The sequence below is a fragment of the Neolamprologus multifasciatus genome, chromosome 11 (genome assembly GCF_963576455.1).
Source record: "Neolamprologus multifasciatus chromosome 11, fNeoMul1.2, whole genome shotgun sequence".
In the NCBI taxonomy this organism is placed as follows: Eukaryota; Metazoa; Chordata; class Actinopteri; order Cichliformes; family Cichlidae; genus Neolamprologus; species Neolamprologus multifasciatus.
In genome coordinates, this window is record NC_140449.1 from 25,309,851 (window position 1) to 25,454,029 (window position 144,179).

Consider the following 144,179-nt stretch of genomic DNA (forward strand, 5'->3'; position numbering starts at 1 on the left):
GGTTGTGTGAACGCGTGCGTGGACGTGTCAGATTAGAATCTATGGGTTTACACAACATGCATCTCACACATACACACATGTGAATGAATGGACTGTTTAAGCTGCCATCCTGTCTGACCCTTGTGCAGTGTCTGTTAACTTGACCAGTATTATCCATTGTAATATGATTACCTTTACATCACATTCAGCGACCCTCATAGCCACGCTGGACATTCAAAACTACGTGGCGAGTAAGCCCATTGTACTCTTGATTCATGACAAGCTTACGGCTGTCACCTCGTCACGCCTAACATTAAAGCTAAATCAATAAAAGCTTACATGCCCAGCAAACACTTGTACTTTCATGATAGCCATTTCATGTTGTTGCAGATTTTTTTTAACGGGCCATTGATTTGGCAGACGCAAACAAAAACAAGGTGGAATTGCATTTTCAACCGTTTATAATGTAGTTTTGAAGCCACTAAGCTTGTCTGGGTTGGATGCTGCATATAATTAATGTCTCATTGTTTGTGTTAGACAGGGTCATTGAGGTTAATTGAGTCTTACTTCAAAATACTGGCTGGGAGCCACACGTGCAGTCTTTACTGTATATTCGTTTTAATTAATATAAAAGGAGTAGGCAGCAAGCCTTGCCAAGACTAATGATGGGCAAATGCTGTGTAAACAACAACAAAGGCTGGCCCTGTTCAGCTGCCTGTGCAATATTAGCAGACATAGCGTCTAATCGTACTGTGGCTGTCACCACTGCTCTCTTTCCGTCACTGATAGATGGGCTATTCGAGTGAACTGAGTAGAGAGCAAAGATAACCTCCCAAACAAAGCCTTGTGGGTACTGGATGCTGGAGCACTTGCAACGCACGCCACGATACCAAGCTTTCACGTTGCATCTCTTTGAAGCACACTCTGGAGCTAGTAAACATACTTTAAGGGTGCTTTGTAGATGACCTTTCTGTAACTCTTAACTAAAACACCAATAATTAGCCATATGTTTATATGCGCATTCTAAACTTAAACGCCTGATACATTGCAGTTTGCATGGCTGCAAGTCCACCTCTCAGGACGAAAATCAGCATTAGTGAGCATTCATCGTTTTCCATTATCCAAAAAATATTCACTCTTGTTCACTATCACTTTAGAGTGACAATGTTGCCAAATGAATTGATCTGACAAGTAAAGAAACTTCAACTTAAGAAAAAAAAGCAGTTTTTGATAGTCAATGCATCACTTGATTCTTTTATCGAGATAAACGGTTATGATCTCTTGTAGGTACCTGCACTGTTGACTAACAGAGAAATAATCATTAGCTTTAATCATCCATGCATTTTTTGACTGCTTTTACAACATGAAGGCATCACCAGACATTTGTCTGTTATGTTTTTATTAATTATTATTATTTCCTAGGTCATCTGTGGCATTTCACCCTATTTTACCCACATCTCTGCAAATCTCTATGTAAGGGAGGTGCAGCATTGCCTCATTTGCTGAGATGAACAGCAGACTTTCTAGGTTTGGGAGCAGACTTTGAATATTACTTGACTCTATATAACATCTTCTACAGTGTTGTAAACTGCAGGTTCTAACGTTTGGCACTTTTATTTGACCCTTAGTGGTAATACTTGCAAAATGTTTTGAGAGTGCCCTATAAAACCTGATGAACTACTGTTCTGAACCCTCTATATTTTTCTTTTATATAGCTAACAGTGGTTTTCACACAAAACAGTTGGGACCTTTTGGATACTGAAAAGTAGGAAGAAAATGGGATTTGGATAATCCTCTCTACACAGTGTCAGCAGTATCTCAGGAACATGAGCTCTAGCGGTGTAAGTCTAGCAAGGATTTGATTGTTACTTGTGCTGTTGACTGCTTCAAGCTCCAGTGCTCCACTGGATTGGACATTATAATACAGTTCAGTAAAGTTAAAAATAAATAAATAAATAACATGTAAAAACATAAGTAAATCTGAACATCTGGAAAAATCTAAAACAATTGGAGACTAATTTCTGTAGTTTTTAAAAAGAAACAAGATTTCAGGCTTCATTTTTAAAATATTTGTAAGTCTGAAAACTGTATATTTTGTTCAGATTTTATGGTGCCTTCACAGATGTGCAAATGATGCACCCTACGTGTATAAATGACTTCAGGCTGAGAGAAAATTTGGTGTTTCTGGATATTGATTTGCATAGCACACTAACCTGGTATCATGGCAAAACAGTTAATAGACACAGCGGTCCACTGTGTCCATTTCACGCTTTTCTTCTACAAAATGTTAAATGAACATACAGAAAATGTGTTTCCAGCAGCAGGAGATAATATATTTAAAGCCACTAAGTCAGTAATGAGCAAAAAACTTATTAAGTACAGTATTAAGTTCCAGTTCCTTACTCATCAGAAACTATGAAGCTAGGCGACTAATATGTATATACTAGGGGTGCAACGATACACAAAATTCACGGTTCGGTTCAGTTCGATACTTTGGTGTCACGGTTCGATATTTTTTCGATACAAAAATAAAAAGTTCATGCCTTTTTAATTTGTCATTTATTAAATTTTCACGGCACATTCTGCACCATATCTCTGTGCGTTCATCATTTGTTTGAAGCCAGCTCACCTCCTGTAACCACTTTTCTGAGAATACACGCTTCTTTTGTGGTTCGGACTCCTTCTGACATTTCTTTGGAGGCGGAGGTACATCACAGTAATTGCTTAAAGGAGCTTCTTCGACATCTTTAAGAGTTCTAAACAAATGTCTGTCCTCCTCCAGAAAACCTTATGTATGCAAACACAAGTTGCAACTTCTTATCTTGTGCGCGTTTTTTATTTTGACAGCGAATGCGCACATGCGGACCACTTATGTGCAGCCCTGATTATTTAGCTCGTCATATTGCAGCCACAGAAATTCTTTGGTAAGCTTTTCTTTGGCTGTCACTTCTTCACCCTGACCTGTCTTATTTGGCTCAGCAGAACTAAAATATATATCCTGCTGCTTTGACACACGCACTTACTTAATGCTCAGCGATTCTCTGCGCGATCAACCTCTCACATGTTTAAGCTTGCTGCGGGAGATTTCACTTGTCATGTTTGCAAAGTAAGCTAATGATTGATAAGACGATGTCAGAGGAATTGGTGCGCAAATTATCATCACTCACCAATCAGTGCTGTCGCTCTCTATACACAGTTCACGCGATTGCAAAGTGAAAGCAAAGAACAAGCGCAAATTCAAACGCGATTTCAATATGTCACATATTGACAGTGGCTCACCGATGCCAATGACATAATTACCCAGCTACATTTCTGAAAGAATGCAAAAGCATTGACATAGATTTTTCCTTCCTACGATAGGCCGACGGGCAGGGCAGAGAGATTTTGGTAGCCCAACTGGAAAAATCGCTAGCGATTTTGCGAGCCCTGTATCTGATTGAGGAATCACTCATCTTTGGAAAAGAGAGTTTATTACAGAGAAATGGCTCTTTCCAAAATAAAAGCTATACTATACGCTTCTTCTGGGCTATATTCTCAGCAGCATATTAAACATATCAGGTCCCCATAAGGAGAATCATGTGCTAACGGCTGTCTAAATGACTCGGGTAAAGTTTGTAGCATGCCTGCTTGTTGTTTTTCTCTGCTTCCACTTGTCTTTGCACTAGGATGATGTCAGCATAAATGTGCAGTCATATTCGTTGTGTTCCCACTAGTGCTGTCAGCGTAAATCTCATTGAAATGACGTTAACGCCACAACACGGCAAATCTCCGTTAACGAGCTACCGCGGATCGCCCCGTGCGTGGGGGTGGACGGCCAACACGTTAACGAGCTAACTGAGCTAACACACTAGTTCCCACCCATGTAATTGAGCATTGCTGGCACATGCAACATGCTGTTTTACTTTAGTCCATGACACGCTTACCTTCAGGGTCATACTTCACATGAAAACCAAAATAGTTCCAAACGCCAGATCTGAATGAGGGTGGGGGAGGTTCAATTTGCCATGTTGCAAGGAGAGCTTAACTTCTGTCTGGCTAGCTTGCGCTGTGCTCAGTGAATCTGTGTTCGACTACTCCGCCTAGGCTGCACTGTCGAGCGCAGATCCACTGAGCGCTCAACACAGACAGCACCGTCAGAAGGAAAGTTGATAAAATAAATTAAAAATTTTGTATTGTTCGATACATATGCGTACCGAACCGAAAGCACAGTATCTAACGGTTCAATATCGATACGAGTATCGTTGCACCCCTAGTATATACATGTAATTATGTTAATAATATTTGTTTAGAAGCTTTCCCGTGACCATTTTCATGTTGGCTTGAAATACAATAATGAACACGGTTGAGCACACATATGTTTGTTCAAAATTTAGTAGTTGTTTCTGCAGAAATGTTCCAATTTCTCTGAATGATATAATTGACCATTTTTATGAAATTCTCTACAATTTCATGATGAGAAATATCATTCTGCAATTGCTGTTTGACCACACAGACTTTCACAGAGTGGTTAAACCCTTGCCTTCACTTTTGAAACGCCCTCCTTTCATATCCACTCATCTTACAAATTACACCCAACAATAATATTTCTCAGTTTCAGTTTGATATGTTTATATTTGTACTATTTTTAACTAAATACACTCGTCTACAGTCAATTTTCTGTCACTGAAACTGAAAGTGATGATTAAAATAAAATTGTTGGCTGGCTCTTGTTTCCATGTCAGTTCTAAGACCAAAAAAATGACCAAAAAAACAGAAATGACTAAAACACATTTTGACCCCTGAATTTAGGCACAAATGGGGCGTAGCTGCTTATTTTCTTCCTAAGCTATTCAAGTAGTTTTAATGAAACTGGGTTTGTATGAAATGGAAGTGTATCAGGTACACAAAGCAACAATCAGTTTTTAAATTTCTGCATGACCTTTTGACCTCAACTCTAACCTTGGATTACATAAATGCTGGTAACAGGAAAGTAAATTTATAGGTTTGTAAAATTTATTCCGGTGTTTTTTTTAAATTTGGATCTTTTTTTTTTTAAAATTGTTACATATTGCTAAAAGGTGAAATATAGGGGCAACCTTAAACAGGTGAGAGGACAGTATCTTACAATTTCTGATTAAATCTCATTTAACTATTTTACATAGTTTTAACATTTAAAAACTGAAGTATTTTGTAAATGGTAGCCAGTCAGCTATTTTGGTGAATTAATTGGATTCAGTACATCAGAATCCACCTGATGACTTCTGAAAAATTGTTTTCTTGTGATATACGACTTAACATTGTATTATGTTTTTATTTACATATATATTTCATTTTACACAGCAACCCTACATTTTTCAAAATTGATTTGTATAAATCTGCACAAATGTAAATGTTTACCCCATAGCTTCTAAGAATATACTGTGTTTACCAGCTACACGGTGTCAGATGAAACACTAAAAACTCAAAAACCATTACATCCACAGCATGGCACTGACCATACAAATAAAACAAACTCAGCATAAGAAAATGCAACACCCTGATGCTGACAGCATTCTGATGACAGCCGGAGTGTAGGCCCAGAATTGGTGATGCATACAGTGTACACAGGGTCAAGTGTAATCACAGAGAGTTTTACGAGAAAATTAATCTCTCCTTGATTGCACTCTATAGGTTTTCTAAGAGAAGTTGTCAAGTGTGATTGTAACTCTCCAGTTTGCTATCTTGACCTTAAAGGTCTCCTTGAATATCAAGGACCATTCACGTGAAAACTAAATCACTCTGGGTTTTGTTATTGTTTGTAGACCAGTTTTTAGGCTCTATCCTGGCGACAACTATGCCCACAGGCTTTAAGCGGTGTGGTCTTTTTTATATTTTTGTCCCATCCTCGTCAATATCATGTCTTGTGAATACCTTAAGAGAATTTCTTCACACTTAACACAAACATTTGCTTGAATTCAAATGTGAACTAATATCGTCGTCAAAGGTCAAGGTCAACCTCACACAACACATTTTGGGCAATAACTTAAGAATTCATAGAGTAATTAAGACATACTTTACACAAATGTCCAGCTGGATGAATAATGCCATTCTGCAACCCTAAAAATAGAGTGACTCTGCTCACACTGAGCAAAAAGTTAAATTTGGCCACCATCCCAGGCTCTTGCTTCATCTGTATGCATGCTGCGTCTCCTCCTCCAGTCAAAACTGCATCTGCACCTTAAATTTTGTTTGGGGAAAAGGGAAAGAAGTATTCAGAAGAAAAAAAATTGAAATTAAGGCATGTGGTGAGAAAAGATTGTGTTAGGTTGGCCACAAAACCCAGGAGGTTACAGTAGAACTGTGCTGGTAGTCTGGCCCTGGTGGACGAATTCATGGCTATGAATGTTGGAAGAAAAGAAAAAAATACTACGCTCCTGGCTATTTTCCTCACTTCATGCACAACCCTTGGTCATGGACAGTGCAGACTCTTCCACTGAAAACTGTTTGGCTTTGTAGCAAGAGACTCAGCTTTCGTCACAACAAGCTTGTATCAACATGCAGAATGGGACAGTTTGGCAGACAAGCTGATCTTTGCTCTATGTGCAAGCTTGAGATTCGTGGTGAAATATATGTGTTCCCCCAAGTGGGTCAGAATAAGGCTTTGAGCAAGAGGACTGGAGGCTTTCCATAGATGCATAAATCTGACTTATGCAACCTTGAATTTATATCAAGTAATGTTTTTTTGCCCTCCCCATGAGGAGTTGGGAGGAGGAGTTCTTGTCCCATTTTGTAGATTAAAAGCGTCAATGTATGTAACTGTGCAGCAGAAAATTCTAGTCATCTTTGTAGCCACAACATTCATCATGCTTTTACTGAGCCTAAGCTTCAAATGTAGAGGTGTCGATTTAAAGGTCATGAAACTGTGGTATTTGTTTTTCTTTTTTCTTTTACACATTCATACTGCTTCACCATCGTAAGCTGGCATTCAGTATTTATTGAAGATAGATGATGGGGACAGTAAGGATGATAACACTAATAATTCAATTGATAAATCAGGTTGGTCAGGAATCTATTATTACCCTGTGCCTTTCTCATCTATAACCAGTGGCTGAACCCCGCTAGCAGTCATTTCCCATCTCACAGACTGTCTGGATGACTGATCAGGGTTGTGATTGTCTCCCTTCTCCCCAACACGCCACCACCACATACGTCAGCAGCAGCACATACGTCTTGAGCAGTCCGTAACTCGAAGCCAGAGTACTCTAAAGCCCCAGTAAATGTTGCAATCAATGCACGAATTGGGCCAATTCCTCATAACCTTGTCTTCACATGGCACCTCACCTTGAATTATAAGAGTGTGAGACCCTAACAAGAGTTAAATCTGTCAGCAAAGCAGCTCTATTGTTCTAGTATGGTTGAACAGGGGAAACGGACATACAGTTGTCTGTCTGCCCACAAAAGCTGCACGGGCATTGTTGACCTGATATGATGGGCTTGCCACAAACCACGGGAGCAGTATGTGCAATCAACAGTCAGTTGACATTCCACCCTATTTCATGAATCTTTTCTGAGCTCTGGTTTTCATTAAAAAGGTTTATTTTTTTATTTATTTTAGAGTCTATGTAGACACTTCATAATACAAAAATGTGAAATTGCCCTCACAGGTGTACTTTATTCCACTTCCACTGAAAGCCCAAGTACGGAATATTCATTCCCAAACATGCTTCTGTGTCTTCAAAACCATTTTTGATTTGTCACTATCTTTTCTTCACGAGATCAATACCACTCCCACATAGTTTGAAAAGTTGACTTTGTGGACTTTTGGTGAAACAATTATCTTTTCTTTCAACAAAGCCAAAGCTTCTCCTTCAAAAAAAGCAAATCCCATCAAAAAGACTTCAAAAGGCAGCTAATTTATAACCACATTAAACTTAGCGATGAGTTCCAATTGACCATTGCTGAGGGGAGATGTTCGATCTTCAGCATTATGTTCAGTCTGGTGGCAGAGTTCTTTATAGGGTTTTTTTTTTTCTAAGGAGAAAAGCAAAATCAATCGTGAAAAAGCTACACATGACTCATTGTTAAGGCTCAATCAAAGCAGCTGCAATTTCTCCAAATAATTATGAGCAATCTCACATCTTGGATTGCACATCTTTTTTAGCCAATAACAGAGGCGTGTAAATTGACCGTCCTTTCTTCTCTCTGAAAATCTTCACAAAAATAAACAAAATGTGTGCTGATCAATCCAGTAACATAAGTGCACCTCCTGACAATGTCTCCAGCTTTACAATAGAGACTTGATGCTTGAGCCATTAGTTATACCAACTTGCCAGACGAGAAATTGATCGTTGGCAGGTTGTAAATGCAACAGCAATCATTTCTTAAAGAAAATAAAAATGACCCACTGTGTTGCCATATATGTACGACTTGCTTAAAAAGCATCAACTTAAACTACTATTAATTTACTCTGAGAGTGAAGTTATTTCAATGGTGGTTGTTACTATACATTTCACTCCTTAACAAAATGCCACTTTTTAAAAATTTCAGCATGAAGTCTGTTCAAACATACAAATGTTTCCAAGTGTGTGCAACTGCTTTTTGAACTGTATTTTGATGAATGCTCTCCTGCTGTGATGACTGACATAAAAGTTAAAAATTGCCGGATCTGTTTTCATATGTGTTTAAGTGGATTTTAAATGTAGATGAAAATATTTTGCCTTTATAAATTTAATTTCATCAAGGTTATCTATGCGAGTGTGGTACTTTCACCAGTTTTATGTATCTGAGAAAAAAAAGAGTTGCTAGTCCACCCCGAGGTTAAGCTTTCAACAAGTCTACAGTTTTTTACATGTGATTCTGTTCTACTCTAAAACTGAATACTTGAAGTATATTTTTATTTGAATGCTTGTGTACTTTAATTTACTTATGTAGGATTTTGAATTTTTGACTTGTTATGGTGTATTTTTACATCAACACTTTTACGTAAGGAGCAGATTTGCCTCTTCCTCCACCCTGGATTAAAAAAAAAGTTCAATATAAAATGAAAAACATGGCTGTGTATGACAAATTTGGAGAATTTCTGTTTACTCCCTTTGTGTTAATAAAGTGTATTCCTAGTACTTTTAATATGGGAGGAATATTGTAACCTATGGCACTTCTTACAATGACAGGGAGACAAAACTGATGGTGGTATGAAGATTTACTGCCAGCTGCAGTAAGAAACAGACACGACTGATATCTGGTTGCCACAACTTCTGACAGTGTGGAAAACTGACTGAAATATACATTTTATATTTTAAATTGACTATTTGTCACAATGGGGATCTCCCCTGCTCTCGGGCCTGAATCAGCCGAAGTGATTGAGAGCACAGACCGCCATCTCTCTATAGAGGGCACCCACAGACCCAGAATGTCTTGTTTGCTAGAGCTGTGTACATTTTGTATTTGAAAGAGCAGCAAGTCAATGAATCTCGATAATGCGAGAGCCGGGCCACATAACTCACGTTGATAGTCCTTACATTGTGCCAAGAGGCGATAAATCTGCTCTGTGAGACATGAATATGCAGTGGCAGTCAGTTTGGCTTGTTCTTGCTTGCATGCCCCGTAATGCACAGTTTATTCCTCTCCCCCATTCCAAGCAGAAAAATAAAACCAATGAGCCACAGCACTATCTCATCAACAGCTTTCATTAAGCATAAGAGTAACGGTGCATTTTTAAAAACATGCTTAATAGTTGCAAATCATTAATGTTAAAACAAAATATCAATTCATATTTTTTTCCAGTATTGACTTGTCAGAAATCAAGCTTAAAAATATAATTTGATTCCCTTGATGTCAGATCCTAGTAAACGTTTCTAGGAAACGACACATCTAGCCATGTAGCTATTCATTTTAAAGTAAAACATATATTTATATATGATTAATCAACTAAAAGCATGTTTACTTTAAACAGTTTTATTTTAATCCTGGAGAGCTTTAGCTTTAATCTTATAAAATTTAACTTATAAGGTTAAGTTGCCTGTTTCAGTAAGGCATAACTCAAAAAGTAAAATGTGTAATTTAAGCAGCAAATTCCATACATCCAGGCTGTCCAGGCTGTGGAGAATGAGACATAATAAGCACTCTGCTTATGTATATGCATGTGACCTGCAGTTTATGGTTGACGGGTCTGATTTTTTTCTTCTTCTTTTAATGGCAGGCAGGCGTCAAACAGTTGGGGGATTAATGCACTCCCGGACACTGACAGAACGTCTCCAATAACAGCGATAAAAAAAAAAAAAAAGAAACCTGCTTTCTGAGTGGCCCAATCCTCACTTGGCACTTATTTCTTTCATGCTAATAATTTATCCTATTCACAGTGCTCTAGGCAGCTGAATGTTTTTTTTTCTTTTTCTTGGGGCAAAGAAGTATATTGCAATTTCTATCCAATTTCTATCTGTCTGAAAAAAAGACAAGAAGCTCTAACAACAACAGATCACAATAAGACAAACCCAAAAATACTGTATAATAAAAATGAGAAGATATTAAGAATACCATAATGTACGTGTACACAGCATTTGGAACAAGCAGTGAATCAAGTGATCATTCGGATCCCTCTCACCTCCATAAAACACTTCTTGGACATAGTTGACAACTATGCGTAACGACGCGTGCCTCTAGTGGCACCGTGGAAGGAGGCTCGTCAGACGCACGCTGATGCACAGCTTTCAGCACTACCTTTCCATCCAGCACAAACTGGAAGATTTGTAAAATCAACACTGTTTAACGGGGGTCCCTTTGAGCAGATTGGACGTTCTTCGATAACCAGCCCTGTGCAATCACCGTGCGCAACTGGAGCGGAGCGTCACGGAGCTGCTTTCCTCCACTGTGTTCTGAACTGTTGGCGTTAATGGAATGAAAGACTGGAGTGACTAAACTCCAACAAGCATTTTATTTCGTGCCACTTAAGTGTATTGAAAATCCTCTGCGCTTTTTCTCTGTTTGGCTTTCGGACGGCAGAATCGTCCGAGACGACCCAAAGTTCCGCAGGCGCAGTTCTCCTCTTCAACAGAAGTGTAGGAGTCCGGCTCGGCTGTTGCCGTGGTACTTGCCAGCAGACAGATAGCATCGTCGGTAGGAGGGGATAAAGAGACTCCTGCAGGCTAATTGTTGCAGCCTGCGTTCGCAGGTGTTTCGCTGATCTGCCTGTGAGGGACTGGCTGCTTCATCCTGATCGGGTCGCTTTTAGACTTGTGAGAAACAGAAAAAAAAAGAAACCCCGGGAGAATGTTGCACCAAGTACAATGAGCGCTGATTTGTCGCAGACTCCAAAATCCATATATGCTCCGTCGAATTCAGTTTTGATGAGCAATTTTGACTCGTCTTTGGAATTTTAAAAAAGTGGATCCCGCGACTTTACAACCATGCGAAATACTTGGCTGTTCCCCCGGAGTGCGATTAGGGATTACTGGACATCGCTGATTGCATGTCTCTTTTGGATTCAGTACTCTTACGGGATGCCTCATGTTATTCGAATAGGTAAGTTGTCCACGGTTACATTTGCACACACACGTTTGTACTGTAACCCTGAAAGTTGCCTATTCAGTGCATTTCAGCGTTCCGCTTTCTCCGCGACAGCAAATAGTTTTTGTAGTAAATAAACAGTCGCTTTCGTTTACCGCTCTCTACAGCCGGGTCGGATGTAAATATTCGATTTACTTAAACGACGTGCAAATGGTAAGCAACAAGAGAGAAGTGCATTAAAGCGCACGCTGCCAGTAATATCGAGAAACACTCGGAAACCATGCAATGAAATATTGTGGGTTAGTGTGACCTCTATGCACCCTGCTTTGTCTGTTACATTTGCTACAGCCAGCATGTTGAGTCACCAGCTAAATAAGGCTCATTGCCATGCCTTCTGGAAGTAAGTTTTTAAAGACAGTCTGTCAGATTAAAGAACACAGTTATAAATAAAAAAAAAAACAAGCTCCATCCAAAAGTTTAATATCGTCTTATATAATATATTAAGGGGACAAGGATGTTCCCACAATATGAGTCAAATCACAGAGTAACACGCTTACGATATATAAACAGTAGCATTTTCAGATAAATCGTGGTTACTTCATTTATCTACACCGTGACAGACCCTAAAAAAATGAAGCCAGGTGTGTGGTGGCTTTGTCTTTTTCTCGTCACTCACAGTGGAACAATGTGCGAATTGTCATCCGGAGCTGGCAATGCGCTGAAACGTTTTGCGCGGCCAAGAGACAGAAACAGAATGAAGATCAATACGTTTTTTTTGTCACAAGGCAAATCGTTTTTGACATTTGGCAGAGTGCCGTGCAGGACAATTACTCAAAATGGCACTGGTCCACATTAACATACCATTACAACAGCCTGAGTACAGGGAGTGAGAGCATCTCCCAGCTGTAAATGATGGGCGAAAGTGGAATAATGTTACAAACAGGGATAGCCCATGTGTTACACAGTAACAGCGGGTGAATTGCCTTAATAGACCAGTTGTCTCTTTCTATGACATATCTACAAATCATCAACATCCCACAGTGATTTTGTAATTCATAATTCCTGGCGAGCACTGTGGGTGGTCCCTGAAAAGCTAAATTTAAAATAAAGTTATGAAGATGTATAGCAGCAGTTTATTGCACAATAACCTTGAGTGAACGCTGTTGACCTTCTGCATATTTAATGTGCTTTTTGAATTAAAGCCAAAGAAACACGATGCATACACTCAAGATGTGTGGAATAATGTTTACTGCTGAACATAATATGGAGATATCGGGCAGGCCTGTGTACCTGTGATTGACTACAGTGTTGTGAGGAGCCATGACTTCTGACATCACACTTTATGGACTTTGGTGATGTATTAGAAACTGCATAAATCCTCAGGCTCTCTTTCTTATGCTCTAACTTGAAATTTTTTTTGGTTAAAGGGCATTTTTCCCTCTTATTTCTTTATCTATTTCTTTATTTTTATCTTGGCAGCAGCTCAATTGAAGACCCGAAATAGACTTGACAGCCTTTTATTTTTAAAAATGTCAAAGTGCTGACAAATTTACCCTGAAATGTGCTACAGTCCTACTATTGCTTTTTATAGAATCTATCATAGCTTCCAGTGCAGGATCAGTTTAGTTGCATGTTTTTTTTTTATGTTTCATAAGAGTAGAGACATACAGGAAATTGAGAATTTACCCGAATGCCAAAAATAGGGGAAGAAAAAAATCGAAAGGCTCATCTCTCTATAGGATCTTTTAAAACTGAATTTGTATGCATGATAGCTATGTGTGTATTCATGTAGTTTGTTTACCTTACAGACAAATATTAATCATATATATAATATCTCACCATATTTACATTGTGTAATTTTATTTATCATAGCAGCTGGAGTGTATGCAGCCTGCGTGTATTATTGTAAACATACCGCATTGTTCTCGGGGACAGAATGTTGGGTATTGTATAGAACAATTTATTTAGGAATGAGCGCTTTTTTAGAGCTGATGTGCAGCAGCCCTGTTTTCCCTGTTTTTTCCTCTCTGTTTTTTTGCAATTTGATACTTGGTTTGGAAGTCTGTGCACGCACTCTGTGTCACAGCCACTCCACTAAAACCAACAGAGGGCTCTCTTATAGTCAGTGCAGGGTAGCTAATGTTGCTCCTCAACACTGGTTACCAACATAAGCGAACCAGTGAAATTCATCGAGGTGGGCGGTGGTATTTGAGCATGATACTCTCTGTCTGTGCTGTGTCTGCTCTTGGTTAGGTGGCCTGCAGTTCTCCAAGTACACCATCTGGGTAATGGTGGGCATCCAAGGTAGAGTTGTTGCCATTGATTTTAGTGCTTTTACAGTGCATTGCTCTAAGTTGAGGCCAGATGGTCGCTCCGTCTCATTCAGCAGCTTCTATTTGTTGGAGGGAATAAAAGACTACTCCTCCTGTATTTGTCCTCTTACATGCTGTGCTCCTCTTTAGTCTCCCTCTGCTTGCTTTTCATAATTCTTTTTCTCTTTCTGACGTGTTTTGCAATCTCTCATCTCATCTAGGGACCATTTCAGTTGATGATGCAATGTTTTTATAATAAAGACAAAAGTGCTCAAGGATGCGAGTGCAGTATTTTTTTTCCGCCTCTCTCCAAAGATAGTCTGCGTCCTTAGATAATTTGTATGTTTGCCAACATGGAAAAAGACGGTACACAAATGGTTTTATTGGATATGGTAGCAGCTTTTTATGCGTTATTCTGTAGCCCGAGTGCGCGGCATTCTGTCTGCAATTTGCTAATGCTCTACACACACTGCTTTCTTCCCAAGACAGGGATCGCCAGATTTGAAAATGTATTCAGATGAAAATATATTCATAGCGTTCTTGAATTATAATATATCTACCAGTGAAGCATACAGTAATGACAGATTAATATACGTTGTCTCTTTCATCTGCGGATTGATGAAACTAATTTATCATTTGTTGTCTCTTTTTTTCTCTCACTGAGGTTATTCACTGCCTGACAGGAATTTATTGAATAATCAATTACTTTATCTACCTAATACTTAAAGCACTTAATCAGTGTCAGTTAATCAATCTCTTTCATGATTTTGTGTTGATTTCATTTCCTCGGCTCCACAACACCTGGTCACATGCATTTTTCACTTAGGTTTCCTAAAATGCTTTGGGCAGGCAAGACTCCAAATTTAATTATTGTCTGGGAAACAGCCCTGACATTAAAGCTCCGCAGCACTTGAAGCTGTATGCAATGTGACCACTCCGAAACTTGAGTGGGATAAATCGGGTTTGTGGTCACCACTTTTGGTTGAATTCTCCAAACACAGAGCCACTTCAATTTCTTGTCGTTATCCCTGCACCGGCAGCAGAGAGAGACTGAGAAGTTTTCATGTGATTAACTCTTCTAGCGAGCTATAGAGTGTGCAGTCTCCTCTCGCACGCTCCCTGAGATCCTTTTCGCTTGGGGTCTGTGTAAATGTCTCATCTGAAATGACTCAGACATATTTCAAGAGACCGCAGAAAACTGTAATGGCACTTTGCGATTCTACTTTTAACAAAGTCAAATCCAAAAGAAGGTCTTGTATCGAGAATTACCCAAAGGAGCGTCGGAGTGAATTAAAAAGTGTTTGGTAATGAAAAAGAACAATAAGGAGATATTGCATCAAAATATGTATCAAATTAAGATGGCCATCAGTTGCTGAGTAGGAATGAATATTTCATTTTCATCTAAATTTAATCCCTCCCTAGACGCAGAGAGGGGGAGAGGAAGCAGGGAATAAGTAGCCTGCTGGCGGAGACTTGGGGCTGGGAGTTGTTGTGGTGAATATGAACAAAGGCTTGTAGAGGTCACAGAAGAATTGGATACAGAGAGTAGCTTCTTTGATGTGTAATTCCATTATCTGTTAGTGAAAGCAGAGATTGAAATGGGAGGAATACAACGGTTGTTTTACCTGCGGTAACACACACCCCTTCATCTGCTTGTATAAACATGGATGGATAAACGGACTGCAAAAGAAATAGCAGAGGCCTATTTTCAGTGTCTCCCACTCTCGGGCATCTGTATCTTAGCTTACACACATGTGCGCGAACGCACGGACACACACCATATAAACCCATATTCTATCCACAACATTTTCTAAAACATATGTCTGGTCTCACTGGGGCTCTTGTACACAATTCAATTCCATTCTCTCTGTCAGCACACTCGTGGCTCATCATTAGCTTCAATCTCGCTGATGAGAAACGGCAGATGTTCGTTTTGTTGAGCAGAGTACCCGTTTCTGAACGTGCTGCCTTCTCTTCGCGTCTGTGATCCTGTTTCACCGCTTTAGAAGGAAACATGCTTCCACAAACAAACATGTGCTCCAAGCGTGCCATAATCTCTCTCTTCTGACATGCAGAGCACGTTTTTAGAGAAGTCATTGACGGCAGTAATCATGTATTAAACATACAGCACGAGTTCAAGTCAGAGAATATTTGGTAAATGGTGTGCGTGTGTGATTTTATGTCAAAGACAAGGTGCAACGAATGCATAATGCTACGAAATGTGTTCACAGTGTGTATTCTGATCACATTAACAAGAGTGAACTGCAAAGGAAGTGCAGGTACTTAGCCCTATGTTCAGTCACACACAGTAATGATCATCCAATAATCCAAGCCACTAGGGGCTAATAGAGTGGATCTACCAAACAGTAAGATAATCCTGTGACACAGCAGGGCCCTATCTAGCCCCAGCTAGCTTAGCCTAGCTGCTGCTCACACACCAGATGGTGTTTTCATATCATACTACAAAGTGGGTGCTCCACAGTGAAAAGTCTGCTGCAAGCATATGCTTCTGCCTATTGAAATAAATAAGCCGGCGAGTTCCTTATGGCTTTAAATTTCCTCATTTTTATTCAAAATGTGTCGCAAACACTTAAATGTTATACGTGTGTTTGATGTTAACTTGCAGTTTGATGTTAAAAATCACTGGTTGTCATTTGTAATCTTTTATGGATAAAACATAGGGGTCAGTGCACCCGAATTACCAAAAAGCTAACAAATAAAAAAAAAGATTATTTCTGGATTAAAATATTAGAATTATGTACTGTAAAATGTAAATTATACTTGAAGAAAAAAAGCAAAAGGAAGAAAAAGATGTGCCGCTCGCCTACAGTTTAAGGGTATAACAAGCAAATGGTGACCTTGTATTCTTACACTGAATTACAAAGATTATTTGAAGACCATATAAATATTCCTGTTAGTGTATAATATCAGGCTACTTCCCAGAATAATTTCCCATTAGGGAATAAATGACATCTCTTATAAATTTTACACAGCTTCTCAGGTTTGTTGTAGTTGAATAGTAGCTTTTCTTGATATTTAGCACCTAAGAATAGTCGGGAACCTCTGATGTCAGTGTCTTACCTAGCTTACTGCTAAACTCTACTATCCATACCAGCTTGGCAGTTGTGCTGGCAGGTGCGTTGCGTAACTGATACGCTGAAACTTACACCTATCTAACCACTTTATTGCTGAAAGCAGCAACTTAATTAACCCTGTAGGCATGCACTTCACATTGGCCGCGGCTACATGGATTTAATGGTACTTCTTACTACACACTCGAGCTGATCATTTCCCGCAACACTGCACCTACGTAGCACAGGGGTTAGACTGAGGCGTAGTGATACAAGAGCATCATTACAAGTTAGGTTTCTGCTGCTCTCATCAGCTAACGTAGGGATCTTGAACTGGTACTTTGAAGCACTCAAAGCACTCACCTTCAGGGGCTGCCCTGCCCTCCCCCCCACCCCCACCCCTGTTAATTTGGGTGATAAACCTTTTTAAAAACTCATCACTGAACTCGGTGTCGAGGTGTCAATCAAAGAGAATAACTTGACTGATTTTTTTTTTCTTCAATTTGCCTGATTTCGCCTGTGCGCTCCTCGGGGACTCAATGTCACTGTAGCACGATGTGTGCTTTTTGGACTTGACAGTGTTTTGAAATTCATGGCATGTCAATGTTGGCTATTTCCTTGTGAATGTTTCTGTACCAAGGCAATGAATTAAATTTCATGCTCTAGCCATTTGTCTTTATTATGTGCCCTTGTCCTTTCCATTTGACTCTTCAATCTCAGCCCTCCTCGGGGCTCTGCTGGAAAAAGTCAAATAACAACATCAAAACTGTTTGAGAAGAGAGCTTGATCACAGGGCATTTCACTTTCAGGGTCATGCTGGTAATAAAACATAGTTAATTAGAATGATCTTGTTGGAGGTAATTCGGTGATTATTTTTTTTATATATTTCAGCACGGGGAGCAATTTGTCTTCACTGTTCCAGACGGACTGTATATGTTTGCAAGCCACGCACATGCCATAGGCACACAAAATACTGCAGGAGGCGGAGGAAAGGGAAAAAGAACGAGGGTGGCTACATAGATGAAGCTAGGGGACTCTTATTTAGCTGGTTAATTAGCTTGAACCTTTTGATCCCAATTTTAAAACTCACCACATTGCAATGCTGGCTTCTTTTGTGTGCTGCCCCAAGCCAGATAAAACGCAGCTTTATTCTTGTGCCTTTTTAACACCAAGGCTTTCACCAGTGCTGTATTAGCTTTGCTTTCCCTTCCTCCAAGAGCGTCATCCTTATCTGTTCCCAGACGCTCTGTGTAAAACCTGGTCACCTCTGACACCTCAGTTACATACAGTTATGCACACGTATTGCAATAACAAGACCTTTTCTTCCCGCCGCTTTAAAGCAATCAGAATTTGACAGTGGAGGTATCAGCCACATTGCACAGGTTTAAATCCTATTTGACTTGGGCTTAGGACAATGAATGGAGGGTGACACTGTTTCATTCTGCCCTTTTAATCAAGCTCTCATTGTTATAGGTGCACTGCAAATGTCAGGTCTTGGTTGTGTGATTCCCTCAAATTGCTGTTCCATGACTGTAGGGAGACGTGAGTGCGCGAGCACATGTTTAGGAGGGTGAGAGAGTGAGAGAAAAAGAGGAAGTGTGAGTGTGTGCATGACAAGGGGATGTATAAGGGGAGCTGGCATAGAGTCCCTGGAGCGTAGGGGTAGAGCAGGAGTTACTAATCAACTGTGAGAGAGCAGGCTAGAGAAGACTCACCCTCTATTTCCCCCCAGAGAGAAAGTGAAGGAACAGATAAGACAAACCTCTTCAGGCCAAAAACACTACAAATGAATGGCTATCACCAAAAATATCTTCGGGGGAGGGGGCAGAAATCCTTTCCTTCACACTCTGCCTCACACATCTGTTTTCACCCCCTTCCTTTTCATCCCAGCAATAACAAATGCGAGGACTACCACTACAACTGCATAAGACTCAGGGGTTACCTCGCTAGCCCCTCTACTCTTCCCTCCACTGATGGATAGCCAGGAGGTTGGAAGCCAATGTCGATTTAGTTAACACAGCCAATACCCAGAAGATTCCACACAGCACTCGCACTGTGTGCAGGCGAGACAATCTGGGATAGTCTGTCCTCCGTCTCAGCAAGTGTTTTACCGGCTGCCGATCTACTGTCCAGGTCGCCCCCGGAGAACAGTGTGGTTAACCGCAAAAATGTTCCCCTGTGACTCATCTGAAGACAGCTTGTCTGCATGTGACCAACCTCAGATATATGGAACGAGACAGAGATTATCATTGACAGGAAAGAGAATGAGAGACGGTGGGTGTTTTGAGGCTGGCAGGACGTTTTAGGAAAGCTATTAGTGATGCTTGTATGAATTGCAGCTTTTAATGTAAAGCCAAAAAAACCCCTAGCAACTATCTGTCCCTGAGGGTTTTTTTCATTTATTTTTTTACCATTTTAGATGAGGTTTGAGAAGTAAAGATGGCTGTCATAGTAACCACTTAGTTGGCGATGTAGATTGATTAGTGTAGATTATAGCTTGTGATTAAGCAGCAGGTTTTTTGTTCAAATCAATTCTCTATCACAGAGAGTTACTGAAGAATTAGGCTTCTGATTGTTCCTAAATCATGTTTTTCAGTTTCAAGTGCTTCTGTTTTTAGCCTCAAATATTGTTTTCCTCTCTTCAGTGTTCAGTCCTGAGTGTTGCTGTTGCACTGTCATTGCATCTGCAGTCAGTGTTATTTATATCAGGTTAAGAAGTTTGTTGATGTTTTTTGATGTTGATGTTGCAGCATCTTCTAACTACAGGACATTCCACTTTTTGCTTTAAGAAATTCCATCTGCTTTTGCCCCCTTAAACTTTCCTGCTTAGTGGTTACGGTGTTTAAGAAAATGCTGCTTAATATCCCATCCGAATCCTCAATGTCAGAGTTATGTTTTGACTCGTATAGAGAAATAAAACAGAATTAGTTCAGTGAAAGATTTCTAATTTCTGAATAAAATCAGACAAACTGCCAGCTATGTTCCTAATTGCTTTTCACCAAGACTGAATATAATACCATGGAATTTGCCTGCTCCAAAATAATCTGCAATCAGGAAGCATTATCTGGTTTGATGAAAAGGATCAATTGAAGTAATGCTGCAATAATCATATGCAAATTTAATGAGGCATCTGCAGTGTATTAGTCTGATTATTTTCACTGCTAAAGCAAACAATGCATGTCCTTCTTGCCTGCCATTTTAGGCAGAAATGGCATAAAAACATTAGCGCTGAATAAGATTAGCAGTTTTTAAAGCACAGTTACAATTTCTATTTACTATGTAAAATGTCACATTTGCCTCTATGCGTTTGCTAAAAGTGGCATCAATCCTCAATTAAATGTTGCTTGTAATTTTAGGCCATGGCATCTACATGTAAAAACTGGGACTTGGAGAAGAAAAAAAGAACAATTTACTTTAATAACATGTCTAGGGTTACAAATCTAAGCTTACAAATTTAAACTGTAACACTGTTTTGAAATGTCAATGTTACAAATGTCTTGTAAAGTCTATTCTAATATCACAAACCGTAGGGAAGTGGGAATGATGATGGCAATAAAGACATGCAACTATGACGAGGCTTTTATGTCTCTTGCCTTCCTTTTCTTTTAATTCCTGACAAATACGTGTATAAATCATTTTTGTTTAAACAGCCAAACTACGATTGCAGACATTTGCCTCTCCCATTTACACCAATGTGTTTTTTCAGCTATATTGTTGCTAATAATTTTCAGAAGATTGACCACATTAAAAAAATAATTGGCTTCATGCTGGCATCAGAGATTTAATGTTCAGTTAATATCCTGCTCAGCCTCTGTCTGCACTGCTCACATATGGAGCGTATTGTCTGCCAGAGTGACAATTCTTTTAAATGTGGTCAGGTACATTTAAATTAAATAAATCGATTTAAAATGTGCTAGTTCCTTCTTGTCAAATGTGCATATTCCGATATGTATGAAAATTTGAGATTAGATGGAAAATTGTGTGTTATTTTCTATCGAGACCTGCTGCAGGACAAACCACAGGTTTATATTATCTACTAGTCTGTAACATAGCTTGAGCTCAGATAGATCAGATCACACTCCTCATCAATATTCTAACTAAGCACAATCAGAAACGACAGGATGAGCGTGTGTGTGCGTGTGCGCCAATGATTTTTTGAGTGGTGGCTATTAGTGAAGGGAAGCCTCTCCAGCCACTGTTAATCTTGAAACAGGACAGGAGGAGCTATTACCTCCAATTATGTGGTGTGGTGAATTTTACAAGTGCGAGTCCCATCTAGCTGTATGACAGGGCTCCAGTTTTTTGTTTTTATTACACATACCATAGTTAAAGGGACCCCAGTCTTCCCCTTTTCTGGTCCTCTTTCTTGTCTTCTTCTTTCCCTCATCTTCTCGTCCTTATGAAAAGATTAAAATTACCACTTAAATCTTGTTCTTTTTAAGGTGGGTAAAAGAAAGCTTTTATATAGGTCGCATTCATCGCTCCACTTCTTTTTTTCACCAGACAAAAACTTTAACATATGCTCATTGTGGTAATTCCTTGCCAGAGTAAAATGAGAACTCCTTTCTCTCACCTTTTTGACCCGTACACCTTCTGTCTCCTTAGCACACTGTATTACAAGACTTGCATTTCAATTTGCAAGCCCAATCATCAGGATCTTATAAGCCTGCTGGTTGGAAAGCAATTGAGCCTCATTCAATCTGCTCCCTTCGTGTTTCCAATCCATTCATGATTTTTTAAATATATTAAATGGCTTGAAAAAATTCTCTTGCAGAACCAAAAGTTTCTTGCTCTTTCGTTTCTTTTGTCTTTTTTCCTAACAGTTGATTGCACCCTCCAGCCACCTTTGCTTCCATCCAGTACTTCCCTGGTCATCTGTGCACCTTGATTTGAGAGTCGAAGGTTTGGGGTGGGGGTGGAACTAACATGGAAATAAGCTGGTGATTGCCTTCCTTCCAATGTGGTGATGGAGGGCTTGAGTGATCGTGCCCCTTGGGCCCCTCTTTGGTGGCTGATTAGCTGTGGAGCCCTGGAGATCCAGAGTGACACACTGGCTCATCAGACTCTACTCAGCTTGTCAGGGACCACCTTGATTACATGGTGCTTCATAATTGTTCCTCATTCGGCTTCAGTGTCCAGTGTGGTGCAAGCTCATCATCATATAAGAGAATGCACCATATGAAGCTTGACATTTCTTATTGCTGGTCAAAAAAGAAAAAGTTAAAAAAAAATTCCATCCAGCCAGGACATATGTGTTGCTAACATACGACAATGTTGTAATGCTCTTTAGGGCTTTGACTGCATTGTCTCAGAGTCCTGATCTCTCAGTTACAAAAGATAATCAATGGAAAATGTAAAGTCTATCCAGATGCCGGTAAAAATAATGCATTGTTATTCTAACTGATGCAAGGTTGCACTACACTGTAACCACAGAAGAGGTTTATGTGAAGGAGTGCTTGCTCCAGATACTGGTCCCTTTCTGCCAACACCAGCGATGGCAAATGGGCCTGGTGTAATGTCTTTTTTAGTAAGGCAATTGAAAAAGAAGAGAGTCATCATGGCATTTAGAATCACTGAGTTGGTAGACATGATTGAAAGTTAAAGCAGTCAGAACTGAGAACTCGAAGGACTCTGACCCGGGTTATTGATTCATATGGCTTATGTGGGTGAACTGCCCGAGGTGTGGAACTCATCAAATCATAGACTGTATTAATTATTTTTATGTTCTGGCATTAGCCTCAGGTGACACTTGAATTCCTTAAAGTTGAGAGTTATGCCCACGCAACAGCAATCAAGCTGTAATACCTTGGCCAAGTCTAGTATGAAGCATGTGCAGGGCATAGTTCACAATCCTGATGGCCTGAGGAAAAGAGCTTTTTCTTTGAGCGTAGAAGCAGATAGTCTGTCGCTGTGGTTTATAATCCTACTAGTTGCGGCTCTGTAGCGTCAAGAGTGTAGATGCAATGGTACACTCCACTTGGCTGAACAAACTACTTTCTCCATGATCTTAGGCAGAGTAGTTTGATTGATTTTGCTGGCATTCAGTAAGAAGTTGTTGACCTTGCATCACAGTGTTATGTCCCCCATCTCTTCCAGGCGTACCTAGAATTGTTGGTAATCCTGCCAATCAAAACTGTGTTAACTTGAGAATCGATTCTGAGCTGATCCTGCCACAACATTTATCGGTGTACAAATATTGCAGCAAAGGAGCAAATAGATAACTTTGGGGGCCACCTGTTTTAAGGCATTTGGAGGTGTTGTATATTTTCTGATAGTATTAGAAAAGGGTATATTTTAACCCAAACCATGATCTTCAAATACTTTCTGTACTCAACCCTAAGTACTTGTGCCTAATTGAGATAAAAAATAATGTAAAATGTCAATTAAATGTTGAAATTGTTCCAGTTAAGGCAGGAAGTCCAGTCTACTGGTGTAAAGGGGGGTGTTTTGTGCTACAAGTACTGCTATCTCACCCTCCTCGTTACAGACTTTTTTTTTATCATTTTAAAGTGGAAGTTATGTTGTTTGATTAAAAAACAAGATATGGTTCAGAAAAAAATAGCATGGTAATACTCAAAAGATCATTTGTTCAGAGGACTTATGGTTAACCCCAGGCCCATTAATGGGCTGTTGCATGCTTTGGTTGCTGAACCGAAAGATTAGACTTTACATATTCGTCTTAAGCTAAACATTGCATCCCGTGCATCAGACAGCTCTGTTACTCTGGTTATGCTTTCAGCTCCCTCGCACCCTTGCTCAGCCTCTGGGGACAGACACAGCAGGACTGCTGTGTTCCCACATAGTGAGTTTTGATTCAGCAGATAGCTGGCATGACCTCCAGTCACTCAGCCCACTCAACCAAGATACATGAAATGACATCTCCGTTGTTTTGGCTCCTGGAAGCTATTGTCCATGTTCAAGTCACAAATGGCAAATATGGAGTATGACTTGAAATGTGATAGATGGCTTCCGTGTTTTGTAGAATAACTTGCTGACTATTTTTGATGTGTGCAATGGCATTTAAGACCATGCCACTTTATATCTTATTTCTGTGACCACATGCTTGTTCATGTCGAAACTCTTCCTTTACTCCCCAGTTGGCTTTTTGCAGCTGTCAATCTTTGGAAAAATTCACTTGCTAACATTTGCCAGTGTCCTTTCCTTGGTTTATTTCCTGTCATCATTTTTCCTATAGCAAAAGTAATTGCAGAGTCGTGCCTTACCTCTGCAGTTGCTTTTTCTTAATCACCTGGCTTTCTGTGAACTTTTATCTTTGATGGTACATTTGCTTCATTCATCTATTATAATTTAGGTGATTTAAGCGGCTGTACATTTACTAGATGTGGAGTATAATACATCCTTTACTTATAGTGCCGCAGCTCCGAAATATGAAAAAAGGCCTCGGTATAAGGGTGATAGACTTCACAGTGCTTGAAGAGGCTTGTATTGAAAAGTAAAACCACCATGACACTCAGTGCAACCATTTACATAAGAAGCACAGCTGCAGCAGATGACTGACTCCTAACATGATTGATTTGTTCAGTCAAAACATAAAAACCAGTCAAGGTGTTTGCCATCCACTAAAGACCTTAGACAGAATATCTGCTTCATCAGGTGTCCCTGAAGAACTCTGTAACCATGGTATAAATGATATGTGGGTTTATATCACTTTTTAAATGGATGTCTGTGTTTACATATTTCTGAGTGGTCACAGGAAAGATAATAAAGATACATTAAGTAATAGCATGACGTTTTCCCCCCCAAACTGACTATGCAATTATTTTGATCACGTCACTGATGCATAGGAATCATTTTAACTGCTTTTTTCTGCATTTTGTTGTCCTTTTCATTTGATCTCTGCTCAGTTATTTTTACATAAGAGCACTTCACAACGTAACTCTTCTCAGGGCATGGTATATTGTATGATAAAGACAGAAACCTTTTGTGAAAAAACATTACATTACATTGTCAGTGCTATTTATTTAGCATAGCAAGTGACCAAGCTAAGTGTTTCTCACTAATGATTTTGATGAAAAAAAAAAAAAAAAATTTTAATCTGAAACATTTTAATGCTTGCTATAGAAATGCACCATTGCTGTATATGGTCTTCATTCTAGATTGTTCTGAGGGCATATTAAGGAGAACCTGCTCATGTGGTTACAGATACATATCAAGGTGTTTTAAGCATGGTGAGACTAATGGATGTTGACTTTATGCACATTAACATGCCTGGTTAAATTTAGGCATCTATAGATCTATTTAAGTAGACAGTAAAAGTGAATGCAAACATATGTCTTACGTCCTACACATTTTGCATTGTCAACAAGATGGAATAAAGAGAAACATATAGACTAACTGGTCAAGGTCAGAGGTTTATACTGCCATATCTGTCAGCCAGAGCTATAATTTCGGTAACCAGGGAAATGTCAGGAAAGCTTGTTGCGTGTCTTCTGGTTGGAGCACATGTGAAGTACCATTCATCTGTCACCTTACTTCACTGCTAATGAAATATATTGGAGGTTATTGTTTTTCCTGTTCAGAAAATGTAACTTAAAGGTTAAACCATTATGTGGGAACTTTAGGCTAAGAATACACTGATTGGATTAAATTGTGGCAATAAAGGATTCCTGACTACATTACCTTTATATTATAACAGGTCATTCTTACAAAGTCAGTGGTGACTGAAGCTTGGAGAGATCCTATCTACTTGCAGGTCACACATTAAATAGTATTGTTTGTGCTTCGTACTGCATGTCAAAATGAATGCGCTAAATAAAAAAAACACAACAGGATTATATCAGATGTGATGGTGCATTATTGCTATATCAGATTCTTTGGCCAATCTCTTTCCTCTTGGAGGTCATCAATGTGGAAATGATTTACTACTGCTCAGTGGTGGACGTCCACCAAAGCTGATCAATACATGAAAAATGGGGCCGATTATTTCTTTGCTCAGTATCAACATTTTATGTGCACATGTGCAATTCTCAGATCTACATTGTCAAGTAAGGTAAAATTAACTTGAACATGCCATCCTACAGTTTATACCAAAGAAAATGTGCATGGCTCTCATTTCCATGACTAATCTACAAGTGAAGTCTGTGTGATAACATAATTAATGGTTCATGGAAATGTGGACTCTACTGTTAGTCAGTGGCAGACTCTTAAGTGCACGCTGTAACATGAGCAAGAAAAACACAGAGTAAGAAAGACATACTCACTAAAAGAAAAGCAATGGACTGGAGGGTTGAGACAGTCTATTCATCTAGTACCAGCAGTGATGGAGTCTCCTCCTAAATCTGACTCAGTTATTTTACACTCATACTCGGGGTGCAGGCCACCCGAGACCAAGAGAAATGTAACAGCTGCCTTGCTGCTCTGTCTGGCATTCTTACAACCCTTTCTGTTAGAGCCCCTATGCATCTCTAGTCTACAGCCAGAGGGATAGTGCGGGTGGGCCCATCATTTCTCTGTGCACCAGTTTTCCCACTCTCCCATTTGCACTACGCAAAATGGGTGTGACTCTGCAGCCCTCTACTTCCCTGGACAGACAGGATGTTGAAGAAAGACAGTTTTTCCAGTTTTTGCCTTTACCTCTTAATGCCACACTGCCGTTCCATCAATATAACCAAGAGGGGCGATGGAGGAGGAAATAACCTCAGTCCTCAGGAAGGAAGCAAGGAATAATGACAGTCCTTCAGTTGATGGCACAGATGGGCTTCGTCTACAGTGTTTGCCACTGTGTAGCCAATTGCATTGCATTAAAGTTCAAATAAAAATGCTTTTTTTCATAGCACAATGTACATCAGTAACAAAATAAAATTTCAACATTTAAATTTAATCTTATCTTGCAGCTCTACATGAAAGCATTGCCATTGGGCTAATTCGTTGAGGGCTAATTGATCACTGATTGAGGCTGATTTCATTTAAATTAATTGATGTTAGTGTTTTTAATCTCATGTTGTGCTTGAATTCTGTATATCTTGGTATCATTATGGAAGTATATGTTTTCTTAAATACTGAAGGTAATGCCTCTTGAATGATACTTCATAAAAGAGCAAAGAGTGGCTGTTACTGCTTACATCACTCATTTGATGTGTTTTATATGTACTGAAAAAGGCAGCAGGTCAATAAGGTTGCAGGAAGCTATGGAAAGAGTGATTGTTTTTCCATAACCTATATTTAAATGCATCAGACTATCTTACAGTTCTGATCAGACTAGTCGCTAAAAATGTGAGAAATCTCTGGGCTTGATGTTTTTCAACCATTGTTGTGTAATCAGATTGCTTTATAAATACCTAGTGTTTTCAGCATCACAAAAATGATTTGAACTTCCATTGTTAAAGGGTGAAACGTTACCCCCAAGTCCACTGTCTATTCTCAGTGTATTTCTTCTGTATTGGCTTAACAATATGTAATGTCTCTAAGCGCTGCACAGTTTCCTGGTTATGCGTCACAGCTGGAGACAGAGACACTCACCTCAGTTCAAAGTACGGTATGTAATTTTGTTGACAAGCTGTAGCTGGGTGCCGGGGAGTATGCTTGGGAAGACATTTTCTGTATTCCCTCTCGGAAAAATCTGTATCCTGACAGTTTTTCAGTGCTCTGTGCGAAGATCTTTTAAGTAGAGCATCTAGATATGGTTGAAAATGTAGGCTGTGATAATGATAGAGCCAACATAATTAACTGCTTATGTACTTATGACTACTTACCACATGACGTTAACTTGTCCGCCAGTGTGGATGTGAGACAATCATGGTGACAAAGTAGGATCTAGTGAATAAGGCCCCAGTCACCCAGGCCTTGATACTGGTCTGCAACCACTGGCAACCGCTGGTCTTGAAGTAAAAATTAATATTTCCAACTGGTGGCAAGTGGTTGCTGGACGTTGATGACAGTTGCTGCAGCTCTGAGCCACAACTTTTACTTTGGTAGTAAACCTTCTCCACTTCCAATTTGTGTTGCACTTTCTCAAGTTTTACTATAGCTATGCTAATGGTTAGTGAGTATCGCCACACAAACATGAAAAACTATAGGCAACCATGGCAATCCGCTAGCAACCAAAACATTTGGTCAACTGATTTCAACCAGCAACAACCAGCAACAACCAGCAACATCCAGGAACCACTGCCAGTCAGCTTGGGAATACATATTTTTCTCTAGCAATCCATGTTTGTATCATGTCCAATATAGTGGAGAACTCTTGAAATGTGCGCAAGACATCATGTAAAAAACCTCAAGAATGACATTAAAGTTGTAGCTTTAATGGGTACCCTGTTGAAGGTATTGAGTTGATAGAACCTCAATACGTTAAAAGGATTAGTATTTGAGATAGTTGTATTTCAGCTTCAGAGATGGCCTTTTGTCATGTAAACAATGAGGTGTACTGGTGTTGAAAATCAGAAAAAATGCTATATATATTTCTTGTTCATGTTTTTTTTCTGGACGTAGTGCATTATTCATCTTCGATGCTCCTTGGTAGCTCCTTAACTTTTGTAATGGTAAAATACTAGTGATCAAAACTGGTTGTTTATACGTCTGTGAAGGTTCTCAGCCATCCAGGTCATCATAGTCTAAGGAGCTTGGAAAGAAAAGTGTCTGGACTTCTTTAAGTTGCTTGAAGACGTTTCACCTCTCATTCGAGAAGCTTCTTCAGTTCTATGGTCAAATGGTGGAGAGTCCCAGATTTAAACCCCGTGGGAGTATCCCCCCAAAGAGGGACAAAAGGACCCCCTGATGATCCTCTACCTAATCACATGAGCCAAGGTGTGAAAACGAGTGTGGGTCACAATCAGCCAAGATTTTGGGTGAGCTCATATTGAAACCTAGCCCCACCCTATCATGTGATTTCCTAAGGTCAGATGGCCCAGGGTGTGAGTGGGCATTAAGGCGTCTGGGAAGGGATCTCAAAACTGGATTATAGATGGCAGACAGTTGGTTTCGTAAGTCACCGCCTCTGTTCAAAGATGGTCGCCATTTATGTCCACTGTGAGCAACTATCTTTGACAATCTGTGAGCGACCATCTTTGAACAGAGGCGGTGTCTTACAACACCAACTGAGAGAGGATCATCAGGGGGTCCTTTTGTCCCTCTTTGGGGGGATACTCCCACGGGGTTTAAATCTGGGACTCTCTACCATTTGACCATAGAACTGAAGAAGCTTCTCGGATGAGAGGTGAAACGTCTTCAAGCAACTTAAAGAAGTCCAGATGCTTTTCTCTCCAAGCTCCTTAGACTGGTTGCTCATACATTCACCAGTTATTTCACAACTGCATTATATTGATTTGCTATTCTACTAAATGTACTGTAGGCAGGTTCAAACGTGCACAAGGAGAGGACCGTCACGAAAAGATCATCAAAATTAACCACTAACAAAGTAGAAACACCATAGGACAATTCATTGTTCTAGAGATGTACTGCATTTTGTGCTTTGAAACAATATTTGTCATACCACTGGTCCTTGCTTTTATCTGCTTGCTTTTATTTAATTCAGTTTCAGCTATGGTATAGTAGTTTTAGGATTTTTTGAGTGAGAGATGGATGGATGCATTGGATGGAGTAAGATACAATATTCTTCTTGCTATATCAGGGACCTTGTGATTGCTAACCTGGCTACCCTCATCTTTGGGCCTTGTGAATGCTAAACAGCAAACACTGCCTGATGGTAATGACTTGCATTATGGCCTTGGTCCGTCAAATGCAAAAGATCAATGTTGATGCACATATTATATTGCTCTACTTAGTGTTTTGCCAAACACATTTTAATTTCACAAACTCTCTGGAGTAACAATGGAATCAATAAGGTTTCCTGCTGGCACTGTGATTAAGTTCTCCACCGGCTTGGGATACAACACTCTTTAGGTCAGGGAGCCAATTGTTTTCTACACAGAATTTGGTTCAGGTGCAAAGTCAATGCTATGGCTACTGGTTATTAAGTTGTTGTATTTCAGCATCTTTTAAAGCAAGTCCTACTTTTTACCCCTTCGACCTTTTCCAGATTAGACAATGTTTACTTTGTTATTCTGTTCATATCTAACAGAGTGTAAACATTATAGGTTGAGCGTATGTTTTATTAGTGTAATTACACTCACTATTTGAGACTGCATGTCTCCACCTTCAATTAAATTTCTGCCAGTGTATCTGCAAATGTAATCAGTGCAAAGTTTGCTCAAGTAAAAGTGATACTACTCCCCTCTTTGCTTTTTCGTTAATTAACAAAAGATGTGCCTTACATTCCCTCACATTACCTCAAGGATGTCATGGTCTTTGTTGAATTGAAAAACGTGTCTGTAAATTTGCTACCAAGTTGGCTGTCAGCATTGAACATAATGTTAATGTGAAGGGAAACTCAGGAAATTATGCTTTACTCAGTGCTGTATTGCTATTAACTGTCCATCTATTTGTTCCATTCATTCCTATATTGTGCAGACTACTAACCACACACACACACACACACACACACACACACACACACACACACACACACACACACACTCTGATAAGACATTTGTTTTCCAGCCCACATTCTATCACATCAGGCAACAATGAATATGAGACAAGTCATCCATTATAAGAATTTGATTGGTTTTGTAGTGGCAAATATCATGGCACCATTTCATCCCCACACCATGGACATTCACATCCCTACAGCAACAGACACATATCCAGACACAGCGTTGCCCAGCCCATCCTTTTTCATAATTTTCTTGTCAAGCATAGCAGCCAGTGTAACATGAGAAGGAAAGCACCAAGTAAACAGCAGACAGAGTCTAGCTGTATCTCTGCAATGGAGTAATTACCTATCAGTGAGGGAATGCACATTGCTGCTTTCCAGAACTCTAGTTCAACAGAATCAAAAGGAATCTTCAAATAAGCTATTAAAATTTGATTACTAGTATTTTTGCAGTCTGGTTTAACCCAGACCATTTTTAGCCTTAATATTAATCCCTACTGTATCCTCAAAGCCTCTTTTATATACATAGATTTTAATGCATTGCCTGATGATATAGATATAATCCTCATGGTCATGACACAGTCATAAGTTTAGAAACTACAGTAGGCCAACTGATGCTGTCTTTTTGGTTTTCTGTGTTGGATGGGGGTGGCTGTCATGCAGAAGACTTAAGAGCAGAGCAAGCTGTGTGGCATAGTAAGAATCTGTGGCACAGGGAATCATATGGTTAGAGCATCATTAACACAAGGAACAAAATAAGCTCAAGAATTTGTCTGAGTATCTAGCTACGGTGGTGGGTAATGGAAAAATCTGTCAAAGACAGATAGGAAATTCAGCAGGTAGTGCAGGACCAAAAGGAAGTATGGTCAAGGACACACAAGAGACACAAACAGACAAATAACAGGGCAAAAAAGGGCTCATCTGAACCATACTCCTCCTGGTTGATCAGATATTGGAGGACACAGCCCTGGCAGAACGTATACAGTATGTTTCTAACTGTATATGCAGACTAAGTAATAGATAGTGGAGGGATTTCCAGCATTGCATAATGTACTGAAAGACAAATGATTTAACTGGGGGTCATGGAAAGACTCGTGAATACAGATGGTTTAGGAAGCTGACGTTTGACATTTGAAGGACTAATGATCTTATTCATGAAGAGTAAAACTGGCAAATCTAAGGAAGTGCTGCAGCTGTTTCTAGATAGAGGGTCTTGGACACACAGCTACTGATTTCTTTCTCGGTCTGTCTTAGCCTGCCCACTTTCATTAATATAATCCAGCAATATGACAGAGCTTGCATAAGCCATGCATTTAGGTCCTCCTGTGTCTCTCCTGCAGCTGGTTCTCTAACTTGATAGCCAGCTAAACAACAGTCCAGAGACAGCTCTTTTATCATAATGCATGTAAAATACACACCCGGCAAAGATTCACCATTGCGCTCAAACTCAGCTAGAATCCCAAGCTCTTCAGAATAGTGGGGACTATTAGAAATTAAACAGCCTTTTAACAACTTCACAACTGCACATAGCATGATCAAATACTTCCTTCTTAAACTCACAATAGGTACAGCATCAGCTTTAAAGGGTACTGGTAAGTGGCATCTGGTCACACAGATGAAACTACTACCTCTGCATTTTCCCAAATCCCCAAAATAAGGTTCAGATGGTGTGGTAGACAATTTTCTAAAGTTGGGTTATGGAGGAGTAGGGGCCTGAATGAAAATCAGCTGTTAGCAATTGTTGCCACTGTGCCTATAGACTGAACATGAGGCCCTGGAGAAACTGATGAATGAATGGGGAGGGTGCAATGAATGGGAATTACTTCCTGAGAGTCAGACACTGCTGGGCCACTGGGTCCTTGTGGCCAGATTGTTCTGTTAATTGGCTATAACAAGTGGACCCCAATGCAGCACAGTAATTAAAAATAGTTTAAGGAGTTTATAGTAAAACTGAACTCTTTTTGTTGTAAAAGCATGCACATGTATCGTTATAGATACTCCTATTTAAATGTGATAGGAATTGCATACTGTATAACTGATGGTATGAACCTGGGATTACTAATCTAACCATGTATTACAGAGCAACAGCCCACAAGTCAAGAAGCAAGTATGAAACATACTGTCAGGATTTTAGTCAAAACAGATCAATATGGAAAATGACAAAATGGTGTTGAAGATGAGAAGGATGGAGTTAGTACCATGTAGCAGTTTTTTATATTACCTTTCCAGTGTGAAACACGGACTGGGAAGCATGGAAGCTCTCTGGTGTTCAGTTTGTGGAGACCACTGTACTGGGAAGGGGGGAAAAAGAATTATTAAATGTAATAGTATGTAGGAGAGAGAAAAGCAATGAATAAATAAGAGGATATATAGTGGTGCAATTCAAATCAGCCTTGGATTCAATTTGTCGATAGAATGGTAATAGGAAGGCCAGAAAATGGCATGTGATTTCCCCTGCTCACTTGCATCACACCATGCTAATTTGTGTTTCATGCTCTACAAATGCAAGCATGAAAAGAAAACCTTGGTGTGCAATTAGATTTTTTTGTTGTTGTTTTAAATACTTTTTTAATTTATTTGTTTATTAGGTTACCTTTAAAATATTCAACCAAAGGCTAGTTTTTGTAATAATCACAAGAGCTGAACAGCTGTTAGGTAGTCTTTCACAAAAACTACTTTCAGTCCAAGTCGTGGCTCACGTTTCATTTCCATGATGTCTCCGTAGCCTTGTGGCTCTCTTCAAAGACCACAAAACCTGTATGAATAAGAAAGGCACAGTGTAAATGGTCCTCCTAATGACTCTCAGCAGGACTACTCGTTGTGTCTTTTATGAGCCAGGAAGAAAGGCGCGCATCATTATACAGTGCCCATCTGAAATCCACCAGCAGCGTGATGCTCAACAAAAAGAATCCCCTCCTGGCAAATCGGGCGTAATGGGACACATTAGCGTATCGTTAGCCTGTTAGCATGCCTGGAGGTCAGACACTTGCTGCCAAATTCCTGCTGTTCTAGAAAAAGAAAAGCTGACTCTAGACGTCTGTTCATTCATTTGTGAACAGATAAAACACTAGCGTTCTTACGAGATACTAAAAACGTTTTCAAGATTCAGTAAGGATAGCAATTAATATGTGAATTCAAACCTAACAACAGGGATATCTTAGCTCATCAGAGAATGATATTCATAGACGGTTTAAGCGCTGATTCTATTGTAGCAGCTGTGCTCAAATGAATGCTAAGAAAATTTCCAGTATGCATTTACATGGAGTAAATGCCCTGTATTTGCATAACGCTTTACACATCCAGTCATCCACACACACATTCACACACTGGTGATGGCAAGCTACATTGTAGCCACAGCCACCCTGGGGCGCACTGACAGAGGCGAGGCTGCCGGACACTGGCGCCACCGGGCCCTCTGACCACCAGAAGTGTCTTGCCCAAGGACACAACGACCGAGACTGTCCAAGCCGGGGCTCGAACCGGCAACCTTCCGATTACAAGGCGGACTCCAAACTCTTGAGCCACGATTGCCCCTATATAGTAAATACAGTACCTTGTCGCTCACTTGAAATACATTGAACATCAGTTTGACTCTTTGGCAATAATGTTAGGTCATGAAAAAAGGAGGAGAAAAATTGTAGTTTTACCAACTAATTTACTTTTTCTTCCACTCGATCTCTTCTTAGATTTTGGAGGGTGTATAAAAATATGTGCTTATTTAAAATGGCCCTGTTACAAAACACAAGAAGCTATTAATAATTACAGCTGAATTAATGATAGGAAAATGATTTAAATTTGCAATTGCTACCAGAGAGTTCACCTACAATACTGTGTTTCTCCTTGTCATGAGGAGATACATATCCTCATTCTGTTTAGAACTGCATTATAAGACGGTTAATAGCCCAATGAACTTAATGTCACTGAGGTAGACTACATGACATCAAGGCAGAGATTAATAGGCAGATGAAAGGAAAGCACAGCTGATGATAAAGATGATTGGGGAGAAAGATGGATGACTATGGTCAGGAAGAGTTTAATAAAGAGAGGGAAAAAATCCGAGGGCTGTGACTGTGGCTATTCATGTGGTGCCATCTGTTGCCCACTTTACAGTGCCCTCTTGATGGGAAATATATCAAAGATTTGCATCACCTTCAAAACACACCATCACAGGATCAATGTATTCTGCATCACAGGAAAATGAATCTTGAATAGTAAAAAATGACCTTCTAGATCCTGCAGCACTATCAACAGTACGCAGAGGCTTCGATTTTCTAGAAATGATAAGTGACATTTCAATGCATCACTGTGCAATCTAGTTAGGGGCAAAAGGTGGGAGATGGGGGAATTGTAAGGCTAAGAAGTGCAGGGGCTAGTCAGCAAATAATGGGAAAGTCATCTGTGAGAGATGACTATCAATTAACGGCACTTAAAGCACTAATGATCAGCAAAGGGTTCCTAATGAGAATATGTGAAGGTGGGATCACATCTCTGGAAGTCAAGTGCAGTGTTAAGATTCCAGCAGTACGCTGAAAGCCATGGCTACACACAGTCCCACTCATCACACTATCAAGGTCATTAGATGGTGTAATCAACTTAGCTAGCATTGTTTCAGGGAGAGACAAAGTTACTTTGTTTTAAAGCAGCGACAGGAAACCATGCGCCATGGTACAGCAGGTGATTACGCTAATTAGTTCCTTCTGTCAGCTAGAAGGCATGCTAATCAGTGAAATCGCCCTGTGCAGTGTTTGGGTGAAATGAAAACCTGCACACTGTGGGCTATTCCCTGTCACACGGTTGCTTATCCCTGTGTTACAATAGAGAACTAGAGACTGTGAGCTCAGCCAGACTGCTTCAAAATCTAGGCTACAGAGTTAAAAGTTTCAAATAATTAGCTGAAACAATTATAGTTACATGAAATGTACGTGGAAGACTTTTATTAAGCAGGAATTATTAATTAAAATGCCTGTAAGACAATACAAAACACACCACAATGAATCCAGAATCTGATTGTTTCTCAAGCAAGAACAGAGAAACAACACCAAGCAGTGTGGTGTTCCATGCAGTGAGGACACCCCCACTCCTATCAGGGCCACCAGAGCCTGAACATCAACACACTGAGGGGTCACATGACTGTAACCTACAGCGAAGACCAAGCTGAAAGTGAACACATGTGTGTTGAGTCAGTAACTGGCAAGAAAGGCCAGTGCCCAAGGCCCCAGCAAGACCCAACAGGCCAGACAACACATTCTGGTCCCACCCAGGCAGCTCAGACTGCCAGACAAAGGAGCCTACTGCACCCCAGGAGCTGAGGGACAGTGAACAGATCCAAAGCCCCCAGTGGCACAGGCTGACCCAGCTCCACTGGGCGGCCACCCGATCCCCCTCTCTATCCCGCAACAGAGCAAAAGACGCCCATGCTGCCTTGGATGGCTGGACACAGGAGCCAGGCATGCCTCCCACTGGGGGCACTGCACAGTTAGCACAGTGCAAGGGGTAAAAACAAAAGAAAGAGAAGGGTAAAGGGTAAACGAGAGATTGTTCAGTGTAGCCAGAAATATTTTAATGCACCATAACTGAATGAATGACACTGAGGTAGTTGTTCCTTCTTGATGCCACAAGTCAATTCACAAATTCAACATTGTTTCCTGTGAAACACACGGCAAGGCTTAGTTTCTAAGTTTGAGGTCCATAGTGGAATAATAGAGCTCACGGTTGTTGCAGACATGAACAAATAGTAATTCAAATGACACATCTGTGAAGTCTGCCTGAAAGGCACATGTGTAGTTGTGGAAGAGTCATTTAAAACTGAAACCTAGCATACTCATGGATGCAGAAACTATAATTCCCATGCAAGTGGTCAGAATGGGAGTTCCAGGGAGTGATTTAAAAATAATGGAAACTGTCTGGACATGTCCAGGAAGGTGACCTTGAATGGGAGGTTGCTCAAATCTTTTCATTTTTTACGGACTTGTTCTTGTTAATTTTTTAGCTACCACAGACAGCCATTTTGCCATCACCAGGTACGAATGGAGCAGAATACAAATCCAGTATTAATCAGAATACAAAACAGGGTTTTGTTTTTTAGTTAAAGAGGAAGAGAAAAGTCAAGCAGCTGCTGTTTGTCTGAATACAGAGACTGCCACTGAGAGAGCACAGATTGGAAAGCAGTAGCAAATACTGATTGAACTGTAGCACACTGCTCTACCATTATTTAATTATTTATTTTACCTTAACTGTTTTTTCAAAGATAGTTTTTTTTATTATGTCTGTTGTTTTCTGGAAATATTTTAAGTAGACTTTGTTGCATCAGGAACAGGAGACCTACATTAGCTCTAGCTACTAGCTCCCTCACCAACACACTGTGCAAGCCTGTTGCAGATATCATACTGAATGTTAGTTTCTCAGTAATGATTATGATTATTCAGATGTTTACATTATAATAGCTCATTGATGAACATTTGGATTTGTGTTTAATCTTTTAAAACTGAAAATGCATATTTATATATATTTTTTGCGTCAGTGTCCAATGTTACAAACAGTGGGATCACTGCATATCCCTAATAAGATGTTTTTTTAACAGTACTATAGTATGTTAATTATTTATATGACCACATGTATCATTTAAAACTTCATCTTGCAGATCATAAAGTGAGCAGGTCTAATGCACATAAAAAAACAACAACTGAAGCAAAGGAAAAGCGTGAACCGAGCTCAGCTTCAGAAAGAAAATATTTTTGGTGTGGAAAGACCATGATACTGCTGACATTGCACACTCTCAAGCACCTCCAGGTATTTTATTATCTCCGTGGCAACCGGTTCACTGATGACCCCCATTACATACCTGGCACAGAGGTCAGGCACACACTGTGTCAAATAAAATGTATTTCCTGACAATCTCAAAAAGCCACATAGAAAGAAAAAGGAGATGCAGGTGCAGTTTTACATAGTGTTAGTTATGAAGCCTGTCTTTAAATATTATGCACAGTGGTAAAATAGCATGCAGATTTTCTTTTTTAAAATTTATTTCTCATTGTTTACCCGAGCAAATAAATAAATGTATATGTAATCAGACAACAAAGGGTATGGTAGTAATTTATATCTAATTTAGTTCTGAGCTCAGATAAAATAATTATTGTGGGTGATTTTAACATCCATGTAGATGCTAAAAATGACAGCCTCAACATGGCATTTAATCTGTTGTTAGACTCAATTGGTTTCTCTCAAAATGTAAAAGAACCCACCCACCACTTTAATCACACTCTAGATCTTGTTTTAACATATGGCATAGAAACTGAACATTTAACAGTGTTTCCTGAAAACCCTCTCCTGTCTGATCATTTCTTGATAACATTTACATTTACAATAATTGATTACGCAGCAGTGGAGAGTGGACTTTATCAAAGTAGATGTCTTTCTGAAAGCGCTGTAACTAAGTTTAAGAATATAATCCAGCCACTGTTATCATCGTCAATGCCCTGTACCAACACAGAGCAGAGCAGCTATCTGAACGCTACCCCAACAGAGGTCGATTATCTTGTTAATAATTTCACCTCCTCACTACGTACGACTCTGGATACTGTAGCTCCAGTGAAAACTAAGGTCTCTAATCAGAAGTACCTGACCCCGTGGTATAATTCTCAAACACGTACCCTAAAGCAGATGACTCGTAATCTGGAGAGGAAATGGCGTGTCACAAATTTAGAGGATCATCATTTAGCCTGGAGAAATAGTTTGTTGCTTTATAAGAAAGCCCTCCGCGAAGCCAGAACAGCTTACTACTCATCACTGATTGAAGAAAATAAGAACAACCCCAGGTTTCTCTTCAGCACTGTAGCCAGGCTGACAAAAAGTCAGAGCTCTGTTGAGCCAACCATCCCTTTAACGTTAACTAGTGATGACTTCATGAACTTCTTCACAAATAAAATTTTTATCATTAGAGAAAAAATTACCAATAATCATCCCACAGATGTAATATTATCTACAGCTACTCTTAGTTCCATTGATGTTAAGTTAGACTCTTTTTTTCCAATCGATCTTTCTGAGTTAACTTCAATAATTACTTCCTCCAAACCATCAACGTGTCTTTTAGACCCCATTCCTACAAAACTGCTCAAAGAAGTCCTGCCATTGATTAATTCTTCGATCTTATATATGATCAACCTATCTCTAATAATCGGCTATGTACCACAGGCCTTCAAGGTGGCTGCAGTTAAACCTTTACTCAAAAAGCCATCTCTAGACCCAGCAGTCTTAGCTAATTATAGGCCAATCTCCAACCTTCCTTTCATATCAAAAATCCTTGAAAGAGTAGTTGTCAAACAGCTAACAGATCATCTGCAGAGGAATGGTTTATTTGAAGAGTTTCAGTCAGGTTTCAGAGTTCATCACAGCACAGAAACAGCTTTATTGAAGGTTACAAATGATCTTCTTATGGCCTCTGACAGTGGACTCATCTCTGTGCTTGTCCTTCTTGACCTTAGTGCAGCATTCGATACTGTTGACCATAATATTCTATTAGAGCGATTAGAACATGCTGTAGGTATTACAGGTATTGCACTGCAGTGGTTTGTATCATATCTATCTAATAGACTCCAATTTGTGCATGTAAATGGAGAGTCCTCTTCACACACTGAGGTTAATTATGGAGTTCCACAGGGTTCGGTGCTAGGACCAATTCTGTTTACATTATACATGCTTCCCCTAGGCAGCATCATTAGAAGACATAGCATACATTTTCACTGCTATGCAGATGACACCCAGCTCTATCTGTCCATGAAGCCAGATAACACACACCAATTAGTTAAACTGCAGGAATGTCTTAAAGACATAAAGACTTGGATGGCCACTAACTTTCTGCTTCTTAACTCAGATAAAACTGAGGTCATTGTACTCGGCGCTGAAAAGCTTAGAAATATGGTATCTAACCAGATTCTTACTCTGGATGGCATTACCTTGGCCTCCAGTAACACTGTGAGGAACCTTGGAGTCATTTTTGACCAGGATATGTCCTTCAACGCACATATTAAACAAATATGTAAGACTGCGTTCTTCCATTTGCGCAACATCTCTAAAATTAGAAATATCCTGTCTCAGAGTGACGCTGAAAAACTAGTTCATGCATTTATTACTTCCAGGCTGGACTACTGCAATTCATTATTATCAGGATGTCCAAAAAACTCACTGAAAAGCCTTCAGTTAATCCAAAATGCTGCAGCAAGAGTACTGACAGGGACTAGAAGGAGAGAGCATATTTCTCCTGTTTTGGCTTCCCTTCATTGGCTTCCTGTTAAATCCAGAATTGAATTCAAAATCCTGCTCCTCACATACAAGGTCTTAAATAATCAGGCCCCATCTTATCTTAATGACCTTGTAGTACCATATCACCCTATTAGAGCACTTCGCTCCCGCTCTGCAGGCCTACTTGTTGTTCCTAGAGTATTTAAAAGTAGAATGGGAGGGAGAGCCTTCAGTTTTCAGGCCCCTCTTCTGTGGAACCAGCTTCCAGTTTGGATTCAGGAGACAGACACTATCTCTACTTTTAAGATTAGGCTTAAAACCTTCCTTTTTGCTAAAGCATATAGTTAGGGCTGGACCAGGTGACCCTGAATCCTCCCTTAGTTATGCTGCAATAGATGTAGGCTGCCGGGGGATTCCCATGATGCATTGAGTTTTTCCTTTCCAGTCACCTTTCTCACTCACTATGTATTAACAGACCTCTCTGTATTGAATCGTATCTGTTATTAATCTCTGTCTCTCTTCCACAGCATGTCTTTATCCTGTCTTCCTTCTCTCACCCCAACCGGTCGCAGCAGATGGCCGCCCCTCCCTGAGCCTGGTTCTGCCGGAGGTTTCTTCCTGTTAAAAGGGAGTTTTTCCTTCCCACTGTCGCCAAAGTGCTTGCTCATAGGGGGTCATATGATTGTTGGGCTTTTCTCTGTATCTATGAAGCGCCTTGAGGCGACATTTGTTGTGATTTGGCGCTATATAAATAAAATTGAATTGAATTGAATTGAATAGTACTGGTTTTGTTAAATTAATTAAAAAAATGACAAAAGCAATGTGGGGTGTATAGTTACCATAGAAACCAAACCCAATTTATGTGTAGTTGAGGTGAAAAAATATTTAGTTTTATGTTTATAACACACTACTTATAAAAACTTATAATTTACATATTGTTGGGATCATAAAATACTATTTTTATGCTAAAACTGAAGTATTAAATGAACCAATATATCACTGTATTTATATTAATGGCAAGACTGTAGTACAGAGAACTGTATATTTGTTCTTGTAAGTCTAGCAGGCCAAACACTGCAACACATTCTGTCATCTCTCAGAGTTGATAGAACATGCTTTGTTTGCAACAGTCAACATGAACAACCTCTACAGAGTGTAGGGTTGGCACACAACCATAAGGAATACACATGGAGTCAAGTTTGATAGGTGGACATTTGGTTCACCTCACATAGTGACATTAAAAGTATGTTTCATGACTGGAACTATGGTAGAGTACATGCTTTATACACACAGTTGCTCTGAAGCACACAGTTCACAAAACCTGAAGTTATGACCTATGATGCACAGTCATAACTCAATTGCTTTGCAGTTAATGGAGTATTGAAAGAAGCAATATGAGCCCGTTCTCACTCCCAAGGCGTAACATGCCGACGTTTTGTCACGTCCCGCGGCGTTCCTGAGGAACGCGAAAGGAGACCTTCGGCGTTTTTATGGTACGTGGTGGGTTATGGCCGAAATCCAGTGCAATGACGCTCCCGCGGTAATAGACGTTCCAGCCCTGTATTCCAGCCCTAAACCTAACCTTATGCCTAGCCCTAACCATAACCTTTTTCCTGACCTTAACCATGACTTTAATTATGTTAAATAGCGTGTTTCTAAGCGATTTGAAGAAAAAGAGCGAACATGTGTAGATTTAGTCCATACGGTTCTCATATTTCCTCATTTTTCCGAGGTCGTCATTTAGGAACGTGGTTGGTAGCCGAAAACGTAATATGTTGACGATTTGTCACCTAGCGTAAAATGTTACGCTTTGGGAGTGAGAACGTGTTGGCAATATACATATATATACGTAATAAACCTGTACAGTGAACCATCTTGACAGGTTACATAAAAATTTAAAGGGTAAACAACACAACAGGAACAAACCACAACCTAAATGTAACCAACTAACTGCAGAATATGAGCCTTGTGATCATGTGATATTTTTTTTTCTGTTTTCTTTATTTAACAGGGACAGTGCAGTTTAACATAGTCCAAGTACAAAACAGGAAACTGATGTAATGCACAGAATTTTATAGCTATTGCTAATTTTCAACCACTGTTCCTTGTTGGGCTTAGAATCACAATACATACATACTTACAATAAAACATACATTTTCATAAAACCAAAATACATCATAAATACAACTACAATTAATAGACAATAAATTAAAAAAACAACAACAACAACAACACCAAAAAATCTGTAATTAATGCCTATTAGTGGGTACAAATGTTCTTCAGTGTAGAACAACTTTTTACTTGTGGTGGTACACACACCACTGATGACACACAATGTGACACTCCTGAGTCCTAAGCACTTTGCGGTATTGTGTCAGCAGCTTTCTAATAGTCAACTTTTCTAGGCTGCTGTTTTTTTCCCTGAATTTAGAGATAAAGTGTTTTTCCAGATTCTCCAACTGCAGCCTTTGTCAAGTTCATGATTGACTTTATTGTTGTTATATCCAAAACTGTCTTCTTCTGTGGATCGGACACCTTAAGTGCAGTGGCCAGCTCGGTTTCGCAGTCATTAAAGTGCAATATCTTCTATCCAAGTACACGATTCAAGACACTGAAATGCACTCTCTGTAGCTCAGTTTTGTCACTTCCCCTTGATCTGATTGTTTCTTCAGCTATATACGTGGTGTGTTTTGCTTTGGTTTTATAGGAACAGTGGTTTATGTGCCAGTGGTACTTTCTGTGTCCCAGAGTGTCAGTCCATTTAAAAGATCCATTGCTTCTTCTTGTTCTAGCTGCATAGTCAAATAGCAGGAGAAGCACCAGTGACGAGGTTGGTGTGACAAAACTAGAGTCATGAGGGAAATAAAAATGAAAAGACTATTTCACTGTAATACATACCTTGTGAAGCAACTTTGCTCTGATATCGCTCCTAAATTTGCTCTGATCTCTGATTTGCATCTTGTGGCTTGTGTAAGTAGTGTTTTGACAGATCAGCTTGACAGTTTGACACAGCTGGGGGACACGGGATAAGAAAAGCCCACCGCTTCCTCCAATCAAAAAATACTTCTAATATAGGCATCTGGTTGGGAACTAGTGACTCTATGACAAAAATATAATTAGAAGTGCTGTTTTTTTTTTCTTTACTGTGATAGGGTGAAAACATGAATAACCTCTTTTTGTTCCAAAGAGACATGAGGGGATGCTTCTCAAGGTTGATTTGCATAAGCCCATCCACTCCCAAATCATCGGCGCAAGTGTCAGACTCCACTAGCTGCTTAAACCCGAGAGCATCCGTGTCCTGAGTGCTATCATTACCTTCATCACCGCAGCCAGTCAGGATCAGGTGCAGTGGTAACTAGACTTATATTTGCCAAATCACTAGCTTGAGTTACTACTATGACTGATTGAACATATTGCTGCTGTTCCAAACCATATTCTGATGGCTACTATCGGCCAACTTGCACTTCAGTAGCAAGTTAGCATCGATTTATTTGAAAACCAGTCCCATTCACAACCTCTGTTACCCATCATGTAACAGAGGCTAACTGGCTTGCCATTAAGTGACGATAGTTATTTTTTCAATTAGCTAGGCTATACGGGGTTTGTGATCATAGACTGTACATGGTTGTCAGAAAAGAACTGCTAAATTGAAGCTGTTTATCTGTTAATCCAGAAACAGACAAACAGAAACATTTTTAAATTCTTCCTCGAGGAAGAATTTAAAAATGTTTAAATTCTGTTTGTCTGTTTCTGGATTTTCGGCTGCATTTTGGTGCATTTTGGTGTTTAAAACTGCAGCATACGGGTTCCACAGTTTCTACACCCTTAAAAAGTGCATAAATGAAGAGGTGATGCAATATCTTGGTAAACTTTCCCAAGTTCCAGCTTTTTGGAAAAAAAAAAGCTTGCATCAAATCAACATGACCATATTTGTGTACTTCTCAAAAACAACGCAGAAAGCTGTATAACCCTAGCCACTCCTCAGTACAGGGGTAAATTAAATAATTTACACGGCATCCTCTTTTATTTTATTTTCCTTTTTTTTTTGGAAAACATGAAGTAGAAAGGCTTATCTAGGTACTGGCATCACGTAAGGGAGTTTGTTAACAAGACCACTACTGTTAACAAGTGTAACCACCTCTGACAAAAATAGAAAGTGAGATTTTTGTGCATGCCAGAAACTGTAATTTCTCAACTGTGAATATCATTTTAATGGAGGTATTATTCACCCCATTTCCCTTGGCAGAGTAAAAGTGTGACTGAGTATGTCTGTGTCATTTGGCCATGTGGGTGTTTTGGAATAGAGTGTGAGCTTTCACATATCTTGCAGGTTATTTTTTCCAATCACTCAACTGTGTTAAGGAAATGGGGAAAACATATGCTGTACATCAGTCATTATAGATTTTTTTCACATTAAATTATTTTAAAAATGCCCTCTATAGTTGACAATGGATGGCATCTCTCTTGAACTGCAAAATAAAGTCATGCCTGCCTGCGTACTTAATACTAAAAAATAAAAACAAAACCCCCCAAAACAAAACAGTTTTCTGTGGAGTTCATTTAATATATTTTTTTCCACTACTGTTAGTTTCCTACCTGTGACTATTTTAACAAAAGACAAAGCATATCACATTATTCTATGCTTTTGGGTTAAAGTCACACTGCATTGAACTGAGGTAAATGATTGATAATTCAACAAACAGTATACTGGCAAAAAGGAAAAAAGACTCTGGCTCTTGCACTATAAAAACTAACACTTTATCTCTCCAGAAGCACTACGCATATTAGCCCTCAGTTAAAATAACCACTGTATATGGAGCGGCTAATCTATAGCGTCACAAATTATCACTGATGTGCTCAAATGTTTGTCTCTTAGCTAATCAATTGCCTGTCTGCTAAACTTTTAGTGCTCATGAGAGCAGTTTATATTCTATGAAGTACACTTGGGGATTGGTACTGACAGTGTAAACTTAACTTTTTAAATTTTTAACTAGCTAATGTTTTCTAAAGCAAAGATATAGCAACTTTAAATCCAACTGAAGTTTTTCATTGTTGTTCATTAGTGAAGTCAACATTTAGTTTCTTTACAGAAGCTTTAAATGACTAACAGGGCTCCAGAGGTACCATACATGTACAGCAAACTGAGTCCTGGCGCCTACTTGATGATCTCAGGAGAAGTCTCTAGCACCTTCCCACACCTGCCAGGGAGAGGCCTTCCTGTGGTTGCCTCTCCTCTTCCTCCTCCCACTAGCAGCAGGGCAGGCAGTAATTAATTTCCACATTTTAACTGGGAGGCAAAACGCTAGCATCCTGGGACTGAGGCGCACGCCACCAGCCTACATTCAGGATTCATGGGATTAGGATAATTAGCCCCCGGAAGAGTGGGCAGACAGATGGAGAGAGAAGATGGTGGCACCTCGTGGCCGGGGAGGCTGATCCCCCCCCAGTTTTTTCTTCTGTCTTATGGAAGCAAAGAAGCTGTAAACAATAGTTTTCGAACTTAGTAAAATCTAAACACAAACAGATTGCTAAATACTTGCCACAAAGCATTTTTTTTTCTCCCCGAGAACATATGGTTTTAGAAAGATTTCAATATAAATTCCTCTGCTGTGGGAAACTGCTGACTAGTTGCAAACGTGCAAAGGAGGCGGTGAATCTGTGCATGTCTGTATGTGGGAACAAATGTAAGGAATCCCTGTTATCTTTCAAAATGGTGCCTGCTAATGTGCGTGATGGTTGGGCAGGGTGTTTTGACAGCATCTCTGCTCTCTGCTCTGCTGGTCTCCAGGATCTCTCCGTCTCTTAATGAAAAAAGAGAGTGGACTTGTTGCAAGCCACTGGTGCAGAAAACAGATTAACTCAGCTGGGTTGTATAACAAAAGCATCACCTCAAGTGGTGGACATGAGCAGACACAGTATAAGAAGGGTGGATAACAGGAGGGAAGTTGATGCAATGTACAGCATTGTAGTATATGACCCTAATAGACATAGACATAGAAACTGTGTTTGAAAATGTGGAAGCTGTGCTATATTTGAACTCTTAATATTGGGTATTGTTTTCAAATGACGAGACTACCTGCATAATGATGCATAATGGCTTATTTTTCTTGGTCACACTCCTCTTTTAGTCAATCCAGATGTCTTTAGGCAGCATAACAGGTTATGTTGTGGTCACGGTTTATACACGCATAGGTAAATATTGCTGGGTTTAGCCCATTTATCAGAGTTAGTCAGCACTAAAAGTGTTTTTTGTTTTTTTTTTTTGGGGGGGGGGGGGGGGGGGGGCAGTTCAACCTACAGGCGATTCTGACGGTTCATGTAACATGGCTTAATGTCACAGAGGAAATAAATGTGTGACAACTGAAAAGGAGTTAATAGCACCTCTCGACATTACGGCAGAAATGAAGCAGGAAGAAAATCTGTCAAACAACCAAGAGTTATGGCTGTCACAGACAATGAGCTCAACAGCACAGTCTGAAAAATACATTGGGCCCTAGAGCTTTATATGGAGCATAGGACTGATAAAATGTACTGTACATAAATGATAAGTTTGAATATTTTTGATATAAATATCTTTTTTCAATTAATTACATGTACTGGGCCAACCCCCTTCTGAAATGAGGCATTTTCAGTCCTATTACCACAGGTGTAAAAAAAATCAAGCACTGAGCCATGTAGTCTGTCTTTACAAATGTTGGTGAAAGAATGAGTCAAAGTTGCCAGTTGACTCACTAACTGCAGAGTTCCAAACCTTATCTGGCATTAACATCAGCACAAAAACTGTGCTCCAGGAGCTTCATTACATAGGTTTCTGAGCAGGTCCTGTAGGTATGAGGTATAAGATATCGAATAGCATACAAGGGATAACATTATACACATACAGTACAGCATACACAGGCTTTGTCTTTGCCTCCACATTCTCCCCTAGTGTACTGTAGCAGCATCACTGGCAATACTAATGTTACATGGCTCCCAATATGTGTATGTCCTAATGAGTCCTACCACTGGCTGACAGCTTTGGTCATATCTTTTCTTTCTGACTGTGTTTCTGTGCTTTGCGCTCCCCCTCCCTATTAAAAGCATTGGGAAAAAAATAAGTGACAGTTAGCTCCAGAGACTCCAGCGCAGTGGTGCAGCATGTCTGTAGCTGGCATCTGACAGACCACAATAGGGGGCCTGCAGTTGTGAATAGGCTGGAGTAGCAGGGGGTGTGGTGGGCTGGCAGTGAAGGAGGGGAGCCAGCAGTACAGTGAAGCCTTTTGACAGGTAGACAGCAGGTGTGAGTAAAAAAGATATACTTGTACCTGTGCAGAATGGGCTGTATCACTCCAAGTGTTTCTGCCATCACTTTTTTTCTCCCTTTTCAGTTGGCTGTTTTTAAAACTGTGGCATTCAGTCTGCAGCTGCTACTCTCTTTGTTCGTTTCATGTAAAGCAATAAATCTCTCCTTTCTTCCTATTTTAGTTATGTGCTTTGTAGATTTCAAGTTGCACTTTTAAAATGTCAGAGAAAGGGTTTGTTTTTTAACAGTAATTACAGTGACCTGGTGCAATAACTCCTCAGTCTTTCAACTGGGTTTTTTTTGTGTGTGTGGAAAAAGCAGTGAATACAAAAGCTGCCTTTGAGGTCACTTCATTGAAGTGTTACTGTTTCCACTCTGTAGACTGTTATAATTAGAGAGCACTCTATAGTTAACAGCATCACATGAATTAGTTCCTGCCACATCTGAATCCCAATCAAACTGACCTTCACTTTTACTTGAACTCATAAATAAAAGCAGCCACCTCTGTGTACGGTCACAATAGTGTTTGTAAGTTGATCTTAAACTGATATTATTTATTTTATAAACAGTAGCTCAATGGTTTAGGTCTTTAGTCATATATTTAATTTTGACAGACAATAAATATATTATCCTTTCATTTGTTGAATTTGTTGATGTGTTGAATTCTTTTGTTGCGGAGGAATGCTTATGAAAGCAAATCAATGCTGTTGTGTGTATCAAATGTCATACTGTAATTCACAAGAGACAACAAAGCTAGATGTGGGTCACCTGGAGTAGAGACAGGTGGCTAGTGAGCAAGCTAAACGTCTTTGTATCTCTGTAGGTTCAGAGGAAACAAAAGTAGAATGGTCCTCCATGTGTGCCATAGATTAAAGCCAAATAAAGTTACAGAACAACATGCTTACAGCTAAATTTTATCAGGACATATTGCAAAAACATGATCATTTAATATCCTGTGTATCATACCAATCATAAATCTCTTCCAGGGAGACAAGCAACATCTAGAGCACATGCATCATTTTTATATGCTCCAGTCTAAACTTAGCTTTTTTTTTTCATCTTTTGGGAAATGAATACAGACTGGCTCTTTGTCTTAACAACAGCACCTGGCAGAGAGAACAACTCTGTAGATTTTGCACAGTAGACCAATACTTGAAAGAAGAATAATTATGTCCAAATTACCTGGTAAGCAATCATTTAATTCTCCCTGTCACATTGAATAAGGATTAATTTGCAGGCAAATATTACACAATGAATTATTGAATAACTCATCTCCCAAGCCAAATTAATCTTGAGGATTGATGGTGTGGATATAACCTGTGATCGGAGTAACATATTTCATGAGTCATTGCTGGTGTGCTACGCGATCACGAGGGCATTACCAAGTGATGACTTGATTTCGACTGACTGTCCCCGTTTGGATCTAGGTTATATAAACAAACGGGGGACATGAGTTCGGCAGTAGACGGAATTACAATCGCACTGAGCTCTTTAATTAAGTATGTTAACGGATTATGACAGTGCCTGAAACATTACGCATCACATGTAATGACTCATGAACCCTTCCTTTATGATTCCTCCAGACACCCAAAATGATTTAGCACGGTGTCCTCTAAAAGTTGAGTGAGGCTCCCTTGATGTCTGGGATTGGGACTCGGTGATGCACAAACAGCCACGCCACTGTAAAACGTGATTTTCTGAAGTCTGTCATCCCCCCTCAGAAAACTGTAATATGGACAAGGTAGAGTAGGTCATAAGTTTCTTCAAACACCATAGTGCTTCAGGCTGACTCTGCTTTGAATGACAAAATAGGTCCTTGACTTCATCCTCTCACTGGCTTTACGGCATCTCTTTTTTCACGTTTGAAGCACTGGCGTTGAAGTGACTGTTACTAAACTAGTGCTGTGTGAAAGTCCTTAAGGAAGCAAGTGTATTACAGTTGTTTCTCTGTGTGATAGTCACTTGCCTCGCCATGCTCTTGGCTCTCTTTAGGTCAGGCATTATGTTTGCTTTCGGCTCTTGATCCCATAAGCACCCTTGAGATTGGCCAGGCGGGTGCAGTAGTTGCCTACTGGCATATGGCCTTTATTATACTCTGTTAGATTGGCAAAAGAAAACAACTGCACTTTTTGCTTTATGTGTAAGAGGCTATAGGGCTATAGGGAGGGGTCTCAGCAGTTGTTCAAGGGTGTCAGCAATATACCCAGCAGCATTGTTCAGGCTCAAACTGCACAACCCTCTCCCTAAGAAATTACATATACTCTTTGCTACTAATATTTTCTGCCAAATATGTTTTCGGGGGTCTTTGTTTTGCTTGTATGGTGCATCCACACAGGGAACCAAATGCACAAATGTCAGCATGCCTGCAGTGCAATTCGCATGCTGCTTGTGGTTTAGTTGCACAATTTAAAAAGAGCTTTTTTTTGAAGAAAGGAATTCATCTGACATGATTTGCTTTACTTCTAACAGCGCAATAGGCCTCATTCACTTATTGCTGCAAAAACGGCACACAAAAACTTACCATTGGATTCATCAAATGTGCGCACCACCCAGTTACGTTGATGTGCTCATCAGAATCACCGTAAAGTTAGTTTGTACTCCCCACCTGCAATCTGCGTACTGCCCTACCCCCCTTTTTTCCTTATAAGAAAAAGCAGCCTGTAAAAAATAAAAGCAATGTCCGACTGCACTGATGAATCCAGATGTCACAGAAGTATAAAAATAAAAAATGAACCACTGTGCTGAATATTGTTTCCACTGAGACACTCACTGTCTCAATAATTGCCATCATATCAGCTTTGACATCAAACCTGATATGATGGAAAAACATCTATATCATCCAGGATCTGTGGGAGCAAATCTTTTTTTTTTTTAAGAATAATAAGATGGAATAAAATAAGATGCCTATTAGAAAATATATACAAAGTTAAAGCCTATACCATTTCAGTTAGATGTAAAAAATATATCTATATTATTGTTGAACTTAATTCTAACTATGAGAGTTTGTGGCTTGTAGTGCTTTGAAAAACTGTTAATAATATAAAAAATATTATTATTGTGTTATTATTATTGATATTATGATAATATTATCATATTAAAGTGACTGAAAAAATTACTTGGATGAGTGATGAAATGTTTCACCCACTGAAAACGTAACAGCCAGAACAGAATCAGCTTCATAGCAATTATGATACTACTACTTGTATTAATAAAAAAAGGTAATTATTACGTTTAAAGCTTAATGTGTATTTAAATTTAATAAGACAGACAGACATGACTTCATTATTTATTTGTATGCATGTCTGAGGCACTTCTACATTAGCTGGTAGACTACAAATTAATTCAAGTTAGAAAATATTGATGAATCCCACATTTGCGAGTAACACTGCATTGTTTTTAAATGAGACACAATGCTTGGTCAGGGTCACTCGTGTCCTGATATTTGAATGAACTGTACAACATAAACGTCATTTTTTTTACTTGCAGCAAATACATTTGAATAAATGACTCGTTTGCTAAACCAAACCATATATCTATGGTAGCTAAACCTAAAAGTAAACAGCAGGCTAAGTTCAGTTAAACACTGAGTGAAATTTGAGTTAAATTAAGGGAAAATTAACCGCGGTAGTTTATTTTCTTCTGCTAAACAGTGTATTTTGCAAAGTATATTTTTATAGTGTGTCTAAATGTGGGAAACAGGTTTGAGAATTGCGATTCATTTGGGGGGAGCACTGTGGAGTTTCCCATGGCAACTGTTTTTCGTTAAGTTGTTTATTTAACTTCTTTATGTCGCTCTGGAGTGTGTGTATTTTCACGCCAAATCTGCCTGATTATTTATAAAAAAAACCTTAATTTAGATTTCAGTAATATTCACCGATAGACATTTTGTATTTCACTGAAGAAGCTGCAGCCTCCTAAGTTAAATAATGAAAGAAAAAACATTCTTTTCAAGATGTAAGAGGAGCTACAGAAAAGCTTGAATATGTGAAAGGAATGTATGGGATTAAAAACATGACCTTGACTTGACACCAACCTACCTGTGTTGTTGTGGTCAGAGAGAAATTGCAGCATGTGCAGTTATTTTTGAAACCTTTTATTAGTAAAAGCCCCACAAGAAAAGCTGTTAGCTCGGTGGTTTCAGTGGGTAATGAACTTGTCAGCTCTGAGGTTTTAGAGTTTGTTGGCTTTGTCGTTTTCTGTTATTATTCAATTCAGCACCTTGGTCACACTTCTCCCCCTTCTGATTTCTCAAGTCTCCACTTGGCCGCTTGTTTTGCACGAGGAACACATTTTAGCTTCTCTCTGTGGACCCAAGGTTTCGAATTGCCTCTCTTTCAAAATAAATAATCTGCCCCCATAATGCCCCTACTGTGTATTCCAACAAATGCTAAACAGCCGAAATGCTGTTCTAGCAAAGGGATTTTCTGTTCTTTTTCAACAGCCCAACAGTAGTATTAGACCTGCCAGATAAAAGCACTGAGACCTGACTGCACAAGATGGTGAGGTTAGTATGAGGTATGGATTTGCCTAAGTCCTTTTTCACTCCATCTGAGATTTCTTGCCTTTTTCATTTGGCAGAGGAAAATGCCATCGGCTCAGGTAGCACGCATTTCTCTGTAGTGGGTGGGAAGAAGTTTTTCTGATAGCCCATATGGCCTTGTAATATTTTGCAGCAGTTTCTGGGACAAAAGGAGTATAGCATGCAATTATATAATGCCCGATGTAATAACTTCTTAATCAGGTAGTAACATTGGGCTTGAACAACACAATGTCTCACAATTTCAGAATAAAATGAGCTAGGCTGAAATAACCTCAACAAGCTGTAGATATTTCCTCAGGTTTGAAATCAAGAATTTCAATGTTGACAATATTTTCAAAGCTGGTAAATAGGCTTTACACTCTACAGTAATGTTACAGCTCCTTTATCATTATAAATAAAAAGTGGCAACATGACAACCTCCCTTAGTGTGGTCAGTTGGCAAGCGTGCCAGTCTGGAGTCGCTTAGAGTAATGTGCACTGATTTGACTGTATGAGCATAAGAGGCGGTGCAAATTTAAACAAGAGAACCAATTAAAGACCATGCTTCCAATCTGAGACCATACTGCCAAATGAAAGGAGCCTGTGATGACAATGAAACAGCTTCTTGGACGCCGTCCTAACCTGGTGTCGCATTCAACTTCCTGTTCCAGCAGCTTCGCTGACCTGCACTGTCTCTCTCTCTAACACACACACACAGATATAGTAACCGGCATTTTGATTAGTAACTGTAATTTAATTCCATAATATAATCGTGAATACAGACTTGTGATCTAATAATTTCGCTCTCTAAGTCTTCCAGTACATTTGGCCTAATTTTAAGTAACATCTTTAAATTTAAAAGGAATTCGTTTTTATTAAAATTTGTAACATTCGGTGTGCTAGAATGTAAGACATGTAATTGTTAATGTCAAAGTTTAACATTTTACAAACCAAACAAATAATCAGACAATCAGGAAAGGAACACCACAGCTTCTTTTTTATTTCAAAACATAATTTATAGTTGGTGAAATAAGAACGTAAGAAGCTGTCACTCACATAAGAAACATTGTTTGCACTGATGATAGACAGCCCTGTTGCAGGGTTCGCTGCATGATGAAAATAACAGTGTGGTGGCAGTTTTAGTAAGAGCTATAGGATTAATATTTGAAATATTACAAACTTAAAGAGCTTAGATGCTCTTTACAAAGTGTTTCCCATAATCTTGATCTTGTTTAATTATGATTCCATTAGTTTAACAGAAACTGTACTGTAAACGATCATATCAACCACTCTTGTACCAGTAAATACAGACTAAATCAGGATTCCACTGCTGCCAGGTCAGCATTTGCACTGTATTTTTGGGTTAGTGATCAGACATGATGCACAGCCTGTTGTATAGGCAATTCACATCGTGCACAAGTTATGTGTTCTTTTAACAACAAAGTGTCGGATGATTGTCAGTACTCCACATGGAGCTGCTCTAGCAGGGCGCCTTGTGCATGTCAGGGATCAAAGCAAATAGTGAAGACAATTTATGCTGTGCAGCCTGTGTGACCATTGCTCAGTGGGCGAGTAGGGAGGAAGTGATGTGAGAAAGGAAGTTGTGGTACTGTGAAGATATTGGCAGAAAGACAGTGGTGTTGTTAGGCTGCCGTTACCTTTTAACTCTGCTGATGTCACTGCAAAGCTCTCCCACCTTGAAGCATTGATCAAATATTGCCTGTGTATATTGTGTGAAAAATATGAGGGCACCACACTGTTCTTAGTTTAAAAATGTAAACATTTAATGGAAAGCTTGAGCTTTGGCCATCTGGGAATTGTTTTGATGTATCACACAATGATATGAGAGAGCTGTAATAGCAAGGCTTTTCAAATATTTGTGTGGCATGATGAACTGTCCTCAATTTTAGATAACTTGAGTGACCTTCACGTTAAAATGTGAAAGAGACTTAAAGTGAAGCTGCATTAAAATATCTGATTTATGTCCTTTGAAGTTAGTATGCTAGAGGACTCCAAAATAAATACACCATGCCCATATAGCTGACAATCTGATATTTTTGGTTAACTTAATGGAGAAAAACAAACAAAAAAAATCATACATTTTCCAGAGGATTGCCCGTGGTCTTTATCAGTGCCTGTATAATGAAACACGTAGTTAATGGGTTTGTTTAAAATGGCCTAATGGTGTTCTTGGTCTGTGTCCAAAGATACTCAGAAAAGCAATACAGGAATAATTTTAGACATTTAACTTTAGGCCGTATATTTTTGTCAAGGGCACTGATCTCATTAGAATTATTCCCATATGCCACAGACTGACGTTTCTTTTTGTGCTTTGGCTTTTTGACTCACAAGTGTTTGCTTTGATTTCGATTTCACTGCAATCGGTGGTGCGAGGGAACTTGGCACTATGAACAAAGATCAGTGATGAGACTCGTTGCACCTGTCAGAGCTGACCAGATCAGGTAATGAGGAAAGTCCCTCAGGATGTTAACGAAGCCATTAAGCACTCATGTGTGAAACTGCGAGGAAACCGGTGTGTTAAATCGCAGCAGGCAAATTAAAATTCACTGCACATGGCAATGAAATGTAAATATCCTGCCTTTGCAAGGATGAGCTGGCCTCTTTCTTCGTGCTCTAATCGGCTTTGAAAAGACGGTGCAAAGTGCTTAGGAATAATGCTTGTGCTCTGTGATAAAAAAGACAGCTTTTATTATAAACCTACAATAGTCGAGCCATGTTTGAAAAAGAACTAAAATAAAAGCTTTGTGCATTTTGCATTTAGAATAAATGTCTGTCATTCTGGATTTAACATGTATGCAACAGTTTGCTCGCACGGTATCTCTTAGTTATCGGCGTTTCATTGCAGAGGATGATAAAAAAAAAATCAATGGCTGAAGCTGCACATCGATACTTTTTCACCAAACAGAAGCAGAGATTATAAAAATAAAATGAATAAACCTCACTAGCATTATTTGTTTCATGAAACTGCACAACTTGCCACTGAGAATGTGTTTACAAGAGAAACTTCGTGTAGGCTGTCAATCACATCGCGCACTCAAACAAGTTGATTTACATACAGTCACGAGGGAAATGTGCTTTGAAGCGCATAATTAAGGCGATATTTTTAGAGGGTTTTTTTGCAGTTATGAAATTTTAATATGATGAGAGTTACATTTGACCTGTAATACTCTAAATTTAGATTCTATAAATGCTGAAAATGCCACTCAGAATGTATAAGTTAATATCCCTTGGTTCACTGGTCCTTCGCATCCGTTGCTCCTTGCTCTCTGCTAATCCCCATGAGTACATATCCCACTGTACACGCCCTGAGGGGAATAATCTCAAACCTCATACCACCAGAAGATTTGGAGAACGTGGATAAATCATGCGCCTAGGGCTTCAATTCAGATGTGTTAAGATTGGTCTTGTTCCACAGGATGCATACACTCTAACAGACACAGTGAACTTGAATTTCGATTTGAGTGCCTCCTGTCCCAGAAACTAGCCAGAGGTGTCCCATATGATCTGACCCGCACCTCCTACTCATTTGTCTACATTAACTTTGCATGTGTGGTCCGTCCAATCTAAAGTGGGGCAGATTTATATTTAGACGCACCTGCAGCCTGACTTTGAAAAGCAGGGTGACTCTTGTCTTCAGACCCTAGTCGAAATCACAGCTCTAGACCAATATGGGTTTATTGCAAATATTGGCTTTGACTGCTAAGTTGCGCTGCAATCAAATTCCATTTTTTTCTTTATTGAATAAAAATGCAATAAAGTATGTCATAGATGTTTATTGCATTTTGGAGAAGTAAAGCAAGAGATTATAAAAAGATACTTACATCCTGCTTTCATTATGCCACTGGTAAAAGACACTAATTTCTGTGGGTGGATGGGTGGGTGAGTGACGATAATAGCACTGTCAAAGAGTTTTATATGAAGCTGAACTCAAACTCGTGTTCTCATTATGTTAAGCATTAAAGCAACTAAGTGGTTGTCAAAGCTTCATGGTAATAAGGTGGCCTAAATTAAACAATTCCTTTTCATTTTACTATGGACTTTGAAGCAGCTTGCAGGGATAAACACAGGCCTTGATATTAATTGCGCCGTCAGTTGCAAAATCAATGTCAATTACAAAGCACAATTTTTGTTACCCAGAGTAGTTCTCTAACCTTCCACTGTGGAAAACTATACATCTAACCCTGATGGTGTTTTTAACCCTAAGGATAAGTCAACTGGTCTGCAACAGGTTTGTGACAGTAACAGTAAAATGTACCTTCAAAGTGCCGCTAATGAAAATGAAGCCCCGGAGCCCCAAAGTGACCAGACACAAAGAATATGAACATAAAACACCACAGTGAAGCCTTGAGGTGGAAAGTTATCACGTGCAGCCTTCCCTGCTGCTCTTTTGCTGACGCTCATCACTTTATATTGATTTTAACATAAAATATAGTATGATGGAAGCTGTGTGAGAATACAAAGTGATTGTGTTTGTGCGGTGGAGAGCATGGCATGCATATATAAAGAATGCAAGAGGCTACATTTGTGATGGAATATGATCAATAGAAAGGGAGGTGGTGGTGGGTAGATGAGTAATAGAGGCTAAGAAGGTTTCAGCTGTTCATATTATATCAGAAATGCTTTTACAACTCTGGAAAGGTAACAGGCTAGACTGATTTAAGGTAATGCTCTGTCCTTAGGAGTCCCAGGCAACAAATGTAAAATACCATCATCACATTTTAAGGTATCTTCTGTACCAGGAATTGGTTCCTGTAGGTTTTTGATTGGTACATTGTTGCAACATGCCAACCCCAAACACACACACACACACCTTGCTTAGAAAGTGATCATGTTGAAATGAATTTCAAGACTGTTTTTGTCACACACTGCTGTCGTCGGCCTGAACACTGTCTCACACGGCTGCAGCGGTTGTTGAAATACTGTTGAAATCACTCTATTTTACTTGCCTGGCAGGTAGAGCCCCCTTACTTCCACACTTACTGAGATTATTTTTTAAAGCAATCAAACTGAGAAAGGAAATTTAGCTATGTGGTTATGGGTACACAGCCTGTATTTCCAGATCTAATTCTAAACAAGTGGCACTCCACTGACCTACAAAGGCAAATCCTTATACATGTATAATACCTGCTTGTTTCCATTGCGTAGCAATATTCACACTTCCATGAATGCTACTGATGACATACAGCTATTGAAAAAAAAAAAAAACAACAGAAAAAGCCGGAGAGGGCAGGCAGTGCAATAAGTATGGGGTTAGTGTATAAGCTGATGTATGTGAAGCAGCATTTCCTAGGCTCAGCATCATATTGCAGTCAGGATAAACAGATTAGTGTAGGTAAAGAAAAGGCTCAAACACAATAATATAGCTAAAGTGCAGCTATTATTTTTGTATTACACAGGTCTATCAGCATTTTCATCTGTGACCAGTTGAACAGACACAGCAGTGTTTGTACTGTATTTTGCAGCCAGAAAAGAGGAGGTGGCCAAAGCTTCCTGGTGAGTAAGCTTGTTTAGGGTCACGATCAAATTGCTTATTGACAAATTTAGCAAAGGATATAAAAGTAGCCACATTCTGTATTTATCTTCACGTAAGTCACCTTAAAAAAGCACACACACAAAAACCCACTTTCAAAAACTGCATTCACAGTGTGGCACTTTTTGTGCTGTTGGCCACCTTAGCATCCCACTGTGACAAAATGCCAAGGCTGCAGGTCTGCGTAGTTTCTGCCACCATATGTGGACAAAGAGTGGCTGTGGGTGAGGAGATGGATGGGGTAGGGAAGGTGATGGACACAGGTAGCTTGGCACAGCTCAAAGCCTACATCCACCTGGCATTAGTTACCATTGTCTCAGTCCCTGTTTTTCTGGCATAGCCTTTGATTGAACTGGCTGTGAGGTGAGGATTTGGCATGGGGAAGGTTTTACCTCCATGATAACAATAGACCACAGACAGGGGAGGTGGCTGTTTGTATCGTGCATTGTGGAACAGCATTGTCTAATGGAGGTTCACTGTGCATTGTGCAGCGTTTCTGGAAAAGGATTTGCAGTTTGTAAAAGGGCATCTGAGCCCCGCTGCTCGGTTTGGCTAATCAATTCAGTGTTCTCGCTGGGTTGTCCCACAATTGTCCTCATGCAGTATGAGGCAGTTTCTCTTTGCTAAAGAACCTAATTGACACAGCCAAGATTTTATAGCATGCAGGGAGAACCATATATCCATTACTTTTAGTTTGGTTTAAAGGGAGGGGGAAAAAATGGTATTTTCATTGCAAGCACGCCCCAGCACCCCTAATCATGACCAGGGTGCCCTGTACGGTGCAGAGCACAGGCTCCCGCCCTGACAGATTATCCGGTGTGAATGTTTGGGAATGATAATGAGATCAAAACACCTCACTAAGCTGGAAAGAGAGGGTGGAGACTGGAGAGGGAGAGGGAGAAAGCTAGCAGGAGCAAGCAGGGAAGAAGGTGAGCGATAGCTGCGATAAATTGCAGAAGCAGAACCACTTGAGCATAAAATTAGATTTTACAAATGTGTTGTTACCTGACAGTTCTCTGACAGAGGAGATATCACAACATTATAGGGCTGCATGAGTACTACTAATCGTATCAAATAAATAAGAATGCCTCTCAGCTGTGATAGAGCTGGAAGGAGATTCAATGTGGACAGTGATTTACAGGGAGAAATAACATAATTAAAGCAGCCTTTCTCATTATGGACTCAAACATTAGAAGCCCAAATTCAATTTATATGGTAATATACAGTATCGTGCTGTGTGAGAGCTGTACATGTTATTGCATATTTGTCCAAATGTTTTGACACTTAAAACATGAATCTTTCTAAATCTTTTCTAAATTCAAGGATTCAAGATTTCTCTTCTTGATTTAAAACAAAAAAAAAAAAAAAGAATGAAAAATGTTTCTATATGATACAGCTTCAAAACATCATGGGCAATATATATATCAAGGATACTAGAAACTGCATCCTCTACCTCCCATCACTGCCAGATATGTAAACATCATAAGAACATCTTCACTTTTGATGTAGTCGTATGGTAAACGTATGGAGGACGCTATTGCCTTTTAATAGTTAAAATAAATCGATTCAATTTCACAAATCATACTATGTGCAAAGAAATATAAACACGCATTCTACATAATGCCATTTGACAAAATAATTGTTTATAAGTGGTGGTTACAATAGTAAGTTAAATGCATCATTAAGGCAACAATGGAGTCTGAATGAATCAGTTTGAATGACAAATAGAAGCTCTAATTCAAGTCGGCTTCACAGAGACACAACGTGTGTGTGAGAGACGAGTCACAGAAACAAGCTTATTTTACAGTATGCTTCAAGGAGAAAGAGTCTATGAGTGTCAACCCATTGCAATATAAATAAATATAATGAGAGTTTTCTATCCCAGAGGTGATAAATCTGTGGGGAAATATTTTACCGCATGTTTATTGCATGACATTACAAACAGATAAAGATTATCTTAGTCATTACAATCCAAAGGTCTTCACGGTCGCTGAATAATAATGAATAATAATCCATCAGACATTAAAATCTACAATTTAGTTTCAGTTTTTATTCGTTTTAGGTTAGCTGTTATTTTTAAAGAGAGTTAAAGCCCTGCTGTCAGATTTACATATATTTTTTTAAAATCTTTTAAACAATGTCAGATGTTAATCCAAATTTTGATTTCATCTTAAAATATCTGTTTTTAAACACCAGCAATTTTATACATCTTGCTGTGTCGTTGTTATAGTACCTGCTACTTGCACTAGTATCTCAAATACTGTGGCAAGTAAAACAAACATAGTGTTGTGGTTTTCAAAAAGAAGCAAAAATATTACCAGCTCAGTGGCAGAGTTGCTAATTTTTTCAAGGTTAACAGGTTGTTAGGCTAATATTACTATTGTGCTTTGATGTCAAGTTTTATTTACTTAAATTTTATCCAGTCTTTCTTTTGCAGAGGCTTTTTATTTTAATGATTTTAGCACACAGACAAAAAATGACAAACTTTTATTTTATTTTCTACATTATGACTTACAGTTCTCTGTGTATTAGTATTAATTTTATTAAAGGTAACAGACATGCATTAATAAGAGTATAAAGCCACTGATAACTAGAAGTGTTGCAATCCATATCATCTTCCTTTAAACCTAACTCCATAACTGTTGCTGTTGCCGGAGATAAATAATTAGTGGCCAAGTTTAACAGATGTTTCAGATAACATTTTAATAGCTAATTTGTCTTTTGCAGTGTTACACTGTGTCACTTGTGGCATTTTGCACTTAATGTGCGTGCCACTCACATGCACATCACTATCAATTACGCTCATCAGTTTTAATTCAACACTATCAACAGTAATTACTTTTAAAATTGATCTGTCGACATGTTGTTTAGCACAATAAAGAGCCTCGATAGTCGATATTCTTCTGTTTCTCTGCTGCAAACATTTAAACCTTTTGTTAATTTGGCGAGTTTGTTAATAATTACTTTATCGACAGTTCTGTAAAATAACTTACACCACTTATTTCTGATAAAGATTAGAGGGGGACTAGTGCATTAGTGGAAAAAGTAGGGATACAGATTGAGAGGGTTGCTGATGAACTGCTGCACTGACACACATGCTCACACTAACACCTACAGGTGATCTAGTGTCACTTGAAAGCCATTTGTTTGGACTGCGAGAGGAACCCTGAGCAGTGAGGTTAAACCCAAGTGAGCATGCAGAGGAGAACCATAGCTAAGATGAAACCCAAAACTGTCTTGCTGTGAGGTGACTTTGCTAACTAATGAGCCAACATGCTGCCAGACATCATTAATTAACAAGCGCCCTTAATTTCCTCTCGTGATACTCATCATTGATTAAATGTAACAGATTCCTGGCCTGATTTATTTATTTATTTTTTTGAATTGTGTGGTATAAAATGGAGCTTTGGCTAAGTTAACAACTGGTCTTGGTATTGTGTAACAGTTGGCCTCTAGTGTTTTTTGTTTCCCATAATTATGAACGAACATGTTCTTCCTCAAATTGGCCGCATTTCTGAATGTTCACGGTGAATTGTGTGTGTTTTCTTTATGCTGGTCATTGTTTGCTGCCATCATTGTGAAAATGAGTGTTGCGGCACATCCAGGGAGACAGGAAGCTATTCACAGGGAGATTGGGAATCCCACCAGTGAAGAGAAAGTACAAAAGAGCAACTCTCAGAAATCCAGTGGGCGAGCACACATGTATCCAAGAGCATAATGAGCTAGTCTCATTGTTTGGGTTTCTGCATTGGTTTGTATGTAAGCAAGGAATTTTATTTTAGCAAGCACAACATATCCTGCAATATGGTCTTCATCCTACAATCATATCTATGTTCTACTATTTCTACAATGGTATAACATCGAGAGTGAATATACAGTAGACTAACCTTCTTTACATTTTAAGAGTGCATGTGAATAAATTCCTGGAGTCAAAACCCCATGAACCTTGAAAATTGAGCTCTCTAACATGTCTTTAACCTTCTAGTTTGTCATCTATTCCTAAGTTTAACTGGGAACTGAGTACTTAAATCTTTCCTAAACTAACCAAACAGCTTGCACAAGAAACAGTGAAAGTGAAACTGCAATGCAAAAGTCAGGTCTTAAATTTAAAACTGAAAGAGCTTGAATGCTCACCATTAGCGGCCTACTTGTAGTTTGAGCAGTCTGCCTACCTGCGAAGTCTTTGGGGATGGTAACGACTGATAATGGCCATCAAATGGGCTGACAACATTTGATACAGGTGACCCCAAAAATAGTTGGTTGTAACTGCTAAGGTTTTACCTCTGTAGTAGAAAAAGATTATGTACACACACATCTGAAAGGGAAAAATGTGTTTTGTTTAAAGAAAAAAAATATCCTAGTGTCAGTTCAGTTAAAAGTAAAACTTTGTGATAACTGGAGAAAAATGCTTCTAAGCCTTTGGTTGTTTTCTGCAAAAAGACATGAACACTGATGTTAATTTTGCACTGCAAACAAATCTGACCCCACTAAAAGAATGAAATTACATTAACACACAACAACACAAAATTGTGTCCAAGTAGTCCAGTTTCATCAGATGTGGGGAAATTGGTGCAGTCGGTAGAAACACGTTACACTCAAAACGATTTTACTGCCAAACTGGACAATGTGAAACTTCCACTTAAAAAATTGTCAAAATGTATCAAACCAAAGCAAGAAATAGAAAGCAGTTGTTTTGGCAGACTGTTATTCTTCCACTTATATCACATTCTTAAAGTCAATAAATGCAGTAGATGATGAAAATATGTCTTTTCAGTGGTACCCAGATGACAACTAAGCTGGTTTGCAGGCAGTCTGCCACACCACAACAGCAGAGGGTGGGTTTATGCTTGTGCATTTGCCCACATTGTTTGTAGGCACATAACATGTGTGGCTTTCATGCTACAACATTGATTTTTGCAAGGGCATGTACAGCTGAAATGTGAAACCTCTGATTCTGACACTGCGCAGCATGTCTCTGTCAGTTCCTTTAGGCCCTGCAGAAGCTGCTGTACCCATAGCTTCTGTTTATGATTAATTCCTGAGCTGTTTTTGCATAAAGGCCAAACGATTAAACACTTACGTTTATTTTTTTTAGTCATCAAGCCCACAACAACCACCAGTTACTAGGGAAAAAAATGTGCATTCCCTGACTAGCTGCCGAGTGGTTTCTGGAGGTTACTGGAAGTTGCTAGTGCTGCACTGAAAACCTGTTTGCTCAATAGCAGATTGCTGCAGACACATCAGAAATGGAGAGCCTCCACCTTCAAAGTAAGAGTTGGACCTTTTGAAACATGTTGGTGGCAATGGTAACGCACAACTTTTACTTTGATGGCAAACATTTTCTGTTCAGCTGAACTGAATTTTCCTTCAGTGGTCTTTAAAAGGATTTGGACCTATTATAATGTAATCTCTTTTAATAAGATAAAAATGTTGCTTGTTGCAATAGAAGCTAATAAGAATCTGTAACTTAAGGAAGCTATTAGAAAATAACTTTCACACAGTGCCACTAATCGATGGGAATTAATAAGACTATAAGTGATTCAGATTCCATTATCGATATCACTTATTGATTTGATTCCTGTATTGATTCTTATTGGCTCCATTTTGAGAGTCACCACCGTTGCTAAGCAGCAGTAAAGAAATTACATTCATCCAAATTAACTGCATGCTGCGGATCAAATGTTTGTGCGTTTTTGTTGAGGTATTTCCCCTCTTCGCTGTGATCACTGTTACTCAAAAAAGTCATTTGATACACATAATACACAGAACACTTTTCTTAAAAGTAATGCAGTACGTTACTCCCGGGAAAAAGTAATTTGTTATACTACTCGTTACATAACTTTCATGTTGCCCTGTTAAATAGCTGAAACACATTATCTCATAATGACCATTTCCTAATATAAACCCGAGGCTACAACCCCACACATCAACACAAATCCCTAATGAGGACACGCATCTCCAAGATCTTGCTCTTAGTAGAATACAAAGCTGACCGCACAAAGCAAAGATGAAAACCAGACAGATGAAAACTGACTGCTCATCTGCTTGTTAGCTGTTGAAGTTCAGGGTCTGGCTGCTGGGGTAGGCATTCACTTAGCTTTCACTCTGGGTTCTTGGCTAGCTTAGCATTAGCATGCTGTCTTGGCAGGTAGTAGCAAAGAACCGAAGTTGTGTTACCAGTTTGGTGCGGTTGTTTATGTCCTGGATGCAGTTTACCACTTTACTATTTAGCTGGTCCTTTTGTGCAATAAAAATAAATGTCCATATCCACACTCTAGACTGCGTAACTATTTATGCACTGACATGCGACATGAAATCAGCTTATTGTAGCGCAAGTGCAAGAACCGATAAGTGGGATCAATAGGCAGGCAAGAAATTGGACTACCAGACAAGTACAAGAACCGGTTCTCAGTTCCCATCTCTAGCGCCACAGATGAAACACTGTCAATCCCTAAACTTACTTTATTTTTACTTTTTCAGCACCACTGCTAGTTATGCTTGTTTTTGCTGTCAATACACCACTAAGTTTGGGTGGTCTAGTGCCATGTGCATTTTGCAATTTAAGTTTGAATCACTTGCTACAAATACATAATCTTGTGGCTTTTCAGTGCAGCTGATCCACAAAGTCCTCAAAGGACAAATTATGGAAACAGCTGCAATTAGTGGCTGATTTATATATTGTGATAGGACCTTAGAGACTAATTAAAGGCTTTTGTGTTCTTGTCTATTGGAGACATGCTAATTTGAAGCCTTTTGACTGAGAATCACAAGAACAAGTCTGAAATTCATGCATCTCAATTTGCACACGCCCACTGCAATAACGAACATTCAGTGTAGTTGTTAAAATGGGAACTTGCAAACATGCCCCTAATATTCGGATGCCTGCATCATTAGAGTAAATTCTGTATGATGCTAAAAAGAACTGCTTGTCCCTATCTGATGGAGTTGTGGGAGGTGCATTAAACCTTGTTATTGTGCTTATGGTAGATTTCTGAAAACGGGCAAAACAAATTATCTTCTGGATTTTCCTTCCAAGGAGCAGGTTTTCCCCTGTTTATTAAATTTGTTAGAGTGCTTCTGAGCAATGCACATTTTATCTTCTTAACAGTCAAATTACTATATACTCCAGCAATTACTTAATGTACTCTAATGAGATTTCCCCATGAAATGGAAGGATTCATTTATTTTAATGTGACGCATTCTACCGGGTAGGTTTATGCATCACATCCCCTTGCAACTCACTGAAACTTTGACTCATAAATAGTAAGATGAGCTTGGCTTTCAGAATTGCCACTCTAGCCACAGTAACACAACTATATGATTGTGTGATCCATGCCCTGGGGATCTTTTCAGGGGCATCAGTGGGTCACAGGTACCATTTCTAAGCTAAGCTCTCTGCAGCCAGGTATTCTCTAGGATTAGTAAAATACCTTGTAAAAACAAGCTGGCAGGCAGCATTTGTGTGATAGACGAAGGGAATCCAAAATCTCAAACACATGCTGCAGAAAAAAATATGAGGTAAAATGAAATGTATCGCTTTGTATTCTTGGCCCACTGGCTGAAATCAGGGATGTTGCAATATACCGGTATGGGCAACAACTGGAAAATACAAAATGAAAAATTGCTATGAATAATTGATTTTCAAAGAAATAATTGGTACTGGAAAAAAAAGCATATGATAACATCGTAAATCATTCAGTGTCATTATGGTTATGGTTGCAGACTCAGTTTGCAGTTTATCACAGCTCTTTTTTCAGTAACTACTCTTCTGCACCATCAGCCTGTCTATGCAAGTTATTAACAACATTCATTTTTCTCCTACACATTGGAACAAAATTAGTTCCAGTAACAAAGCCAATACGCTAAACTGGACCACTTACACTACATTTGCTCTGCTGCAGTCAGGCTGTTGTTACATTGCTGAGTGAAGCACCCGAGATGGGCAACTGTTAACGACTTAATTCTTAATTTGATTACTGATTTTCTTTTTATTTGCTCTTGCTGCGTCTCCTGCTCTCTCCATTCCAAGTGTTCTGAGCATATGCTAGCTGCTTCATTAATCTGTGCTACTGTGTCTACATTTTATGGATGGACTGAGTCCCTGCAGTCTGATATATATTAGCACTACCAGTCAAAATCTTCTTCTTATTTAATGTTTTTTCTCTGTTTTTACTACTTTCTATATTATAGATATGCACTGAAGAAATCAAATATATGATGCGAGATATATGAAATTATGTAGCAAAGAAAAAATTGATAAATAACTCTAAATGTGTCTTTTATTTTTTATTTTAAATAAAAAACATTAAATAAGAAGGTGTTTCCAGACTTTTGACTGGTAGCATGGGGGACTCAGTCAGTAAGAATTTAAAAAAAAAAAAAAAAAAAATTTTTAAAAAGCTATAATTATGATATGAATTTTAAGTGCAAATTGGAGATCATGACAGCCCTAGGTGGCCAATTTTAAACTTTGTTGTATTTATTTGTTCATTGCACTGTAAATAAATATTAATATTAATGTTATGTTGTGAATGTTGTAATGTATGTGAATTGAATAACGCATTTATTGGTAAAAGTATTTCACTGTTCAGCCCTCATACTGAATGCTAATCATTGTGTTTTTGAGTCTGTAAACTGAAATTTAACTGACACTTGATTATTCACAAAATCTGTTTACTATTGTCAGACTTCGTATCTTCAACACTGGTTAATAGTCCCTTATTAACTGGATAGCTTAAGGGGTTTGACATTAGCATGGACAAATCCAGCAGCTTAAAGAAATCCACTAAGGTGTATTATTTTAATACAAGCATGAAATAGAGATGTATAAAAGTACAATAAAAGAACAGGAGGAAAATAATTAGGCACTTTCAAATGCTCTGCGGCATCACACTAACACAAATCAATTTGTTATTCCTCCTATCATTTCCTGATTGAATTGGAGCGTTAACATAGACTGGGAGTGATTATTAACTGATATCAATATGAGCCTGAGCCTTGACTCATACACACTATTAATATGCAGCAGAAAATACTTTAAAGGCATCCTCTATTGGTGTTTAGACGTGTGTGATCCCGGTGTTTAAAAAAAGCAAAAAAAAGACCTGGTTTTGAAAGGTTGTCTGTATATCTGAAATGATGGGCATAAAGTTAAACTTAAGCACTGACATTTGTAACTTTTGATGGTGGTGAGCATTTTTTTTGTTCCAGAATTGACGGAAGATGGCAGAGACTTTTCGCTTTGTTACTGAAATGGATAATATGATGAGAGTGGAGGTGGAGGAGCCATTGTCTCCATAAGCTGATGTTCCTGCAGGCATCTTTGAAGAAGCTGTCTAAACTGTCTTCTTTAAGGCTGTAGCCGAGACACGAAGGGACTTTGCTGTCTTACATTTGACAGTTTATGTTTGTTACTGTACCAATTACATATAAATCGAAACGCTTAAACTATTTAACATTAGATATGGCATGCATTAGCTTGGAGGGGTGTTGAATTAATGTTTATATGAATCCCAGTTAATGGAACGCAAAACACAAATATTAACTTAATAAAATGAGTTTACAACAGAAAGACTCCAGCACCAGCTTTTTTGTTATTTTGTAATTGTGTATTATACAAGGAGTAGTGAAAAGGTGGATGAAAGAGGGATTTCAGCTTCAGTCTATCATGTGCATCTAGGCTGCCATAGCCTGCTCTCCTTCAAAGCTAGGATATCGTTCCCCCTCTGCCAGCATCAAAGATCTTAGAATACCTTAATTGCCCATATCTCCAGATCCACTTTTTTGCTGGGAAAAACATTGCACAGTTTACAATGCATGAGTGTAAATTTACATTGGGTGTATAATTTTAAGTAGCAAACTGTGATTTGTGCAGGTGATGAATGCAAAACTTAATTAAGTTCTGAACAACACTTTTCTACTCCTTTACTTTCAAAGGTGAACATTAAAGAAACATTTATCTTTACTTCTGCCACTTAACAGAATACAGAATAAAACCCATTGGTTGATAATGCATGATAATAAAGGCAGGAGCTCTTTCTACATTTACAACCAGTTTTCAGGGGACTGGTATTAATTTTTAATTGAATGATTACATTTTTTTTTCTTTTTTAAAATGTTTTGACACCAAAAATCCATCCTGATACTATCGATCGTATCAAGAAAAAAAGGTATTCCAAAATAAACAAAAAATACAAAATATACAGTAGTGGATGTAGTGCAGGATTACCTGTCTGATACACCACCATCTAAAGCAATACTGGACTTTGATGTTCATACAGACATGTTTGCAACTTTAGAGCAGTGGTCCTGGCCATCTGAAAATGGGAAAAATGCTTTCCTTTGAATTTTATGTAAAAGAAGAGTGCCCAAGTCCAGTTATCTGCACCAACAATGTGGTATTCGGGCGAAATAAAAGGATATCTTAATGGAGAGACAAGAGCCTGAGATATTCTGCTGCCCTGATGGAACAGCCAAACACACACACACACACACCTTAAATCCATTATGGCTTTGGACTTCAAACAGATATTGGGTTTTTTGAGCATTTCCTAAAAATGGAGAGAGTTGCTCCATGTTTGCTGAACAAAATTTTATATCTCACGTAATGTGCACTCCTCCCATCAGTATGCGTCCTAATATTTTCTCCATTTAGTCCTACCTTAATTTGTGTCTGTCTCCCTGCTGTTGTTTTTTGATTAGATTTCAGACCAGTTGTTGCGGTCCTTACCCGTCTCTCCTTTTTGTTTTTCAGGTGGAATTTTCGAACAAACAGACGGACCTGTTTCGCTCGTCAGTGCGGAGGAACTTGCCTTTAAATTTGCAGTCAATAACATAAACAGAAACAGGACTTTGTTACCAAACACAACATTAACTTATGACATACAGAGGATTAATATCTATGACAGCTTTGAGGCATCAAGAAAAGGTGAGTAACTTGTCTCACATTTATTCAAGGATTGTGACCGCAGTGTGGATGAAGGCAGGAATCTGGTTTGTCACACTGTCATTAACTTCATATTAATCTGTGTTTTTGATTTGAGAATTCCCAAATTCTGCTGTGACAGGACATAAGTGAGGTTCTTCTCAAGCTCTTGTCCCTTTCTCCTCTTCAGCTTGTGACCAGCTGTCTTTAGGCGTAGTTGCAATATTTGGGCCCTCACATAGTTCATCATCGAATGCCGTGCAGTCCATCTGCAATGCACTGGAAGTGCCGCATATCCAAGTGCGGTGGAAACATCACCCTATGGACAACAGAGACACCTTTTATGCCAATTTATACCCAGATTACTCATCTTTAAGCTATGCTATCCTGGACCTGGTGCAGTTTCTCAAATGGAAAACAGCTACAGTTGTATATGATGATAGCACAGGTAAACAGACTGGTATATTATAACATGTTACTTCAGTTACTTGGGGTATATGTTATATGATCATTTTTGTACCGTTTCTTGTCTGATAAGGTCTTATAAGACTACAGGAGCTGATAATGGCCCCGTCTAGGTATAACATCCGACTAAAGATCCGCCAGCTTCCTCTCGACACGCAGGATACAAGGCCTCTTCTCAAAGAAATGAAGAGAAGTCGGGAATTCCGGATCATCTTTGACTGCAGCCACCACATGGCAGCGCAGATTCTCAAACAGGTTAGTGTATTTATAAATGGTCTTACTGTCAGATCTCGGAATGGGTAGAGAAATGAAAGGATGTGGTCCTGTCCAATATATTAATTCCCATCAGATTGGTTTTGATTTAAGTTACAGAGGATTACACTTGGGACCGGGATTGAAGAACAGTAACAGAAAATGCACCACTAAAAATAAGACAGCAGCAAGCTGCTAGGGAGTATGGGGATTTCCGCAATTACATTATTTCTTTTTTACATCAGTGTGATTCTTGTGCCCAGATCGCTGGTGCTGGTTCCAAAAGGGAAGCACAAAATGGACACAGCACTACTAAAGTGCTCGTCCCAAATTTGGAACCGCTGATATGAGAAAGACTACAGGAATTTCATCAGCGAATGAAGCCCACAAATTCTGTCTGCAATAATTTCCTTCCTAGAAAAAATTACCCCAACTTCAGATATATGAAGGTACATAATGTTCACTTCTGAAATCTGTTGAAGGTGAGCTGGTTCTCAATAGGCACCAAGGCAGAACTGACTCTGCCTGCACCAGCGTAAAATTGGTAGACAATAGGTGAAATTGAGAAAACTTGGATATTCGTTTCATTTGGAGGACATTTGGAATGATTTTCTTGTAATCATGAGCGGAGACTGTCAGTGTATCCGTTTTTTTGATTTTGCCCATTAAATATTTGCAAACTAATACGACATTGTGAATTCCACAAGGAAAAAAGAACAAAATCCACATCCACATTCTTATTCTGTTTGCTAAACTTTTAACTACTCAAAAAAAAAAAAAGTGATCTGAGAAGTTTTATTATCAAAACTGTATATAGTGTGTTTTGATTCTAATGATTGTCAGTCAACAAAGAGCTGTCACTATGATGTATGGAGCAGAGAATATGTAGGTGGTCTGATGCTCTTTGGATGTCAGGAACAGGCTGGTGGATCCCCCCACCCCCACCCCTCATTCAGTTTGCTGTCAGCTTCTGTTAACATTTTGCCAAATGCATCATCTCCTCAAAAGTTATTTGAATAACTCAGTCCACTCCAGTTATTGAGATCTAAGGTGACATATATTCGCTCTTGGCCAGTCTGCACATCTCGCGTTAAGAAACCAGTGTCCTCTTGAGAGAAGTGGTGAGAACGCTATAAGGCAAAAAAGCTCCAGACAGTTGTCTTGCATGACTGAGCCGGCCAGAGCTTTTACATAGAAATAAGGGCAAACTACATTCATTGCTGACTGCCTTTTATGTGCTATGGATCAATTAAAAAAGCTCCTTAAACGTGCATCTGCTATACTGTATAGTACTGTGACCTTACATATAAAACGTTATTGTACTTTGCTGTGATACATTCTACAATAAATTGTTTGTGAGAATTTACTTTACGAAAAGTGCATTAGACACAAGTGCATCATATTAACTGTCAATCCCAGGTATTCATCCAAGCATTATGTTCAGTATCAATTACATGTCTGATATTTTTTCTTTAATTAATAGTTGGGCCTTTAAAATATCAGAAAATAGCGAATAATTGCTCATCGTAAGTGTCTCGAGACATCGGTGATATATTCAAATTGCTTGTCACATCAAAGAAAACAAAGAGAACAAAACAACACTGGTGAGATATAATTTAAGACATTTTTACTTGAGAAATTACTAAAATGATCAGCTGATCTTTTTTTTTTTTCCCCTCTTTCATATGTTGACTGACTGGCTAACCATTTTACCTTCGATAAAGTCAGCTGTACATACTGTCAGTTTGGTAAATCTTATTTATTTGTAATGCACGGAACAATTTTTAAATAGAATGCGGTGTGATTGTCACTTAAAACTTGAAATGCAAAAATTTGAATGGATACCATCTGTGCTTTGATTAGTTGGCAGCATTCACTGTATTTATCAGCTGCGATTAAGGCAGACTGGTCCATTTAAACGTTTACAAAAAGGTCGCTCCAGACTAAGATAATGAGTAAAAATGAAAAGCATTGAATTCATTTGTAATGAGACTTGCATCAGGCCATTCATCATTGCAATCTGGATGATGCGACTGAATTTTACTAAGCTTTACACTTTACCTCTGACATGCATTATTGGAATCATTTCTTTTGTCATAACAAAACACTGAGTCCTGTCTTTCTTGCAGCATTCTCAGATTTACAGGTTGTCCTGTCGTCACACTCGTCAGACTGGGCAGGCATATATGATAGAAGATTACCAAAATAAAGAGTAAAAAAGAAGGCTGACAGAGTTACGCAGCATCGGGAAAATTGCAGTTATTAATAAAAACTCCTTCTTACACTATAAAAAATAAAATAAAATTTCAATGGAATGTGTTTGGCTGTCTATAGATGCAGAAATAAATTTGCTACCACATGAGCATAACGTCTTATTTACATAACCTTGGCTGTTTTTGTTTTTTGTTAAACAACAGATGGTACAATTAAATGGAAAACACAGCCACCATGGGAATGTAGTGCCTTTGAATGTAGATGGAGTGAAACAAGTGGCAATGATGGAGTGTTCAGATATGAGGCAAAGATTACCGAGCTCTTTTGATTGAAAGCTCTCTTGTCTGCTGGGATAACGTCACATGCCTCAAGGCATTCCAAACCATTTAAATGCATAGAAAAGCATCAAGCCATTCTGTAATTCTGTGGACCACATATGGTGCAGAAATCCCAGCAAACGGCAGCAGAATCTCACCTGCAAAATTAACAGCATGTTGGTCAACATGCTCGCTAAAGCCTCTTTTCGTGAATTTCTTTAGCATTGTTTATTAGACAATGCCGTTGATTCTAAAATGACACGACACAATTACAGTCTTTTCTGTCCCGTCTCTACTCATTCACACCTTTCTTTCCCATCTTCTGTCTTCATATCCTTTCAGGCCCAGACCATGGGGATGATGACAGAGTATTACCACTATATCTTCACCACTCTGGTAATGTACCACGCTTGTTAATGCAAATAGAGTCTCGTTTGTTCTCATCTTCCCACCACTTGAGTTTTTGATGAATAGTGGCTAATTGCCAATGGAGTTTGGATCCAGTCCATAACATCAATTTTGTTTGACAAGCCGAAGGCATAATGGAGTCTTCTGTTTGCTGTAGTAAACACTTCGCTTTATAGTAAAGTCAACAGAAGTCTTTGAGGTAGCAGCATGGGGAGGAAAAAAAGGAAAACAAAAAAAGACAAACAAACAAAAAAAAAACAAACCCAGCAGATTGAGATTTAAAGCTGAATGTGACTTTCAAGTTGGTACAATCATTGTATATATTAAACACACACACACATGTATATCCTCTTATGTACTTGCAGTTTATGCAGTCAAGCAGCCAGGTGATAGTATATATCATTTATATTCAAGAACTCAAGAAACAAAAGAAATCGCTGCACGAAGAAACAATGAATGACTGACTGAAAGAATTTAGGTTGATCATTTAGATATGTTTAACAGCTTCTGAGTATGTAACCGTTTCCCTCCCATCATGAGTATTTTTAGCTCCCGCTCTGATGAAATGATCTCATCTGACTAATACTAGCAGACCCAGCAGGGTACCATTGCTGCACCCTACTGCAACCCTGACTATGTGGTGACTGAATGAGAATGAATACCAGCGTGTTCGGTGTTGTTCCTTTCATTCCCTGTTATTGTCTTCGTTTCTGCCTCCCTTGTGCACTCCGTCTCTCCGGACTTGACCAGTCTGTTGTGATAATGCAATATGACATAGCGGTCCAGGCGTGATGTGTGTCATCTTTCATGCTCAATAGCGTGTCAATGACATTGTTCTGCTATGTGCCATGTTTGTATAGCAAACTGCTTGGTTTAATAGGGAATGCAAAATGTCTTTTCATCGCCGGTGCACTAGTCTGTGTGTGTGTAAGTGTAGCAGTTTCCTGGCTTGTTCTCTAGCAAGATATTTACTTGAGGATTAACTGAAAAACTTTTATTTGATATGATTTTTTGCATCAACAATATTTTTCACATAAAGGCACTATATCTTTATAGAATCAGAGTGCGATATCTATCTAAAGCTGCAATATACTGTCATATTGACAGACACCCCATTAAGAAGATTATACCTTGCGGCTTAATTTGATCCAAAATGATGAATACTTGCATGGTGTACATGGCAATACAATTTCCTCTCGATGGAATTCACTGATGTCTGTGTTTTATCTTCTGAGGTGAGGGAAATGCCGACTTATTAGAGCATGAAAAGGTAACAGCAGAGTGGTATCGGGTAATAACTTCTTTGTCCTTTGAAATGAGTCTGTCATAGCTCCCGCATTGCCATAGCTATCTCTGAGAACCTAAAGACAAGAACTTTGTTATGTTTGGTACCTGTACAACACTTCTGTGGGTATATAGATATACATTGGGGTTTTCTGGTAAAGAGATAATTGTAATGCTATTGTAGGGTTACACAACGTTTGCATAGCATATGTGTGCGTGGAAGGCAGCAGTGCAAAATTCAGACTTGTAATTGAAACAGATTGCTTTTCTGGCATTGCAAAGGGGCTAAAGCAACCCCTTTTTCCAAAAATGCAGTGATGTGTAAATCATTGCACTGTGTGCTTGTAGCAAAATCAAAATGAGGGCAACAATAAAATCTCAGCATTTGTTGTTGTTGTTAAAAATAAAGACGTACTATAATATACTAAATTTTCTATCCCAGTATTTTTGGATACATAGATTCAAAGCTAAAAAAAACTTAAACCTGATCTGCTGTACTTTATTGATAATTTCTTAATGTCATTTGGAACAATAGTGGTTTTCTTTTCTTTTCATAAAAAAAGCTCTGTACTGCTTTCTAGTGGGAAGGGGGGAAAAAGATGAGAAATATTTCAGTGATTCAGAGCAACGACCGTTCTTTAGTAAGTGTCTTACACGCTCTTGTTCTCCCAGCACTAACCCCACAGGGTGCTAATGAAATATCTATGTTCATCCAAATGTCTTTTCCAAGCCCTCTGGCCCATTCTGACACGACATGTGTCAACATGTGACTTCACACTTCAGCTACAATGGCTTCCCCAGAAATTGCAGTGGCTCAAATTGAATTGCTTTTTGCTTATAAGGTACCAAGGGAATGCAAGTGTTGAATTATTAATATTCATTTTTTTTCCTTCCCTTGTTCTTTAATTCTTTCTGAGCCACAAGCAATAATTAGAGTCTTGCCAAATTACAAAAGTACCTATAGAGATCTATTCACATAAAAAAGCAAAATACATCCTGAGCTTTTAGCTTGTGCACTTGGTTCATCATTTTGTAGGAACTAAAGCAACAAAACAAACAAACAAAAACAGTTAACAGGCTAGTTTTAAAAGGATTATCCAGCAACAAAAGCTATTTAGGTCTTTTGAGGTTTGCCTTGTGATACAAATACCACTTTCCATGCCATACTTAAATCCTACTTTATTTCACCTTAATAAAGTTATCGCTTTAATTGGCTGCTGTGACATTATCTTTATGTGTGGGATTGAATAAATACTTAAAGACGCTCAGTGGTACTAATTAAGAATCCACTCTTCATTACTTCTGTCTCTCAAAAGGACCTGATGGCCATCGACCTTGAGCCCTATCGCTTCTGTGGCGTCAACATGACTGGTTTCCGCATCCTCAATGTGGAAAACCCTCAAGTTGCTTCCATTGCTGAGAAATGGTCAATGGAAAAGCAGATACCACCTAAACCCGATTCAGGCCTGCTGGAGGGCATCATGACGGTATGTGGTATATACTTTTGAAGTCAGTCTTAAAAATCTTTAATCTTGTGTGGTTTGGTACGAAATTAATCTTTACCTCAGGAATTATCTCTGCAGTAAGCTCTTTATTTTGGTCTTGTGCTTTACTGTTTGTCTTTTTTCAGTCATTGCTAAAGCCTAAGAAGTTCATCTTACACATGGCTATCCAAAATTATGTGTATATAATAAGGCCCTTTTGAACCAATTATCCTTTGAGATGTATTCATCACTCTTGTTCAGTTTAGTTATTGGGACGTTGTACCTTGATACATAGTATATTTTTTAAAAAAAGGTTGAAGGTTGAATTATTAGTTAGTGTATAATTGATGTGAAAATAATAATAATTAATAGTAAGACTAACGGTGACTCAACTGTTTGTCTTTGTAGAGTCTTTAGCTGAAACAATGTTCACCCCTTATTCCAGACAGATGCAGCTCTGACCTATGATGCAGTCCACATTGTTTCCGTCTCATACCAGCACGCTCCTCAGATGACTGTAAACTCACTGCAGTGCCACCGCCACAAACCCTGGAGATTTGGAGGCCGCTTCATGAGTTTCATCAAAGAGGTGATGGGGCACCCTTGGCCTGTTGATATTTGATATAAGTGTTGTTTATATAGAAACATAGTGACCAAGTGGTGAAAAGGACTACAGGAGCAGAGTGAGAGCCATTTAGTTGTGTGGGATTTGGATATTTACCCAGCAAAATCAATCTTATTCACATACAAAGTGAACCAAGACTTGATAGACACATCAAAGCAGCATTGTTGTCAGCTTTATAAATTCCCTGTATTCATAACCTATTTTCCAGAAAGCATGTACTGTAACCTTTTGAAAACACAACTTGTGTAATCGTCTCTTATTTCATCTAACATGAGGCCCTGACAGTGCCTCAGAATTCAAAGACGAGTCTGTGCAAAGTGAGAGATTAAGGGTATGCAGAGATGCTACTATTTGTATCTTCATTTGTACAAACAACAGAATCATTTGTATCTGTGTTTTTCATGGGTGTGGTTGTGCGTGGTGCGGAAGAGTTGAAAATGTCAAGTTACATTTTTCTCACTTAAGAAAATAACTCCAGTTAAAGCAAATTTGAATGACTGTACACAGGCTTTACTTTCTAAAGAAGATTCTACAACTGTGGGAAGCCTTTTTTGGTTATTTGGCAAAATGGATTTGTTGGTGGTGTTTGATATACGGTCAATATTTGTGACCAGTTTGTGACTGTGGTCAGCTTTGGTCACTTTTCTTGTAGGAATCTCAAACACCACTATGATAACGGAGAGGAAATTTTCTATGTACATTACAATACCTGACCTGATACCCATTCACTCTTTTATACAAGAAAAGTATTCTGCTACGTAGGGCTGTTCGATATAACGATATATATCAGATGACGATATAAAAACGTCTATCGTTTCATTTTACGCTATCGTTTGTTTCGTGTTGTCGCAAAATAAACTGTTTAAGGCAATATTTTTTCATCGTTTTGATCGTCACTGTAGTGGCTATATTAATTTCTTAAAGTTCTCTCTTTCTCTTATATTTAATATAACCACACCATGGATGGACAATCGCCTGTTTTTATTCGTTGAGGTTATCAACAACGACGGTAACATCATCACGTGTCCGCTTGTTTATGTTCCACATAAACCTTTCACAATAAAGCTCTAGATCCTGTTGAGACTTTTCAAAATAAACTAAATCACGTGAAAGATCAGATTATTTATGGATGAAAATTAATAAAACAGCCGTCAGGTGCTAAAATATAAACCTTAGACTCAAACGTTAGAACAGGCTTTTCCCCTCACCACGCCGTGTATTAAATACTCACAAAGAAAACGGCGGCCGTTACAACTTATGTCTAAAAATGTATAGTTTCATGCATCGGTTAAAACACTCGACTCCAGCTACATGACGCGCAGCTGGAAACACTTCCCGCAAGTCGAGCTGCCCAAGATTCACAGAATTTACAGAAAATGTTACATTTTTGTGATTTATATCGTTATCGGACGATAGAATTCTTATATCGGGATATGAGATTTTGGTCATATCGCACAGCCCTACTGTTACGTAATTACTTTTCCTAAAAAAAAATGCAGTATGCTACTTAATTACTCCTCAGAGAATTCAATACAGTACTCGTTATATTACAGTCATATTACTCTGTATACTGACTTGAAATGAACATAACTGCCAGTTAATGATATAATCCTCAGGTTACAGTCCTACACAGCGACATAAAATGAGGACGTACATTATGTTTCTTTGAAATATGTTAAACCCAACGCTGAAATTAAGTAGGATGAAATCAGAATAGAGCTGTCATTGTGGATGGTCACCTTCACGTGTCCCCCCCAAAAAAACAAAAAAAACATGTTCCCTGTGTCATGCTGTTTCACTTACTCCACTTTGCCTTTAATAGAAGCAACAAGGGAGCAACGAGTAAACAGTCTCTCTCATTAATGTATGTCCACTGATCTGTATCTGTAACCAAGCTGCAAAGAGAGGGAAGAGTAGACGTGTCTATAGATCCTTGTGTGGTCCATTTGTTGGGCAGGACAACCCCAAATACAGAGTATCAGTTGCCACTCCCTTTCTAGTCTAGATTACCAGGAAAATTAAGTGCAGAGAAAACATCATCTGGCTTGCAGCCTTGTTCAGTGATAAGCACAAGTGGAATTGGGGCGCCAAAGGAAAATAAGTATAACCTTTGTTTGCCCTAATGCATTGCTTTCAGAAAGAAAGTGGGGGTGTGTGGGAGGTTTTAAATGGCCACGACTTGTAGCTCCTCCAAGACTTTGCTTCACCAACAGATGGCATACTTGAAAGAACAAATTCTGGTCTGGTCTTTCTATAAATGGTAGTAGACTCCCAGTAAGCATTCAAATACAGTGTTATAGCCAAAATCATCATCTCACTTTGCTGAACAGGAAACACTTTTTTTGTCTCAAGTGGAAATATAAGGTGGTATGATTTTTGAGTTGCCTGGAGATGCCTTTTTCTTAGTGGCAGGGATTGCAGTGCATGTGCTTATGTGTCTTAGACTTCCCAGCAGTACACTTGAAGAGACCTGAAATGATAAAGCACACTAAGACTGTATTTGCAGTATTTTATTTTCACACATATGTGAGTTCAGTTCATTTCATTTTAGACGACTCTGTAAATAGAAACTGGATCATTTATGTGTGGATCATTTGATTCATAGAACAAAGGAAGACGGGTGAAGATGGGTAAACTGATGAGTGAAACATACATAAAACGGTGTAACTGTATATTAAGCAGTTTTAATTAAAGTCAGTTAATTAGTTTTAATTAAAGTTATTTCACTGAACATTTAAATGTGGTTCTGCATTATTGATTAACAGTACTGTATTATTACCTTTTACTCACAATGTTGCTGTTTTTAACCATTTAACAACACTAGGAATTTACTACATATACTATGCACTGAATGTGATATTATATATTCTGTTAGTTTTTGGCTACACGTTGCCAACTGGAACAGGAGCTATAAAATCCCGCTGCTGTTTAAGATGCAGTAATAGACACAATTCTCTTTGCCTGCAAAGTCTGCACACCCTATATCTTACAAACATCTGGTGTCTGTGTGTGTCTGCAGTATTTAGTTTAAAAAGTGCCAGTGTTAGCTTTCTTGAAAGGATTAAAGTAAATTCAATATTATTACATGATTGTTCTTATGCAAACATCTTAAGTCTTAGGTTATGAAAGCTTAAACTCAGGCCTAATTTACGCTTACTTCAAGACAGGAGTGTGACATATTCTGAAGGTCGACTTCGCCCTTTCGATGTGATATGGCTGACGCATTTATGTCACTCTCTGAATTAGAGCTGCTTGAACATGCCACCCACCTATATGGCAATAGGCCAGTGGGAATGAGGTATGACAGTGTTTGGAAAAGCAGAGTGCCACAAATTTTTCCTTGAAGCCTCAATATTCTCATGTTCTGGCAAGCTACATGGTGGTTGGACAGCTATAGCCTGTAGTGTTGTCAGTTTAGATTTTAAACATCAGAAAAGTGTTTATGATATGTAAAGATTCATTATGTACAAAGACCCTACCCTACTGTACACACTGGGGTGCAATCGCAACCATAAAACTAAAAGAGACAAAAATAAAATGAGTAGAGTTACTTCCTGAGTTTTTTATGATTGCTGCAATGGTCTGGGGTATGTTCGTGTATTTAGTACGGGCCTGCATGTATTTGCCTGTGCACACGTCTGTGGAGGTGGCAGGTATCAGGGAATCATAATAGGGGGCAGTTGTATGTTTTTCCCCTCATGGGGAATCAAGCAAAGGGAGACGGTTGTTAATTAACTCCATAGTCTGAAGGGAAAATGCGTTGGAGGCATTGAAATGTAAAATGTAATTAAAAAAGAAAATGCAGCCTGCGTGATTTGTGTTTGTATTTTTGGTTCATGTCTGCGTGGGTGTGAATTTGCTTTCCGTGAACGTCAAAGTATGTTGTAGTGTGTTTTGTTGATAGGACTTAAACATTTTTCTCCGGTTTGTTGTTTCTTACTGTTGTTGAAGTACCTTGCACCTTCTAGTTTTTGAAACATGTAGGAGCAGTACAATCAAAATATTATATACAGGTAAATGGGTAGATGTGTACTGTATATAGGTGTCAGAAAGTAGGTATGCAATAGCACTAAATTCTGGAAACATGGGTAGTTTGAGCTCATGCTGGGTAAAATATGTAGATATTTTGTCTTTCAGTCCCACTGGGATGGTTTGACGGGTCGACTGTCCTTCAACAAAACAACTGGTCTACGTACAGACTTTGACCTGGACATCATCAGTCTAAAGGAGGATGGACTTGAAAAGGTAACTATTGTTTAATGTAAATCCTTGTTAGATGAGGTGAAACATACAGCAATGTTTCATGGCAAGGAGTATATAAAATGTAGAATTTCCATCAAAAGAATATATAAAATTGCCCATTAAAATATATATATACATATTTCAGATTTTTTTAATGTTGAATACACGCACACTTGACAATATCATTTACCTCCTAACAAGGAAGCAAATTGGCTGTTTCAACATAAGCATAAGTTAGTGGATCATAAAGCAAATTGGATTAGGGTACACATTAGGGTGTTAATTGCTGCCTCTCTTAATGATAATTTGAGGTGATGCCCAAAATGCTGTTTGGTGTTAATGAGCTGTATAAACATGTTTCACACAAAAAGGGGGTGTGGGGGACTAAAAGGTTCCTACTGGAGAACTTATTTTATTATACTGGAAGGCCTCTGGATTACAACAGCTATTCTCTACTAAAAGGCTTTCATACATTATGAATACATCAAATAGGGATAAGTCCCATTATGACTTCTTCAAGTACTCCCTAAAGGCTCAAGAATATATAATAGCAGGGGCTTTTCAGCTTGTAACTCCTCTGTTCCAGAATGAAGCTTGTAATACTGCAGCTTTGAAATGATTCTTCTTCCCTCTTTTATTGGCATCTTGTCCTGCATGTGGTCAATTAAGTTGAAGCGCAGTCATCTCCTAAAAGTATTTGATGCCATATTAGTGCATTGTCATTGTGCATCTGACAAATCCCACTCTAATGCATGCTAGGGTTGATCCGGCAGCATGCTGCAGATTGCTGGAATTTTTTTTTTCCCCTTGTATATCCGTGGAATCGGCTTTGACTGTTTGAGCCTATTAAGATGTGGACTTTTTTCTCAACTAATCCATTGTAATTGAATATTAGCCTAAGTTTGAGCTCACGCTGGAATTATGAACAGGTTCTCAGACTGCCACTTTCACTCAACACTGGCATGCTCAGGAGGGTGAAATAAATGTAATGCTCTCCGTGTGGATGCATGAGTAAATAACTTTTGAATCCAGTCTTTTGCTAATCATGTTTAATGAATTGAGCTAATTGTAATTGGGTACAATTAGAAAGAATTTTGCAAAGCGGAAAGCATTCAGATATTTTTAAATCTCTCTCCTGGAGTCCTGTTTGGTTGTGTGACAAGCTGTAACTAATGTGCTTTTCAAATTAGAGCATATGCCTTTATCTGGATTAGGCAGGGAGGACATTAACAAACATTTTTCATGCTTTTTTTCTGGGGTGGGGGTGGGGAGCAAGTTTTCAAATGGATCCACCTCAAGCACAAATCCCAGCGAATATTAAAAGCTCTGTCTCTAGTAATAGAGAAAGAGGGAAGAATGGGAGGAGGGTTTGGTGGAGAGCTCGATTTGCAAACAGAGATTGTTACCGACAGCCACAGGACTATTTGTGCTAATGATATGTTCCAGAGAGTGTCTCTACAATATGCAGAGTTTTTTTGCTTCAGGGCTTCATGCATGTATAACTCCTTTTATTTGTTCAAATCTCTTGGCTTATCTGAGGCTGCACAGCAAAATTACTTTCACAATGCAGTCCTAATGGCATCCACATTCTCCATCTTCATTTAAATTTACTGTGAGCTTGTTGTAATATTTGAAATATTCAATATTTCTATTGGTTTAGTACACAGTCGTTCCTGTACACATGTTCATATTACATAGATTCTACATTTATATAAAAATGTTTTGATGTGATTTGATTGATCTGACTTATCGCATTGCAGTTCATTGTTCCAGTTTCTTTGATTTACCCATAATGCTTAACTAACCCCCTACTCCCCAAAATACACTGGCCTGCTGATAAAAGGTGACTCAGCCAATCATCTAATGCTGCCAGAAATGTGTTCAGCCTGGCACTAATGTGGGAGATGGTTGCCGGCAGAGTCTGCTAAGGTCATTGCTGATCAACAGAAAAAGAACACTTAGCTACACACTTTTCCTTTTGCACAGGTGGGGAAGTGGAGTGCGTCTGGAGGTCTTAACATCACAGAAGTGCCGAAGCGAAAAGGGATGAACATCACGGATTCTCTGGCTAACCGCTCCCTTGTCATCACCACCATCCTGGTAGGTCACCTGTGTAGCCTGGCGTAAAATATGCCCTACTCTTCATACCTTCCCATTTGTCCGTCTTATAGATAACACATTGGTTTGGTTAGAATTCTTTAGGCGTGCTTTATACTGAATATACTGCACTATAAGGAAGAGAAGTGGCTGCTAGATACAGTAATATGTTGTGCTGACAATTCTAAAAATAACACAAATACTGACACAAATCATAGATATGATATTAGGTTTTTGTTTTTTTTTTATAGCAAAAGCAACTACACAACACAGACCTGTCAGTTTTGAGAAGCCCTGGGGCAAAGAAAAGAAAAGGAAACAAAAGAGTCAGTGCTACAATAAACTATTCCTGAGAATGCATTAATTACATGTTCAGATAGAAAGAACTTGGCAAGCCCGCCGCCAGATCCACATTACCTTCATTTGTACAGTATTGTAGATTCCCAGTGGTATGTACTTAACACTGTCACTGGCTGTTGGGGTTTTTGTATAGCTATCAGGAAGGTGCTTGCACAGATGTTCGCCTGTACACCCCTTTGGGACAGCTACACAAGCTACAATGATAAACACTGTTATTAAGCCTATATTGGACTACAAAGCTATAATTATGAGAAGTGAGGTCAAGGTGGGATATAATTAATGCCTATCAGGTGGCATCTATGTTAATACTGTCTTATACAGGAGACATGAAACAAGGATTTTAGTGCTATACTAAAATATGCTAGCACTAGTAGTTACAGACTCCTTTCTGTGAGAGTGGTGTAGATTTTGGATTTTTTTATCTACACTTCATTTTCTTCTTAAAGAGTATTTCTAACATTTTTCAACATTTTCCTTAATTTGCTTTTTCTTTGGATATCATTTGTTTAAGATCATAAAACTGACTATTTTCAAATTGTCGAAGAGAGCTCCAGCTTTAATATCAATCTCACGTCTTAGTGTAATGGCATTGCATCAAACTGATTCCAGTGAAGCATGAACAAGACGTCTGACAGCTTTATAGTGATAACTTCGTAGAAGAGATTAAGGCACTTAATGTGTTTTTCCCCTTACATTAATTGTTTGCACTCCATTGCCTGTAATGTCTCTGCGCAGGCCCACCTTCCTTCCCTTTCTGTTATGCACGCCCATGCTGCGATTGTGAGCATAGAACTGGTATAAACACTTTACTTTGAGTTAAAACCTTGGGGAATAGCAAGGATTGGAAGGCTAGAAACAGATGGTAATGACTTTCTCCCTTAACATGCAAACTTTTTGATCAAGTTAATTGGACAACTTGAGCAAAGTTTGCTGCTAAGCACTTGCTCTCGGAATGCATTGTCATCAAGTATTCATAACTTATTATTTATTTAAAAGGCCATCCCGATTGTAATGTCCAAGTAGCTTCATATTTTGTAGACAAACAAAGATCTTGAGCATTTACTGAACACTTTTATGGGCATGTAAGTTTAACTAGGATGCGTAAAATAAATTATTGCCTGCTTGATACTGGGGTTGCTTTACACCTTCTTTTACAGACAACTGAACAGAATTATAAGTGTAAGAATTTTTTAAAAAAAATTTCCCACTCTATGCTTTTAACACCTCTTATTTTCTCCTAAAATAACTTTCTGGGGGACTAAAAGAGTACTGTGACTTTTTCTTTCCTCCCCCTCCTTGACTACATCATTTTCTTTAGTGCTCTACCAGCTACAGCTGAGGGAAAAAATATAAAGAAAGGGGTCACCTTCGATAGAGAATCAATTACCCTGCGTCTGAGCTCAGTTTGTAAATTATACATCTTGCTATTGGAGGCAGTAAATTGTATTACAGCTTTTGCATAAACACACCAACATGTTTTGAAATGCACAGTGAGATATGCTCGTCTATCTGGCGGAGAAATGGTAACAGGCACTAAATAAAGGAAATCATTTATGAGCGGTTCTGCGTTAGTCATTGTCACTGCAGGCATCAGCTCAGTTGCTCTCCCTTGGAGGTTGGTGACAACTGATGAAGGCAACACAGTGGCTATGTTCCATTACACTGCTGCATTCTGTTCCTAATCAAGCTTTTATACAGCTTAAATTATGAGCATCCAGGCAGGATATTACAGGCCAGTAAAGAGTGTCAGCTACCTGACCATAAAATAAACGGTGCACCAGCTATATAGGTCAGTGAGTGGGAGACAGTAGGTTTAGCTATTTGAACACTAACTAAGCTCATTGGTAATATAAATATTCCTTCTGTGTGCATTGTCATCACTATAACAATCACTAGATGCTGATATAAATACCTGCAATATACATTTTTTACTTTACATTACCATCTTGTTTTAGCTCAGGTCCCGTTTCTTTAATACTTCAATGTAGGAACAACCTCAGCCTTCTTTCATATTTTACCACTGCCTATATCCACACTGTGTACTTGAATGTGCTGTCACTGCCTGTTAAATGCAACAGCGACTCGTCAGCTCAGATCACTTTGCTTCAATTAGGTTCATGTGCTGAAACAAATTGAAAAAGCTGACCTCACCATTGCTTTTCATTTGATCTTTTTGGTCTGAGCAGGAGGAGCCATATGTCATGCTTAAGAAATCTGACAAGGCGCTGGTTGGGAACGACCGTTTCGAAGGATTCTGCATCGACTTGCTAAAAGAGCTGGCCAACATCCTGGGCTTCACGTATGAGATCCGTTTGGTGCCTGATGGGAAATATGGCTCCCAGGATGATAAGGGCCAGTGGAACGGCATGATTAGAGAACTTATAGAACATGTAAGTTTTACTCCTTGTTGACGTCTTTTTTGACCAGAAGCATTATATGCTCATATGTGCATAATAGATATATAGCTGTAATCTTTAAAAGACAAAACAAAACAATAAAAAAAAGATACGCCTACCAGAACCTCCAAAGCTTAAGACAAAATGAGGTATTTGTTTAATAGAAGCAAAAACAATCAAATTTGTAATTTTATAGTGGTTATGAGCCAGACTGTTTTTTATTTGTAGGGAGTTTTTAACAAGAAATCATTTTATTGTCAAAGTGTAATGATTTAAACTTTGATTTATATGACTCCAAACAGTCAAAGTCTTTCGCATCATCATGCGCATTTACAAAAGCATGCCACTGAGCTGGATTACAGGTTATGTCCTCCATGTGGACAGTGATATAGTTATGATTGAGTACAAGTCACAAGGAGCCTACAAAGCTGTCAGTTACATTTATGGCACAATTATGTCAAGGTTGCCCAAAAGTTACAAGTGTGTTGATGTCATTTAGTAAGACAGGCCATTTCGTTCAGCTGGATAAACCACAGATCTAGGATGAGCGCGTAACGCTGCATAGATTCAGGGGAACACAATGGCAATCATCTTTCTGAGGGATAGCGACCAATCGTAGCCGTCTATGTCAAACTCAAAGCCTCAGTGGCCATGAAACTGCTTCGCATCGAAGCGATGGTGGCAATTCTCTGCTGGCATTTCATAAGTGTCCCTGTCAGTGCTCTCTCTTTGTCCTCAGCCCCATCGGGTCAGCGCTGTACTCAGCTGAAAACTTGTAATAGCTTAAGTGGCATTTAGTGCAGGGAATCGTATGGCAAGAGTCAATGGCTTGGTGCTGAAAGGGTTGGAAAAGGTGGGCTCCCACTGCAGCACTTTATTTCTCCGTCCAAGCTTTTTGCTAGATCCGTGTTGATAACAATAACCTTTAGAGGAACAAATAGATTACCAAAGGGAGAGACAGCTGGCACGAAAAGGAGATGCATGACTCCATCATTAACCAACACATACGTTATTGGTGCATTCCTTGGTTTCAAAGAGAGGACTCACAGGTGGCAACAGAGTCTGTTCATCTGCTTCCAGCCAAATAAAAATAAAATTAAAATAAAAAAAAAAACAGTGCAAAACTGTGGCATCTGGTGATTACGACCTTTGCACTCAGCTTAAATATGAACATAAGCTGTTGAACACACATAAACAGCAATGTAACACCATTTAGTCTATAGCTACAGAAAGTGAGAAATTCTTAAGTAACAGAGATTGGAAAAAGGAATAGATTTAAATGCTTTTATGATGCACACATACGGTCTATTTTAACCTTTTTATATCTATTGCTTTTGTAAATAGCAGCAGAAGAGGAGATTGGAATCTATACTGCTGGTTATTGCTTTTACTGCTTCTTATCACATGGCCAAGGATGCAAGACGAGTTTTTTGTGGATTTTTAGTCAGTTCTATTTTGTGGTCTAGTGCTTTCCTTACTCCACTGGTATGGATAAGCTGATCGTAATTCAGCAGACCTGAAACGTAAACTTTAAGGCAAGCTCAAGAGATCTGACCCTGAGATGATATGGGAGAACTGTAAGGATACAGATTTCTTGAGAGCAGACCACAAACTATACTGCAGCTGTAATTTTTCTTTGCTTTGGGTCAAACTGAGACATGCTGTGCAGAAAGTTTCTATTTTTCTATACTATTGGAAGGAGTATATTTCTATAAAACAGATAACAACAAAGAATGTTTTCACCTCTTCTGTTTCTCTCTTAACAATGAGATACAGAAGGTAGCTGACATTTTTTATCTTTTCTCTGTGTATTTATAATTACTTTATGTTAGCCCCCCATTGCTTCCCCCCTTGTGATACAGATAGATAAGCTGTATAACAGTTTACTGCGGCTTAGCGAGATAGGGTCTTAGGTATAAAGCAGGGAAAATAGTTGGTTTTGAGTGATAAAAATAGTCCTGAAGCACGAGACTTGTACTTTTATTGCTATCAACTTGCCCACTGTACCCTTAAATCATCACTGCATCGCATAATTGCACAATTGTCTGTTTAAGTGAACAAAATGCAAGTTTTAGTGTTAAATTCATTCATCCCTGCAGCTCACAGAGATTTTCACACTGATAGCTACAGAAATAGAATAAAACCCGTGTATATTTTTTTGTATGAAAATGAAAGTCAGTTATGATTTACTCGCCACAGAATTGGAGACTTGAATGAGAAACTGCAGTGTTGCCAAGTGCAACGATTTAGCATTGTGTAACATGTAGCGCTTTATTTTCCTCTGTGCAGTCACAAAGCTCACTGCAGTGCCAAAGGGCATTGTTTGGAAGGTGCTAAATGATGCAACAGGCCTTGTTAAACTTGATTTAGTCACAATAGATGATCACTTTAATCATGCTGTGATGCAAATGTTAAAGGCGTCCTTAACACATCATTTGTTTCTGTCATGGCAATTAATCTTTGCTTCGACAGATACACTGGAAGATTATAGTCAGCCCACTTCCTCTTTGTCTACATTGCTACACAGTTGATTAGATTTATTCCACAAGAAGTAGTTACCCTATTTTCAGTTAAATAACACATTTTCCAAGGCCTCAAAAATCTTATGATCAGCATATGCTAGATGGACAGGTGTCATTTTGATTGCTAGTTATTTTTATCTTTAGTTTTGTATTTATTTATTTTTTATGTGAGACAGCAGCGTGATATGGTGGTGACAGTGACAGACCCATAGCTGCAAGGACAAAAGTTCAGCTGCCACAACAGCAAAAACATGTCCCGCCTGCCAAGGCATCCTTGAGTAAATCACAGTTACACGCCACGACACTCCGAACCTTCAGCTGATGCAAAGTGACAGTTTCTTGATTACACCATCCATGCCTCATAATTAACCCTTTGTATATTTCGAGACTACATTGTATAGTATAAGAGGTACATCTATGCTCATGTGCTTTGTATGTATTTCACTGTGCATTTATTTTCCACCAGTGGTTTTTTAAATGCATGTAAAAGTGGCTAGGCATACCGTATGTGTTATCTTCGCTCAGCTTTCCTATATCAGAAATTGCCGCCTGTTATCTTCAGTAACCATTGCATAGTTCAGAGGAGGGGGTTTCTGCAATTAGAACCCACTCTACTGAAGCAACACACAGTATGCACTTCTATCAGCTCTAAATATTTCATAAAAGGCAGAGATGCACCAGCTGTGAAATTCAGAGCCCATATTGATAGTCACGTTTGAAAATAAAACAAACAAACAGTTTGACCAGAAGCAGACATGGATCTATTTATTTTTCTCACTTTTTCCATGCACGGGAAACAAAGAAAACTTCATAATGAACATAAATCAACTTTTTTAAAACCCATTCAGCTTTACGCACTCTTTAAAAATACAGTGAGCGTGAAATTGATGTGACACAAGAGATAAACATCAGCCACTGCCATCAGAAAACATCATTTTATTTGCAGATAGGCTGGTGGCAGCTAACAAGGACGTTTGCTGCAACCAATTATCAATGCATCCGAAATTAAGAAAAAAAAAAAGGTCAACATGGCAGCAACATATGTCCATCCTATGCAATCCTTATAACCCACTATAAAATGCAGATATTTGGTACTAAAAACTACATCCAAGTGTTTCATCAAGAAATATTGGTTGTTCGGTTATTACTAGTTAATGACCTTTTAGTGTGCTATATTTATTCATTTGCAAAATAATAAATAGCTACAGACTAAGACTGTTATGTACTCTGCGTTCTGTGTACATTCAGTGGGTTCGAATCCTCGAGGCTGTTAGGTACACAACACCACGACGCCCACCATCTGCAAACCAAGATAACACCAAGCCATGTGGCACATAGCAGGGCACTATCAGGTTATCTTGCTTGTGCCCAGCTTGTGTTGGTAAGCACAAAGCAGAACAAGGACATGCGGCATGTATATTAGCCCTCCATAGGGATCTGTGGAATCGCATGCTGGCTGACTTTACGGTTGAGTGGCAGGTTGGTTCAAGGCAGTGGAGAAGAGAGGGAGCAGTGTGTGATCTACAAATTTGAATAGTTTAAGAGAAACAGCCGATACACAGCATGATGCGCTGGTTTTCCCATTTTTCTGTCTCTTCAGAAAACGCCACTGTGCATTTAACTACCATGGCGTGGACTGCAGGAGTATGTAATCTGCAGTGCCACATGCAAAGGGAAAATGTTGTCATTCTAACCTTTATTTACTGCGACGTGGTAGTTATCATACGAATCTGATAGAAGAGCTGCCTAGGACACCGAGAAAATGTAATTCATGTTGAGAACAGCCCCAGGATTCTTAGAGGACAACTTGGACTAAAAGACGGTGGTATTATGGTATCAACTATCAGCAAACATACCACAGAGTATGCTATATAATAGATGAGTTCCAAGAACAGAGAAGTCGAATGGGTGAATCATTTGGGTAATTTTTATTTCATTAGGTTTGCGTAGGTTTAGCAGGTTTAATTCACATAGGACTAGGTCTTGAAGTTTTGCATAAAGTTCCAAAGCAAACACGAGAACTAATTTTATTTTTAAAGAGCTGTACGGTGAGCAAACTCTGGTTCTCTCCCACTGCTCACTATGTAGAAAGTAAAGAAAGCCTCCCCTTGTGAGCTGTGTCGTTTCTTGGAGGAAAGAGGTATTCGAGCGTGAACTAAGCAGCTGGTTTCATTAACCTCCTGTCCAACCATGGTGCAGGGGAGCAGTGGGGGCTGTCAATACAAATGGTAACATCCAGAATATGTAGTCATACACATATAATAGGTGAATGCACCTCATCCCGACATGTTCAGCCTTGTTCACTGCATGACGCTGTATGGTGTCATATGTCATTCTTGTGACCCTATATAAGGCCTCATAAATGGGACCCCGTTTCATCTATTGGGAAAATGTGTCTACTTTGATATAACTTGATAACTTGATATAGTCAATATATATCTATATAAATTTTGTGGTTTTTTCCCCTAATACAGAGAGCAGACTTGGCAGTCGCTCCTCTCACCATCACTTATGTACGTGAAAAATTCATCGACTTCTCCAAGCCTTTCATGAGCATGGGCATCAGCATCTTGTATCGCAAACCCAATACTACCAACAATGGCTTCTTCTCCTTCCTGAACCCCATGACTCCCGACATATGGGTCTACATCCTCCTGGCCTACCTGGGTGTTAGCTGTGTCCTTTTTGTCATTGCCAGGTAAGTGCAAAAAGTTACATGCTATTTCTCTGTGAGGTCTTCCAGTAGACATAGTAATTTACTCTATCATCACAGACTGGGGTTTGAGTACCCAAGCCAGTTCATCATACTGCGTTAGTTGCTGGGTAGTGATCAAGGCAGTTTTGTCTGCATGGGCTCTCTTCAGCGCAGCAGTTGGGGAGGAATACAAAAACCTCCAGTTGAGTTGCAAAGTCCTATTCAGAGGGCAATTTCTTGTTTCCTGTGTGCTGTCTTTGGAATTGGCAAAGCATCTTGAACCAACCCTTCAAAAAGTACTCAATTCGCCTCGAGCTAAAATAAGAAAAAAAATATATATAATTGTCATATTCAGCCATGCAAAAAGAAAAGAATATATACACCTGATGTAAAATTGCATGAGAGTAGGCTATTTATAGTTGATCACCAGCATTTACATATATTATAAATAATGAACTTCCAGGCTGGTACAAGTCAGTCACAGTTTTAATGGAGGGAGATTATCTGTTTGATTGGGTGAGAAGTATCTCACTTTTTTTGGTCATGAATATGATGAATATCTTTTTAGTGTCATTGTCTGTATTTCCTGCTGCTTCTCATGCAAAGTGGTGCTTGAGGAAGTTATAGAAAAGCGAGCACTGAAAGGAGTTCAGGGGCTTGAGAGCAAACAGCTGCACTCCTCTATCCTCATTTGCTGTTGTGAGACCAAACAAATTCTGGAGTGGCTTCACATAAGTGCAAAATCATCTTAAATTGTTGCATCAAGTTTTTGAAGGCTGGCCTAGATAGCTGAGTCGCATCCCTAAAAGTGCGTCATAATTGAGCATAAAGCAGATGACAGAAAACAGAGAGGGGGCTACTCCAAGCACAAATAGGCCATTTCAAATGCTGGACATTTGCGTCAGTGTCTTGTCATTGATATTAGGCAAATAAATATAACAAACATATTAGAAATATATGAAATACAATATTTATGATGTGAAGGATCACTTATTTATCCACAGATAAATAGCATATAAACTATGCTGTAACACTGTGCTGGAAAAAATCGCCTATATATTAAAATTAGAGATGATTTGAGAGGATGTAAAGACTGAATATTTTTGCCTCACACATTTAAAACCTGAAGATAATACATCCGAAGAAAAAACATTCCCTCACCAATAAACCTGAAAATCTCTGTAACTTGTTGACGTGGATGAGCATTTATACTCTCACTGTCTGTATAACACACTTAACACGCACAACTAAGCAAGTGTGTGGTTTTACACAACATATTCAATATGTAAAGATATTGTGGCTTCTTGATCTGTTTACATTTATTATACAGAGATATCCAAAGGATCTGACTAGTGATATCCATTCAAAGATCCACTAAGACCATTTCCTGACAAAACACAGATCCTACTAAGAATGATTACCTGTGTTTCCAAAGCCTTTTATAGTTTATTCCTCTGTGCTGAGGAGCTCTGTTGTTTTTAAAGAAAACACATTTTTGCACTGGGTGACCTGTTCCTTCATTTCCATGAGCCAGTCTCACTTTCAATAAGAAATATCCCCCCCAAATATACAATTTACTTCTGTTGCCTAAAAACAAATCTCTAAACCACAAAATCCAGCATTTGTAGGCAAAGATCGGAATCAACACTATATATGTGTTGATTTTAAAACCGTTAGATTTTCACTAAGAACTTGGTCCTTTTGTGGAAATTAAATAAAAAATATAGACTGTTGTTAAAAAAATGTTACAATCCTTAGAACCACAAAGGTGTATTTAGATTAAATGTGCTACATTAAAACAGTTTGCAATATCAGCGCATTTTGCCTTTTTTTTTCTTGTCTAGTTAGTCTTGGTATTTGTGTGCTTCCTATGAGATCAACTTTATTTAGAGCTAATTGCAAGACATGTCTTTGGGTAAGCTTTTCTTGCCACATCGAATATATCACAGATGCTGATTTGGTCCTCCAATGATCCAGACTGAAATCATTCACAGACAACAGGGAGTGCTGTTATTATAGTCTGAAAATAAATGTAATTTAATAACTGGCAGCACTAACATTTCAACAGAAAAAATTGACAAAAAAGTTAAAAAACTGTGCTGGAGTAGTATATATTTAGCAAGCTAATGTTTGTGAATGCAAAAATGAGGCTTTTGCTTTGTTACGTTTAATTACCATGCTGTCTCCAGGTCATTATTTCTATGGGTATGCAGTTGGTCTAACTATATTCTTGGTCGTGTAGAAATTAAGTTTATTTTCCCTTATAGCCACATTATCAAACACTGTGGAAAGCAGAACCTATAGTCGCTTTCTGCATTTGTAATGGAGGAAAATTAATGGTTATTTGGGACGTGTGCATTTAGCTAAAGAAGGTACACGTATAACAAAGTGAGACCAAAATCTCTAATACTTCAGCCACTGTGTCATCAGTACACTTTTGCTTGGCTACCTACCAACTACAGCGAGAAAACATGATCAAAAAGTCCACATCAAGTGGAAGTATGGCCACAGGAGAATGTACAAAAAAAATGTTGTATTAGAGTTTCCCTTTTTACTAAAATCACAACTAGTAAATCTAATAATATATATCAGCAACACATAATGTATTGAATGAATCCAAAAAACTTGTTTGCAGTCCCTACCCAGGGACTACCCTACCTTGTTCCGCAGCATCACTCTACTGCATGTAGGCTGCTGCATGAAGTCTGAAACATGCTTATGGCTCTGGTTGACAGCACAACCTTTTTAGACATTAGCAGAGAAATCAGGAGGATTGAATCAGTGCTCTCACATTGCCTATGTAGGAGATGCTCTGAAATAATGAAAAAAAGGCATTCTGGTTTTCCTCATTTGTGTCCTGTTTAAGTCCTGTTCGTGTGTATTTTGGCTGCGAAAATCTCTCCTATTTTCCAAGCCTCTATCACATATTACATGGCCAAGGCTTTCAATTTAAGATTAAAGTAAAACAAAATGAGACTGAAGGAATTCATTAAAATGTTAGAGAGCACCACATTTGTACAACAGCTGCCCAAGGCCTCTTTGATGTCTGCAAATGTTATTAAGGGCAGATGAGTCGCGAATGCTAATGGAAACACTTAAAGATAGTAACACTGTTGAGTATATGTGGCTGTTGTCATTTTAGTCTATGTGAAACAACACTTAGGCAAGATCACAGTGAGCAAATACAGTCTTTTAATGTTCATCAGTTCATATATCTGGATGCTTAAATAAGACTAGAATTAATGAATGACGCCTGGAAAAGCCTCTGTCTATTTCATGATTAACCATCGGTTCAGTTCGCCCTCAGATTAAAATAGATTGCTGACATATTAGAAAATATTTCTGCGCTGTGTAATTAGATTGAAGTCTATTAGTCTTTTCATAATATACATTCTAGTTAATTCAATCTTTCTAGATTATTCCTGCCATATCCCTTCAGAACAGAAAATATGCAACCAAAGATTCAGTATAGGAGAGTCAGTGGACTGTTTTAGTTACTCATTATATCTAATGCCATATTCTGCCACATTAGCAAATAAGACACATCGAGGTAATGATGACACAATTCTTGCCATGAGCACGCCAGAATAAAATATAGTTAATATTAATACTTTTTCCCAGCCTCTGTCCTCCTGTGCAGTAAAGTTGCATGGGGTGGATGGTGGGTGCCACAGATATGGAAAGTTGCATATGCTTTATGCTTTCATGTGACTTTAACAGGGGTCCTTATTCCTCACATTCTCAAACATGACATTTTACACCCTCTGAAAAATTGTATTTTAATGCTTCAATCGTCACCTTTAACTACAAAGCATGTTGGAATAAGTCAAGGGGGTTTCCAGAGGTAAGGCTTAAAAAACTAGGACCAGTGTATTTAAATTTTTGATGTGACATTTGATAATAGTTTGACAAAGTTTTTGCACCTATAAAACCATTCCAGCTACTGCATATAAACTATATTATACATATTTCCCCCAGACATTATGGCCATGTTCGTGGCCAAAATAACCGACCGACTCCGGAGTCCCCCATAGTGACTCCCCTTTGTTTTTGTAACTCATTGTTTTTGTGTTAAAGCCCACAAATCTATTGCTTGCATTATTCCTTTGTATTATTAAAAGACTATCAGAGAGCTACTCTTAGTGAAAAAAGCCTAAAGCTGTACAGTTACTACCCAGAATTAAGGCAGATGATGGAGACAAAATTCTAGATCAATTACTTAATAGATTATTGGTGTTGGTCCTCAGCTTGACAAATGTTTGCTTATATGTTCCCCAGATCAACTGTAGAGGCTAATAATCAGCTTAATTTGCTGCTAATAATCAATTAATCGTGCTTTAAGTAGTGCTTGTAGAGTTGCTGTCTAATGCATCATTAGCTCTTTTACTCTAAACCAAAGATGAAACTCTGAAATATCAGTGCTATTCAACATTGTTCAAGAATGATGTAAAAGATATAATACTATTGTTCTTTGATCTTGTGACTGGTAGAGGTTTTTGACTCCAACTTATCTTAATCCCAGATTCAGTCCATACGAATGGTATGACGCCCATCCTTGCAATCCTGGATCAGATGTGGTGGAGAACAACTTTACCCTGCTCAACAGCTTCTGGTTTGGAGTTGGTTCCTTAATGCAACAAGGTAAGGCGGCGCACACATCCTCTTTCCTGTCAGAAACAATCCTGTCACCCCCACCCTCCTTTTCTCTTCACCACCAGCTCCCACTTTCTGCCTCTTTAACTGACAAGCTCCATGATTTCCATTCCGTGACTGTTTCATAAGACATTTACCTGTCAAGAACAACTGCCGAGCTCAGTCTTACATGACAAAGGGAAGCTGTTGTCACCTACCTGCTGTTTAAAAAGGGAAGAGTAGGTGCCAGGCACTTGTCAGAGATTGGCGGGTAAGGGTGGAAAACATCGTTGCATTTATTTCCACGTTACACAGTCACTGGCCCTGCTCAAGAGCTTTCTGAATGTTGAGGACGCAAAGGGTAAGTTGAGGAACATGTTTGACAAATGCCAGCTGTCAGCTATGCTCGAACTGGCTGCTGTGACGTGTTCGGCACTGCTTGGCTTGCGCTGAGAGTGGCCGGGTGTAGAGAATCCATATGCTTCAATTATAACTGTCCAACAAGTAGCCCACCAACTTATGTCACTGTTGATGCCTTATAATTTTGAACTCAGTCATCATATATTTTAGTGTCAGATCAAAAAGCGTATTGTCGATGTAATATTATTAAGTAAAAGAAGAGGTATATAAATAAGTGTTTGCTGTTAGGCAATTGCTAGGTGTCCCCGAAAGGGATAGGTAGGCAAATAAAGGCCCAGAAATAACATAATGAAGTCAACTGTGGAGAAAAAGACAGACGTAACAAAAATGTTTAACCTCAGTGTAACAAGACAAATCAAGGAGGCTTAGTGAGACTCGGCAGTGGATCTTTGCCCGTAAGGATAGCAAACACATTCAGCAATTCATTAAGCACAGAAATTCGGCGGCACTCTTGTGAAACTGCATAGCAGCTCTGCCAATTTGCTGGTGCAGACAGAGGGCTATGAGTATAGCACCAGTGGGCTGGAAGGGAGAGGAGAAAGAAAATCAAAACAAAATGAGCTAGTTAGTAGCCTATATTATTAAACTAAACTGGGGAGAATTTTTCATTATAATTCATAGAGTGTTGTCTGTAAATGCCTCAGCTCCAGTTCTTCTTATTTAGCCTGCTGGAGCTGACTAGAGCTGCGTCTGCTGCTAATCAGCTCTTCATAGTTCATTGAATAAATTTCTTCACACCAGGATATCAAGTTAATATAAGGTTAGTGTTCCAATCACTGTTTCTCCGTGAGGTACAGTCAAACGTATATTTCAACATTTAGATTCGACGTGAAAAAAAGCGACGACGCAGACTGATTCTGGGATTCGATGACACACATTTGTGCTGTGGTACCTTGCACACATGCTGCACGGTGGGATGTGCAGCGAGTTATATTTTGTCTGTGTCACATAAACAGACTTCCCTTGCTTGTCTGCCAAACACAGTGACAGCAGCTGAGACGGAAGCCATTTCCTTGACATGTTTAAAATGCAAATGGACGTGTTTGAGAAAATCCAAAAAAAATCTACCAGCTTGTCTGTGGGAGGGAGGTGTCCTAGACAACACAAAGAACATAAAATATGAGGAGGTGCAAAAGCAAACACTTTGTGTGCTTCAGATGTGTTCCTGGGGTCTCGGTAGGTTTTTGCTCACAACATGTGTGATCATTTCTTGCAAACTGGCTTCTGCAAAATAAGCACTGCAATGCAGTTTCTGATTTTTGAGATGACATCGTTTCTTTATTAATTAAAGCACATCTCCCCTGCATAATATAGATAGGATTGTGAATGTATTTTTACCATGATTTTTTGTTTTAAGATTTTAAATATAGCATTCTTTATTTTGTTATTTACACATTATTACATTGAGGTGGGTTTCTCTCACTCTGGTTGAGAAACTGGAGCAATGTCCTTGCTTTTTTTGTATCTTATTTTTTTAAAATGGCATCAAAATTTACTTAGCCTACTTTGCGTGCAATGGGACAAACATTTCCATTCGCAAGTGTCCTTATTTTAAACCAATTAAGTAAAAGTAAAAGCCTCAAGCTTGGAAAAGGAGTTTTTGTCTGACTCCGTAGAAGAGAATGCTAAGTGCAGGTAACTATTCTCATGGGAAAGCCGAGTGCTAGTGTTGAGGTGAGACATTGCTTGTGGGAAGAAACACTCCGGAAAACCAGGTGCTTCATACTTAGCACGATGCATTTCTAAATTCAAAGAGAAACTCTTCCCCCCCCAAGGATGACAACTCAAAAGGCATTATTAGATGCAAAGCAATCTGTTCGTTTATTGAGAAGAAAATAACATCATACTGTCAAAGAGACTTCTTAATTATTGTGTTTTGATGAATGTATGCTTAGTAGTAGCTATAGAGATGGCATATTTATCATGCATTAGCCTACAAAACAAGGAAAAAATCATTTTACAACTCAAACAACTATTTCAAAATAGAAAGACTTCATTCAACATGATATAGAACTCATAACATTATAATATTAATACAGAATCAAAATGCCTCTATAATGAAAACCTGTACGCATTCAATAACAAGTGAAAGATTTCTAGTTCCATTCCGGCAGGAGATGCAAATCCTTGTAGGGTTGCATCAAGAAAAGAAAAAAAAAAATCAAAAATCCGGAGCCACCTGCTGTGGCGACCTCTTGTGAACAAGAGAGCAAACAAAACTAGTACTGCATAATGCATAATCTTACGACTTAAAAATGCAACACTACAATTTTTACATAATTCAGTTCAAATTAACTTTCAAAAATCAGCCGGGCTATTTTTTTTTTTCAATATTAAGCGATGACCGTAGTTTTTGAAGGGTTGTAATTGCTCACATTTAAGTGGAATTAGCAAAGTATAGCAAATCAAATGCTGTAGTGAGCAAGGATTTGCTTTGCTGTATCGGCGATAAGAACTTTATAATGTGCAATAGGAGAGATCTGATGCAATAGTAAGAAGACGCAACTGTGACATGTTTTAACATTTACAATTGTAGGCACCATGCTTGTTTGTGATGATGACATACCTTACCATGAGAAAATATTTTGATAAATATACACTTAAATGTAATTATTTTTATTTTATAATAACAAAAATATATCAATATAAATGCTATATAATGCTTTACACAAATAAATATATCCAAATGATTGGATGCTGTATTATCAGTTTATTTTAATTACCAGATTAAACATCTGTAATGTCACAGCCATCAGTGTGTTTCAGTAATACATTTTTACCTTGAAGTTATAGTTTGCAGTACTCAAAATCTATATTAAATTGAAAGTATATAGGCTAAACATTTTTTTAAAGAAAAATTATTATAGTACTAAAGAAATGTAATTATTTTGCTGAATATCTTGTTTGAGACATAGCCTAATGGGTTAGTTTGATGTATTTTTTCAGTGGCCTATAGAATTAAAATAAATATTATAGTCATGTCCTTATTAGTGAAAAGATATGAACTTCACCTGTAGTTAGTGCACATGTATGTTAATTCTATCAAAAACATTGCTAGTGTTTTGGAAGCAGTCTGGGAAAATCGTAAACATTTTTAGTCTCTCTCGCCTAAAAAGCCTTTATGAGTTAACTTTGAACTTGTAAAATATGATATTTTCTTTTGAGAGTATACAATATAATATGAGAAGTTTCACCGCTTTTTACTGGAAAATGTATACATCAAGGGACAGTGAATTTTTATTTCAGCTAAAGGTTAATAGGCTATTGATATTGCTTTAGTTAGGTTAGCTAAAATAGTTTAAAACTAATTTTTCTGCTTGTTAAACATAATATATACACTGTTTGTAATATATATTGTATATATTTTTTAGAAATACTTTAATTGGCTATGGAGATAACCAAATCAACATTTCTTCTCAGAAAAAAAATGCCATAATGCTAATTAGCTTAGCATTAGATATATACTGGATGCAAGAGAAAGCTAGCCAGAAGTAAAATGTTTTGTTGCAAAATAGTAAAATATTAATCAATACACACATTGTTTCATCTGTTACTTTGTTAATTGATCACTAAAAAGGAAACATTTCTGAAATGTCAAAAAAGGCAGTGTAGCTCCTGGACACCAAGATGTGGAGCGCTGGCTACTCATAGGATCTGTATTGTTCTCCCAGAAAGTACTTTGTTATTTCCGCGGTTTACAAGAGACCTTCTTCAAAGAACTGTATGGTATATTGACACCATTTTATTTCCCTGGCACTACATGACTGATCTGCTTTTTGTATTTATTAGAGTTTTCTGATACAGCACCATATACTGCTCCCTGCTGACAGCAGCGCTTTATAGTGTGGAATTCAATTGAGTTACACGTTGCTTCACTTCGTTTTTAGTGCAACAAGAGAATGCATCTGGATCTTCCATCTCTGAAGTCATAGTGAATTAAAGGATGCTACTGTCTTCCCTTGTTTGTAACCAGGCAGAGTCTTTGTCAGACCACAAAGGACAAATCCAATCAAATTTGGTAGAAGAGGTTAAAGAGCTGACCACTCTGCCCCTCTTCTGTGGGCTTGTTACTCTTCAGAATTGCCCTCGTAAATCTTCTCAGTAAAGTAACAGAGTGCACAAAGCACAAGGGTATTTTAAAGGTTGTCAGAGATGAGATATAAAGTAACTTTAACACCAGTCAGTGAGCCATTGTAAACATAGTATTACTCAGCAGAGGACCACTCAAAGTCGAGGTTGATGCAGAGGTGCACTGTCAGTCCGGCTAGGTATTATAGCTTACCTTTATTTTCTTCTCATTTTTATACTGGTGTCGATGATTTGACACAATACCTCAATGTAAAGAAATGTTAAGTTATCAAATGCCATGAGGGTATAAATAAATAAGCTTTTCATAAGATTTCATATCCTATTTTTTCACAGATTAAGTTCTTTTGCAGTTGCTTTACCAAAGCTGACTTCTAAGAAAATATTGATGACTGAATACAATCAAACACATCAATTATTTCATTTTCATCTTGCTTGAAAAAAATAAATAAATAAATGAAAATAATGTAAAACTCTAAGCACCATACAGTTTTACTGATCTGATCTGCCATTTTTGAATTCTAAGCTTAGAGTGTGGCTAACCTGGCAAGCTCGCATCAGTTTCCATTTCCTCATTGACAGTACCTTGATCAACAGTAGTGGCACTGCCAAAAACATTTGCAGACCAATTAACAAAAATGCATGGTCACGTCACTGCATTTGTTTAATTCAGTTACACTGTTGGCATGTACAGATTTATATAGCTAATTGTTTAATAGTCTCTCACTCTACGTTGCCTACAGGCTCAGAATTGATGCCCAAAGCCCTGTCGACCAGGATAATTGGTGGGATCTGGTGGTTCTTCACGCTCATCATCATATCATCCTATACAGCTAATTTAGCAGCTTTCCTCACTGTGGAAAGAATGGATTCACCTGTGGACTCAGCTGACGACATTGCCAAGCAGACCAAAATCGAGTACGGCGTGGTCAAAGATGGTGCAACGATGTCTTTCTTCAAGGTACAAATGGTAGTATTATTATCAGAATTATATTACACATATAAATTCAGTTACATTTTAATTCCCACAGCAAAGGCTTTTTTTCTTTTTAGTTTCTCCACTTCTCTACACCGTTTGATGTGTTCCAGATGATGTTTTTTATTCCGAAGTTTCAGCGATTGCCTGAAGGGTCTTGACTTTATTTCATTATTTTGAGCTTTGCTTCAGATGCTTCTGCTGCTGTGGTGCTGAATAACACATGTAACAGAGTTACAGTTTCTCAGAGTAAGAAAATGAAAACACTGCACATTTCTATTGAAGACACATAAGATTATGATATTCAATTGGAATAAAGAAAAAAAAAAGAATACTTTTTCAGGGCCTGCCCTAGTTTTTTTTGTTGCCCTGCAAATCCTGTATTTTAGTTCATGAATACTTTAGTCTTCAACTGTCGAGTTTGATTCATGCATATTTTCTGTTGATAATGTTTACATTGAAAACAATATTGATGTGCTGATGATTAATCGAATTGCATTTTGCTTATGTAAAGGAGTATCACCATAATCCCAGTTTATCATGTATGCAGAAATAATCTGTATTTCTGTAACTTTTTCCAATGTAAAACTGTTATTTTTGGTCAGTTTCAATACTTTGATAAATCACGGTTGTGATTATTCCATCATAAATAGGAGACACAGGTGTATAATTATCCAAGACTCACGTGCCCTCTGCTCCTACTTGCTCTTACAGAAAGGCTTAATGATGTTAACTCAATGAGGCAGAGAAGCATGATAAATACTGATGAGACCAGGAAGCAGATAAAGCCTCTGCAAATGGATGCATTTGGTCTTAAACGTATTTAGAAAAACACATTCAACTGTTCGTAGCTTTGCTCTGGATGGAGTCACACGTGCTGTGTGCTGCACATACAGAGGACTGAGATCAAAAAAGCTACCAAAAAGGTTGTGATACCAGATGATTTCTGTTACTACCATTTGGGGATTAAGATTGTATTGAGATTGTGTATAATTTAAGATTTGACTGATTATTTCAACACATTTATAACACAATCTAAGTCTAGTTTTACCTTTATCCAGAATAAGACAGCTTTCAAATCATGATTGTGAAATTATAATAGTGTTGTAGCACATGTTTCGTTTCTATAGAAAAAGAGTCAACCACTATAGGTCAGAACTTATCTTATGAGCTGCCCATTGGATTAAAACAAGTGCAATAAGGAGCCTGTCTATGACTATTACCACCTACTAATGATAGGTTGAAAAAATGCCTGATGTAGCTCCCATTGTTCACTGGGGAAAGATGGGGAGACGTTCTTTATTATGAGCCATTCGTGATTTACACACTGCTGTAACAGAAATAAGCCGTACTAAGCTACCATATGGTAAGATGCCAACTTGGCAGCATTTGCCATACATCTTAATTGGTACTTTAAAGTTTTAATATCAGACTATCATATCTCAGTTTTAAGCAGCCAAGATTGTGCTTATACTGCAGTTAACAATAATAGAGGGCTTCTTATAGTGGCATCTTTCACAATTTGAAATGGCTTATACTCTTTAAATAGTAATTATCTAGGATTAGACATGGCATAAATGTGACCTCCTAGAAAATTGCATGAAATACCACATAGCCCGATGTAACACTAATGGCAAGGCTGTCTATTATTTCTGCTTCAGTAGCACTTATGAGGACAGATATGTACAGAGATTTAATTTACTGTCCTTTAATCTAGTGACAAAGAAGATATGGGTAATCATTTAAATCTATTTGATCACAAGCTAAGAAACTGTATTGTTAAGTGCTGTAAATGAACAAGTGTCATCTCTGACATTTTCTATTCAATTTGTTTTTAAAGAAGGAGAAAAAATCCCCCTAAGTTTTTCTTCCAGAGGGACTAGAGAGATTTCATGGTTAACAGTATTTTCAGATTTAACACCTTGGGGCATCTAACATCTGAAATTTATTTATTTAAAATTGATTTTTTTTTTAGTGGCAGAAGCATTGTACTTTTTTTAGCTACTTTCTCTCGCCTGCAGCTAGGGAACTGTTAAAATGAGTCACTTTTTAAAAACGGCATCTTTTCATCCTTTACAGAAATCTAGAGTTTCTACTTTTGAGAAGATGTGGGCCTTTATGAGCAGCCGGCCAAGGACTTCACTGGTGAAGTCTATTGAAGATGGTATTCAGAGGGTGTTGAAGTCAGACTATGCCCTCATTACGGAGTCCACCACTATTGATTACATCACTAGAAGGAACTGTAACCTGACACAGGTGGGAGGACTTATCGACAGCAAAGGCTACGGCATCGGCACTCCCCTCGGTAGGACTTTTAAATGGCTAACGAGTATATTTGAGACTAGAAGTTATAAAAATTGAAAAGTCTTCAAAAGTTATGTGTTACTTTTTGAAGAAGGAGGTTGAGGTATTACTATTCAGATGTGGCAGCAACATAAAACTTTTTTTTTTTTTAAGCTACTAGTGAGAGTGTGTCACAGCATGTTTATGAACCTTATTATCACACAGTCCAGCTGGTGTTTCTTCCAAAGTAAAATAGGCCTTATGTTGCTTCCAGGCTCTCCGTACAGAGACAAAATCTCCATAGCAATCCTAAGCATCTTGGAGGATGGGCGCCTACACATGCTAAAGGAGAAGTGGTGGAGTGGGAGCAGCTGCCTGGATGAACGGCATCGCGAAACAGGCCCCATGGGTATCCAGAACCTGGGTGGTATATTCATTGTGCTGGCATCTGGCCTAGTGCTATCTGTTTTTGTGGCAATTGCTGAATTCATCTACAAACTACGGAAGACTGCGGAACGTGAGCAGGTATATGTCCTCATAAATTAACAGAAGAATATATTTTTTAAGTATGCATGGAAAATTATTTAGAAATTAATTTAATTACACTATACTAGTATTTGATTCACCTTTTTGCTAAGAAGTTGGTGCATGTGCCATTTTGTTATTTTGCTGCGTTCCATATAGCCGCTAAACCAAAGCTGTGCTCTATTCATGGCTTTTTCGTTCAAACATGTTATAAAAGGATTTGCATGCCTTTGGCTAATCCCCAGGAGGACTTGGCCATAACACCACAACATTTACTTATTTTAACAAGCATAATTGCAAATTGGAGCATAGAGACGTAATCCATTATTAGTCACTGGCGATGTCAGAATATCATGAGTGCCTTTGCTGTTGTAAATCATTAATTTGAGTCATGTTAAGAAAATAGTTGCATGCTCTCACACCAAACTTTTTTGACACAGAAACAATGAATTGTGTGAACTCTACGCGGGGTGGTGTTGCAGTTTGATATTGATGACAGCCATGCACATGCACACAATGCAAACATACCAGAATTAACCCAACATAAATGTTTTTATCCATTTTGTGCTCCTTAGACTGCCGACACTCTTTGCTGTCAGAACAATTTAAAGCTAAGGCATTTACCCCCCGTCCCTTTCCCCTCTTCTCCTTCTCGCTGCCCTCTCCGCATCCTCCCTTTTTGCCCAGAGGTCTTTGTGCAGTGCCATGGTGGACGAGATCAGACTGTCGTTCACCTGCGAGAGACGGGTGAAACACAAACCTCAGCCTCCAGTCATGGTGAAGACGGATGCAGTGATCAACATGCACGCCTACAACGACCGACGACTCCCAGGAAAGGACAACATGAGCTGCAGCACTGGGATGACTCCTGTGTTCCCGTGACAATGTGTTCCCCACAGGGCAAGAGCCTGCTGAGCAATGTTTCAGGGGCACTGCCAGTGACTAGAGACAATGGTATAGATGGGATCACCAGATACAGCATTAACCACAGTGACATGGGAACACTAACAAAACATGGGCAACTGAAAATGGCAGCATCAGCCACACAGGTATGACAACATTCACCATTGTAATCCAAACTGAAAGAGGTAAAAGCAGGATTCAGTGAGGTTCTAAGAAAAGAAAAAAAAAGCCCATTCCTGAGAAAGGAAACAGTATATACCCAATCAGTTTCAAGTCTGATGTTTACGTGCGCAACATAGAAACACAAGAAAAAAAACACAATGTTCAAGGAATCCTGAATCAGGCTGAAAAAGCTTAGCAGAACACAGCGAGAAGAATGGCTCTATGGACAATGGCAATAAATGAGAGATATACAATACAAGAACGGAAGGAGCTCTGATTGAAGTTCAGTTTTGCCACATGCAAAAATTGAGTTTCTACCTTTACCCAATGGCCTCAGACAGCAAAAAATAATGTTACCTCAAACTTGTTGTCTGGGCTTTAATGGTTGTCATTGAGTCAAAAGGTATAGGAAAACTAATTTAGTATGTGCAGTATTGTTATTGGTGGACGGCTAGTTAAAAGTTGAGCGATTAAGTTAGTTGTAATTTGTAATTAATTATATTGTTAGACACAAGCAATCATAGTCACTGATGCAAAGTGGATTGTTGAGATGTATTAAAAATGAGAGATACCACCTTGCTATAATGGTCCTAGTAATACCTTTTGTGTCTAATAATTTTGTACATGACTAAATTTTATTAACTTAAAATGATGATTGCCAAAGATATGATGATTCAGTAGAAGCATTTACATTAGCATATGGGGCAGAACGGTTCACTTAGGAGCACAAATCTTGCATCCAATGAAAAGTCCAATGAAAAGCAAATTGGAGTGTTTTAAATTTTGTTGTAATAATCTTGTTGTAATATTTGTTCAAACCATGCGGGGTAATAGGTATCCTAAATACATTATATTTCATGGTTAAGCAAACCAACTTAGATTAAAGAAAATGTTTATCAAAATGTAATGTAAAACAATCATTGCACAAACAACACAGGAAAACTTATTGATCAATTTCCTGTTCAAAAGTCAAAAATGTCAAACAGTTTTAATAATAATACTGAAAATATTGAAGCAGTTTTGACTACTTGTGGAAGCCTGCAGTTTTTCTAAAATCTCTAACTCTTGATTGGGCTGAAGGGCATTAGTTCAGACATTTCTGTTTATATTACAACTGAGAAACAGTTTGTTTTGTTTGGGGTTTTTTTGTTGTTGTTTTTTTAAACATTTAAGCATGACATATTCACTAAAATATGCGTTTGGTCTGTGTCTAAATGTGGCCACAGGACCACTGAATGTCCCAACTGCTTCTGACATTTTGAACACTTCACTTATCTGTGTGATCTGCAGGCTTTTTGGACAAATGATTGGTTTGCGTTATATATACTGGGCATAAGTTTGGGTTTAAATGAGCAAAGCAAGATTCTGAAGGTCATCTGCGACCAGAACATCCGTATTCATCTTTTCAATTACCTGATGTGGACTGAATTCATACGTGTCGTGTGTGAACATACTGAAAGACAATGTGGTGACAGATCACAGTTTTGTGTGCTCATATACTGTATGCTATACTGTATCTAAAGCGAGTGTCGTGCCCAAGAAAGATTCGAGGAGTCTGTGAGCTGCTGTCGCCTGAAAGCTGAATGAACAGCAAACCTCTGTGAGGTTTAAATTGTTGATACGCAGAAACAACATCAACAACAACAACAACAACAAAATAATAATTTGTAACTATCTATGATTCAAGGAAACTCCAGTCTGTAATACTAAGCATTGATTTGGTAGAGATTGACTGTATTATTGTTTTATCAATTCCCTCCTGCAAAGTAGAATATGTAGATAAAATCAGCAGGAGAAAATGTATTTTGCTAAATTTATACTGTTATAAATGAATTCTGTTAACAGGTAAATATGTTCTAGATGCTATTTATTTCATTAGAGAGGTCAATTTTAACTACTTCCTCACTTTACCCCAAATCCATAGCCCCACACCTTTTTTAATTTATTTAAAAGAAATGCATTATATGATATGGTATATTGGATTAATATCATCCGGATGGAAAAAAATATACAGTATGTAAATCTTCTTATATGATGGCGAGTATATTTCTATGAGGTGAAAATGAAATGGAAATGCTGAGCTTTCCTAAGAATTTGGGGGACGTTGTTTTAGAGTAGGATTATATTACATAACCCTAACCTGGACCTTCACTCTTCATGAAATCCTGATGACAACCTGGTCTAAAGTGCGGCTGTGGTTGATACATGGTTCTGCTATGTTACTGTTACCCTCATGTGAACTGTAGCTTTTCATGCAGGTTATTGAAAGACTTAAGATTGCTTTTCACGTCTGTAATATGTGAAAGTAAATCAAAATGTCATCAGATTAGTTGGAATTACAACAGGGTTTCGGATTCGGCTGATCCAGTCAGTTTGATTACTGAATATATATGTTTTTTAAGAAATAAATTAATGTGAATAATGTCATTTTACACAAACTTGTAAGAAATGTGGGAGAAAAGTGTGTTCCATTAGCAGTGTGTGATATGAATTTTGATTTTCTAGCAGTCATGATGGTATGCCTTCTTATGTATACCTTTCTTTTCAGTTGCAAAGCTTCTATCATTTGGCAGAAAACCTCTCAAACAATATGATAAATATGTTGGTGCCAACCAGGGTTTTCTTTGTGGACATGCAGAATTTCTATGAATATAGTTTTTGTAAGGTTTTGTAAAAAAAAAAAGAAAAAAAAAGATTTTGTTTTCCTAGTAACTGTATGTGTTAAAAGAACATTAGAATAACCCACAGCCGAGTAAAACATGGGGAAAATCGACAAAATACTATATAAAAGCTACTGAATTATTTTCTTTTTAACACACTGTGAATAATTCAATTGTACAGTTTGCTGTATGGGTTATATGAGGTTTTAAATAAAAATACAAACTATTTATATCTGTTGATCTACTTACTGATTAGTGATGTCCCATCGTGCTAAAGATGTGGCTTTAGCATGTTATCACTGAATATCTTTGAGCTTTCAGTATCAACACATTCAGAGTTAAACGTTTTACAGTGAATCTCACATTCAAGGTACTATTTGCATTTCTGTGATTTTGGTTGCTTCATGTTAGAAAGCTTGCAAATGTGCCCAAAATTACTGGATTAGATTCAATTTCCTTGAATCAGATTTTGATTATCATTATGAAGAACCTGTTAGTGACTATGCATTATGCCATTATGCAGAATGCATAAGGAAACATCAAAGACATAACAAAAATTTATAACAGCAAGCGAGTATGATGATGAAAATATATTGTCTAATTGCAAATACAAACACCCATGTGTGGAAAGAGAAGTCAGTGCCCACTGTTTAAGGACTTTGACTCAACATCTGATGCTTTCAGGCAAAATTCGAGGATTTGAAATCAAACTGAAAGGCTGCATAATAGGATGGCATAAAGCAAGTTATCTTAGCCAAATGCCTTCTATAGAAAATAAGATTAATATTCAAAAATATATTCACTGGTATATTCATTAGTAGGTAACCTTCTTACTAACAGGTTGGTCCCCTTTTGCCAACAAGATGCTGGAAACGTTCTTTATGGATTTTGGTCTATGCTGACATGATAGCATCACATGCTTACTTGATAAATAGTATCTTAAAGGCATGTCCCTAAGAAATATGAAACAAAATCCATCAGAGACCAAACTCTTTGGCACTCCCTTTGAGAACTCTTCCTGAAGACTAAAAGAAATTGCAGAAAAGCTTGCCTAGAAGAGTTCAGGCTTTGTTGAAGATTAAAAGTGATCATTATCTTTCAAGCTCATTAAAATTGTACACACTCTGCCTTATATACTATATTTTATAATATTACCAATTTTCTTAGCTGAAATATTTCCAATTTTCTTAGCAAAGCATAACGAGGGGTGGCTCAGTAGGCTGAGGCATTTAAAGAATATTTGAGTTACTGTTGGTTTCCTAGTAGCTCAAACCCTCTAGCCATTCTCCACTGACCTCAATGAAGGATTTCACCCAGAGAAATGCCTCTCTCTATTTTTTTTCTTTTCCAGATTCTCTGTAAATTCTACATATGGTTATGCGGGGAAATCCCAGTAGATCAGCAGTGTCTAAAATAGTGAGAGCAAATGGCCTAGCACCAACAACCGCGGCACTTTAAAAGAAAAAATAACCTAGTAAAGTGGCCAAAAAGTGTATAATTTGCAACAGTAAAACAAAACTGATCATATCATAACAGAACATAGAAAAATGACAACATAGATTATACATTCTTAACAGAACGTATAACGTGCTGAAACTGAGACATTTTGAAACACCTGAAGACTTGACATATTCTATAAGTATCCCTATTCTAGATTGTTATATTTCCTATTTAGTTGAAGATTTTGTATGCTGGTCTTTTTTCAAATTCTCTAGATTGTTGCATTTGCATGCAACAGCGTGCGCATATCCAAGCTTCTGAACTCTCAGGGAAAAAAAACAAGAAGAGAAAGAATAAATAGACATGTGTGCTTTAAATGGCTTTCATGCATGAACAAGTATGTGTCTTGAGAGAGAGCCAATCTGCTACAATAGAGAGAAAGAGATTAACCTTGCTGGCGTTGGGATGGCAGATGTGTGTGTTAAAAAAGCAGGGGAAACCCCAGGCCATGCCGTTGAGGAGCAGCAGGTGCATAATGAGCGATGGGCAGGGGCCTTGCGCCTAATGGGAAGATTTATTATCTCTCACTATCAATTAATCCCTTTGGACAGACTAGGGCCAGCAGGAATGCATCAAGGGTATGTAAAAGAGAGAGGGAAACTTAGAGAGAAAGGGAGCTAGACTGATGAAGAGAGATGTGAAAGGGCATCAGAAGTGGAGGGCTCATGAGTAGTAGGGCAAAATGAGGAGAAAAAAAATATTACGAGACTATGAAAAAAGAAAAAAAAGAAAATGATTCTAAAACGGCTGGGTAGCCTCAAAGATTTGAGAAACAGAAGTGAAGAAAGAGCAAATAATGAGTAAAACTACACTAGATAAAAGAACCCAAGTCATATATGAGAAACTTAGAGAGCATAAAACAGAATTTGGAAGACTGATAAATACTTTTTGAGATCAGCTTGGAATCTGGGCTGGACTGGTAGTGCAGCACTCTGGATTATCTCTGGAAGTAGTTCAACAGATGTTAAGAAATTACACTTTCTGAATAAACTACACAATCACTAAATGGATTTAATAAAAAACAAATCAATTTAAAAGCTGTTACATGCAGTGTTGTTTAATTATGTTGGAGAGGCTTTTAAGAAAAATTACTTTTTTTCCCTATTTTTTCGTTCTGATGGATATTCTGTGTTCAAATTAATGTTAATGGCCTGCAGCCCAATGTTGAGCCATAAATTATTTATCTAGAGGACGGTTTGTCGAACTCGTTTTAGTTCATGAGTAATATTCATACAGTCCAATTTGATCTCAAGTGGGCCTTGCTGATAAAACCATTGCAACACTCTATTAAACAAACTTTCAAAAATATTATTTCCCTTTAGTGTTTCAAAAGTAGAAGGGCATTCTTTATTGAAATTATCATGTATAAGTCAAATGTGCTTTAACCTGAGATATCTTATGTAAATATGTGTTTAGTTTTTTTTAATTCGGTAATGTGTTTGTTGTTGGACATGCAGGGAGAAAATGACATCCTGGACAACTACTCTTGTGTCATTTATATACAGTATAATGATTTAAGAGACAGTGGTTCCTGGTGCACAATGCAGCGAAAATGATATCATCCTCATTATCTTAGTTTTTCACTCTACAAAACAGTCCATTCTGTTGAATAGTATGATTTTTGCAAGCCGGTTCTGGCTGGCAGTGTCAGTGCTGACATCTCCGATCTAATTTTTCATACTGGTGTCCATGTTGTGACTAGCTAAGCTAATAAATGACATTAGTACTTTGCAGAACCTTTTCAATATCATGTACTGTACAGAGATCATTCTCAAATGTCTGCCACAACAGTAAAACCAAAGACAGGCAATGCGAATATCTTTATGCAATGATACCTGCCAAGGGATGTGATATATTAGACAGTTGGAGAACGGTTCTTGAAGTCAGTGTATTGGAAGCAGGGAAAACTGCAAGTGTAAGGAACTGAGCAACTTTTAAAAGCGCTAAATTGTAATGACAAAATGACTGGGTCCAAGCACCTCAAAAACAGCAGGTCTTTTGGAGTGTTCTCGGTATGGAGTGGTTAGAAGCCAACATACTAAAAATGGTCCAAGGAATGACAACTGGTGAATCTGTGCCATATTCATGTGCAGCCAAGGCTCATTGATGTTCATGAGGACTGAGGGCTGGCCAATATTCTGAGTCCACTCTTAGGAAAAATGTGGAAAACCTCAATACTAGAAATGTTTCAGTTCACAACACTGCATATGAGCTTGCTCCAAAGTGGAGTGGAGCTACAGACCAGTAGGGCAGTAATGACCTTGAAAGGGCCGTCACTAGATGACGTTATGCTTGACACTCCAGGGCGATGTGCAGTCATTCAACCCATTTCGGCACCGACCCGTGCCATGCCCATCTCTGTGGACCCATGGGTGAGAGACCCATCTCAGCTGAAGCTGAACCAGCACCAGAGGATTGGCTTGATAGGAAGGCCAATGTGCACTGAACCTTATTATAGGCAATGTCATCATCCCTGAAAACTGAATTCCCTCCAGGGAATAAAGGTTATATAGCTGTAAAGAATGAGGCTGAATAAAAATTGTTCTAAAGGAATGAAAAAACATGAAAAAATATGACTTTTTAATACAAGACAAAAAACAGGGCATGAAAAGTAAAACTGAATCTATGTTCACGCTCCATATTTGATGCTATATATGGTCAGCATTTTCCCATTAGTATCTGTTCAATGCATTTACATTCTGTAATTACTTTAATAATTTACTTCTTCAAATACATTCTGTTATTCATGTCAGTTGTACAGTCTGCTTTTCCTGCCTTGAATTCAAATTGTCTTCACATAACAAAATGCACACACACACGACTCATACGAACAAAAGTGGCACAAAATCCACATAGACTATATAACAGAGCTGTGCATCGCCACCCTGTGGTTTGTGGATTACTTTTTGGAAAGCTCAAGTCTGACATCACGTCCACTGCCACCTTGATGTGACCATGTTTGGCTGAGTAACACCTGAAACCACATAAGGGAAACATAGCTCCAAGTCCTAATATCTACCTAATGAGTGGTACTACATTTAAAAGGCAGTTTTGCATTAGCGGGACCTTTCCCATCTGTTGGCTACACCCATCCTTTATATAAATCTATTAGTGCTGTCAGCGTTCATTAAAACGACGCTGGACGGGGTCAACGCGCCACGCATGGAGCAATCCCCGGTAACTCGTTAATGGAGATTTGTCGCGTTAATGCAGTTTTGGCGTTAACGTCAGTTTAACGAGATTAATGCATTCTATAGCAATCAACTATTAAATCAACTTTAGTTCAATGGACTAAGCTTCACTGTTCACTGGCTACTCAAATGACTACTAAATCCTAATCCCACTAAAACCAGTTAGCAAAACATGGAGCAGCTATTATTACAATGTTGCTGTGTGTTTGTTATAGTCATTATTCATCTAATCAGCATCTTTCAGCAGATCATTTAGTTCTGATTGTGTCACTACTGCAACCAGAAAGGAAAGCCACAATAAGGTATCATCCAGCTCCTAATGAAGGTGAAGTGTATCTTGATATCACCACTACCAGGAGCAAAACAAATTTGCTGTCACGTCACATGATAAAATCTGAATCCTTACAATCACACGAACACGTGAATGTTACAAGTCACACGTTGAACCTGTACTGACATTGATACGTTTCCACGTTTAGTTTTGGACAGTGCGCCAGAGCAGAATTACGAGACTAATAGGTCGATAGCCGTGACCGTCCCTGTAGCATTAAAAATGATGAACAATTGATGAGAGTGTAATTACAGAACACCGTAATGCTCTAATGAAGTGATTCCACAGTGGGAACACTCATGCATATTCTGCATTCCAGAACGATCTCTGCATTGCACTTGTTGTATGTGGACTATCACAATGAGACAAGGCCGTTGTCTATTCCAGACCTAAACCACTGCCACCGTCACTACGAGAGCTTCATCTTGACACCTGAATTATCCATTTGAGTTTAGGTGAAATAGCGTGATGGAGACGTTGCTCGTGAAATGCCTTAGCGAATTGCTCTCTCTATTCTCGATCTTTGACCCTGATAATGACTGGAATAGAGGCTTTTCATGAATATAAATATACATGTGGATGAAAGGCAATTTTCTCCAGTGTATAACACTCTTGAACATTTAATTTAGAGTAGTGTTTGTCAAGAAGGTACTGTGTTGTGCACATAGTGGCCACTCCACCATTTCATTTTACATGAATCAGTCACGTCCCTTGAGAAGTCATTTAAGCCTAAACATATTGTGATGCTTATGTACACAAAGTTGATGCTATAATGAAATGCTGTTGTTTCTGAATAAGGGATAACTGACTGTACCAACATCTTAGACCTTACCAACAATTACAGTGGGTAGCTGATGTAACACACACAGCCGGCAGTGCCAAGAAAAAACAAATTTGTTCATGAGAGGTGTCAGAAACGAGTGTGCTGACAGATGGGCCACGAAAGAATAGACAAAAATGTTGTGCAAAGGGAATTTCATTAAAACACAGTTCACTGAACCTTAACCTTGACAGGTTATGGTAAAAAAGTAACTATAGGGGTAGACTATGATTGAGCAGTGGAGCTCTACCAAAAATAATCGACGTTTCTGCTTTGACACGCTGATGGGCAGGTGTGTGTTGTGAACAATATGGAAGGAAGAACAGCGATGGACGTGCATTTTATGCCAATAAAACATCATCTGTATGAAAAGAGTGGTGGTTTAGATTGTGCAAATAATATGCAGAGTAAAATATCCACGTACCAAATAAGTGTCGCAGGGTAACAAGAAATGAATTCAGTTACAGAAATATAGATCTGTATTATGATTAACAAATTAATTGCACTATTCTGTCACATGAAAACATTTCACAAATTAGCAGAAGGTATACACTTTCAAAATAATTGCACTAAAAGTTATATAGCAAAAAAAAATGATATTGCTTTAAGAAAAAAAGAAATTGTAGTGGGTTTTTTTCTACCCCAGGATGGTGCCAGGAACATAAGACTCCACCAGCCTTCATAACACTTTCAGTTTTTGAAACACCTGAAGACTTGAGTTTTTCAGTTTTGCTCACCTGTCAACAAAAGCAACCAGGTCCTGTTAAGGAGAATATATCTAGGGTGACTTTTCCTTTTAAAAAACAAAATTGTGTGTACGGAAAATGTTGTTTTTCAGCCACACACTACTGCTACCTATCAGCTCATACAATAAATCCCCAAACAGAAAAGGACTTTGAGATGAAACGTTAGCTGCATGAATGTTTCACTAATGTCACTTTAGAAAATCCTGGATGTTTTCCAGTCATCAAAGACTGGACTCCTTTGAAAGCCTCTTCTCCACACACAGAAAAATTCAGTTTGTTCTTGATGAAACAGACAGCTTTGCATCACTGTAAATGATGAAAACCTCCTAAAGGCAAACCTCATCCCTGTGCAGAACTGTAAAGTGCACTGCCTGCAGAGCTACATTTACAGAAGCTATTGCTTTTCTTGCCTGCAGGTGGCACATATAAAAGGGTTTTAGCAATGACTGATTACTTCCTCTTTTGGTTAATACATAGTCTGCTAAAGGCAAGTCAATCTGTGATCAAGACTGAATTGCAAGTCACTATACTTTGAGTCGCTTTGCTTTCTACACAGAGTCCCAATGAGCTCATCTACAGTCAGTACAGTTAATTTAACACTATGAGACTTAAATTCAACTTGTACCTACTTTTGACAAACATATGATGCTCTTTAAACTGTTTTTAAGTCTTAAAAATTACTTAATCTATCACAGAATTGCACACAACAGAATAAAGTGCACAAAATAAGCACTTTTGCTTAACCTCTTAAGCCCCAACGCCCCCTGATACGGGGGCAAAAGGCAGGAGATCAGTTAGGCTTGGGGCTTAAGAGGTTAAGTACCAAAAACTGTATTACTTTGAATAAACCTTGAAGCTGTTGAAACAGATCTTTCCCACAGATCTGACTCCACAATTTGTGAGTATAAAAATATTTTTCAATAACTTGCCTGTTATGCAAAAACAGTCTGTTTTTATTAGACAAAGTTATTATCCTAATTAATATCAAACTAAATTAAGGACATTGTTAAATAGTGCTAGTGCTAGTCTGCTCTCTTGTCCAAATATGGCCACTCCAGGCTTCAAATTATACAATATTGTCACACTTGATGTTTTAAAATGGTCCCTGTGGCTATTTCCATGCATTGCATGATTGTACCATTAACTCATTAGTGATGTACTTGAATGCAAAGAGAAAAACAAACACACAATGTTGTGCCTACAAGTGAAATTGCTGGTCATACTGCAACATGTCTTCCTCCACAACATTAACTGTGACCTAAGAACATTTTAGAATTATATTGTGGCTCACAAATAACACAAATAACAGTAGTGATTTACCTAAATGTATGTCCAGTGAAACATTGTTTTAGAAAATACTGCGAAACTCATGTTTGACAGAGACACTAGTCATCTTGTAAAATCAATACAGTGCGGAGATGTTTCCAGAATCTGACATTCAACTCCCCATGTCAACAACTCAACTGTTTTTGAGGAATAACTCACTTGCAGATCCATTAAATTATGTTTTTGTGACCAACTCTAATACTGAAAACGTAACACTTTTAGATATGTGTAATATAACCTAGCTTGGTTTACTTAATAAAAAGTTAACACTGTTTGTTTTTTGCATCATTAGCCAGTGACTTCAAACCTTTTTGCTCCGCCCTGAAGAGATACTGTCAGTGTTTCATTCTTGAGTTGCCTGAAGCCTATAGCAAAACTGTTTGAAGCTGGATCTAGACCAGACCCCATCGGTTCCAAACGGGGGTATAGTTCACCAGCAGACGATTTGCTATTCTCTAACAAACTCAATCCCTGCATCCCCATTGAGAAACCAGCAATATATATATTTTATATAAGCTGCCACAGAATTTCTTACAGTATACCAGTCGAGACTGTACAAACTCAATATCAAAATCAATATAACAGTTTGACATGGACATGAGTGACAGTCAGTGCCTGACATATTCTTGTCAGTTGAGTATTAAAATAACTTTTTATTTTTAATAAGTTTAGAGTTTGCTAGTATCATATTCACTATAACTAGCATGTCAATAATTTCATTTTCTTTTAGTATGAAATCATTTGCTGTAAAACTGCTAAGATAAAGTAATTATTAAGCTAAATTCTAGTGTGTATTTTTGCAAAAGCTCTATTTGCCTATTTATTAAAAAAAATCTTACTGGTGAAAGTCAGTCAGTCTCTATTCTCTCACTTTTTCTCTTCCATAAAATACATTATATGACCAGTCCATTGGGAAAGTGCTAGAAGGTGTCTGACTAGCTGGAGGGACATTTATGGTCTGTGAAGGTCAATTTAATCAAAGTGCAGACTAAGAGCTGCTATGGCACCTCCACACTTTACTGTTTTCCAGTAGAACTTTATAAAAAATAAGAAAATAACTTACTTTAGGTAATAAGACTGTTGTCGAATAGTTCTACATTACTTGATATTCAGTCAGTGGCATAGATATCAGTTTGTAAACAGCTCATTAATATTAAACAGGAAAGTGACAGTTGGGGGGACTTGGCACACATTCTTGGCAACTTTAGCCAAACTGCTAGTGCAGTGAAGGCTGGGTGATTTGTTTAACCCAGTGGTTCTCAAACTGTGAAATTAAGCTAAATGAATATTATTATTATTGTTGCTGATATGTTTTAGGAAAAAATAAGTAGGCAGGATTTTGCCTGTGGACAGTTCTGAGGTTCTGAAGTGGGACATGCTAGAAAAAGTCTGAGAACCACTGGTTTAATTCAACATGTTGAAGCTGCTTCTCGGACAAGTTCCTGCATGCCTAGGTGAGATATGTTTTCAGACTACAAATCCTAATATTCAATGATCATTTTACAGAAGGTCACATCTGCATTGTAAGTCCTTTCTGCACTGGTTTACAATATAGTGGTCTATCAAATACAACATGTGTTTTCTTGAATAACAGAGTGGGGATTTAAATCAGAAGCAAAGTAATTTCTTCACTGTTATTAATTCATTCTTATTAGTATTTAAAATTCTATTCCGATGCATGGCTATTCAAGGTCTTGTGGTTCTATTTTCTATAACAGACTCAGGCAGTGTCAGGCAGTTAACTAACACCACCTTATGTCACACACTAAATATGCAGTTGTAAACAAAGCTACACGCTCCTACTACAAAGTGAATGAACAACCCGTATGTCAAGCTTTCAGTTTTTATGAGAGATGACTTTCATTTTGCAAGACCGACTCTAATATCAACAAAGCTACAAAAATGTTAATACGTAGCCACTGAAAATAACAATTTATGCCCTCTATTGCGCTTTATTTTTGTGACTCCTCGTTGCCTGTGTTTACGAGTAAGGCCAAATGTAAAGTCATATTTAATTACAGACAATTATTGCTCAATGAGGCTTTTTTAATGCAAACTTGTGTCTCAAAAATAAAAGATAAAGAGTCAGCACCTGTAGCCAAACATAAATGGGGTAGTACACTACCTCTTTCATGACACTATGTTAACTAAGCATTTGTTTTATGACTGTATTTTGGAGATATGTGCAATATATAATTCTAAATTATATATTAATTTGATGAAAAGTAGGAATAAGTATTGTTGGTTTCTTAAATAAAGGAGATTTGGATTAATATGTCTTAAGAAAGGGACCTTGAAAGCAGCTTAGCGGTATTCCTCCTTAAACTCAAGTGGCATTTCAGCAATAAAAAGCCTCCAGATCTGAAAGAAGATTCGGGACCCCCACACCACATTTCAATTCCATACCGTTGACTTCTGCGAGCAAAAGACCGTTAGGAAACGCTATTTGGCATGAAGCGAGTGGCACAGACTTTGTTGGCGGTTTGTGCCATTGCATATGGGAAGTCTTTCAAAGTCAGCCGTCATGCCGCAGGCAGCATTCTAATGAGGTCATCAATAACCTGCAACAGCTGCTCGGAAAGAGAGACCTCATCTGTTGCGCTCACGCCACCAGTGACTCTGCTGTAACTGAACAAACAGCTCCAAAAATAATGAGAGGTATTCTATGGAACATACAGCAGTACTTTACTATGAATCATTAATTGGTGCAACTGCAGTGAATTTTATAAAGTGACAACAATGAAAGTGAATGAGCAAATGGAAGCAAATCCCTCAGGGGCTGTCACCTGCTCCGTGGTTATACTGGAAAAATGAGCCTTTAAAAACAAGTCACATGTTTGGGCCAATTACAATTTTGTCCTCATAGTTTTCAGCTACAGATCTGAATGGAAAACTGCCAAGGGAACACTTCTTTAAATGATATTATGTTAACTTTAAAGATTTATCACTATCAAAAAGCTGGGACATTTATTACACACTGATGTGCACACTGATGTGTCACGGATTAGCAGTGCCAGATATAAAGGTTCATTACTGAGGGATAGGCGCAGACCTACATGTAGCCTACCCTATCGTTTGCTATTATTCACCAAGGGAAGCACTTGTTGGTTTCTTGTTCATTTTGTCTAGGTTGGAAAGACCATAGTGGCATCCATGTTTTGATGTTGGAGGTAACATTTGGGTGAATGACTGATTTTCAGTTTCCCACCTTGAAACATGTGAGTGTTTTTTCTCTTTTTAATTTTTAAAGTAATTAACTAAAAATGCACCCATTTTTTCCACACACAGTTTTTAGTTTTAGTTAACTATCATAACCTTGGTGATGAAAAATCAAACTACAGTTCAAGTCTTTTTTCACTCATTGTTCTGCCTCAGAGACCTTAGTATGTTACAGTAGAACTTTGTGTTAACAGTCATTGAAAAGAATAAAAGTGAGGCGTGCTTCTGGCCTCACTCTTCACCAGACACATTGCTTCGGGCTTAAAAACTGTGAACTTTTCAACTGAAAACTGCTGAGGATAATGGTGAAATCATACAGCGTACAGTGGACTTGCAGAGAGCAGATTCCTAGTAATTGATCTAAAAATTATGCTGGAAGTTCACTGGACATGCCTGGGAAGACGACCTTGAGTGGGAGATAGACCTCACCTAAAAAATCATCATTTTTACCGGCCCATTCCTGGACCTTTTTGTTGACACCTCATGTTTGATGAAACTTTATAGTTTGGTCAGTCATTCAAACATTACTAATCTGCTAAATATAGCATCTTATTCATTTTCCTTCAATCATTCGCTGATACATGTGGGTAACAAATAACAGTACAAATCTGCAACCTTGCACTGTAAAAATATTGACAACTGTATTCACTTGGATTACCTGTATGTGTGGATTTCAAGGTCAAATATGCACAACTTTGCAGTTCCTGTTCTACTGTTTCCTGAAGCTTTCACAAACACAACCTAATACGATTCTACACTTTGGTACGTTAGCCGAGAGAGTTGTTAAAGAAAGATGTCTTGTAGCAATCATGTAAGTAGCACTATGGATTCTATGGATTTAATTAACCATAGAGCTAGTATAAAGATGCTCTAGTTTGCAGGACTTGAAAATGCAAAACACTGCCGTTAAACTTCAGTTTTATGTGCAAATTTTACTCATGATACTTATAACATGAGCGTGAGCAAGGCTTGGTGAGTAGGTTTCTGTGTGACATTGAGTAACATTTCTGATAAGCCTGCTTTTCTCTGTAGTTCTGCCAAGATTGCTTGCATGCAGGAAGAAGTAGGGAGGTGGTGAATGGATTAGGGACAGGTTATATGTGAGGCTCAGCTGCAGTAGGGCACACTAAGGGGTGAGGATAGAAGTTCAGCAGATGCTGCTGGAGCCTGGCCACGCAGTCACAGATATACAGGCTCAAAATGAAAACACACTAACTCACTGGAGCTTCTTTACAACAGTTATATATTTGACTGACTTTAAAATGCTGCTATTGAAAAAACATTGTAAAATACATATTTGTGCTGTTCTTGTTAATGTGTGCCATTTAGCACTTGAAGATAAAAATAAAATAACAAGATAGCAAGCTGCTACCTATGCTTATATGTGGACTTAGGGCCCTCCAAATATACACATTTACGTTAGCTTGTCTGTAGCTTGTCTGTAAAGCAAGTTGGTGCATTGGAGATTGAGCTATCATTTGTTACAAAGTTATATTTGGCAAAACAGGAATTAGCAGTGACTACCAAATTATGCACATCACATAAGAGGTAAGTCAGGTGGGAAAGCATACCATAAAGGCCCACATAAGAGACACTGGATGTATTTAAGGAGGCAAAAAGTGTGCATAACATGGAGTCTGACCTCTCCTTGTCCTCTCTGTAACTTCAGCAATAGTTAACATCATAATGCTGCTATTTATGGCACCTGTTAAATAAGGCAATATCTCAGGATCGATTTTGCTGCAGCTTGCTCTCCCCTTTGGCACTCTCTTCTAACACACGTTGGATTTGATAACTCAAGCTCTATTGATTTTTATATAAGCAAAAATAGCCTGTATAGAGGCATAAACAAAAAATATCGGTTGTGTCCACATGATTTTTTTAAGACAAATATTTGCATTTTTTGTTTTGTTTGTGTGGGATACTGTAACTTTGTATACTGAAGTTTTGGTAATTGATCTAAATGAGAAATGCACTGGCAAATAATAAAAAAGACGTACAAAATGAGACGTGATGAGATAATTCTTTAGTATTCCCACAGTAGGGACATTTAAGATGTTACAGAAGCAAAGATATAGCAGCATAGCAGCATAAACAGTCCCATCTAAAGGGAGAATGATAATAAGTAAAAGTAATAAGTTTAAAGAAAGCAATACTGAGATGATAATAAAAATAAATCATGTTGAAAGTAGGCACTGCAATGGCTTATATTATTTACATAAGGCACACTGTTTTTTCAATACTGCAGGAGTGATTATGCATATGTTAGCGTTTAATCTAAAAAGCACTGTTGGTCGTACAGTCTAACTGCAACAGGGACAAAGGGCCTATGTTATCTCTTCTTCAGTCATCTTGGGTGAAGCAGCTCATCACTGAAGGAACCATCTATTGATTAGACTTGTCTGACCTGTCCAGTTCCTCGTTCGCGTGGACACCCGAGTATTTATAAGAGTTCACAATCTCAATGTGTTTTTGAAAGAGAGCAACTGATAGAATGATACAGATAAATTGCCTCCAGAAATGCAGTCTATGCAGCAAATGTAGAAAAGGGTAAAGGCGAGGCAGTGTCTGAAAGATCTTATAGGCTGGGGTGGAAAAAGAAAATCTAGCGGAAAAATAGAAAGAGATGCACCATAACATTCAAATACAAGATTGCGATCGTGTTTCCCGAGTTGGGGAGAAAATGACAGAGACTAATGGACTTTTGTACTTGTTGTGATTAAGAGGCTGTACTAAACCTTAGATAATGTGCTGATATCTGCTGGGAGCTGCTTGACGCTGGCTGATCATAATCAGTGGACCCAAGACAGTTTGCGTTGTTCACCCCTCTGCAGTATTCGGCTGGCCCTGCATGTCTGGTCTGGTTCTGTCTGATCCATCGCCTCTACAATCAGTCTCTTTTCAAATAATACAGGGCTGATTTGTTTCAAAGTTTTAACACTTGCAGGTCATGGCTTACTTGACTCACAGAACAAAACGGATGCATAAGAATGTAGGTCTTTACTGTATCCTGAATGGATTTTAGGTCTAAAAAATGCTAGTGAGTAGAGAGCTAAACCTCTTGTAAATATTACTTGTTGAGAATTCACAAACCAAAACCTCAAGTTTTGTGGAGTAATTGCTTGCATTAAGCATTGCTGACATTCTTACACATGCTGCTTGGGCCTCACTGTGCTGTTGTGCATTTTAATTGTAATCTTAATCAATGTTCCGTGCTCTAATGAGAGCACTGGTTTTTACACGCCTGTTGACCTGACAGATGAGAATGTACTAAATGTGATCAGAGTCTTATTAGCCTTGGTAAGGTAAGCGATCTTCTTACAACCTTACAGCACCATAACAACTACGCCAACCAATGCTTCTTTGCTGGAATTACCTTGCTTTTTCCAAAGGAATAACATTGTTTGGTAGGAGAGGGTATCATAAACCAGCGGTCCCCAACCTTTTTGCGCCACGGACTGGTTTATGCCCGACATTATTTTCACAGACCGGCCTTTAAGGTGTCGCGGATAAATACAACAAAATAAAAGTAGTACCGGTACCGAAAAAAAGAAGATTTATTCATAACACACGTGAAAAGACCCAGGAAAACCGAGTTAACAATAGAAACAATAACAAAAAAACGCTGTAACGCAAAAAACCGATAAAAACCCTGAGGCACCTGAGCCTCGGTACCAAACGACTCACGGACCGGTACCGGTCCGAGGCCCGGGGGTTGGGGACCGCTGTCATAAACCATGAGTGAGTCTGTCATGTAACATGTAGAACTATGACTCATGTCCATCCATTCCTTACTGTCATTACTACTTAACTGGTCCAATGGGACCCCTTTATTGCAGAATAACAAGTTTCTGCATTGCAACAACCATATGTCCAGGGATTCCCTGGGGATGATGACTCTGGCTACTCAGATCCTGTTCCCTTGCTGTCAGCTGCAGACAGGAGAAGCCTGACAGGTATATATGTTGTCCAGCCAAGATGGATGAGGATGTGTTACTGTGCTTTCAAGTGTTATCAGACATCTTTTACAATATAAAGTCCATGTTGATTAATCTTGTGTGTGTTCTGCCTAACTGTAATATTTTTGATTGTGTTTAAACCAACATCACAGGCCTACAGATAAGAACCTTTATTTTTTGATACAGGTGCTGTGCACCACATAACTAACTGAAGAAATATCACGTTTAAGGTCCAGACCCTTTGAGACAGTTTCTGGTTGATCATCTTATCTCCCCAAGAGTGAAAATTGATAAATCCACATTGAGATTAAATTATCACTCTGACTTGTTCTAGATAAAGGTGAATGAGAATAATGATAAGATGAATATAGCTTAAAGATAGATGTAGGAAAAACCTGGAACAACTGTACTACCTCTGAATATATTTAAACAGAATTCTTGTTAATGCTTATTAATGCTGCTCTGTGTACTTACTGGCATTTTAAGAGTGAGCTTTTAAGATTACTAACTCTCCATGCACTGACAGTTAACAATATGATTCGAATTAATTGCATAAAAACGTAGAATATCTCATTTGTTTATTTTTTTTCTCCCTTTGTTCATTATTGAATTAAATGACACAATCCAATTAGTGGTGTGCATTACCCTTTCTTGCAGTTCGATTAAGCAAGTAAAATATTAAGGCTGATGCTCAGCCAAATTATGTTGCATTACAAATCCTCAAAATCACAGCGCTTTCATTCATGTGTAAAGATATAATTCTACAGAAAGTCTCTGAGCTGCAGGATTAGAACAAGAACGCCTGCATCTGTTAGCGGTTTTGGGTTTGTGCTTTTAGGAGTGACCAGTCCAAAGACATCGAGTATAATGTATAATGGATGTTAATGGATTTTCTTACATAGAAAATCATTTTCTTCTCACTCAAACCACAGTGCTACATATATATATATTATTTTTTTCCACAGTCATCACAGTGTATGTGTAATATCTCTCCTCCCCTCTTGGATTGTCAGGACAACAAATATCTGAAGAGAAATGACCTCAATTTCGAAGGAACATTTCATTTGGCTGGAGTGCACGTTATACATCTTGAGGAATGGCAACATGTCAGGGCTGCCAAGCTGATTCCTCGAGTAGCTAAACATGACACCGCTTACAGCCAGCTGTCTTCACCACACGCGTGTGCTGAGTATTTTGGATGTCACTACAATTATTTTACAAATCAGGTGCAGAGGACGTTTTGTTTTGTCTCGCTCTTATTCGCCCACTTCCTTCCCTTCCAGGAAGAGCTGTGACACACACAGGCCATGTTTTCATTGTCAATCAAAGGATCACCTGACAAGGTTTCGAGAAAACACCTTTCCACTGTGCCCTAACACATTACTTTGACGGTATGTCTGCTGGAGAACAACAGCTGTTGGGATAGTTGAAGGTTATCACTTTTTATTTTCAAGAAAACGTGGCAGGTGTCATACATAATCCACTGACACACTGCAGCTGGCTCTGTGGAGGAATCGCTTCAGCATAGGGAGAATTAAACACTTTATTCAACCATTTACTAGACTGAGTAAGCCACCAGAAAATATAATGTATGACCCCAGTTTACCAATGGTTATGACAGATGTATTTTCTTGGGTCTGTTAAGAGATTTATTTCCTCTTTAAACCAATTTCAAGGGTTAGAACAATAACTGACACAGCATGTGATAGCTGTGTCTTATATTAAAGCTCTTGGCAACAGTCTATGTCAAAACTATGTGATAAAAATAATAGACAAAAGATAAGATAGCAGTTTAATGATTATACAACTCTTGAAAAAAAAGGATGAATGCCTCCCCCATACTTGCTTTTAGTTATAGTTGTATGCTACATATTGAATGACCAATTTCAGGGCTTATGATTACCAATATTAGCAAAACATATGTATTTGCTTTGCACAGTCTTAAATCGAAGCCAGCATGACCAAACTAAGAAACCTCGATCGACAGATGTGCAGGCTTGCCGCTCAAAAAAGGAAGCAAATATAATGACAAATCAAAATTGCAGTGCCATAACAATGCTTTGTCAAAGGGACATCAACAAGGAAATTGAGTACTCATGAAACAATGGAATAGAAGGGGAGAGCATCTATTTGGAATAATAAAGTGCAAATACAAGCAACCAGTCCTTAATGGAGCTCCTCGCTGTATTGCTCATTGCCAGGGCCCCCCAAGGCTTAGCAAGATTGAATACACCATATGTTTATCTGGAGCTTCTCCCCTCGTAAGTGGCACTGACGGCACGGTTTTGGCAGTACCCTTGTCCTTCCCATAATGCATCAATCCAAAAGCTCATTTAGCCAGTCACTTCCCAGACACCACACACAGAAAGGGAGTGGAGCATATATTTGGTTTTTAGATCACAGCTATCCATCCACTAGGATAATTTGTCTGTTGAGAATTTTTCCTTTGCTTGACCACTAGAAGTTTGCCATATAAGTAACTTCTATTCCTTGTCAAATTATGTTTATTATTAGGTTTTGATTTCAAAATGATACACTATAGCATATTTTTTTTCCTCAGCGTAACAAGACCAATATTTATATAACCTGGTAAGTTTTCACTTATCAGGCTTTTTCTGGTCTGATAATACAAAACTCATTGTTTGTTTATTGTTTTATTAAAATTTCAGCCACCAAAGCAATGGTAATGTTAATTATGAGTAAGTAACAAGTTGCGGGACCTTGTTTAAAGCTGTCTCTGGGATGAGATCTGAATGAATGGATGGATCATTAGTCAATAACCAAGGTCATTTGAACATGTAACACACACAGTAACCCTCCAATTCAGTGTGCTAATCCAGGCAGTCTACCTGCTCTTTCTGTGTGAACTACGCTCTGATTATTATTTTGTGATATCCATATCTCACATAACCTTGTAATGATATTCTCTTGTCCTGCCTGAGTGGCACTCCCCCTCTCCCCAGTTACCCTGCTGCTGCCGTACGGCCATTTTTAGCCCCATAATTTCCTTGGCAGTAAGCTCCTGATGAGGTTGGTCAGGGATGAAGACTTCTATTAACTCAAATGTTGTACATGAAGGGAATTGCAGACCCATAAAGCAAGGTCTTGTCAGTCTCCCAGGTGAGCTAAAGCATGAAGAGCATAGTCTCCCTCTCCTCCCACTGGCAAATTTGCCGTAAAAGTTTTAGCGCCTGAGGGGGAAGGTGAAAACTTTGCGAAAGCTGCTTGATTTCACTCTTCGCTTTTCGAGCATGCATGTTTATTGCATGAAAAAAAAGAAGTACAGTACATTTAGAGTATATAATTTGATAATATGGGGAAATTTTATGCTGAGGCCCCAGACATTATGGAGATGTAACATAGTTTGAAGCTGATTAGTTTTGGCTTAAAATGTGTACAGACAGACAATGCTGATGTTTGAGCTTAAGACTTTAAAAAGTCTTCCGAAAGTATTTTGAACTGAAATCAGTTGAAACTGAGGAAACATTTCTAAAAAGCTAAAATATCCTGTGTGATGTAAGCACATGATACAGCTATTTTTAAAAGCTTCAATGAAGCTCATTTTGGATGCAACTGATAATTTAGGAACTCAAGATCCATAATGAAAACTGTACGCCAGACCACAAGGTCATATTTTCCTTTATAAATGGACAAAAAATAACTCCACTGAACTTCAATCGTCTTAAATCTAGATCATAGGACAGAAGGTACTTAAAGTCATATTTTATGAAGTTAAATTGCTGAAAACTGTAACAGCGATTCAGCTATGTTTTATTCATGGCCAGCCTGATTAACACTATTGTGTCAAATCAACCCAAATGAAAATGAAAAAGTCAAACTACATTAGATAAAAATGCTGTGAACATTTTCTTTATCTATTTTTTTTTATTATTCCAATTTCCTTTAATAGAACTTCTTAGAAAGCTGCACATGACGGAATATGGACGTATTATCCTGAACACTGTAAGGTAGGATATTGTGCAGACAGCATAAATATTGATGTTGTTAGACAGTGTGTAAAGTAAAACAGTCATGTTGACTCAAATAGCTACACATTGTTTCAAAGTGATATTTTAAGAAAAATGCCAAATCATGTGGGCAAGCATTATTTTATCAATTCCTTAATGGGGAAACATTTTTTTACTATAGCTATTGTTTACTATATGTAAACTCCTACCATTTCCTTTCTCGAGCTCATGTATCAGTGTTATAACAACATCGTACAGCTTGAAAATGTGCAGCCTGGTTATCCATAGGCATTCTGCCCACGTAAAGTACTGAATGAACTCCTATAATTTGGTTGATAACCCTCTGTGTTATGTCAGCAGTATAACATTCCCGGCGAGGTGCCATGCAGTGTAAACAATAGTGATTAAAGTGTGTTATCTATACTGGCATTTGACACTAGTATATCTGTAGCTAGGTTATGAAGACGCATGCTGTCAGGCAATAAATCTCAGTTATTTCCCCAGGTTTAACCATGTTTACATTTAGAGTGTTGCCTTCAGTCTTGTGAAGCATAATATCTCAGCTAGTCACATCGGTGTTTTGTAAAGTTTTCATTTAAATATGTCTTTTAAATATAAAACAAACAAAACGATATTTAGTAGAAAGAAAATACTGGAAATATACAGCTATTGACTCATAACTACTAAATCAAATAATAAGATTAATAACAATAATAATGATCAGGGGCAACTTTTCTGACACGCCAGCTTAAAATTCCACTGTGAAAATCAAGGTCAAGCAAGCTATTGTTTTTCTGCTCCACGATACATTTTTCTCATTCCTGAGTTTGCCTTAAGACACTTGTGTATTGCCCATATTTCCCACTAGCACTGACCCCAGTGGGTACCAACCAGCAGCTTCACACCAAAAGCGAGAGCCCACATAGAGCTTGTTTCCTCAACTAATCGGTAGGTGAAATTCCTCTCGTTTCTCTTCACAGTGCCTGTGGTCACCCAGAAGACCCAGGTGAGTGTCAAGCTCACCAAAGTCTTCTTTTCCCGCTGATTTTGTCAAGCCTTTTCCCTTGGCTGTGATTTTGTTTAAAGGATGCTTAGCTGGTACTAAGGGACCCAAAGTGTCCCAAGAAAAGTTCGCTCACAGCATTACACCAACACCAACCGCATGAACTCCTGATACAAAGCATTGGATTCATTGGATTGGATTGAATATTTTTTGCCCCAAATTTGATCCTACCATCTAAATTTCACAGAAATTAGAAATCAATACTCATCAGATCAGGTATTGTTTTTCCAATCTTCTTTGTCCAATTTTAGTGAGTCTGTGTGAATTGTAGGACAAAGTTTCCTGTTCTTACCTGACAGGAGCAGCACCCAGAGTGATCTTCTGCTGCTGTGCACCATCTTCTACAAGCTTTGACATGTGCTTTCAGAGAGGTGCTCTTCTGCATACCAAGGTTGTAACAAGTGGTTAATTGAGTTATAGCCTGAAGCAGTGTGGCCATTCTTCTTTGATCTCTGACATCAACAAGTCTCTGTTCATTCTCCTCAGTTGAACTTCAGCTGGTTGTCTTGACCATTTCTGCACGCCCAATTGCACTGAATCGCTGCCATGTGATTGTCTGATATTTGCAAAAGCAGTTAAAACATGTGACCCTTAATAGGTCGGGGGTGACTATGTATATAAATGTGTGCTGTATCCTGCTGAATTGTCCCAACCAATGTTTTTGAACTACCTTATTTTACTTGTCCATTTCAGTCCAGGTCTATAGTACAGCCTAGACAGCTGGTTTTCAAAATAACAACAATATGTCAAATATATTACATTTAATATAACATATAGAGAGATTTTGTAGGTAAAAATGCACACAATACACAACTTTGTTTGCTGGTTAAAACAGAAGAAAAGAAAACTCTCAAGTGCAGTGAAAGTGGAAAGATATTACACATTCAGAGCAATGCAAGAATCTAACATCACTGCAAAATATGTTCAACCTACCAAGGTGTCTGCCTGCACTTTAATGAGAATCAGGGTAATGGGCTGTTTAATCTGGCCTCAGAGCATGGATGGATATTATGATTAAGAATACGACAGCGCCACTTCCACACCTTGAGAAAGTGATGATTGTACACGTGTTGGTTGTCGCCTTGCGTTAAATGGTTGTTTCATCACTGTCAGTGACAGATGCCGCGATCCCTTTGCTGCCATCCTGAGCTGCTGCGCAAGAGCTTTGTTACAACACCCTAACGTGACAGGTGAAGAAATCATTCACTGGTGTGTATTATTCTGTAAAGAATATCAATCCTGTTATATGTGTTTATAGAGAAGATATTGTATCAAACTCGAAAACAAGTGCCCTCCTGATACTTGCCTCAATTTGGTGTCATGAAAATGCCTCAGACAAGAAAAGGGCTCATTTACTACCAGATCCCCAGATGGAAAAGTAACATTTGCTGCAATACATCACCTGTTTCAAGGGAGGTGCACTGCTGCAGGCCATTAAGACCACTCAGGGTTTAACCACACCAGCAATGAGTTGTAGTCATAAACTACTAAAGTGTAATTGTGTGGCTCTCTGTGAGCAGGTTGTACATAGTGATGGAGTACCCAGACTTCAATGAACCTATGAGTTGGCCAGTGTTGGATCATTTGAACGTCATGCTGTTGTAGTGCAATATAAATATAGATTGTTCTGCTCTCACTGGGGTAAAATCCATAACCATGACCTGGGAAGCTTTGATCTCGGGTTAACATATGACCAAGGCCAGTTTTGTTTGCTGAAGGTAAACAGGGCAATCTATAAAGAAACATAACCTCTATGGATTACTGAAGCATGCTCATGCTTTTGAGAAGATTCAGTAGGGAGAATGATTGATATCCTTCTGTCTTTTTGGGTTCAAGTGAATATCAAACTGAAGTGTTATTTACAATAAAGACAAATAAACTATTTGTTAACTGTTAGTCATTTAAAATAGAAGCTTACTACTTAAAGTCATCAATTCCTTACAGTACATACATTTTTTTTTCCATTTAACTATAAAGATTAAAGAATCTAGCGAGGGTATAATAATAGGTAAAAAGTGTGTGATTTTGTAACATTTTACTACTTTTCAGTTGTTTGACCAATCTTTGTTGTATTTGTTAGATCATCAAAATATGTATTCATACAGTATGGACTAGTAGAATAAAAAGAAAGTTTCCTCACAATGTGATCACCAAAGTTATCTCTAAATTAGGGGTTTGTTTTGTTATTATTCAAATTATTTTCTACTAAGTTTTGCTTTTCATTGAAGCATGAATAAGCTTGTTTGGTTATCCACATTCAATGAAGGGATCATAAACACCAGAGCCAGGGAGGTTAGCCGAGTTGTAGGTTTAAACAAGACCCTCTTGTTCTACAGACTGAACTCCCTGTGAACGTTGACATGATGATGGAGGGAGTCCGGATGGGACCTTGTCAGTTTGCCATCCTGCAGTGCAACACTACAACGGATAAGGGTGCCACGGCTCTGTCGGTTAGCATAGAAAAATGAGAGAAGGGTAAGCCGAGGACTGTAAAACAGGGTCATTGGGGACTCCCTTCATCTAGTCCCACATCAAGGAATGAGAGAAGACACACAAGCCCTGCTTTTAGAGAGAGAACATTCACAGAGTAAGCAGTGAATGGAGCTCTGTCAATTTGCCAAACTAGCTTGGGTGATTAACATTTGAACTGTGGCACATCAAGAGCCCCCTGTGGATGAATGGTCATTCTATCAGCCTCATTAGGGGAAACCTATTCAAGGATGCCAAGCACAAATTGCCCAGGCCCAACTGTCAAGCATGGATAGGGAATGACAATGGCCACCCAAAGTAAACAGTCATGTCTTGCAGATCGTTCAAATCCTCCAGTAAACAACATTCAGAGCCAGGATTAGCAATGAGCTTCTTAAACTGACGGAGTGTGTCATAATCATAACCTGTGTAGCGCCATAGTAAATCGCTTCAGTGTGGTCGTCTGCTCAGAGTAAATAACATGGACAGGCAGCTTGGTGGGCAATCAGCCATTTACTGTCACATGAACACACACACACAAACACTTTTTAAATTTATATTCCTGTGTTGTCAACTATCCTTTAACATTAGCAAACAAACTTCTGCTGCTTTTGTTTTCACTTAGATGTGCAGATATCAGTAGATGTCAGTAATTATCACCCTACAACTCCATGGAACAACTGTGTCAACATGCACGCCTTCCACTAATGACACAAAAATCCGCAAGTAGCTCCGATTTGTTGACTGCCAGATTTTTTTGAGATGCAGCATGGTCATGCCAGTATTGCCATGCCCATTGTTTGGTTTTCCTGACTTTTGCAGATGCATAATTAACAATTGCTGAAATTTACAGGGAAGCATACACACAGAGGCCAAGAAGAAGAAAAAAAGGTCAGTGAAATCAGCTGCACAACAGTTACAATTATCATACCTACAAAATACTTTCAAATCAGGAAATGCAAACGCTTTGTCAAGAAAGCAATGTGTGAAATTTCAATTTCCCTAAGGCATGCTGGATCATCTGCCTTGCACCAAAAGTGGATTGTCTAGTTACACAGCTATTAAAAACTAGTCAAAGTCAAATAAATATTAATCTCTCAGACTTAAGTCAGATAAACCTTGCACCCAGAGCTTCTTTAATTCATCTCACCACTTTATCTCCCTTTTTCTCGGTACCCCCCTTTTATGTGCACCAATCCCTTAATTATACGAGCATTTTCAGGTGTGCTCGGGTTAAAGTTTCCGAGTCAAGTGATTGTCTACAACTGCTTCCCCATTATAATCTGGGCTTCAGCTTCAAAATGCCGCAGGATCACTGACTCAGTTCATTAGTCTCAATACAGCGTTTTAGTAAATTTTAATATTAACTACCGTATTCTGTTGTTGGTCTAGTTACGGTCTGCCTGGCACGTCCCCCGCAAAGCACATCTGTACTCACTGTTTCACCACAGTCCCCACTGAAACCACTTCACCAAACCACTCATCAGAATTTTCACCACCTCTGTATCAACTTGGTATTTTTTTGCGTCCATGGCTCCATTCAACGCTACCACTCACACGGCTCGGTCCTGAGCTCAAAATCATTCTGATTGCGATTTGTAAACTCTCAGTCAAAGGGACTCACTCCAGCCCTGACTCTTCCTTTCTCTGTTGCCCTCTCCTGTCAAATCAGTGGCTTTCAAACTCTGGTTGTCGGCCCCGCTGCCCCGAAGTCAGGGCAGTTGCGTGGTTTTTTTTTTTCTTTTAGAAAAATAAACAAGAGTTTGCTGATACTGCTGTGATGACCTTTAGCTAAAGTTCTGCTTGGATCCTTCTTCATCATTAATGACTGCTGAGGACTGTGGGATGTAGAGTATGAACTTTTCTTGCCTAGTAAAATGGGCCATGCCAGCAAAAGTTTAGGAATCAATGCCTTAGACTAAGAAATTACACCTCTGCCCTCTACTTCTCAATCAACCTCTGCCATTTAACCAAGAAAGGTGCCCTGGAGCGTCTCTATTTCACCCTCTCTTGCTGGTCAGACTTTCCCTTATACAAAAAAATGAGCTTTTTTTTTCTTTTTTTTGGTTTTGTTTTTTCAAACAAACCTAAAACTTTATCCCTGGTCTTCTGTGTTCTGCACCTGGGTTATGGTTCAGGCCTGATACTCTCATGAACATAACAAGATAGGGGGAATAGATCTTAGGGGTTGGGCTACCTTCGTGTTACCTGAACAGCTTTAATATGTCTTGACACTGATTCTACAACCCTCTTAAACTCTCCTGGTGAAAAAAAAAAATCATGTTATTGTAACCCAGTGACTTTACACAACTCAGTAACGCACTACAACATTGTTATTGTTAATTGTGATTCATCATTACTCTGTTAATCACTGAGTTGATCAAAAGTAAATCAATAATAAAAGATAAATACTATAAATATAAGAATAAAACCTAAAGAGTATATTTAACACCCCTACTGGTTAGGAAGGAACAAGCCCCGCCTTCCCCTGCTCTGTACCGTCACGTGCTCAGACACAGAGAGACGGAGGTGCACGAGACCATTAGTGATGGGATTTCCGGCTCTTTTTAGAGATCCGGCTCTTTCGGCTCGGCTCACTAAAAAGAGCCGGCTCTTTCGGCTCCGAACCGGCTCTTCAGGTTGTTTTGTTGCTTTAATTAATCTATTATCAACAATAATATAAAATTATGCACAAAAGGAATTACTAATGTTGAAAAACGTGGTTTTATTTATATATGTTTATATATGGCCCCTAGAGACGAAGCACGTACAAACTCTAAAGCATATACAAACTCCAAAAAGCACGTACAAACTCCAAAAAGCACGTACAAACTCCAAAACACATTTCTAGCGTTAACTGAACTTCCAAAACAGAGCTACCCAGATCACTTAAATTACACAATTGAAAGCATGTGTGTATTGTTTGTGTATTTATAGACAAGCACTCATATTTATTCAAATAATTAAAAAAAAAAATCATTTACCTGTTACTACCACACACCAAATCCGGTTGTTGATACTTCCTGGCTTGTGTAGCCACTAGGTAACAAAAGCTCAACACTGCGGCCAGCATCCTGGAGCACTTCTGTTGTCTTTTGTACGTGATTCTGAGTTTTTACGTGTTTTGGAGTTTGTACATGCTTCGGGGTTTGTAAGTGTGTCTGAGGTTTTTTTACGCGTTTTGGAGTTTGTACATGCTTAGGAGTTTGTACGTGTTTTGGAGTTTGTACGTGCTTTGTCTCTAAGGGCCACCATAAATATACTTTATTTATTCACTCCACATAAAATGTAATAAATAAATCATATAATACAAAAAACAACTATTTACATTTTAAACTTTTAACTATTTAAATTTTCAGCTTTTTCCTTTTAAACAAATTTAACGTGAAACAACACAAAACACTGCAAACCACAACACAATTAAATATAAATTAAAATATTAAAACAAAAAGAAGATGCACGTTCTCTGTCATATGGGCCTGCATGATTTCTGAATCCTTTATCATCTGCAACCTTTCTAATGTGACGTTGTTGTCCCTCGCTCTCTTTCTCTCTGGCTCTGTTCCTGTGCTGCTGCGAGTGTAACTAATGCCCCTCCCCCCTCTGCCCAGCGCAAAGTACAGGCCACGCGTGCGGAGTTTAGCGGAAAAAAGAGCGAGAGAGAGGGTGAGAGAAAGAAAAACAAACAAACCTCACGTCGCGTTCACTTCAAAGAGTCGGCTCTAAGAGCCATTTCGTTCGCGAACGACCCATCACTAGAGACCATCACTGATTTTCACCGCCAAGCTTTTTGCTGGAAAAGAACTATTAACTTGATAAATTGAGCAAATATCCATACCGGAGATCTGCATGGACCTTGGAGAAACGGACCTGATTTGTTGTGAACATTTTGGACCTTGAAACCATCACGGTGAGTCAGAAGCTGTTAAGCTAACCTTGAAGCTAAAAAGCTAACAAGAAGTTAACGGGGAATATCATGGCCCAATTTCAATGTTGTAGATCTGCACGGGAGCGGATGAAGTGGACAAGATCCTCTCTGAGAGTTGAACATTAGAAGTGTGCTGGTGAGTTAAACTGGGACTGGGCGAATCAGGCTAATTGAAAAGCTAACTAGCCTGGTGCTTATAGCTGTAGCTGTAGCTGACCACGTTTTCACTGTGGGAGAACACACGGGGTTTCCCACGGAGTTCAGCCATTCTGAGCACTCAGCTTGTGTGCTGATGATATTCTAGTATTACTTGTTGAATATTAAATGCACTAAAATAAGATGATGGAATAAGTTAATTTTGATCTTAAAGGTCATGAATCTACTTTATTTTTGTTACATTTGATGCTCGAGCGGCACTGGATAGATGTCCGTGTGTATTCTTACTGTGCTGATACGTTACCACATACTGTAAAACTACAGCCTGTGGGTTTTGTATATTCTTTTGGTAATTTTATTTTGTACATTGAGTGTAAATAATATATTGCTTCATTGCTATGCAGTGTAAAGCAATGCTCCTGTAATTCAGTTAAAGGGCAATACTGTAAAAAAATAATCTACCATAGTTTATGATTTATTTCTGATTTCTGATAGAAATGTGTACCTTGATGAATAAGCTGATTGTGATTTAAAGATTGCATTCATGATTAAGATGCACTGTATAGACTATAGTTAGAAATTAGATTTAATGTTTTGTGCTTGTTTTGTTATAGCACTTGCATTATTTACACATATGGCCATGTATATCATTAGAGTGTGAACTGAATTAGTAATAGTCCTGTTGTTTACAGGCTAGGTTTTTTTATGGGATCGTGAGACCTGGATTTCTTCCTGACGAGGAAGATGGCGAGCCTTTCCCTTTGAACCGAACCACAGCCATTCCGAGTTGGCCCAGAAGGGCAGGTTGCTCTTCTCTCACGAACAATTGCAACAGTGCGGTAGGACGAAATCGCACCAATCACAGACTTTTGACCTATTGGATTTGACTTGACTGAACACTGACTATTAAGCCGGCAAGACTGACATATCTGAGCTCAGATAGGATTCTGATTGTTATTATTATTGCTGTCACTGTATTTTATTTTATGTTTTCATTTCTGTTCATGAAATGCTGTTAAATTGTTGCTAAATAGTTTAATACAATTCATAGCAACTTTACCTGTGGCTCCAGTCATTCTTCTCCACGCAACTCACTTATTCCCTCCTACGAATCTAGCTATTGGCCCATTCTCTCCATCTTACTTTAACTTTCCCTACCCTATCCTGTACTTGGCTACATTATGTTTATACTCAAATACATCAGTGTCCATTTGTGCCTGTGGGATAGGTGTCCTGATATCCCGGAAGAAACCGGTTCCATCACAATAATGCCTCATGATAGGATAAATGCAATAAACCTTCATTCATTAGTAGTAAATCTTCCCTTTAACGGGAAAACTGGACCCAGATCATGCAAAATGCCCTATGGCACAGCATAACAGAGCCACTAGACCCCTCACTGAAGGGATCAAGCTTTCAGATGTTTCATTTATTTTATCAGCCCTCTTTACATCTAAATTTCACTGAGACTTTAGAGAGAGAGAAAGAATAGAGGGGACATTTGTACAAGCAAAATGAGATCCAAAGCTTTCTATTCATGTCTGTGTTTAAAGGTTTTAGGAAATGAATCAATGAACTGTCTCCTGACCAAGCTGCCCAATTTCCCCACTTACCAAGGCAAGTTAAATGCGCCCAAATCCATAGTGGAGCTACCAGATCCCTTAAGTATTCATGTTTGTTTTCTTTTTATTTTGATTTGTCCTTTGAGTGTATGTCTGGGGATTAAACATTAAATTCGCTTTGCCATGTAATAGCCATGAGAGGATGCAACTGGTATCAGCTTCTGATGCAAAGGGTGGAAAAAAATGTGGGTAAAATAGAATTCTTTTTCTGGAAATGCTAATATTCTAAAGTAAATTAATTCATACGAGTATTTAGTTTTTCAAAATAATAGTGCACTATTACACCAAAATTTGTCTCTCTCCTTTTAGCAGCAAATTGCTGCTATTACAGATATAGAACCGTCCCTCTTCCAAATCCTAAGTGGGAACTGCAGCCATTTTGGCACAAAAAATGTTCACGGTTACTGATTGCTCTCCCATATTTGTTTTTCCCCCCTTCTCTTCTCTCTTTAGTTAACAATCAGCATGATCTTGTTTGATAGACATGTTTACCCAAGCTCTGGATGGAATTCATTAGCCATAATTAAGCGTTTACTTGATCAGGAGGGTAAAAAAAGGATTATGTGAAGTCAGATTAAAGGGAGCTGAGTGAAACCAACGAAGAGATTATCAAGCGCTGCCAGGCAAGCAGCCTGCCTTTGGAGCTGGGCCCTCTCTGATCGCTATCTCGTTAGTGCTTTATTCGTCAAGCGTAAGCTAATGCCTAAAACAAGCTTGGCTTTATCCAGACTCTTTTGCAGGAGCCCAGCTCTAAAGATGTGTTATTGACCGATGGTGGAGTGTGTACGCTGAGACAGACACGAGTTTAAAATGTCTATAGAAGAGAACAACCAGCCACCTCAAACTTGTCTATGATTTAGAAAGAAGGGCGCAGTGGCTGGGTCGTCTTTGTGGTCCTTGCAGGAAATTGTAAATGCTACATGCATTGTCTTTTTTTTCCTCTCTTCTTTTCCGTCTTTGTGTTGGTCACCGAGTATCATTAAATCACACAACCTATGTGTTATACATTATGAAGGACCGTGCAGCGAAGGAAACTCGGGCACAGGTTAAAGTCTAAAAAAAGGGTTTTTATTTAACCCCAAAACAATTGATTCAATTGTACAGAAACATCTAAATCTTGGGCCCATAAAAGAGGTCAAAATAACAGAATTCTACTCAAAAGTTAAAACCAATACTCAGACAAACTGACCTACCTAAAAAAGACAAAGGGGAAACATAAATAGTTGCTGATCAGCCCACAAAAACACAAAAAAGAGGTACAACACAAAAAAACTAACTAAAACTAACATTACAAATTCCAATCCCTCCCCCCCCCCCAATGATCCAAAGTTATGGTATGAGCCAATTTACAGTTCTCCATCTAGGCTTGTTCTGCCCCTTTTCCACTTAAGGGACTGGAGCAGCTGCAACTGAGGTAACTCAGACAACAAAGAGATTAAATCATACATAACAGTTTAAACTAAAAGGTGCACACGTATTTTAGAATACTGTGTTATGTGAGTATGTAAATTAATTTTAAACCAAAACTAGTTAGTTATTATCCTGTATTTAGATCCTATATTTTAAGAAAGAAAAATGTAAGTGTGGCGTTATGTGTAAACCTTTACACTGATATTTAGTGGATATTACCACTGTGTGGCTGTAACTGCAGCCATCACATACACGATCATTATGATGAAGTTGATATTTTTATTATTTTTACACTTCTATTCATTGCACATGTTATGAGACATGACTATGGTCTTCTGATGAATGTGTAGTATTTTGACAGTTTAGCAAACCTTTCATTTAGTTATTTGTAAAACTGTAAGGTATTTGATCCAAAGACAAATACAACTGATGCACGCACATATACTGTCTGCTTACAGATCAAGTTACACGTATAAAAATACTCTTTTAAATGCCAACTACAGCTATTCGGGTTTGAAATTGTAATTGTCAAACTGAGAACTCAGTGAAACGTGTTCATTGCTGTGTGATGGACTACACCTGATGTTACTCTGCGAGAGGTTCTTGAGTTCAGTGAATTTCAAGGTAATCAACATTTTACATTCACTATAAATTACCTTGGAAGTGTTTCCCACTAAAACTGTGCAAACACACAGCTAAAAGTCTGCATAAGTGACAGGAAGAGCTGCCAGCTCCTGCAAATACATCACTGGGTTTAGATCCTTCCCGATTAGCTATGCTGATAGTCACAGAGTTACATTACACGCACACTCGGTTTTCAAACAACAAAGACTTGAAAAATCTTGTGAACCTCAATACTACTACAGGTAGCTGGGAAAACAGGTTTTACTGTTGTGATGTTAAAGAATTGACCTTTTGGAAGTAAATTAAATGATTTCACATCACATCAGCTTTTCTGCATCCCATCTTTCCATTTATTTTCTCGCACATAATCTTTGTCAACAGAATACCGTATCAGAACAGAAATAGAAAAAGACACCATCTCATTCTCTTCACACAACTCCTTGTAATAACAGGTCAGGAATGTTAAAACACTCCTGAATGTTAAAACATTCCTGACCTGTTGATTTAAGGACTGCAAAATATACCCTGTCAGATTTTTGCTGGAATGCTGATAGAAAACAGTAATGAGACCTGTGAGAGATGCCAACTGGTTGGAAACCAAAGAATACCTGCTGCTGGCTGAGATACAAGGCAGCCCAGTAAGCCAGACGTAAGGATTACTGGCTTTTCAAAGAGAAAGCAAAACTATGGATTTAAAGTTTACTGCATGAAAAATGTTTAATTTAGCTTTTTTTAATGTTTTCATTTGATAAAAAAGGTTGCCAAATTATTTGAATTATCTAATCATGGCATGGTGCATCTCAAAAAAGTAAACATTCATATATTATATTGTATATATTATATTGTGTTGTTATATGTTATGTTATATAAAGTGAACCACTGGAATGTTTTTTCTTTTATTTCGATGGTTATTGCATGCAGATCATGATCAGACATCCAGTATCGCAAATTATTACAATCATAATACATGTCAAAATATTTGAATATTTAATTTCAATAGTAAATTGACACTGAAACAATTTGTATCATATATATTGACAAGGTTGCTGACTTAACTGGTATCTAGATCACGATCCAGATCATCATAACCTAAGCCAAAGATGGATTGTCAAGAAAAATTGAAGAACTTGGAAGAGCTTCTTAAGGAGTGGACCGAGGCTTGGGTCAAGAGCCTCCACACACACATCTAATATAAAGGCACTCCAGAACCAAAGTCAGGAGCATCTTACCTGGGCCAAGAAAAAGAACTGGACTGTTGCTCAGTGGCCCAAATCCAAAGTTAATAATGCATTTCAATTGGAAATAAAGGTCAAAGAGTCTGGGAGAAAAGTGAAAAGGTACGAAGTGTTTGAATTCTGGTCTGTGATGATTAGGGGTGCCATGTCATCTGCTGGTGGTTGTTGGCCCGCTTTTATCAAGTCCAGAGTCAATGCGGCCGTCTACCAGCAGATTTTAAAGTATTTTATGCTCCTATACCCTGACAAGCTTTATGGAGTTGCTGATTTCCTTTTGCTTCCCCAGCAGCAGATCGTATGCAGAACTGAAGTGCAGTATACAAGTACACTGAACACATTTTAACTGAGTCATTAAGATTGTGGAAGAATACTGGTACGTGGATTTGTGAATGTGCAGTTCACATTCCCTGGGCTCTTTAAAACCAAGAGTGCAATTAATACCACTTATTGCACTGACACATAAATGCCAATTGAAGTTAAAACTTATGCATAGATAACGGGGAAAAAAGAAGACCTTTCTTTTAGCACGATCATAGTAAGAACTAATCAACTTCTGAAACATTTGCTCTGCGTGTTCAACTCTGCGTTATTACCTGTAGAAAATCCAAGCTTTGGCTCAGTCTGGGGTTTCTTGTAACAGAATCCACAGTCTCAGCTTGAACTTCACTCAGGGTCAGGAGCTCTTCTGCCATTGCTTCATGTTAGCATGTTTTCTTCCAGGTACTTGGAGAGATTTCATGTTTGTAGAAATATGCAGTTGTTTCTGGATTGGAACAGTTGATACTATACTGCGATACTCTTTGTCTTAAGAGCACAGAATTCAAAAGGTGCATATCACCTTTCCACAAAAGATGAACACTGCTCTACACATGGATTGGAATCAGGTGAAGGCAGGGAATTTGATGAATGGTGGTAAAAAATTAATAAAAAATGCCTCCTGACAGCTGACGGTTCATACATTTTTGCTTTCTGCATATGCCGCTTCCCTCCATGCAGCAGGCTAGCATTTTACAGCATGTATGAATGCCGAATACCAAAAAAAGACAATCTAAAAAAGTTTTCCATACCAAAAATGTATTTTTTGGCTACTGACTGTTTAGTAACAGACACGAACATCCTGTTAAATAAATAAAGTTTGTTGTGTTCCTGCTGGACCTATACTGTGTATACTGAGTTTGCTTTGACCTGGAGTAGCACATTAGTCTTCAGTGGCTTGCAAAAGTATTCGGCCCCCTTGAACTTTCCCACATTTTGTCACATTACAGCCACAAACATGAATCAATTTTATTGGAATTCCACGTGAAAGACCAATACAAAGTGGCGTACACGTGAGAAGTAGAACGAAAAACATACATGATTCCAAACATTTTTTACAAATAAATAACTGAAAAGTGGGATGTGCGTAATTATTCAGTCCCCTGAGTAATTACGCACATCCCCCCCCCACTTTGTAGAACAACCCTTTGCTGCAATTACAGCTGCCAGTCATTTAGGGTATGTCTCTACCAGCTTTGCACATCTAGAGACTGAAATCCTTGCCCATTCTTCTTTGCATATCTTGTCAGGACACATCATAAAAAATGTGGTTAAATATTTAAAATCAGTCACAGTCACTGATATACAGCTTAGAGGAAACATTAATTCTTCGAGTGGCAGAAGCGGCTAGGCGTATTGCTTAAATTCAGTGTGATATGCTTTGAAGAATGTGTCAGAGTCGTCTGATGAAATCAAATAGAAACAGGAACTGATGCTCTATTTACTCTGCAAAGTATAGCTCCAGACTTTAAATACTCTGGTCATTCAGCCAATATAAATCCATTGTTTCTTTGTAGAAGTTGAGTAAAATTCATAAAATAATTTGTTATTTGTTGGTAACTCTTGGTCAAGGATAATTGTGTTTGATTATTTCCCTATATAGTAATAAGGTTATGTTACATTTATTTTGTTTATTTGTTCTCTCAGTAGAATGCATTTACTTAATTAACAGTCTCTGTAAACCCTGGTGATGGTTGTTTTGGAAAATACCAGTAGATTAGTCGTTTGTGAAATACTCAGACCAATGTGTTTGGCACTACAACCATGCCACGTTCAAACTCACTTGAATCACCTTTCTTCTTCATTCTGATCTTGCTCAGTTTGACCTTTAGCAGCTTGCCCTAATGATGTAAGCCCAAATGTAATGTAAATGCTTTGCTGCTATGTGATTTGCTAATTCCATATTCACATTAATGAGCAGCTGAATAGGTATGTGGAAAAACAGTGGCCATGAGTGTACGTGCATTTTTAAAGAATAGAAAAAAAAAAGAATAGAAAATGTCTTAAAGTAGGCTTAAAGTTGCTTTTCATTTCCAAAAGGGAGTTGCAAATCCGCCCATTCTGTTCCTTATTTAATTTAATTGTTGGTCCCGAATGAAAGGAAATATCTTTTTCTACTTCTGTTTTCTTCCCACTGAATTTTCAACCAGCGACTTCTCAAGTTTTCCAACCAGAGGCGTTCCTTATATCCATTTTCCTTATATCATTACCCCTGTGTGTTGTATTGCCACAATGCAGATATCAGGACTCATTTCTCAAACTTGTTCACTTTGCACAATGAAACATTTGCATGAATGCACACAAATACTGCGCACACACCACAGTAAGCAAACTACATGAGGGTATAACAACTTTTGATGTGCAGCAAGAAAATAAATCAGCTTGTACTTGAATATGTGCACATCAGAGCCCTTTGGTTATTGTAATTACAAAGTGCAATAAATCAAAATAGAAATTGGAGGCACTTTCTGTAGCTTTTCTCTCTCCCAGCTGATTTTTTTCAGAAGATCCTACTGCTGATGCAGCTTTTCATGAGACAACAAGCCCTGGAGAATTGCGCATGTCTCAGCAAATATGAGAAATCGACATCAGGGGTAATGAAGTGACTGAAATAAGAGTACGTGCTGCCACATGGAGTTGTAATAATGTTTTCTTCCAAACGATCTGATTGTAGGGTAATAATTAGCGTGCTTTTGATTAACTTTGGACAAAAGTCTTGAACTCCTTAATGGACATGTCGACTCTGAAGAATTCTCATGCATTACATTGTAATTACATCGTTTAAGAGCTTCTATGAGTTGCTCGTGTGTATCAACACAAGACATAATCCACAGTGAACCATAATGAATTTGTTAGTAATATTACCACTGGATAGGACTTAGTGACTTATTATTTTCACTAAAGAGAAAGGTGAAAGATGCAAGCCAGCTCCAAACACACTATTATTTGCAGTAAAATCATTTATAAGACTGACAACCTATTCTGTCGAGGATTTAAAGACAACAGTTTCACTCTGCTTGCCGCACTAAAAAGGAAGAATAACACCATAGTAAAAGGTGAATACAAAGTGCATCTCTTGCAGTTTTCACTATGACTTTTCATTCAGCTGGGCTTTCTTTGACAAGCTACAAAAGAATGCAGACTTCAATTTTACCATTGTAAAATTCATTCCAGAGGTAAAAGTACCAAATTCCAAAGATGATTCCATGTTGCTGCAGTCAGCGAAGTCGGATTATGCAGTATTAATACCGCATTGCTCTAGGGGAACATGTCATATTAAGTTAGGTGGCAAAAGAAATGCATGGCTCAAGGTTTCTAGGCTTCTAGAACATTTCATGCAGACTTAGTAGGCTATGTGGGGCCGTGGCAGAAACAGTGGGGCAGAACTCCAGAGAGCATGCCCTTTCAACCAACCCTGAGGTCAGTGGGCTGTCACTATCACTCTGCAACAAATGTCAACACTCCATTTTGATTTGTGTGTATTTCAGAGTGACATCTGAGTTTTTGCAAGTCGTCGGCAGATTGCATAGTATGAAGAGTCAGTATGAAAGATGTGACGCAAAAGCAAATTAATTGTTAAATTCTTAAAGTGCTTTTTTTTTCTGCAACAGTCCAAAAACTCTGCAAATTCTGGAAAAGAGAAAAAGAACTACATAATTACAATCTTTTGGATGGTGAATACACATGCAAACTGCATACAGTACACTATAAAGATCAGTGCGTATGAGTAGGAGAATGAGAATGCATCGTCTTATTTGACAGAGATCTGCAAATAATTTCATAATGTTTAACAAATGTGGCTATTATGTGCATGTAAATGAAGCCCCATTTATCCAAAAATGATTTATAAAAGAAAATCGGGGAGGGATCGGGTAAGAAAACATGACTGGTTTGACACAGTTAAAACTAACGAGGGTTAATAAGCATTCATGCCTCAGTTAAGCTAACTCTTAGAAAATTGCACTAAGATTAGGAGCCATGACTTTACATTTTGGTTTTTTAAATCTTAAGCATAGGATGTACCCACCATGCAACTCTGGCAGGATATAAACTTGACATTGCTGATAGCTAGCTAGCTAGATGTTAGAATGTAACCATAATCAAAAATAAATCTTTAGAGTTACATTTATAGTTCTTGTCTTTCATTAGAAAGCTCGTCTTATTTGACAGAGTAAATAAATAAACTGAACATCTTTGCTAACTGTTCAGTTTATTTTATCTGTTTTCCACTTAACCAATCCAACAGGGACATGCCTGATTTTTAACAAGCAGCAGACAATTTTTTGGGCTTTCACTTTTATTGAAGCTAGTGTCTTGTCTGTGCTTTGGATGATTGCTTCAGTCAAGAAAGAACAAGATGTTATCAGAAAATGTGGGCAACCCATGATGAAGAATGTTCTCTGGTTTCCATGGCTACTGATCCTGTGTAGCGGAGCACAATTGTCAGTCTCAATTACAAAACGGCTGATTAGTATCAAGGTACTTGTGCCGGAGAAGTACTAGAGCTTTTCAGATCCACAGGCAGCTGTGCGACTGAGGGGCAATCAAAGTGTGTGATTGCCACCATTTCATAAGAACTCTGTTTGTTTAGCGAATTAGCTAAAAATCACAAAGAGGTCAGAAATGCTCTGATCACCTATGAAGAAGGAAAACTTTGGAGTAAGTCTTTAGACCTTACAGGTTGCGAACGTGAACACATTTTATTTTTTCTTATAATGCATCTACCATGAATTATAAATATTCCTTTCTTAAAGCATCAATTTATCCATTCTACATTTAATTTACAGATAACATTTAATTTAACCAGTGTGGAACCGAGAACTTTGTGGCATTTCAAAGCTAATTAGAATGATATAATAGAAGAAGAAAACGGTTTGTAGGTTATTTGTTAGAAATTTTTTGAATGCAACATGTATCCAAAGAGAAGGAGCCCTTATTTATCTCTGTTGGTTGGCCTGGGTCAGGAAGAGGACACAATCAAGCTAATAACAAAATTAGCCTTGATCAAATTACTTCTGCCTTGGTGGTTAATGATACTGCAAAGTTTGGAGCCCCCTGGAGCCAAGAATGCACATTTATCTGAGGTTCGTAGTGCAGTTAAATTAACTTTAAAATCACAGAACACTAATGCTTATGGGTCTGTAGTCCTTTAGGCTTCCTTAATAGTCTCTCCTCATAACACAGTTTCACTGTACCTTAGCAACATCAAATGACTTTGACATCTGCGTTGTCAGCATACTTCCGCTGCCATTTCAACTTAATGTGAAAGAAACTAGATGGGTAGACATTATGAGGCCTGTGATAAACAATGTTCTATCTTTAACCTAAGCTCTGTAGCTCTAGTGTCTTGGTCAAGGACAATTCCAGTGTAACATCTTTACTATGTGGGATTGGATCAAGTCCTGCCATGGTTTCTGTCTGTGCCCAAGGCCACTCTAGCGCCCAGTCAGACTTCACAGCCACAGAGCTCTCAGTCTCCCGGTGGGAGCTCATGCTCAGTGTCAGGTGTCAGGTGGAGTTATTTGGGCCCCGGAAAGAGGACTCCATTGTTTGTGAAAGCCCCAGTCATTGTCACAACACATCTCTTGCCGCAAGGAGAGATGGTACAGGAAAGCTTCTGTGGTGATCTGATCTCTGTTAGTAGAGTTAACTGCAACAGGAAATGTGGCTTACATCTACAGTAAGGTTTCATGCATATGAATGGGTCGCATAGCTACAACTGCCTTGGGTGAAAGAGCAATGTACCAAAAAAATATAAAATAAAGCAAATCTTTAATACCTTACAATCATACCTCAAATCTGCTATATTGAAAATACATTTATTTATTATTTTGTACTGACCAATTATTTTGGATATAAAGCAGCGAAAAGGCAGAGATGATGGTAGAGATGCAAAGGAAGCGATGGAAAAGTTTCCTTGAAGCAAGAGTGATAATGATACCTGTCACTCTACATTTCAGCTTTCTTATCACGAGGCAGCCGGAGCAGATGATGCGTGGTTATTGTCATGTTGCTCCAGTCAGTCTTAAACAGAGTGGTTAAACTGACTAGACTATATTAGCGCTTGACTTTCAGATGACCCTTTTTCACAAAGACTCCAGAAAGAGCACTGCATATTTATATGATTGATCTAAAAAGTAGTAGGTGGATATAAAAAAAAAAAAGGCTTACATTTTTGCAAGTCCTTGTGAATTGAAAGAAATTAAAATGAGGGGCAGCAGAGAGATAATTCAGAAATTGAATGGTGATAAAACTGAGCCTTTTATTCAGTGTTTTGTGAATTTACAAGGTCACCTTGCTTTTGACTACAACAGCAACAGGAATTCATGTGGCAGTTGCTCTTATCTTATTCACGACTTTCGGCACTACAGTACAAGAGAGGCACATTCATACTGTACCCCCAGGCCTTTTTGCAGCTTGACATGCTGCTGTACTGTCTGCTTAGCTGTCCCTTCTGTGCTCTGCTGTGGTATCACTACACCTAGTCTACACTCTTTTTAC

General features: G+C 38.4%; 1 protein-coding gene and 1 long non-coding RNA gene across 2 annotated transcripts; both read left to right on the forward strand.

The window, feature by feature from the left end:
* The first annotated feature begins 10,395 nt into the window (after positions 1 to 10,395).
* Positions 10,396 to 103,688, forward strand: grik3 (glutamate ionotropic receptor kainate type subunit 3). The gene is made up of 16 exons (XM_085176553.1): positions 10,396 to 11,454; positions 67,618 to 67,791; positions 67,979 to 68,236; positions 68,327 to 68,508; positions 71,379 to 71,432; positions 74,045 to 74,215; positions 74,658 to 74,801; positions 78,975 to 79,082; positions 81,066 to 81,179; positions 83,723 to 83,926; positions 88,929 to 89,152; positions 93,672 to 93,790; positions 99,031 to 99,248; positions 101,343 to 101,568; positions 101,821 to 102,071; positions 102,761 to 103,688. Exons 1-16 carry the CDS (start codon positions 11,340 to 11,342, stop codon positions 103,124 to 103,126), a joined length of 2,928 nt encoding a protein of 975 aa, XP_085032679.1. The 5' UTR covers positions 10,396 to 11,339; the 3' UTR covers positions 103,127 to 103,688.
* Positions 103,689 to 132,137: 28,449 nt separating this feature from the next.
* Positions 132,138 to 133,531, forward strand: LOC146508609 (uncharacterized). Its single transcript, XR_014876723.1, has 2 exons — positions 132,138 to 132,452; positions 133,165 to 133,531. It is a non-coding gene; the product is annotated as an uncharacterized LOC146508609 (long non-coding RNA).
* Positions 133,532 to 144,179: the final 10,648 nt, after the last annotated feature.

What these genes read in the sequence shown, in the direction of transcription:
- grik3 (XM_085176553.1), top strand. Translation starts at nt 11,340, where the DNA reads ATGCGAAATACTTGGCTGTTCCCCCGGAGTGCGATTAGGGATTACTGG. An exon ending in AGGAGGATGGACTTGAAAAG is followed by an intron (nt 79,083 to 81,065) that starts GTAACTATTGTT and finishes CCTTTTGCACAG; the next exon opens with GTGGGGAAGTGGAGTGCGTC. An exon ending in AGACTGCGGAACGTGAGCAG is followed by an intron (nt 102,072 to 102,760) that starts GTATATGTCCTC and finishes TTTTGCCCAGAG; the next exon opens with GTCTTTGTGCAGTGCCATGG.